Here is a 115853-nt window from a genome sequence, read left to right on the forward strand (position 1 = left end):
GAGTAAAAAAAAAAAAATTTACATATAGGAGATAAATAAAAATTTGTAATAAGAAATAGAAATTTTATTGAAAATTGCCCACTTCATAATAATAATAAATTTTAAGTAAATTAATGATAATATATTATCAAACTTAGAGTTTGAATTTTATATAAATCGTATTTTTAAAATAAAAGTTAATATATATTTAAATATTTTAAATATTATATCTTAATAAAATACTATAAATTATATAAATATTATTTTATAAAAAATAAAATTATAAATATAATTAAATAAAAAATATTTTTATAATTAATAGTATAAATTAATTTTATAAAAAAGTTTGAAAAATTTTAAATATAAATACAAATATTGGTTAAAGATAGAAATAAAAATAATCTTTGACTAAAGCATAAACAAAATTAAAAATTTAATTAAATTAATTTATATTTATAAATATATTTAATATTGATAAGTTTATAAAAATAAAAATTTCTAACTATTATGGACACACTAAAACAAAAATTGTGTCCATTTGCCACTGCTGTGAAGTCCACCTGCCACGTGTGACATATTTATTAGACTTGCCTTTCCAAAATGTTTGTTGTGCGAATTTATTTTATTTTGACTCGGCAAGAAAATCCTCGAGGAGGTCATGGTTTCAAACGGTCTTTCACCTATCACATATGATCCGTCTAGTGTGATTTACTATAAGTTTAGTTTGCATGATATTAGACTCGACCCGAAATTTAAGCAGTGCGCACTTTTAGCAATTTTCTTTCTAATGATTCTATAAGTTGTGAATGACATGGATGCTTGTTACCAAAATAGTAATAAAAGTAAACTATTTTTTTTGTCCCGACCCGTAGAACATGTCACAAACCAATCTCATAAGTGAAAAATTTTCGTTGTTTTAGTCCTTCATCGCTGGAGACGCCTGCGTAGCTCGCCGAAAGCCACGTGTCCGCTAAGTGTCCCGCTACGTCAACGACACCTGAATTTTATTTTTCATTTTTTTTTTATAATTTTGTAATTCTTTTTTTAATTGGACCAAATTAAGAAAACAAAAAAATTAAAAAAATAATAATAAATAAAATCCACGTATCCGGACACGTGGCCTCCGGCGAGCCACGCGAGTGTCTCCGGCGCCGGAAGATTAAAATAACGAAAAATTTTCACTTATGAGACTAGTTTGCAACCGACTTTACTTATGGGACTAAAATGACAAGGGGTCTAGTTACGGAAAAAAAAAAAAAAAAAACAGTTTACCTTAGTAATAATAATAATAATAATAATAATAATAATGTATGCTCAAATATCATACAAATATAATAAGATACACCAATTTTTACACGATCCACTTAAACTACCAAAATAAACTTTTTTAAAAAAACTAATATCCAACATATTATTTATTTTTCCCCCTAATCTTAAATGACAGAACATGTGGCTTCATTAATATCTAATGAGAATTATGAGATGGGATAAAGCAAACCTCAAACACAATCCCGTCGCCTCATCAAGAAAGTATAAATATCCATCAATGTTAGTGCAAAAATTCCATTCCAAATCTTAATATATTCTTGACAACTAAATGAGAAAAATGAATCAATAATATGCCTTCATCATAATATGTTAAGCATGCCAACTCCATCATCTTTCAAGTAGCTCTTGTAAATCCTTAAGAACAAAAAAAAAAAAAAAATGTTTTAAGAAAAAGCCGCAGCAAATCAATTCTTGAACTTGAAGATACCGATGAATTAACCAAACCAAGCACGAAGATTTGACTATGACACAGCTCCATAAACTAATAATAAATAGTTTATTTCTAAAACATGCTCGAAAAGACACTGAACTTCATATCTTTCTCTAGAAAGAGTAATGCAAGTGTGAAATAACTGTAGGTATGAATTTGTGTTCTAACCTTTTCGTGCGTGCAGCATAGAGTTTGTGCTCTTCAGATATTCGATAACAGCCTTACTGGGAGCTCGGGTTTTCAGCAACATTTCTTCATACTCATCGTTGGTATTTGAAAGAGCTGTGATGGCGCCTCCAGCTCCAATGGAAGCCTCACCTTCATGTACAACAATAGTCCTGATGACTATATTCAGATCAAATGTTTGGTTGTACGAGAAATACCCGATGCATCCAGAGTAAACGCCTCTTGAAGTACTTTCCAGTGAGTCCAGAATTTCCATTGATCTCAACTTTGGTGCACCAGTCATTGACCCGCCGGGAAATGCTGCCTGGACACAGTCGACAGCGCTGACATTTGATCTTTTTTTCCCTTGTATTGTACTTACCATAGTGTGGACAGTAGCATATGATTCGATTTCCATCAGATGTGGCACATGAATAGAGCCTGGCTCACAAACCCGCCCCAGGTCATTCCTCAGAAGATCGACAATCATTAAGTTTTCAGCTTGATCTTTCTCACTGTAGATGATTGTAAGAGTCAAGACCCATCTTAACAAGAACCTCAAACACATATTCGATCAAAATAAAGATTGGGTATTGAAACAGTCAGAACTCTGGATTCCCAAATGTGCAAAAAAAAAAAAAAAAAAAAATTTTCAAAGAAAAAGTTAAACAAAACAGCCCCTCATGTTTAAAAACCTGCAATTTACTTCCATAATATGGTTTCTTTTAGTTTTGTGGTGGGTTTATTTGGAGCTTTTACTAAATATAAGGGGACTCGACAATACATATTTTTTTATAGGAATTGTTTAAAATATTTCATACTTCATCACTGGTAATGTTCAATTTATCCATATACTTGAGCTGTTATAAGTCAATTTGAAAAAGTCACAGATTCATTACCTGTGCTGCAGCTGTAGCTTGTGTAGTTCATCTTCCTTCGGAGATGCTCCACGAGCTATAGTTCCTTTGATGGGCTTTGCTTCTAGGATGCCATTCCGGTCCAACCGAAGAAATCTCTCAGGTGAAGAACAGAAAATGCATAAATTTTGTTTGGAAAAATTAAGCCAAGCAGCATAGGGAGCTGGATTTTTTTCCCGGAGATTAAGATAAAGTCCCAGGGGTTGTATTTCGCCTAATCTCTTTCTCATCTGCGTTGTGAGACACAACTCATAGCTCTCTCCATCTTTTATGTATTTCTGACAAGTTTCAACATCCTTGATGTATTGCTCCCTCGATTTCTCAACTGAAAACCCTTCACCTTCTGAATGTTCCAAGGAAAATCCAGATTCCCGAGATAAGGATTTTCCAGGGGGACAACCTTTCATCTCAAGAAGTTTCAACTCAGTGTCATCTAACCAGGGAGTTTCAATGATATTCTCATCGTGTAATGACATAACATAAATATCATCACATTGATGATCTATTACAATAAGATTATCTGTAAAGAAAAGACAAGCATCAGGGGTGCTTGATTTGTGGCAATTTGAGGAAGCCCCGCATTCAATTTTTAGGTCATACCTGCATTCGAGAAATACAATCATATTGTTTAGTAAGCATGTCACTAATAAAATAAGGGAATAAGATGAAGAACTCAATTAAGTCAGAAAGGAGGGAGATATGTCATGATCAGGATACATGCAAACCTAATTTGAATCTGGAAAAACTAGAATGTCGTCTATCCAGCACATAGAGAGTATATAATGCATGTTTATACTTCATAGGTGTTAAGAAGGAATCCGGATATCCAACCTAAAACCAATTAGTGATAGGTGGAGTGGCCCTTCACCCTTATATACTAGGGGAGATCCCACACATTTAGCAATGTGAGACAATATTCAACACTCCCCCCCTGAAATGATAATCTCAAAAATCCATACTGGATCCAAACCCAATACGAACACTATGGCTCTGATACCATGTTAAAAAGAGATCCGGGCATCCAACCTAAAACTAACTGGTGATAGGTGGAGTGGCCTTTCACCCTTATATACTAGGGGAGATCCCACACATTTAGCAAATGTGGAACAATATTCACAATAGGCACTAGAAATTTTTAAGGGATCCATCATATGTTTTATACAGTGCATGTGAAATGTTATTCAAACTCAGGCTAACTTGCAGTAGAGGAATTATGTTAAACATATGCTTCTTTGTTCCATGGATAAAGAAAGTTTCCATAATTCAATTTGGTACAATTGCATCTGGGAGAGTAACAAACAAGAGAAACAATTGAGTTTTGCATGGTATGCAAAATAAATCTGGGGCCACCTATTTTCAGGATCCCTTCAAGAATTTTAAACTACAAAATAATCTTCATTTGTTAAAAAAAAATAAAGGAGAGATGGAATTTCTGTGATTCAGAGAGATTCCAAGAAATATATGATTGTCTCAGAATGTATAGGTATGTCTATTCAAATGCAATAAGAACATAAAATGAGCAGACATAATTTCAAAAGCCCTGAATTGGGTACTACAAATATGCTTGTTTCCTTCTACTAAAAAATTGCACAAAAATTGAATATTTTTAAAAATAATCGAATCTAATATGGAAGTATTGAACACGGTAAGTTTATGGTGTTCCTCACCCAACAATAACAAGATATCAAACACAGTATGTCAAATAAGAACAAAAGAAGACGTGAACATGTATGCAGATGATGAAAGAGCTAGCATACCCGATGTAACCAATAAAGCCACCATAGAAATCAAAAGGCAATCCTTCATACTCTTTTTCATCATAGCGAAACGACGCAAGCTCCTAAAAACATCGGTCAAAAGTAACTGCATGAACTTGATATATTCAAAATTATATGCATGCCAACTGAATAAAATTTTAATAGAGATAATCGAAGGACCAAACTAAGTAGCCCAATATGTAAATCACTTTACAACAAGAATGTTGAGTGACCTAGATCACTAAATTAGAACTAGATTTGTATACTTAAATAGGGGGGAATATTATTTTAAATCACTCCAAGAGAAAAAGAAAAGAGAATACACTTAATTGGTAGATCATCTGTCTAACAAATAAAATCTAGTATCTAATCATAATAATCCTACAAGAGAAAATTGCAAAAAATATCCTTCACGTATATACTCAATTATCACTTTTGTCATTTATTTATATCGTTAGCAAAATATATCCTACATGCTTGCAAAAGTTGCCATTTAGGTCCTCTGACCGCCCGTCGTAGCCGGAGGACAGAAATGACGACTTTTGCAAACGTAAAGGATATATTTTGCCAACGTGATAAATATTAAAATTGTAATAGTGTGTTTGATTCATGGAAGGGAAGGGATGAGATGTGAAATAAAATAGTATTTTTGTATTTTGTTAGGTAGGAAAGAGAAAGGAAAATAGAATAATTTTACTATTTTGCTCATGATATTATATAGATAAAGAAAAATAAAGTATTTAATAAAAAAAACATCTTTTTCTCCCCTCCAAATTCCCCCAATTTTGAGGAAAATCAAAATAAGTTCATTTTATATTCCCTGTCCTCCCTTCCCTTTTCTACTTTAAAAAAAATAGAACCAACGAAGTAATTGTAATATTTTTTCCTTCCCCTCCCCTCCCTTGTCCATTCTCCTCAAACCAAATAGACCCTAAGAGGCATCAAAGACTTGTTGGAAAGTTGAACTATTTGACAATAACTCGCCCTAATATTTCATTTGCAGTTATTCTCATAAGTCAATTTATGAATTCACTTATAATTAATCATTGGTCCTCGCTAGAGCAACTATTTTGTTACTAAAAATGAGCATTGGGGTGAGGTCTATCCTACTTCAGACATGGTCATCACTCTAAAATTGAATGCTTTCTCATGCAAACTATGTTTAGTGTAAAGATGATATGAGGTTTACTTTAGAATATTGTGTTTTTGTAGGAGGCAATTTTGTATTTTGGCGAAAGAAACAAAACAGTCTCGTGATCTATAGTTAAAGCTTAATGTTGTCATGGAAGAATTTGTCCATGCAATGATATGGATTCAATAATTTATAGAGAGAGATTAGCCACAAACTTGATCTTCCAGCAAAACTAAAGTGTGACAACCAAGCCACCTTACAAATTGCATCTATCTAGCATTCCATGAAGGCATAAAGCGTACTGAAGTCAACTGTCAAATTGTTCTTGGCAAAGCCCTAGAAGGATTTATCTCTATGAGATATGTCAAGTTCGAAGATCAGCTTGGAGATGATTCACTAAAGTATTCAATGAAGTAAGATCAACTACTTTGTAACAAGTTGGCGATAATAAATATATGTAGTCCTACTTGACAGGGGACTGTTGACTGTATAGATAAACATTGGTCTAGATAAAGTTAGATTAGGATAGGAACATTGTAGATAAGAGTTTGATAAGTAATCGGGTTATTATCTATGCATGTGTGTGTAAACCCATCCATAGTTGCTAATCTCGGACAGTGTTACATAACGATCAACCTTTAAAATGCTATGACGGGTAGCAGAACGACCGCAATTTAAAATTTTCAGAATAATATTATTATATATACAAATTTACAATAATTTCTTTTCTATAGATTAATCTCATGATTAGCATTTAAACCAATAAAATTGCATAAAATATATAATCATAAATAATTATATAAGGAAAAACAACTAGATCACAACTACTATGAGGTATAGACAATCAAAATTAATAAGGTTCAAAATCCGATAAATAATTTTCTTTCTAATTTTTACTATCCACACTGCTACTTTTGTATAAATATTTTCTATTCTTCATTGTCTGTTCGTTGCATTGCATAATATTCTACATTGCACAATATTTTTTCCTTTCTAGAACTAATAGTAGCTATAATATACTAATCCCTCCGTCCACCAAATGTATGCTCATTTGGGTTGAACATGAGTTTTAATAAATACAGTATTATATTAATTGATTGTGACATAAAGTAGAGGTATTTTGAGAAATATATGAGTGAGTTAATGAAGTGAAAGAAAGTTCTGATAGATTGAATATGTAAGTAGTTGTGGCATTTTTGTAAATAAATGTAATGTTGAACGGTATAAATTAAGAAGTACGTAGAGGTTATTTGTTATAAATAAAAAATGCATAACTTTTGTGGACAAACAAAAAAAGAAAACTCTTTTTTGTTTGTCCACAAAACTTTTGAGTTTTTCTTTTTCTATTTGTCCACAAAAAATATGCACTTTTCATTTTTAGCAAATAACTCTTACACACTCTTTTTTTTATACCCTTCAATATTCTACCTATTTACATATATGCCACCAACATCTACACACTCAATGTATCCAAAATTGTCTTTCACCTTATTAACTCACCCATATACTTACCAAAATACCTTTACTTTATATCACAATCAACCAATATAATATTATATTATTTAAATCTAGTGTTCAGCTCATATGAACATATATTTCATGGATGGAGGTAGTAGTATGAGTGTGTTTGTTTGGAGAATGTTGGAAAAAATAATTTTATGTGAAGTATAGAAATCGTATATTTTTGGAAAAAACGTAAGAGAGAAAAATTAGGAAGAACAAAGCCATAAATTCTACATTTATCAGATAACAAATATGCTCTTATAATAAAGATAAGTGTTCCACTCAGCTTTTCTCCGCACTGCTAAAAGTCGCTATGCCGCTATTGAGTAAAGGCGGCATCGCAGACCGGCGGTAGCGGTGGATTGTTGCTCCATTCCGCTACACCACTATTAGTGCTATTGACAACTATGAACTACCTTGCAAAAGTTGAATTGTATTGACATATTAACGCTAACTATTTTAGCCTGTCTTGTTGCTTGTTTATTAGTAACAGCAGTAGTTGATGCTTAGATTAATCCAAAATAATTAGTGGGCAAATAATCAGAAGTGAGAAAATATCCACATTCAAGACCTTCTAAATAATTTGTTCCAGTTATGCTTCAAGAAAGTTGTGCTAGAAGAGGGCGGCAGAATAATAAGTTGCGCAAAATACATGAAGTGAATCCCTTGAAAGTTCACAACTTAACCAGAATGTAGGTTCCAGTAGGCAAAACAAATAGAACCACTACTTTAGATTGACAAAAATGTAATTTCGAAAATTTCTCACATATTAAGGAATGATTTAAAATTTCTCACATATTAAGGAATGATTTACTATTACTACGATAACCTGATTAAACAAAATGATACTAATATGGATAGTGAGAGAAACGAAAGGAAATCCAGAAGTCCAAGTATATGATTATCACAAAATCACATTTTTGCACTTGAAACTCTGGTCACTTTTGTTTCTAAAATGATGTTTTGGCAGATGGTGAGAATAGTATATCTATCAGATATCATCAACAAGGAAATGTGTCATCTATAATCTATTCCCAAGTAAAAAGGAATTCTTGTGGCTTTAAAGAAAGTGTGCATGTGGTTATATACACATTCAGTAATTAAATAAGATCGGTCAATTACCTTGTTCAAAAAGTTAAAAAATCCATCCTCCAAATATAGACTTGTAATAGAACCCTCAGAATCTTCAATTGATAGATAGCCTCCATTATTATGTGCCATATTACTGCAAACATCAAAATCTAAAACTCAGATCAATAGTAAAGAATGAAAGTCAAAATAGATCTTGCAAATACATGTGACTAGAACCTGTTGTTTGACAATCTAAATGTCAGTTGTCTCCATAGAGGCCCACCTTTACCACCCATAAAAGAAAAGCGTGCTCTGATCTACAAACACAAGAAGGTTTGTTTTCAGAAACATAAACTGAAACTTGGCATCCTCGTAGAAAACTCAGCCCTCCCTGCCTCTCTCTATGTATATAGAGATATGTATATGCTAGCATATGCACATCATGTTCTATTAGTTGCTACCAGAAGGGTTTGTGCAAGGAAATTCAGAGAGGATGAAGGAGAAAAAGAACCGGTTCTGTTGAGGAACTATCGAGCCAATATGTGTTTCCAGGATCTTGTTTTCCAAACAGCTCACAGAATATGCTTGCAGCTCCACCAACTTGGCTCACAGAACATTCAACTTTTCTCCATTTTAACTTGAGAGACGCTGCAATTCTTGACTGTGAGGAGTTAATCGAGTTACCATTGCTCACATGCTTCTTGTCATTACGATTCACCAAATGCTTCCTCCTGGAAACATTTTGGAACAATTGAGCTCCATTAGGCACCTGCATGCATGCTAAGCAAAGTTCCCTGCTCAGAGTGACAGAAATGACACTAACATGGACATGGACTCCACTAGTTATTGCTTTCCAGTATTTATACCATGAATACCATCCAAAAGAATATATTTATAGACATGTTTTTTCCCTAGTTATTTTTACAACTCAAAGTAAGAAATCCATGGAAAAGAGCCACATGGTGTGTTTGAAGTAGATTACCAGCATAATGAACATTCCTCTCTCTATTCAACGTTGACCTTAATCCAAACCAGTAGGTCTTCGTGATATCAGCAAAATTTTTTAATATTTGCCTCCCATGACATGTAGCAATGCTCTCTGGATGGAACTGGATTGAAGATTAAGTCAATTGATTTGAGGAGGAAATACCTAAGAAAAATCACACCACGTAATCCAAATTCAGGATGATTATTAACCTGCAAACCATAATGAGGCCTATTGGAGTGCATAATACCCATGAGAAGTTTGTCACTTTGTGGAACAACTTGACTTTCATATCCATTGAGGTAGGAATCAGAGTTTTTGATTCCGAGAAAGGTGTTGTTTTCAGATGAAGTCCAGGCTATAGGTATAAGCTCTGTGGGAAGTGTGTATTGGTCTATTACAAGGGAGTGATACCGGACAACCTGCATCAAGTCAACTCACAAAATATTAAAACTGATTTGTCAATTCGAATCTCATGTGGGAGTTACGGTATATGATATTAATAATTTATAAGATTAGATGGAATCAAACAAATACCACATATTTCTTTTACAATGAATGGTAGGGTACAAGCCATGGAAACAAATAATATGTGTGTGTGTGTGTGTGTATGCATGAGGCAAGTCTTCAAACTAAACTATCAAGTAAATTAACGCTCAGGAGCAATGTGAAATCTATGAGATATCAGTATGTTGATAAAATAATTTGGTATGGCTGAAGATATGATGAGTCACTTTCACTGTATTGAATTGACCTTAAATCCGGAATTTTGTCCTGAAGGAATCCCATGGAATAGTCCACAGTTGTTATGCTCGATTTCACTGCAAGAATTAAAAAGAAAACAATCACATGAAAGTCAAAAACATAAATAACACCATTTCCTTACCCATTAATGGAAAAACAACTTCATAGCTTAGAGTTCAGAATCTAACTTTTCATTTTAAACACCCTCAATTGGAATATGTGGGATTTGACTCATAAGCACCTCCATCCATGAGAATTGTATAAATCACCCTACCAGAGCAATACCTTGTAGCTAACCATGCCTAAAGAAAAACATGAAATACAAACTTATCTTACCTCAAGCGTCCATGAACAGGTTCTGGAGCATGAACAACCTCGGCACCGTGAACATAACCTAAAGCCTGTAAATTATTGCACTAGCCTGTGTCAGTTGAACATTACAGTGTGGGTAGAAGGTTGTATGTGAGAGCAAACTGATGAAAACATCAAAACTGAATCAATCAAACCAGAAAGATGCAAGGGAATCAAGCATTAGAAGTGCTATAAACTAAATAGGAATCAATTAACACAGCGAGCCTGGACATGCCAGCATTTTGTGAAAGACCATATACCTGGTGACCAAGGCAAACTCCTAAAACAGGGATGTCACTACATTCAAGCAATAACCTGAGGCATATTCCTGAAACGTTCAAAATAGTCAAGGTTTAGAAAAAAACAAGTTCATCAAAGAACAGATATTATTTGAGCTATAAATATGGGGTTTAAAGAAACAAGTGTCATTCCAACCAAAAAGGAAGTGGTGCTCCATGCAACTGTTTTGAAGCAAAGTACAACTTTTTTACTTGGGGTTGTCTGGGAACAAAAAAGTAAATTTTCATGCATGGATCTTATTTGGCAAGAGTTCTCTTTCTTGGTTATTGAGTGAACTAACACATCCTTGGCTAGTTTTAATGCAGAAACACAAATGATCAAACATGTGGTTCGTTCCATAAACTATCCACAAAGATTTCAGATTGAATCATTAAGTCAATTTTCCCATCAAGAATCAAAGACACTGGTATAAATGCCACTTTACACCCGGTGCCACTTGCACCCAGTTTTACATTAAGGCTATGTTTACTCATTCCTGTATGGGATTGAAGACTTAAATGATTATTTGGATGTTTATTAAATGTTATATGTAAGACAGATTCTTTTATCTCTAGTTAATTTATGCTGGGCTTTTAATGGATAATGATGAGTTCTTATCTATTAACATAGGCATAAAGCTAACATTACTCATCCTTCAGACTAAGTGTACTTCTGGATCTTGAGATGATGAAAGTCAGGCCATCATTACTTAGATGGTTTGGGTTGTAAAAATTATTATCCCAATCAAATCATATGTTCATTTTAATGGATAAAAGTTTGTTATCAATGAATTAAAGTAGCATTCAATAATCCCATCCCGTGATAGAATGCATTCAAACTGTATTAGTCAAGGAGATTCTCTCTCTTCATATTTATCCATTATCATTAGGGAACTCCCAAATAGTCTTCTAAGCAGAGCTATCTCTTGGGAGTCTTCAAAGGTGTGAAACGTGGGAGATCTAGCCCAATCTTATCTCGCCTTCAATTTGCAGAGAACATAACCATTTTCAGTGATGCAAGCGTATAGTCTCTCTTGGCTATCAAACAGATCTTGAAATGCTTTTAGCTAGTTACTGGAGTCAAGACTAATTTCACAAAAGTGCATTATTTATAGACTTCTCCCATATTTCATCATCTACTTAGCTTAATCCATTAAATGCTCAGTTGGGACCATTCCCCTTAAACATCTCAGGGCTCCTATTGGTATGAAAAGTAGCCGGATATTGATGTGGAATTCAGTCCTCAAGAAGGTTGATTTAAGAATGAGTGGGTGGAAAGCCAAACTCCTTTCCTTCAATGGAAGAGCTACGCCAATCCAATCAGTCTTTCTGAACCATCCTCTCTTCACTTCCTATATGTGTTGTATATTCCAACGCAAATCCTCCATTCACTAGAATCCAAAAGTTGGAGTATCATTTGGGGTGACTGCCAAGAAAAATGTGCTATCTAATTGGAACGCTGCTCTCAGTAAAAGAAACAGTCAATGGGCATTGGCCTTATCTCCCTAGATATCTTGAACAAAGCTATGCTGACAAAAATAGGTGTGGGGATTCCAAAATACAAAAGCACTATGGAGAAAAGTCATCTGCGGTAAATATAATATATAACCCTTCTCCATTTAGCCTTTTCTACAACTTGGGGCAATATCTATAAAGCTTAGAAGGCAACTTTGGTTGTTGGATGGGAATGACCACAACCTCAAAGTCAGTCTTTGCTGGCATCTTTTACTTGGCTTGCTCTAATATAGGATCTATCCAAGATCTTGATAACAAGACATGGGTTTGGGATATAACTCTTTTTCGTGCCTTGTCTGATTGAGAAAGCGATCTTTGGGTGCCTTTTGTAAAAGTGATCACTCTGCCATTGTTTTGGCTAATAGCAAGATAAACTACCTTGGAAGCCTAATCCTATCGGTTTCTTCAGCTTCCGGTCTTATCGGTGGCTCTCAAACTCGTACCACTCCACACCTGGTATTATAGCAGTCATATGAGACCATTTGGGACATATCATCTCCATCCTTTCAAAAATTTTGGGATAGAAGATTCTAAACAACACGGAGTTATTAGCCATCCCCCGTGCCCTCCAACAAGCAGCCCTCGATTAGGTTAGACCATTACCCCAGATTTAGGTTGAGTGTGACTAAAATAATGTTTTAACATGGGTTCAGAGTGCTAGCAACCCTCCCTCCTTGGAAGGTTAATGAGAACATCAGAAAGCTCCACTTCTACATCTCTAAATGTTCCAGCCCCTTTTCACTAGATATCTCACTCAGCAACTGAGTTGACTAACAATCATGCAGTTCAGTTGCAACCTCAGTTCTTCTATCTTCTTTGCTCAGCTTTTCTAGGGGCATTCTCTACTTAGCTCTCACACTCTTAGTTCTCAATGCTTTATTTTCATCTCTACCTATGTCTCTATCTTCGTATTGTAGTCTAACTCATCTCTCAACATATATTATTAAATTCTTCAAAAGAAAAAAAAAAGCTCCCATGAAGTCTTATCTCATTCATGAAAATCTTAAAGATAAGCTTAATGTTTTATTCTGACAAAATCACATCCAGTTACCTAATATCTGCTTTCAGAAAAATAAAAGAACATTACGGGATATCTGAAATTCAATATAAATGCTAAAGTCAGTGTGGTCATTTAAAAACATAGTTAAGATATTATTGAATTGCAATCTCTTACCTATATCAGAGGCACACATTGGAGAACCAGGACCAGGAGATATCACAATATTGTCAAATGCCTTCTCTTCATACAGATAGTGACAAATATCTTCCCAAGACCATTCATTGTTGCGAATCACCACCGGAGGCACTGCTAGAGTTTCAACACAAAGAGAAGTAAACTGTATTAAAAGATTTATTCCAATAACCAAGATTTACAACTCCCACTATCAGAATCCAAACAATTTATTTACAGGAACAGAATAAAGCTTAGAATCCAATAAAGGGGGCAACGATTATAGTGCTGATTCTAATTTAATTTGGTAACAACACTAAATACATCTTCATTTTACCTATCATCGTGGAACAATAGTGAACTTACTAGGAGTTACCTAGAAGGTAGCCCTTTGTATGATACTTGAAGCAACATGTAAACGACAATCTTAATAGACCCAAAAAAGATGTTAGAAACTCAAGACCTATCAGAGAACAAGATTATTGTGTAGACATAGTATGGCACTATGGCTGACATTAGATACTCATGTCCTTGCTCACAACCGATGGGCATCAACAAAAAAAAAAAGTTCTTTAATAAATCCAAACGTGATAGGAAACAGAATAATATGGAAAAAAGGAAAAACAAACACTAAATACGCTTTTCACTATTGACAGTGAAGCTCCACTGGAAACTTTGCCATTGAGAAATATCATTTATATTACTGTCAAAGGTATTCCCAAATGCACTCAGAGTTATAGATAAGCGTTGTTTGAACATGGATGGAAAACGTTAAAAACCCACATGAAAATCTTTTTATTTAAGCCGCACTGCATCTTGACATTGTATTTCGGGCCTTAAAGACACATTTCCCATGCTAATAGTTCAAACAAAGCACATAAAAAGATAGGTAAGTCATTTGACCACAAGGTACTACCAGATAACTTTAGATAAGAGCCGTAATAGCAGAAAGAGAGAAATCTTACATCCATTAATGACTGATAGCTCTTGATAAATGTTATATGTATAACTATCATAATTGTCGATCAACAATGTCCGCACTAAGTCCAACTTCGAAGGTGGTTCGTGAGCACTCAGCTGTTTCTTCCCTAGAAGAGAACCTTCTGAGTGGCCAGGGACTAAGTGGTTTGAAATATATGCCTTCCTCACAACCCCATCACGCAACCCACCAAGCCTAATGGCAACTTTAGGAGCAAGTGGCTTCAAATTCTTGCTATGAGAATTGCTCTCGAAACAAGAGAATGATATCTCAAGTGAACTAAAAGTAAAACTCATTCTGTTAGTTCAATCTGTCTCGCTTTCAATCCAACAAAATTTCCAAATTCATAAAAGATAAACTAGCCCTGTCATTCCCTGCAAACAAACAAAAAGTAATAACAATATTACCCAATGAATAAAATAATAACAACAGATCTCAAAAGTTCGAAAACAATATCTCGCTTAGGCTTTGTTCATAGAGGCTCTTGCCATAGCAGATGTGAGAATCCATAGCCAAAGATAAGCGACGCCTGCGAAAGGAGGGATGGACGTAAAACCCCTACTTACCTCAGAGAGTAAATGGAGTCATTAGCAAAAACCTCCGTCCACATGATTTATGAGCCTTCTTGGCAACTCAATAGCGCCATTGGAGTGGAGTCGGCTGGTTCACGTTGCGTTGTGTATGAATGGTGCAAATTACGCAGTGAAAATCAGCTATTACCAGAAAAAATACAAAGGTGGAATTCGGGCCAACGTGGGAAAACTCACATCCATTCGTAATTGCCACGTGAATGAAGATCGTGAGATAAAGAATACGGCAGCCAGCCGTAGGATCGATCAACTAACTCTGAAGCGCGCAGGGTTGATGAGATTGGAGCTTCTTCTTCTTCTTCCAACTGAATCTGATTCTGATTCTGAAATGGCAATGGCAATGGCAATGGCAATATTTGGTGCTTCGGCCTTACTCCTCCTTCCTATCCTTTTCCTGCTATTAAGATGGAATCGATTGGATTTAGATTTGGAGTCCCCACCGACTGCCAGACATTCTTCTCCTTTCTTTACTCTCTCTCTCTGTCTATTTATAGATTAAATTTGTTAGGTTACATAATCATAAGATTGTGTTTGGTTATTGTTGGATCTTGAAGTTTTGTCCAATATGATTTACCTCTAACAAATATTTATGATGCAATCGTATTACTCCCTAAAATTACGTCATTATTCCGTATTATTCCCTAAAATTATGTCATTACTTTTGTAATTATCTATTTTATCAATCTATATTTTTGAGCAAAAACCAAAATACCGTAATTATCAATTTTGATCTCATTCAAATCAGATTTTATCAAATTTAGTTGACCGAGACTGAACACGGACGCTAGATAACTCAGGTGACCGAGACGCCCCAAAAAGGATGGCCATTAGGGTGGAAATAGGCTAAGCTAGACCTTAGCTAAGATTGGTTTGTTTTAAAAATATTTGACCTAAGCCTGTTAGCTTGATTTTTTATTTTTTAAAGGATTAGCCTAGTTTTTGTTAAAAGACTAGTCTGGCCTACAAACCTATTTAAAAAAGTTGATAATATTTTTATTTATTTATTTATTTGTAAATTTAGTTAGAAATAAACACACCAGTATCTATCTTTCTATATATATATATATATAAAAGAGATCGGGGATCCATTCCATCAAATTTTTTTTTTGATTTTTTAATAAAATAAATATGTATTAAATGCTATTAACTATATCATAATTAATAAAATTATACTAAATATATTTTAAAAGATAATAAAATAATTGATTTAATTTTATAATTAAAATAAATTATAATTTTGTTAATTTATACCCCTAATTAAGGCTATTGAAAATATAATAAATTTGGAATCTAATTTTATTTATTTTTATAATTAAAATAATTATATTAATAATCAATAAAATTAAAATTAATTATATTTTGTAATTTATATTATATATATATATAAAAGATCGACGTGGGTTCACTCCCCAAAATCTTTTTTGTCTAATTTTTTTATTATTTTTGATTTTTTCAATAACATAAATATGTAGAAAATATTATTAAATATATCATAATTAATAAAATTATAATAAATATATTTTTAAAGATAATAAAATAATTGATTTAATTTTATAATTAAAGTAAATTATAATTTCTTCTATTTATAGCCCTAATTAAGGCTATTGAAAATGTAATAATTTTGGAATGTAATTTTATTTATTTTTATAATTAAAATAATTATATTAATAATCAATAAAATTAAAACTATCAGTAATTATATTTTGTAATCTTAATATATATAAAAACGCAAATAAATTTTATAATTCTATAGTTTTTCTTTATTTTTTAATTCTTAAAAAAATTTAAAATTAATTTAATATTTTCTTAATTTTTATTTATACCCGTAATTAATGGATAATGAAATTTTTCAAAATTTCATTATAATTGATATTAAATAATTATATTAACTGATATAGTTATAATTGATATAATTTATGAAATTAAAAATTAATAAATATATTTATCAAAAGTTAAAAATGATTATTATATATATATATAAAATATTAGTATGGAGTTCATTTCATCAATATTTTTTTATCATTTTTTTAATTTTTGTAATAATTTGTTTTTTAAAATAAAATAAATATGTATTAAATGCTATTAAGTATATTATAATTAATCAAATTTTAATTACTATATTTTTAAAGATAATAAAATAATTGATTTAATTTTATGATTAAAGTAAAATATAATATAATTTTATTTTCATTGGGTTCAACACGGCCGTGTTCATACCCGTATTTTAAATATAACCATGTTGTCCATGTTCCTGCCAATATTCTAGAGGATGTTCACGACTTTCACTACATGTTTTAGGCCATGTACACGACCATGTTTTCAATATAGTCATATTTATTATTATTTTTACTTGGTTAAGATTATTTGATATATATATATTTATAATTCAACCAAAATATTTTTTACAATTATTTTATAATATAAAAAATAATCAATTTTTTTTTTATATTTATTTCTAAATATATATAAAAATTTTATTTTTATAAATAATCAATCATTAAATATATTTTATATTTTCTAAATATGAAAAAATTTATACTTTTTATTACCTGCACTTTTGATATATAAAAAATATTAAAAAAAATTATATATTAAAATTTTTTATTATATATTAGAAATTTTTATTATATAGCTGATAAAAATTTTATATTCAGAAATATAAAAAAATTTATTTTTATAAGTAATCAATCATTAAATATATTTTTATATTTTAAATATAAAAAAATTTATATTTTTTATTACCCTGCACTTCTGATATATAAAAAATATTAAAAATTGATAATTAGAATTATTAATATATATATCAAATAATTTTAATTAAGAAGTAAAAATAATAATAAATATAACCTACAATATAATTATATTGAAAACAGATGTGTTGAAAACATGGTCGTAAAAAATATGACTGCAGGAACATGAGACTATAGGAACATGAGTAATCAACACGGCACGTCCCGTCACCCTTCTGAGTCATCCAACACGGCCGTGTTGAGTCCTATTCAATCACCTTGAGACTAAAATTGAAAAATTTTCATTTAAGTGAACCAAAATTGATAAAAAAATTTCGAATGAAATCAAAATTGATAATTATGATATTGAATAAAACCAAAAATAATTTTTGATTTTTTTTTTAACTATTAATTATTTAATTTTATGATTCTTTATAAAAATATATTACTTTTATTCACATCCAAATAATAATAATAGTTTTTTTCTTTTTAAAAGAACAATTATCAACGAAAAACACTTCTTTCTATGTATTCTATACAAACTAAAGCCGCAAAGTGGAGGTGCAAGAAGACTTATTCTTTCTTTACCCAGGGTGTAGCTGTAATTCTGGATACTCAAATCACTATAGCTTCTTTAAATCAACCAAAAGCTCCATTCACATTGCAGCTATTCCCTTCCCTGTTAATAGTCAAATAAATTCTGTTAAAAGACAAGAAATTCAAGGTCTACATTGTTTCAGATCTTGTTTTTGCATTATATAGTTTATTACTGTATCAATTATTTTACCTCTAAATACATCTCATGTTAATTTATTTATTTATGTTTTAAATATCATATCCAACACTTATTTTTCGTTCATTACACTACATCGAACATCTATTTTATTTCCAGTCTTTTTCTTATTTCAATTCTACGGAAACCTTATTAGATGGGTATATTTCATTATGATCCCTATATATATAGTAAAAAACACACCAACTGAACTGGGGTGGGGGGTTGGAGAATTAGATATGGAGTTCTAAAGAAAGCAAATTGGCCTCATAACTTCTAAACAGAGGTGAGAATTGTAAAATTTTTACTAAACTACAAGAAACATAATCCTACAAGGTTTATGTATAGATGAGATGCACCGCAAAAAGATGTACCAAATCTTCTTGAAAAGATCCCATGATCTTATTAAAAGTGTAAGTGTCAAAAAGAGTTAAAATTATGCAGTAAAAGTGACAAACAAAAATCGATTCAACTTAAAAACAAAAACCTAATACAGTTTATAAACACCTAACTAAATATGAAAAAGACCAAATATATCCTAAAAAAGAGTCACTAAGGTTTGTGTTATTTTCAACAGTATGCAAACATAATAAGAAACACATTGTTGGTAATACGGACTTCGTTGGTAATTTGTCAATTAGGTTTAAGCATATCGATTACAATTACACTGAGGCAAAGTTGAACAGAGAGGCCCCTAACTCGTTTCTGACTTTACTGCTTAGACTTAGGAAAGCGAAAGGGTTCCCCTTAAAGCACTATTGACTCAAGTCCTGAATCGAGAAAGTTTCCATGCAGCTTGTCCAGATGAACTAAAAGAAATCAATATTATGGCATTGACTGTGTTATTCTCAACTTAAAAAATTTAAAAAGTATGATTTCTAATTAAAAGAGATGATATACATAAGGAAGTCAAATACAAATGGAAAAAACCACGACAAGTTAACTAATAGCCAAATACACAACAAAATCAAATACATGTCGTTTGCATATATAAATATATATGAATTTTACGAACTTCAGTAACTAATTATAATATAATATAAGAATGTCCAGTTCACTTGTATGTATATTTATTTCTTTCTTACAAACATAATTATTTAAACACAATTCTGTTTGGTAAATATGTTGTAATATATAAGTTTTGTTATAAAATACTATACATTCAATTGAGTATTTGTATAACAGATAAAAATGCTCCAAACATGTTCATGTTTTAAAGCACAGAGTTATAGGACAACTGGTTTATGTTTTGTTCACAAAGATTGGAAGTGCACCAAGATTTACTCTAAAAAGGCGTTTGGTAAATAGAATAAAATTGTAGAGAAATGAAAGTCGATAATGAAATTGGAGAGAAATGAGATTATGAGAATGAAATTGCAAAGAAAAAGAATTCAGTAGAAAATGAAAATTAATTATTTTGTTTTAATAATTATTTTGTTTGGTAGAACAGTTGAAAAATGTAAAAGAATTGCAATGGAACGATCAAGAGAGAATTTTAACGAATGAAAATTCATGACAAGATTTTTGGTGATTTTTTTTTTTGTTTAAATAATAAATTAGATACGATGTTTCGTAAGATCATATTTTAATATAATTTTTAAAATATCATAAATAATAAATTAAATGTAATGTTTTGTAAAATTGAATTAATATAATTTAAAAAATTGTAAAAATCAAATAGTAAAAAATTTTTTTAAAAAAATACTACATCAATAGTCATTTATTTCCATTTCTCTCTCCTATATAGAGAGAAATGAAAATAATTTATTTTTCAAGTTTTATTTCTTTAATTCAAACTAACAAAATAAATGGAAATAATCTCTCAATTTCCTATGTTTAACACACCCTAGGGGCCGTTTGATTGGATGAATTTGAGGATGGATTTTAAATTGGATTTTAATTACATGGCATTTGAAATACTATGTAATTAAATCTATTATAGGGTTGTAGAATTTTTTCAAAATAATTAATATATTAGATACTTTTTATTTTTATATTGTCTACACAATTCTCCATATCTCACGTAAAAAGATATCAAAACACAAAATAAACACACTCTTGAAATAACACATTATTAGAGACTCCAACCAAACAGGACCCCACAATGATACATGTATGCATGCTTAATGTTAATGACTTTCCATTATTTTACTATCCCTAATTTTACTTTCTATTTTTCAGCCTAAGTTATTTTTGTTCCAATTATATACACCTAACTAATTTTTGTATATTTTTATATTTTTGGTCAATATATATTTATTAAATGATATAATAGTTTGATAAAAAGGACAAATCTTACAAAAATAGGGAAAAAATTGTAAATTTGTTTGCTTGATTATTCAGATGCATTTTAATTATTTCCCTCATTCAAACAAAAAAAAAAAAAAAAAAAAACAAAACAAAAAAAAGAAAGAATTACTATTTCAATGCATTCCTACAAAAAAAGAAAGAAATCATATTGCACACGTTCTTTCTTTCAGAAGCTACAGAAAAAAGCATATCTGAATAGTATATATATATATAAATAAAAATCAAGATGAGATTCGAAATTACCAAGAAGCTCCTTATGACATTTACATATAATCAACCACTTCAAGCTCACGAAACCTCTCGCTTATATTTCTGATTGCCCGTGCTCCACCGTCTGTTATCTCTAGAACCTAATGAAAATACATCAAATACCGTTAGAACTGTATCGTTTTAGGTATTTCTTCCGAAGCTTATAGAAGTAACAGTATTAGGCATTAGTTAAAGAAAAGATAATTAACATTTAAAGTATCCCAATAAACTGAGATGTATAGGCCAGCTCACTGTTGTATGATTAAAAACAAATTAATGTCCACATTTTTATCATCAAAAGGAAAAATATATCCTCCATGCACTCTATAAAGAATGAAGTGAAGAGATGACTTCATTAGCATCCATTTATCGATTATATCTCCCGTCTAATTCTACTCTAAACTTTCTATTCTTACCATTGATACTTGTAGGATACAAGTTATCATCGAAGTACATAATGAATAAGCCACGAGGGATCATATGCTAAGAGTGTGTTTGTTTGGGGGTTTGAATTTTTTATTGAATTTGAATAGTAAAATTTTTGAATTGAAACAGTTGTATGATGAGATATAAATAGATGTTGATGTAATATTTGAATGTAAATTTGATTTTTAGTATAATATAAAAAATAAACATAGATATTTGATTTGATATTTTTGAGGTGAAATTTTTTTATGAACAGTAGAAATTTGAGGAAATATGATAAAAAGGACACACCCTAGATAATACATATTAAGAGCCACTACAACACTTAATGAAATTGTGTACCTCAGGCCTTGAGTTGTGAACTCCACTGGACATTCCCACATCGATACGCCAAATGCTACAGTTGAATTCACTGCATGGAAACCAGAACCTCATCAATTGCACAGATAATAATCTACATTGAAATAGTAAATGAATATAGCTTGTATCGTTTCGAAAGAATGTGACAGGGAAAACTTTAGAACTCGTAATGTTTTGACCTTAAATTGTCCAAATTCTGTACTTCTAACTAAATTTGTGGATGACACAGTTGAGCACCAGAAGCATAGATCTCCAATTTGAACTCAGAGAGCATCAAAACAGATTTTCTACATTTTCTTGAAGATCTTAAATACTAGTTCTTGACAAATAATAAACAGGATATGCAAGACACGCTAAGATCTTAAATACTGCACATGCTGATCAAATTATCTAAACAACTATTTTTACAATATATAAGAAGAGGGACTTCCAATATTCATTAATCTCATGTTTAGAAAACATAAGTACCTTAGATTCATTCAACAATTCTTTGATCAATATCATATGCAATAGCTCTATAAAATAGCATGATTCTAATTGATTTTAGTAGAGTATAAAAGATGACTAGAAGTATTATTATTAATTGTTCACCTAATTTGTACTACATCCCTCAGCATTCATGCATTCGTCAATTCACTATAGAAGTTTTTCTTTTTCTTTCTTTTTTTAATAAATAAATAAAAGAAATGACTTAAAAATTAGGACAACAATCCAGGGCATCGAAATAATCCTTCAAATTGGTATTTGGTGATTACAACTCTCTTAGTGGGAGCAACATCCTATTGATTAATTTATCACTTGTTTTGAAATAGTGTACGTGCCATTACCATGCAATCTAAAATCTTACAATAATAGAATGTTTCAAAGCATATTACCAGTTCACTCCTGTTGATTGCGGAGTATGTCCTACGACCATAGCCTTAGCACCCACTGCTTGAAGTGTCTCCTGAAGGACAGCTTGAATCTGATGAAAGTCACTTCAGGATTTATAGCTGCTTACAAGATTTCAATACAAGAAAAATAGAAAATACTAGATGCATTGGGAATGTCCAGTCAATATCTCATACTAGAACATATAATTTATGCAAAAGCTAAAGTCACAACGGAAGTTGGAGAAAAATTCGATGCAGATGATTCAGTGTTTTTCCTAATTGGAGCACAATGCCTCATTATTTTGGTAAAATATAATTACAATTATAGAGAAAACCAATTGCTGAGGGAAATCGTTTCTTGGCAACTCAATCTCAAGAAGAGAGATATGATTTAAGGAAATGTGGTCCCCATTGCCTGAGGGGACTTTGGGAAAGAAGCAAGTAAAAGATAGAGCAAGAATATCGGTGACATTGACAATAAAATAAATAACCTGATTGATCTGATGATCATTCAAATGTGACGTGTCTCTTGAGTACAGACGGCTCCACACGACACTGTCATAGCCTTTCATAGCTATGAAGGGGATATTCGAAGAATTGTCCCCGAGGCCTTTCATCCACAGAGATACTTCTCTATTCATCCTCTCTATGCCATATTGGACTGCAATAGAGAGAAAATGTTTTCATTCATTCTGTATTATATTTAGTGATCATAATTACAGAGATTTTGGCACCACATTCACCATGATGAGGAAGAAGACCACCATGACAGAATACCCAATCATTGATTTTGAGAACAACTGCGTTCTGTGCCAACTCAGATGCCAGAGGACCCCCAGGTCTCAGAAGAATTGATCTTGAAATGACTCCCTTCTGTCTCTGTCCTAATAACCGGATGATTAAATTAGAAACAAAAAAGTGATGTATAGTATCCCGACGAATCAGCACTAAGCCCAACCCCCCGGGGCGGTCTGGTAGAAGAATTCCATCAATTTTTTTATGTAGATTTCAAGATAATTTGTAAGAAGCTATCTCCAAATATGGTTTAACATTCATAATGATTTTAGTGATTAGGAAAAACAAACTTTAATGGCATTGAAACTAGACAAATATGAAATCAATTCAACAGCACAAGTTCTTCAAGAATGAAAAGGACGTCAGACCAACATGCTTACAATAATTAACAAGAACTAATGAAACAATTTATCAATAGGTAATCAATCATCTACATCTGTTATAAAAGATCTCTGCAATCTATTGATATTTACACTAAATCACACATACCTTCACCAAATTCCAAGGACCCCAATGTTTTTGTGGCACCTTACGGTCTTCTTTCCATCTTTTAGATACACTAGACCAACCAAGAAATGCTTCTTGCCAGTTGTGGCCACAGGTGTCCAGGTATTCCAGGAAGTCAGCACACTCATCAAATGCACCTGAATCAACATACCTGAAATCCCCTTCAACGTTCAAGGTTTCATGATTTCCATTAACCTATAAATATGACAAGCAAAGGATTTGTTAAAAATCCCTTTTTGCAGAACAGAAAGAGTCATAAGCAAGCAGCTTAAGCGCAAGGAGTCGGCAAAGAATCCGAACTAAAATGATGAGCCGAACAGAATCGAACTGTATTTTCGGTTCAAATACTGAAAGTTGATATTTGTTCATTTCGGTTTCACTTTCGCTTTTTAATATTTTTTCAATTAACTGAATCGAACCGAATATATTTATATTATTATATTTAAAAATTTATATGAATAATTATATTATATTCAGTTCGGTTTGGAATATTTGCGAATGTTTGTAGTTAATTGGAATTTAGTTACTTTTTAATGTATTGGATTTTACATTAGATTCGAATTATTTGCAAATGATGCAAATATTTTTGGTTAACCGAATTTTTAGTTTGAATACGATTTACAATTTCGAGTACTTGTTTGGTTCAACTCGAATATCAAATACCTATACATTTGCAAACAACCGAACAATGTTCATCCCTATTAAGCACTACGATCAAAAGATGACATTTATTCTGAAATATCTGAAGTATGTTAAAATAGCACAATATGTATATTCTCAAACAATCAGGGTAGAATATTGACAAGGAGATTCTTCACATTTCAAAAAACAACAGACACGATTGGCCGAATTTGAAATAAAGAACATAAATTTGTGTTCAACAGACCTGGAAAACTGCACCTCCGGAAGCTTTCGCCTGTATATCCAAAGATTTCAACAAGGATAAAATTGCAATTTCATCTTCACCTCTATCCAGTATATCTCCAAGCTGAACTAATACCTAATAATGATTGCCAAATTTAAAGAACTTTCACTATCAAATTCCTTAAACAACATTCATTTTGTTAAACAACAATCAAGCTCCACATTCGAAGAATAGTTTTCTTCAAATACGAGCTATACGGATACTTATATCAGTAAAACAGTTATACGGATACTTATATCAGTAAAACAGAGTGCATACCGTTTGTCCACCGACCCACGAATCTTGGCCATCAGAACTCAAAACATCTGCCATCCTCAGGGCATATCTAGCTTTCTCTAGATCTCCATGCAAATCTCCAACTAATAATCATAACAACACAAAAAGCATCACAGCAAACAATAATATTTCAAGATACAAACTTGTAATAGATATTATGCATTCACCAACAGATGCCGCACAATTGCCACATCAATATGAATTATTCAATAAATTGTTGGTTGTTTTAGTGTAATTAGATTTATTCAAAGCCAAGGGAGGCTGAAACTAAGCAAAAACCGAGATGATGCGTTCAGTGCACGGTTCATGTTATGAAAATTTTGCAAAAAGGTGTGTTCTTTGTGTCTCTTAAATTTTTGATTTCAAAAAATTGTATTCAAAGTGAAGAGATGCATCCCTTTCTAAAATAATGTTTCGGTTTGAAATTCAAATTCAAAGTTGAATCGAACAAACATGACTTTTTCTCAATTCCTTTTGAGATTTTTACATCCATACACTCTAAATTCAAGTGACTTCGATTCTACTCATTTTTCTTACCAAAAATCGATTTGTTCTAGTCTTATTCCGTATAAGAAACTCTTGATAGCCATGGCAATGCGTAGTGTGATCATTGTATTTGGAAAACATGATCGACGTGATTCGAAGAACTATAGTCATCCTCATCGTCACCCTACATATCACTACACTTTCCCTGACATAAATAAAGTTCCACTGTACACTTTTCAGATAGATAACATATGATACAATCAGCAAAAACACCCTCCCTAAGCTTCGCTTGATTCTTCAGCACCCCAAAATTCTTCACAAATTTTCAATTGATTTCTATCTCACTCCACAAAATCAACATGAAACTACTCAAAACACGTTAAACCGCACACATCAAAAGGCAATTCATAGGCTTTAGGCATGCACGTACTATGTTCGCTAAAATGCCGCAGAAGCCCTAAAAGCCGAAAGGAACACCGTACCTGCGACGATCCGGCGACCAGGGGCAGAGACGAAACTGGGAGGATCTCCATTGACTAGAATGGGATGATTGAAGCTTCCAGCCGAGGCAATTGCGGTGTGCGGAGCTGAAGCGGTTGAAGCACAGCAGCAAGATATGGCATCGGACAGCCTGTGGTGCGGCGACGGCGGGAATGAAGAAGGGGTTTGGAGACGCAAGGAGAAGCGGAGAGAGACGGAAGCCATTGGTGAGAGTGAGGAGTGAGGTGAGGCGAGCGGGGCTTATGTTGGGCTCCATTGTCGTGTCTGTCGAGGTTTCTTCGCCACGCATTTAGCATCTCTCTCTCCCCCCACTTTGACCTTATCTTCCTACTTTTTCCAACTAATTTCACTCATAGATTTTCGTTCGTGTCATCAAACAAAGCCATTAAATTATTCAAAGTCAATTCTATTCCTTATAATTTTTCATCCATATTTAACCACATATTTTTTTATATTAATTTTGAATTTATATATTTTATTTTATTTAATATATTATTATTATTATTATTATTATTATTATTATTATTATTATTATTATTATTTATAAACTATACAAATTGAATTGATTTTTTAATTCAATAATTTTAATAATTGCTATATGTTACTTTGAAATTGATTATCGATATGAATTACTCTATTCGTCCCAAGATACAATAGTCTTTATTTATCATTTTTGCCAATTTAAAACAATAGTTTTATTTTCATAAATAACCATGAAAATATTTTTTTTTTTTTAATTTTTATTACACAATTGTTATTACTTTTTACACTAATACATTTACAAGAAAAAAAAAAAAAGATTTTTATCCATATTTTTTTACCCACTACTAATATAATATTAATATTTTTTAAATTCAGTACTCAACCCAATTAATAATATATTTATGGGACAAAGGGAGTATTTTATATAATATTTCGATAGGATATTTTTGTAAAAAAGAAATAGTATATATTATTGAAAACTGTATTAAATTAATAATATTAATTTTAATTTAAAATATTAAAAGAATATGTCCAAAACATTTCTTCAATGATTCATATATATATATATATATTTTTGCAATGTTAGTAATATTTTAACAGATAGGTGCTGAAAATATAATTTCATCATTTATGTTGATACTTAAAATTTAAGTTTATATAATTATATTATTTAATGATATAAATTATGTTTTTTTTTTTTTTACTCTTTAGAGGTGGTTTTTTTTTTTGCTCTATATATTTTTTTAAATAATTAAATATTGATATTTTTTTAATAGGAACTAACAGTTGATGCATTTTGGCTAATGACATGATATTTAAAGTAATAAAGTTTAATTAAGTTAACTTAATAAATTATATTACTATTTTATTATTACTTTTTTATGTAAGTGATAATGATATTTTTTAAAATAAGAATTAATATATATGATTAAAAATAATTTAAAATTATATTTAAATATTTAAAGCACTATATTTTAATAAAATATATACGATATAAATATTATTTTGTAGTAAATATAATTTTATATAATATAAATAAATAAATAAATATTTATTTATGATTAATATAAACTAATGTTATAAAAAATATAAAGAGTTTTAAATACATATAAAAATATATATTTATTGGAGAGAAATTATGGATGTGTTTGTTTTGTGAGATAATTTGAGAGATATTCTTTTACAGGTGTAAGGAATATAAAAATAATGAATGTATGTGATATATTAATATTTTTGAAAAAACGTACGTATTTTTTGTTAAAAGAACACACACTACATGGATAAAGACTTTTTGAGTGATCCCACATATAAGATGTTACAAATTTAATTAAATTGATTTATATTTGTTAAATATATTTAATATCAATGAATTTACTTAAAAAAAAAAACATATCTAACTACTCCCTCTGTCCCAGTATAATAATCCTGTTTACTATTTTTGTCTGTCCCAAAATAATACTCTCGTTTCCATAAATAACAATATCACTGTAAAACTACATTTACTTTTTCATTATTATTACACAATTGTCACTACTTTTTACACTAATACATTCACAAAGACAAAAATTCTTTTACTCGTATTTTTTACCCACTACCAATATAATATTAATATTCTTTAAATCTCGTGTCAAACCCAACCCAGACTATAATTTTGGGACGAATGGAGTACTATGAAACAATCTAAAATAAAATTTTTGTCATCTGTTGTGAGACGAAGGAAGTATGATTATTATTTCACATTTTTTGGTACATCAAACACTTCCAAGACTATTATTTATCATAAGAATGTATGACTGTATCATTCATCTCTCCTGTCTTCTTTTTGCTCTAATTAATAATAGGTTGTTTTGTTATTTATTTCTTTTATATTATTACCTGTGGCTATTACTCTGATGATTTGAATTAATCATCACAATGCTAATATTACAAATAAAATATACCAACAACATATGAGATGAATGTAAATCGATAGCACAATATATATTATTTATATAATATAAATAAAGCACATAAATTTATAATATATAATAATGATTCACGCATTATATATATTACAAATCTCACGCATAAATATTATTAACATAGGACACATAAAATTAAAATGATATACTCCCTCTTTCCTGTTGGAAGGGTGACATTTGATTTTTGCACGTAAATTTTTTAATATTAGTATTATATTATTGTAGTAAAAAAAAGACAAAAATATCCCTATTAGTATGGTGTAATATAAAAATAATGACATTTGTGTAATATTTTGTAAGTTGAAAGAGTATTTATTATGTTAAGCAGGTAGTACAAATACTAAATTAGGAAATGGTAACGTTGTTTGGGACAGACAAAAATGGTAACCTTTCATTGGGACGGAGGAAGTATATAGATTATACAACATGCATGTACTATATAATTTATTTTTACGTAGTGTCTATTATATTTTTACATGCTGACTCAGACTAATCAACATTATGATCATTTTGATTATTGTCACTTATTTTGTAATTTTGGTCTAAACTTGAGAACATATGTAGCTGATAGCACTTTAGGAATTTCTAAGTTCAATATATGATTTGAGTTAAAAACACAAATAGAGTGAAAAGAAAGAAGAAAAAGAAAAAGAAATTCACAAGGAAAGAAGAATTCAACATGCTTTATTTATTTATTTTACTCTTTATCTTTTATTGTTTTTTTAATTATTCTTTTACTTTTTCTTTTATAAGTAAAAAAAATAAATAGATATTTTTTTGTTGAAAATATTTCAATACAATTATATATGTCTATGTTGAAATTGTTTGAAATTGTATTGAAATTTAAAATAAAAATTTAATACTATATATAATATAAAAAATAAAAAAATAATTGTGTAATTGGATGTTTGTAGAAGGAAAAATATTTATAAATAGTAGAATTTTAGGCAATATCTTTCAAAGAATATATTCTATAAATTTTTATATTTGAATTAAAATTGATATATTTTAATTATATTATGATTACTATTGATTGTTTTCATTTTAACTATATCAATTATTTTAAGTTCAAAATATATTTTTTTAAAAAATATAACAAAAAAAAAAAAATTTAGACCAAAACAAAAGGTACACGCCATATATTTTTATAGAATTAATATGACTATTTATACTGATTTATATGAATTTTAATGCAATTGGTAGAATTGGGGAATATTGTCTCCATAACATTTTATAAAATTCGATGATGTAATTATTAATATTGATGCAAATATATATTAAACACATTTATATATAAAAAAATTTTATTCAATTTTTTTAACAAAAGCAACAAATGTAACTAAATAATAAATAAAATATATATTTCATTTTTATAAAACATATAGGCACATTGCTTGTAAAAAAAGTCAACTAAAATAATTTCTAACACATAAATATTTTGAAGTATAAATTCACGAATATTCACATAATATAATAGTAAAATTTTATGTGAATCATTGTGAAATTTTTAATAACGCATAAAAATTATACATCTGAATCTTTTTAAATACTCTTCCGTCCAATTTCTATTGTTCTAAAAATATATTTGCACGGTTTTTTAAGTAATTTTTTTTTGTTATAAATTAATAAATTTACAAGATAGAGATAAAAAGTGATAAATAGATAAAGAGTAAAAAAAAAAAATTTATGTTTAAAAAGAAAAATAGGACAATAGTTGTTCAACGTTAGTTTATGAACGCATAGACTAATATTTATGAAAAAAATAATCATGCCTTAGAAAATTTTAAGTGACAAATAATTAATGGATCTTAAAAATACTTATAAATTACAAAATACTTTTCTAAACACATAGATGTTTAATATACAAAATGCTTATTAGATAAAAACAAATTCAGTATTCCCATTTCATAGCATCATAAATTTCTAACAAATTCGACTAATTAACAACCATAACAGTATTCAACGGAAATCTATAAAAAATCTATATCGAAACTTCAACTTCTATCAATGGTAATATATAAAAACAGTCCATTCCCTTGAGCACGAATCGTGCAATTTCCATATCAAAACTCAAATTTGCATCAAACTCAAATATCCATTTGTAATGGTTCGAAGAGTTCTTCCTCAAACACCTTTCCGTCCAATCTGCAATAAAATAATCAAATTTACGACAAAAAAAATCAGGCACATCGACCCCAAAAAATCCCTCGTCGTCACAATATCCTCCCCACTGCCACCTGCTCCTCCACCGCTACCACCGTCACCGCCGGAGATTCCGCCACCAAAACTAGTGTTGTTTTCCATTCTCGACAGCATGTCAAGCTCTGTAATTTCAAAAAAAAAATAAAAATAAAAATGTTAATTAGAACACTTACATAAATCCCTAACAAACATAAAACATACACACCTTCAATCAAGTTCAATCAAACCAAAATCCCTCCAAAAACTCAACAAAAATAATCTAACAACCTAACAACCTAACACAGAACACATATAATATAGAATCACCACAATATAGAATCGCCACGCACGTGTGCATTATGCGTATACATAAATCCCTACAAAATAAAACATAAACACCTTCAATCCTATTCAAACAAACCAAAAAGGCTCAAAAATAAACTCAAACAAAAAAGAATAATATAACAAACTAACAAAAAACTCAGATGACATAAAATTACCAGGTGCATAAATCGCTACACATGCAACATAAACACATTCAATCGAACCAAAAAAACCAAAAGAACACGAACAAAAACACAATATAGAAACACGCACTTTGTAAACTGGATTCCACAGCCGCAATTGTACTCCTTCGTCCCAAACGTCTTGCAGTGCGCCTTCCAATCTGACTCCACGGCGTACTTCTTCGAGCACTTGGTGCAGTTCCACCTCTTCTCGCAGATCTTCCGCCGGTAGTGTTTCCTGATCCCGGTCAAGTCCCCCAACACCCTTGCTGGATTGTGGTGCACGCAGCTAGTCTCCGGGCAAATGTACACCTTCTTCGGCGCCTGTGCCGCCGCACCACTTGTACACGCGCTCCTCTCCAATCTTGCCGGCAGATTGTGAGCTCTTTTGTATAGTTGTAGATTCTGATCTCTTTGAAAAGCTTTGTGGCAGATCTCGCAGACGTATTGATTAGTCGCGAGTAGAGTTCTTGGTGACAACCACGGATGGATCTACATATGGGCTAGGGGGCAACTGACCCTCTAACCCCCAAAATATATGTATTTTTTAGTGTAAAGAATAGTAAAATTATATAATTTTTAGTAATTTGTCATTCTTTTTTTTTTTTTTTATAATATAAAAAATCATAAAAATTTTGTTTGTTTGTTAATTTATATTTTTAGCATTTTAAAATTTATTTTTTATAATAAAAAAATATTGAATTTTATATAGTTTTATTGAAAATTTTTTCAACGCATTTAAATTTTTTCAATTTTTTGTTCTCGGATGTATGTGATATGATTTTTTTTTAAAAAAAAACAAAATTTAATTGATATCAACACTTTCGCCCCCTCCAAATTTTTAGTGCTGGTTCTGTCAGCACTTTTGCATTAGAATCTGATAAGGAAATAAAACAATGAAACCATTATTTTGCATTAGAATCTGATAAGGAAATAAAACAATGAAACCATTATTACATTACTCAGATTTTTATTGTTTAACTAATCGAGTTTCTTGTTAACAATTAGGGCAATTTTTTATATTTAAGATTAGGGTTTTTGTGCAGATTGTCGAGTTCGACCTGGGTGGGTTTTCTTTCGCCTCACCACGGGCGCGGATTGATTATTTTGGAGAGTTGCACCCAAATTCGACATAATGAATTTTGAGATCACTCGAAAACACAGAAAAAGGTTGCTTTATGTTCTTCGATTTCTCTTCACACAAGTGAGAGATTGGGGGAGGGTATGAATTAGGGTTTGAGTGTGGGGAATTGCTGCACCCAAATTCGACATGATTAATTTCGAAAACACAGAAATAGATTATTTTATGTTCTTTGATTTCTCTTCACACTCAGTGGTAGAGCAACGGTTGGAAACTGGGGAGGATATAAATTAGGGTTTAAATGTGGAAAAATGAAAAAATTGAAAGTCCAAACGATGGCTGATCTGGTCTAGTGCAGATTAGGGTGATAAAATGGATCAACTGCGAGAATATGCCGAAATAGACAAATTGGCGGTTGGAATTGACCAAGAAGTTGGGAGGTGTAGAATTGAAGTTAGTTAAGATCCTGAAATTACGATCTGTGTGTCTTTTGTGTATTAATTATCTCTTGTTGTCATCTCTGAGATCATGAAAGCTTCTGGTCAATTCTTTTCTATTTTGTTTTGTTTGATCTCTGGAATCATCGAACTTGTTTATTTTGGGAAGAAGACAACTCTGACTTCCAGCCAAAATCATTCGTGACATTCAACTGTTTTAATTTTTTTTTTTCTTGGTAGTATTGTATTTATATTTTTGACCGAATGTTTTTCAGTTGTGATTATATTTTGGCTGTATTTAAATATTCTATAAATATTTTATATTACTTTTATATTATTACATATATTTAATCTAATTTGTTCATTTGTCCATTATTTATTTATCAATTTCATTTTCATTTTCATTTTGATCTCAACAAGCAATCTACTTAATTTTTTTAGTAATTGTCCAAATTACTTAAATATAAAATTCTACTCAAATTTACACAATATTATAAAAAATATCATAAAAAAAAGCAAAACAAATAGATTTAGGGTTAAAGAAAGTTTCTTTATCCTTCTATTGCATTATTATCCTACAAAATATTAATATTTCAAAATCAACCAAAAAATAAATAAGTAGATAGATAGCAGACGAAATGAAGTATTATACACGAGGGAGGCTGGAAACGGAACAATGCAACCTGGGCGTTGCCATGGTCACGATTCCTCGAGAAATGTTGAAGGATTCCTGAATAAGATGACAATGCGGGCTGTTGAAGCTCTTGAGGTTTTGCTTAATCTGGGAATGGAGATGAGGACTTCTTGCTGTGATGTGGTGCTAAGGGTCATTAGCAATGGGCATCACAAAAGAACTCGCTTTTCGAAGTATTGCATAGAATACCTTGTGGGCTTTGTGACTATCCTTCCTGAAATATATATCAATCACAAGAAATTTTCATCACCAGGATTGCGATGAAAGAAAATCTATGGCAATGTGCACGTTCATGAGTTTTGCATGAATGCACGTGTGTCGCACACTTCATTGTATTAATACATTTGATGTTCGAACCACGGTGATTTAGGTTACTATATATGTGTATATATATCTATATGCATAATTTACAAGTATTTTTAACTATTGTGTATTTGTCTATAGGCGTTAATTCCACGTAATTGCCTATTGCACGTAGGTATGTTAAGCATGTTTATCCTTCTATTTGTGAAAACTATAAATCTACACGCATGTACACAATTATTAATGTACAAGCATCTCATTGAGTGCGTGTTTACCCGTGTGAATCTCACGGAATGGTCGAATTGCACGGCAAGTTTGCTTCAGATTTTCTTCTCACATAAGCAATAAAGCTATGAACTTGTACTTCATGTGCGTCTTGCCTTTATTTATTATGATGACGTGCAATCGCTACCGAAAGTGCGCACTGGGTAAACTTATGAAATAAGAAATAAACATTAATCTTATAACAAACCATACTGATTAGATAAGAAAATAAAATAAATCTTCACTTCGAGAAATCATGAAATCATTTTATCCTTGGCGTGTAAACACACATGCACAAAGAAGAAGCACCATGCTTCCTCCAACTCGAGCAATCATATTTCCAACAATTTTAGGTTTCCTTTCAACACTTGCTCGACAAGAAAAGGCATGCACCTCCTCCCTCAGGTAGACAGACAGACCGACACGTTGTCTTAAGCAACAACCATTCTTTGATGTTGTCCCGATGAAATTGATGCCCACATTCGAGTGTTCCAACATCTTCTGCAGCTTTATAATCCTCCTGGCATATGCTACAAGGCTCTTCCTCGGCTTGACCAGCTCTCCCATTCACATACTTGTGTTGCTTCATATGGGCCATTATTATTTCTTCGCTTAGTCCAGTGCACACATCGGTTGCGTTCCTCCATTGCCAACAATTCCACCCAGAGAAATTTTAGTTCTTTAGTTTCTCATATATATTAGATTTGGTTACTTATTATGATTTGGTTATATCCATTATAGATTAGGTTGTTTTACATTATTACCAGGTGATTTTATGTTGTTTTTGTTCGTGTTTGTTGTTAGCGTTTTTTGGTTTGATTGAACGTGATTGAAGGTGTTTATGGTTGCTTCTGTAGGGATCTATGCATGCGCATATTGCGCACGCGCCTAGAGATTTTATATGGTTTGAGCTCTTTGTTTTTGGATTGTTATTTTTTGTTTGAATTCATTGTTGGGATTTTTTTGTTTGTTTGTTTGATTGAACGTGGTTGAATGTGTTTATGTGTTGCGTATGTTGGATTTATGTGTGCAAGTAATGCGCACGTGTCTGGAATGTTTTGATTATTTGAGCTCTTTAAATTTTTTGTTTTGTGGTTATATTTGTCTTTGTTCGAGTTTATTGTTGGGTCATTTTATTTTGATTGAATGCGATTGAAAGTGTTTATGCGTTGCTTGCGTAGGAATTTATGCATGAGCGTAGTGTGTGCGCTTGACAATTTTATGTTATTTGAGTTTTTTGTTATATTGTTTTTGTTTGATAAAATGTGATCGAATGTGTTATTGTGTTTGGCGTAGGGATGTATGCATGCGCATAGGGCGCTAGTGCCTGACTATTTTATATGGTCTAAGCGTTTTGTTAGGTTATTGTTATTTTTGTTCTAGTTTATTCTTGGGGTTTTTTTTTTGGTATGATTGAATGTGATGAAAGCGTTTAGGTTTTATGTTTGTAGGAATTTATGAATAAGATTTCATATTGTTCGAGATTGGAAGATAACACTAGTTTTGGTGGCGGCGAGCAGGACCGGTCCTGACTTTCGAAGGACCCGGGGCGGACATATAGGATTTAAACTTAAAACCTCAATATTAAATCAAATAAATTATATATATATAAAAATTATACACATATAACATAAATATATAATAGGCCCTGTTTACTATGGGCCTTGGGCGGACGCCCCTCCCGCCCCGGGCCCAGGGCCAGCCCTGGCGGCAAGGGAGGAGCAAACGGTCATAGTGGGGATATTGTGACAAGAGACTTCTTGGGGTCGATCTGACTATTTTTATTTTTATTTTTGTGATATATTTGATTATGATGATGTTATTGCAAGTTCGATAGGAAGATGTTTGACGAGAAACGATCCGAGCTGTTGCATATGTTTGAGTTTGAAGCAAGTTTTAGTTTTGATTGGGAAATTGCACGATTCGTGATCAAGAGAAGGGACAATGTTTATATATATCACCGTGAATCCTTTTGTAGCCCTTAATTAGTTGAAGTTGTTAGAAAATGATGATGGCATGAAATGTAGACAATATATTTTGTTTTTGTCTAATATAACTTGAATATATTAAATCAATCATTTATATGTACGTATAAAAGTATTTTGTAACTCCATAAATTGATATCATTCCAACTGTCAATCATTCATTAAACCATCAAATTGTGATGGAATTATTCCATCGCAACTGCATATTTTTCCATCACCAAATTCATTTTGTGATGGATTTTACATCCAAATGAAAACCGTCGCAAATAATTGGTTGCAATCCCCGAACGACCAAGATGGGTTCCGTCGCAAAAATTGAAATGGAAGTTGCAATGGAAATTCCGTCGCAACATTGAAATGGAAGCGACAATGGAAATTCCGTCGCAACATTGCATTGAAACTAATCTATTGTAAATTTCAACGAAATATTGAAATGGAAGCAACAATGGAAATTCCCTCGCAACATTGAAATGAAATTAAATCTATTGCAAATTCAATTACTTATTTACTTATTTTCACTAAAAATATCATATTTAAATTTATTTTTAATTTAAATATTTTAGTATTCTAAAAAACATATATTTTCTATAAAAAAAATTATAGACAATTAAAGAAAATAGATCCTAAAACACGTTGAAAACGTGCACACACATATATCGAAAGTATTTCCAACTATTTATGTGTCATTTCATTTGATGGTTTAATGAATGATTGATGGTTGGAATGATATCAATTTATGGAGTTACAAAATACTTTTTATACATATAAATAATTGATTTAATATATTCAAGTTATATTTGACAAAAACAAAAAATATTATCTCCATTTCATGCCATCATCATTTTCTAACAACTTCAACTAATTAAGGGCTATAAAAGGATTCGTGATAATATATATAAACATTGTCCCTTCCTCGAGCACGAATCGTGCAATTTCCAAATCAAAACTCAAACTTGCATCAAACTCAAACATCTGTAACAACTCGGATAGTACCTCATCAAACATTTTCCCGTTGAACTTGCAATGACATCAACGAATTTACCACAAAAAATAAGTCATATCGACCCTGAGAAGTCCCTTGTCACAATATCCCCACCATGGCCGTCTGCTCCACCCTCGCCGCAACCGTCACCACCGGAGATCCCGCCACCAAAACTAATGTTGTTTTCCAATCTCGACAGCATGTTGAGCTAATTACCAAATATATATATATATATATATATGAGATAGAACACAAATTAAAAAAAGTTAGGGTTAGGGTTTGGGTTTAATTAATACCTATTGATGCAGGGCGAGTTTCACAGTGACGGAATGAAATATTCAGGCTCAAAACAGTCGAGACCATTCGATCATAATCGCCCATGGGCGCGTACGATGATCGCTCGCTGCACCTGATTGGTTGCCACCATGGTCATGATTCCTCGAGAAATGCTGAAGGGCTCCCGAATAAGATGATGATGATGAGGAGTGTTGAAGGTGTGGTGTGATAGGTGGAAACTGATTTGGGGATGGAGACGAGGACTTCTCGTTGTGATTTGGTTCCGAGGGTCATTGGCTACCAACGTTGAAGAAGAAGCTTCTCTAAATGCTTTTTTTGGTCAATATATAATTTCTATTTTTTACAAATATTCAAACATGCACAAAATACCTTGTGGGTTTTGTAATTATCTTTCCTGGAATATAAACAGATGAAATTTTCAATGGTTAGGATTGCGATCAAAGAAAATCAATTCGAGTGTTCATCAATGTTGTATGAATGCACACTTCATTATGTTAATACATTTGAAGCTCAAACCATGGAAACTTAAGTTACTAAAGGGTATATATGTGTGTACATCTTACAAGTGTTTTTAACTAGTGCATGTTTGTATATGGCTGTTAATTCTATGTAATTGCATATTGCGCGTACATATGTCAAGCATGCTTATTCTTCTATAGATGAAAAGTATAAATCTACACGCGTGTACACATCTATTAATATCCAAGCTTTTTAGTGAGCGTGTGTTTACAAACATGTACAAACATTTTTCTACTCACGTAAACAATAAAGCTATGCCCACGTGTTTTACACGCGCTTTGCCTTTATATGCTACTTGCATAGATTTTTTGTGTGTAAATGTGCATAAAAGCATCTACTTGATAAGTACCTATATATATATATCGTACGATTGATGTAAAGTTATTCATATATTACATGGATGTAAATTTATTCATATACATTGTGTATATATGCTAACACGCATAAATAGAACGCATATATACCTCGCACGTGACGTATATATACCTTGCACGTGTACATCACGTGCTTATGTAAACATACCAACATGATAGGTGTTTATACATTATACATTTATAAAAATATGTGATACACTAAAAACATGAATTGATATATTAAGCGCGTCTACACCACATGTGTACACTAGGCGTGTGTATCCGATGCGCTTGTATAAACACATCGATACACTAAGCACTAGTACACCATGCACTTATATTAAATAGATTGACATCCCACATGTGTGGGGGCATAAATCCCTATACGCAGCACAATAACACATTGAATCATGTTTGATCGAACAAAAAGAAAAACCAACAATGAAACAATAAAACAATCTAACAATCTAACAAAAAACTAAAACAACATAAATTGGTCAGGCGCATGCGCACTACGCCAAATGCATAAATTCCCACATTTACACAACAGACGAACACCTTCAATCAAACAAAAAAAAACCCCTAAAAAAAAGAGCACGAACAAAAAAAAATATAAAATTACCTTGTAAACCGGCTTCCGCAGCCGCAGTAATACTCCTTTGTCCCACACGCTTCGCGGTGTGCCTCCCAATCAGACATCACGGCATACTTCTTCCAGCACTTGCTGCACTTCCACCTCTTCTCGCAGTGCTTCCGCCGGTATTGCTTTCTGATCCCGGTCATGTCCACCAACGCCCTCTCTGGATTATGGTGCACGCAGCTCTCCGGACAGAAGTACAGTGGCGGAGCCAGAAATATTTTTTAGCGGGGGCCAAAATTTTTTTATATAAACAATATATAATTATTTTAAAATTATACAATAATATAATTAAAAAAATTACAAATTACAAACAAATTTTTAGTTATTTTATCTGATTTTTTTTTCAAATATTTCTAAATATTTGAACCAATTTTTTAAATATTTGAGTTAAATATAAATAATAATTAATATTTTTATTAAATTTATAGGGGTGGCCAATTATTTAAATTTTAATAATTATACAAATACTACATAATAAAAATACAAAACTTAATTAATTAGGGGGGCCGAACACCCTTCAGCCCTCTACTAGCTCTGCCCCTGTAGACGTGCACCTTCTTCGGCGGCTGTGCGCTCCTACTCGCCGCTGTCTCATTCCTCGCCAAACTCACCGGCAGATTGAGGGTCTTTTTGTGCAACTGCAGATTCTGATCCCTCTGAAAACCCTTGTTGCAGATCTCGCAGACGTGTTGATTACTCGCGAATAGAGTTCTTGGCGACAACGCCACCACTTCTGAATTAGGATCTGATCCAGAAACAGAAAAATAAAACCATTATTGCATTACTAAGGTTTTAATTGATTAGTTAATCGAGTTTCTTGCTGGTCATATCAATTTAGGTGAACAATTAGGGCAATTTTTTATATCTAAAAATTAAGGATTTTGTGCAGATTGTGGAGCTCGACCTGGGTGGGTTCTTTTTCTCCTCACCACAGGCTTGGATTGATCGTCTTGAACAGTTGCACCCAAAGTCGACATGATAATTTTCAAAATCACTTGAGAACAGAAAGAAATTTGTTTATGTTTTTCAATTTTTCTTCACAGTACTCACTGGTGGTGTTAGTTATTTTGTTGTTATTGGATTTATTCGAAAATAAGGAATGTAGTATCGAGCTATTCTCGGGAAGAGTCGCGTATGATGCGTGCTCGAGAATGCCTATACGACATTATAATTACATTAATTTGTATATGGATGGATGGTTTAGTCATGCCCATGACTAAAGAGGGTTATATACTCGGAGAAGTATCCCCTGAATGGCCCCTCCTTGAGTATGAAAAATCCCATATTTTCTAAATACTGTGATATATTTTGAAAATTATTATTTTCAAAAATAGGAATTAAATTAAATTAATTTCTGAATAAAACTCTCATGATTCAGATTAAATTAAATATTTGAATTAAAGATTTAATCTCTTAGATTTTGAAATTAAATCTCGAAGGTGCATCTTTTATTTGAATAAACACTTCAATATTTATTAAATAAAACTTATCTTCTAAAAAAAATAAAAAATAATGCAGATTCTTGTCTGCAGAATTAATCTGTGTGAGCAAATAATCTCTCAATATTTTACTTGCTCAATTTTTCGCCTAAAATTCGAATTGTTGCTTTGTTTTATCCTCGTACGAATTTCGTGTAACTCGGGGCGTTAATAGGGTCGAAATATTGTATAAGGAAAGTGAATCTACACGACTCAAAATATATCCAAAATTGTGTATACCCTGCGAAATTTGTTTATTTGTATCTTTATTCAATCTGGATTATTTCTCCAACAAGTGGAGCAGAAGTTGAGGGAGGGTATAAATTAGGGTTTGAACATGGGAGAATAAAGAAGAGTTGAAGCTCAAAACAATGGCGGTCTGGTGCAGATTCAGAGTTATAAGAGTGACAACAACTCGGACTCTGAGCCAACAACCATTTCTGATACTCTGACTGTTTTACTTTTATTTCTGGTAAAATGTTTTTAAAATATGTCAGTCTAACTAAAATATTATTATCTGTACAATATTGTTGTAATAAAATTTAATGTGACAATTATATCTTGATTGTATTAAAGTATATTCTTTTGATCATGCTTACATCACATCGTATATATATTAATATTAAAAAATAATAATATTTTAATATAAATTTAAAATAGAACCAAACACCTCTTTGTCCATCCATTCTTAGTTCGCCACTTTTACTATTTATGCACAATAAGCAAATTCATTCATTCGTATACTATAAATAAATTGTACATAACAACAAAAAAATCTAACATAATTATAGTCGAATGAGAAAGTATTTTATAAATATTTAGATTAAATTGTGCATAACAGCAAAAAATTCTAACATAATTATAGTCGAATGAGAAAGTATTTTATAAATACTTAGATTACACTCTTCATCTGGTTTATTTTATTATTTTTATATGTTTACTAAAAGTATATTTATATTAGTAAGAAAATACTGGTTTTTTTCTTTTGTAAAAAATTTTCAACATATATTTTTTTAAAAAAATTAATATATTATACACATTTCTTATTGTTATATTACTTATATAATTTTCTATACCTCACGTAAAATAAAATTAAAACAAATTCATTCAAACCAAAATACACAAACACTCTACAATTTTCTTAAATATATATATATATATATCTATTACTTTCTTATTTATTTACATAGATGACACTAATAAATTCTATATACTCCATTATTTATATTGATTCTATTTTAGTCTAAAATTAAAATTACTAGTCTTACAAAATTTAAAAATATAATAATATTAAAACATTATTTTTCTTAATATGCATATTCAAAATTTTGAGCACATATTTATAAGAAGAGGGAATTATTATTTCTGTCCCATCCAAAAAAAGTTTATAAATTTATTAAAAGTAATAGTCCGTCGGCCCCAAATTAATTGGCTCATTTATTTGGATACCGTATTTAAGGTAAATGAGTTTAATTAGATAATAATATTGAATTATGATATTATTTTATTATATTTTAATATGAGTAATATTATTGGTAGTTTTAATATATATGATTAAAATAAATTTAAAATATGTGTTAAAATATTTTAAATATTATATCTGTAATATCAATATGATTTTGTAGAGAATAAAATTTTAAATAATACATATAAACAAAAAAATATATATATTTATTTATAGTTAAGATAAAACTAATTTTTATAAAAGAGTGAAATTTTAAATATTGATAAAAATAGGGTAAACTGTTTTTTTTAAGTCATGTAACTGATCCCCTTGTCACTTTAGTCCTGGAGCATCTCGCAAACTAGTCCCATAAGTGAAAAATTTTCGCTGTTTTAGTCCTCTGGCGCCGGAGATGCCTGCGTGGCTCGCCGGAGGTGAAGTGTCCGCCAGGTGTCGCTGAGCCGGCGGACACATGGATTTTTTAATTTTTTTTTCATTTTTTTAAAATTTTTTTAAAACTTATTTTTAATTTTTTCTAATTTTTTTGTATTTTTTTTAATTTTTTCTAATTAAAAAAAATGAAAAAAATAAAAAAAATGAAAAAAATAAATAAATCTACATGTCCGCCAGGTGTCGCTGACCTGGCGGGACACCTGGCGGACACGTCACCTCCGGCGAGCCACGCACGCGTCTCCGATGCCGAAGGACTAAAACAACGAAAATTTTTCACTTATAGGACTAGTTTGCGACAGACTCCACTTACGGTACTAAAATGATAAAGGGGTCCAGTTACGGGACTAAAAAAATAGTTTACCCGTAAAAATATTTGTTTACAAAAGGGAGATATAGAAATAAAAGAGATTTTAAGTGAGTCTTGATGTATTATGTTATTAAGTTAATTAAATTGATTTATAATTGTTAAGTATTGATAAATTTAGTAAATTTTACTAAAAAAATAGAAATGTGACAATTGAAGTGAGACAAAAAAAAAAAAAATGAGACAATTGAAATGAGACGTAGTACTAATTAATGAATAGTTTATGTAAAATGAGAAAAAAATAATTTAAAATATCATTATACTTAATTGAGTCAAGATAGTATTTGAGTAAATAGAAATAATAACAATCGATGTATTGGTAACTAAATAGTAATCATATATACTATAAATGAAAATGAACTATTTGGGTAGTATAATTGTTAACTAGATTATTTCGGCACATACTTGTAACACAAATTTTCTAAAGAATATTTCTACTGTTCTAAACGAATGTGTTTTTCAAAAATACTTCATCTGTCACGGAAATTTGTTTTTACTTTCTTATTTGTCACCACCTAAAATTATTTTATTTTCTTATTTAAGTAAAATATTATACTATTTTTGTATTTTTTATTATAAAAGGCAAAAAAATATATACCATATTAAAATTTGTGCTCAAAAGTTTGAGTATATTTTTTGTGAGGGAAATGCAGTATTTTATTGGTTAATTTTAGTCTAAAATGATTTTGACATTTTTACCTTTAACAGGTTATATATATATATATATGTAATAGTGTGATTGTAATTTATATAAAAATTAAAAATATTTTTATATTGGTTTGTAATTACTTTTACTAAATACTTTGAGTTGGAGAAATAAAAATGATATTTTCAGTTGAAATTGAGAAAATATAATTTTCGTAGTTTTTCCTTTTATTTTTTGTTAGGTATGTTTTTATGATTTTTATTTTTTTATTGCGTAGAAGAAGAAAAATTGTGTGCAAAGAGTTTCTTTTAATGATTTTTGTGACATAATCTTTTATTAATATTATTAAAAATATATAATATATATATACACATTTTAACAATATACTCTATTTGCCCTAGATAAATAATCCGCGGTTATAGTAGATATGGATATGTAAACTATAATTAATAAGTAAATAAAAAATGTATTAGTAAAAATTCTTATTATATAATAAAAATATTAAATTAAAATTAAAATAATTATCGCACTAGCCGAAAACGTCGAAAGTTTGAACTCACCCCATGTCATATTACAATAACTTGAATGTAAAACATAAATAATCATAAAAGTAATGATTATTATTTTTTTTTGTTTATCTTGAATTTCATTATTATTATTATTATTATTATTATTATTATTATATGTATATATTATACTTTCTCTCAGTCACCACAATCGACACCATTTTTATTTTTGTCTGTTCAATAACAATTTACATTTTTCTATTTTGGGTAAAATTTACTAACTCAAAACATACGTAACAAATATAAATCAATTTAATTAACTACATAACATATAACATCATAAATCATGTAGAACCGACTCAAAATCCTATATTTTTCTTTTTCCTAAAAAAAAATTGTTATAAAATTTTGGTTTATGATCATTTTTGAAATCAATATTGTATCCATACACTAAGCACACACAAACCCAAAATATGTGGCCATAATACCTGGTCTGGCCTGATGATATGCTGGCCCATTTTCGACCCGACCCGCCTGGCTCTGTCCTTGATTGATTGAAGCATAGCCGTTGGATTTAGGGATTAAATCCCAATCACCCATTTGCCCTAATATATGTCTATTGGGAGGAGCACCGTGAGATACACTATTCATTCATATATTCACACCATTCACTCTTCTTTCTCTAGACTCTCTCTCTCGCTTCTCTCTACGATCAACCCTTGGCGATTCTCTGTTTCGTCATCGGCGAGCCTCTGACGAGCCGTTTTCTCCTGTTTCTGTGGGGATTCGAAGGCGCTCTTTCCCCCTTGTATCGAAACAAACTGTATAGGGTTTGTCTTCGATTGTATGTTCGGTTTATGTGGTTCTTCTCCTTTTTTGGGCCATTGTTTTGCCGCTGTTTTGCACATCTTGCATATGGGGGTTATTTTTCAGTTGTGTCGCGGGTAGTAGGGCCGGTATTGTGAGTAGTCGCGATTTTGGATTTGTTTGTGTCGATTTTGTATTTCTTGGGTGATATTGGGGGCTGAGCCTAAAAACCAAGCCCTAGTTCAAAGTTTATTACGATTTTGTTAATGAAATCTCGTTTTCGGTCTTTAAAATTCAAAACAAAAATAAATATTTTTATTTATATTTAAAATTTCACATCTTTTATAAAATTAATTTATGTTAATTATAAATAAATAAAAATTATTTTTTTATTTTATTTGTATTATAGAAAATTTTATTCTCTACACAATGATATTCATATTTTATCTATTTCTTTATTGAGATATAATTTTTAAAATATTTACATATATATTCTAATTTTTTTAATCATATTTATTAAATTTATTTTAAAATTATCCATTAATTAATAATAAAATAATATCATAGTAATTAACTATTATTAATTAATTAAATATTATTTTTCTTAAATACCGTGTCACTGAAAGTGATAAATTATATTGGGATGGAGAAAATATTATTTTGTAATAATTTTCTAAAAACAAAAAATTTGTGGACCCACCATTTTAATAATTATCATTAATAATTTTTTCTTTTTATATTTGTATTGTATTTTGGTATTTTGCTTTACTTTAGTATTAATAAATTATGGAATTAAATAATTACTTAATATAATATTAATAAATATTTATGTAACATTTTATATAAAGATATTTTTTTTTTTACCGCCTGTCATCAAAACTTTTTTTTTTATTTTTTATTTTTGTTGTTATTCAAATTTATTTTGATTTTCATTTTTATTAAAAATATACTATTTTATTTATTTATTTATTTTGATAAAAGGAAAATATTTATATTTTTATTTACTTTTTTTTAAAATATGTGCTAATCAAATGGACATATTTTTACATAGACCGATGAGGTATGATATATGCGGAAGCTGTGGTAACATAAAAGAAAAAATATTTTTTTTTGTAATATAAAATTGTAATACCTCGGAATTGTAATACCTCGGAATTGGGCCGGTACTAGGCCAACTTCCGGGATGAGTTGGTGTCAGGTCATTCGATATTGAATATAAGTTAAATGGGTTAAATGGATTAAATTGACTACTCATGTCAACAATATGCACATTTCTTTTCGGAAGCTCTACTGAAAGAATTATGGTGCCCGTTTACAATCCCGACATGCCCGGCTTGCAGGTCGGGGTGTCACAAAAAATAATACTCCATCCGTCCCGGATATTTTGTCCGTTTTACCGTAGACACGAGAATTTATGAGGGGTATAATTTAGTAAATAATTAAAAATGTATTAGTAAAAATAATTATCATATAATAAAAATAATTATATATTAAGATTAAGATAATTGATTAGTATAATTAAAATTAAAAAAAATTATAAATGAAATTTTTAAAATAAAATTAAAATGAGATTGACGGAAATGGAAAAGTGAACATGAGAAATAGAACGGAGGGAGTAATATTTTGTATTAAATTATTAATTTTTATGAGTAAATAAAATATATATTATTATATACATTGTGTTGAACATGTATATTTTATACTTTTTTGTTAATATTAATCAAAATTCATGTCGGCTGAATATTATTAGGTGAGCACGCTATTTTGATATTTCTTCTATATTTTAAAAATAGTAAGATTTTTATTAAAAATAATTATTTAATGTAATATAAATAAATATTTATGTTTTTAGATAAAATATGTATATATATGTTTTTAAAAATAAAATATTATAGGAGTATTAGTTTGTTTGAAAAATAATTATTCACTTTTAGTATAAAGTTTAAATAATATGTAATTTTCAGTATTTTTTGTATGTAAATATACTTCTTAATCTTTAGCGTAATTGGGGTTTATACGAGAATAAAAAAAAAAAATTAAATATTTTATTAAAATAATACTAATGTAAATAATTATAAATTTAAAAGTATTTGTAATATACTATAATAGAGTTAATAGTCACTAAAAACTTTAATAATTTATATTTGAACCATTTTAAATGACAAAGTTGTAACATTTCAAATAAACAAAAAATAACATCTTATTATAAATAAATAGTAGAAATGAACGATTAAAAAGACAATCAATCAAACAATACATTTAATTTTGATATTTTACAATTTTAATAATTTTTAATATATATATTTTATTAATGTATACTATACAAAATAAAAACAAATATATATATTATTCAATTGTCTAGCATGTATAGAAAAAAGATATTTTAATTAAATATTTTGTCAAATTAAAAATAAGTGAATAAAAATTGGCAAATAGATAAATAACATGGACTAAGAATTGTATTAACTTACATATCATTTATGGTTGTGTTTACCTTAAGGGATTAGAATATATAATACAATTTTATTTAATTTAAATTGTATCTTTGTCGGATGCTAACGACCGTCTCACCTAAAAACTTAAACTGTTAGAGAAATTCAATCATTATTCATATATCTGCAAACGAGAGTCCTAGTAGTGTTTACTTTAAAGAGATTAAAATTCAGGATTAATTAAAGTTCCGCATAGTAAAATACACTATTTAAGGATATGAGATTAATTTATTCTAATTAATATTTGTATCAATGTCTATATTATCGTATATTTAATCGAATAAAATAAATATGATACAATTTTACAAAATAAATATACTATATATATACATTTACACATAATATGCTAGGCTAATAACGACAATTTTGTTGATCATATGCCACCATTGCTACATGCTAAATGTTTACATGGACTGTCATGCTAAATGTTTACATGGACTGTCATCCAAAATGCTTTGTGTTAGGTATACGAGAATGTGTGTAGTATATGTAAGGACAAAAAAAAAAAAAAAAAAATTAGAAATATTGTAAATAATAAAGAATATTTACTAATATTTAAGAGAACTTTAAAATATTCATCTATGTTGTGTGTATATATATATATATATATATATGTTTTTAAAAACATTATAAATAGTAAAGAATATTATTGACATGTGTGTTTGTTTGAAGGTTTGGATTTTGAGTTCGGGATTTGAATAGTAAAAATTTTGAATTTGAATAGTTGTATGATGTGATATAAATAGGTGGTGATGTGATGTTTTGAATGTAAAATTAATTTTTAGTATAATATAAAAAATGAAAAATAGGTGTTTGATTTGATGTTTTTTAGGGAAAAAAATATGATGAATAAATATATAAAGAAAGAGTTTCCAACATATTTTATAACAAATGATTGAAGAAATATGAAATAGTATTGAAGTATTTCGAGAATGAAGTAAAAAAAAAAAAAAAAAAAGACACAATACATGTTACGGTGATCACAAGTAATGTAATGTTGATCGAAAACAAATTTAAAATAAAATTTTTTTCATCCATGTCAATATTTCTAAATAATCCCAATATTCCTCCAAGTTTGCATAAAGAAACATGTGATAATATAAAAGTTAGAGTCATAACTCCAATATTATTTTTCGGGAAAAACTTTTACTTACCGATGATGCAAACCCTCGATTTTATTGGCATTAACATGGGGGCCAAGCTCTATTCAAATACTGTCTTTCAACTTTTTTTCGCAATTTTCTATTGCTCAAATGTTTTTAAGTGTTTGCTACTTTTCCAATACAAACTATAAAAATACACTTCGAGAAACCTTGCTAAAACACAAAACTTATAACCAAATAATAATTCAATAATTAACCTAGCTCAAGATTCAAGTGCGATCAACAATTCAAACTTCACTTTTTTTTTTGTTGGACGTTCCAAAATATCGATATTTTTCTCATAATCTTCGTCCTTCATTTCTGGAGGGCCCATATTGAATTGTTAGAGTCTAAATTCGTCAAATGAAAAGAAAACCATGATAAAGTATTACACATATGATAAAAAGATTAAAATAAAACACTCAAATTAAGATGTGGACAGAAAACATGATCAAATATACCGGAATTAAAGATAAAAGAAAAAATAACATTAATTACAAGAATAATAATAATCATGAATATTGCAGCAGCATCCATATATCTACCGTAGTGAACAATTGGCAAAAACACAATAAAAAATCGATATTAACCAAACGTATTAGGATCCAAACCTTAATTTTTTATTTTTTATTTTCAAAAGAAAAACAAAGTGACGTACTATCTTATAAATATATTAGATAATACTTCACTTCACCATTTTTAACTTACTTAATACTTTTGTTCTATCAACCTATCACAATTTCAATTAAGATGTTGTGAAATGTTACTTAATACTTTTGTTCCATCAACCTATCACAATTTCAATTAACATGTTATGAATTGAAAATATGATTAATTTCAATACTTTTTCCATCTCTTTTTGATATAAAGAAATGGATCTCCATTTTACTGTACTATCTATTTTTTATTTTCATTTTTTTACTATTAGACTGAGATCATCACAGCTCTTATGTTTGATTGAGCTAATCTAGTTGGTTAATATATCCCTATTAAAATTTAAATTACTTTTTGCAAATGATTTTATATTGAGATATTAAATTGAAATAAAATTACAAAGAATGTTTGAATAGAAATGCCTCTAGTCAAAATAATTATATGAATATATATTAGTATACACAACTTTTCATATATATATATATATATATATAATAGTTTCATAAATTCTGCGTCTAACCACCCGACCATCCTTATTTAACAGTTTTTGACCAACACGCGCTCAAACTGCGAATGAATTTCAAAATCTTTATTTCTAAATCCTTGAGATTACAAAAATATTCATTGTTCTTATCATTTAACCTCAAGAAACAATAAATATATTAAGAAATAGTTATATTTCTCTAGATTTAAAAGTTTTTCTTTAATGTTTTTTAGGTTTAATATAAGATAAATATATATTTATAGTTTTTAGGAGTTTAGAAATTAATATTTTAAAATTCATTCACAGTTTGAGCGCATGTAGATCAAACACCGTTAAATATGGACGGTCGAGAGGATTAGATGCAGAGTTTATAAAACCACGAGGGAGTTTGACACAATTTGAAAAGTATTGAGAGTTTTGTACAATTTTGTGAAATCACAGGTAAATATTGTGTAATTTAAATTTTTTTTTCTTTATTGCATTTTTCTTTTATTTCTTCTAAATTAAATTTATCTTATCTCAAATCTTGTATTGATAGATTTTGCACTCAAACATACTGATGCGTATCCCTAATAGCTCGATCATCTAACAAAAAGCAAAACAATTCAAAACAATGAACACAAGAAGGAACACAAGAAGGAACACAAGCAGCAAAGAGTGAATACTACACAACATTAATCAACTCCAAACAAAAGTAGTGTTTGCAACTAATCAATACAAAAACAAGCTAAGGATGTGTACAATACAGAGAAATAATAAGAAGAGATTCTCGATTGAAACCGATCCGATCATCGACTCATGAGCGAATCCAAGTCGCTTCGGCACAATCGTAGCATAACCAAACGGAACACTTATTAGTGCATTCGAAGGCGATGCCATCTTCTTCCCGGCACTTAATGATGTATCCGCATCTACAACACGGGTATTGGTAGTTAGTGAGTATCCGAATACAAGTGACGGGACAACCATGGGAGCGAACACGAAGAGTCCCTCCGAATTTGATCTTCGAAAACCATCCAACACAAGGAATGCACATTATGTGGAATAATGTGTTACATTCTTCGCAATGATAGAACCAACTATCCGTGTAGGTATCGATGCCCATTTCACAAATCTCACAAAAATCTCTATCGACATCGACTTTGGAATCAGTTAGAAATCCGGATGTCGAAGCTAGCTCTAATCGATGCTTATCAAATTTGTGCGAAACACTCGATGGAAGAAGAGCACAACGAGCGTGCAACGTGAAATTAGGACAAGTGCAACAAGTATAGAATAAGCTCCCGATGAAATAGTTGCAACATTGGCATATATGAGTGGGAACATCGTATCGAGCGAATGGATACGACAAGAAAAGAATGTGCGACTTCCCATGTCTCTCATAAGTGATGGCTTCCGGCAACGAAGCGCACTTGACGTCCAAAATGAAATAACAAGCCTTACAAAAATAGGCGAATCCATTGCACGGTTGCGAGCAACCTAAGCATTGAAACAAAGAAAGGAAATTGCCCGATAATCCGGTTACAAGAACAAGGGGCTTTCCTTTGCAATCCGGGGAATACATTCCATGCGCCGGATGTTGATACTCGGAAGGTAGATTTGCGCAACAAGCGTGGAGGTAGAAATCGTTTCGATATTGAGGGCAACTATAAAATGGATTCGATAGTATGGGTTCGATGCAAGCATTACACGAGGAAGAAGACTTACAAAGGCTTTCGACATCACCATTTTCGTCGTCGTGAAGGATCAAATCGTAACCGTAGATTTTCTTTTCCATCGACGACGACACCGTGCTTCCTTCTTCTGCCGCGGCGGCGGCGGCGGCATTGTTACTTGTGGTTTTTAAGAGAGTGTACATTAAGGTTGTAGTCTCGTCCGGCATTGGCAAATGAATAAGACTTCGGGCTGCATCTTTGCTTTGTACTGTGTAACAGTTCTCTATCAATCTATATGACTTACATATATATATATATATATATATATGCGTGTAAATACATTAACTTTGCTTACCAGGGTAGGCTGACTTTTGAAAGGTTCGAGCAAAATAAAATAAAGGTCCTAAATATATATAAATAATTTTTTTTTATTTATAATAAAATATAAATAATTAAATATGATGTCTTTTTCCTAATATTTTTAGATAAAAAATTGTATTACAAATTACAAATTTTTGTAATACTATGCATATATATAACCTTACCTTTATAAAAAAAAAATACACATTTAAACCGCCAAGCTACATTCTTTAAAGTTAAAAAAATATCAAATAAATTATATATAAAAACTATATATATAACATAAATGTATAAGAAACTGTCTATTTAATCTTAATATATAATTATTTTTATTAATATATTTTTAATTATTTACTAATCATATTTCTCTTGTATTACCGTGTCGAGCCATAGCGGAGAGGAAGAGGGTATTTAATTCTTTTTTTCTTTTAATTCACAAACCATTTTTGAAATCTAGTATTTACAATATTTTAAAATGTAGTATTCATTTCTCTCTCTTTATTTTCTTTATTTCCTTTTCTTTTTAACACTTACATAACTAGATAAATGCATCTACTCCTAAAAAGCTCGATTCGACAGGATGAAATATTGCAAATTTTATAAACCAAAAGAATAAGAAAGAGATTCATAATAAAGAGTGAAAAGAAAAAAATAAAAAAGAAAGAATAGGCATAATATATATATATATATATATATTGTAGTTACCTCGACGATATTTAGCAGGATCCGAAGTTGCACATTTGATGTGAGCAGCATATTCACACCTTGTGCAAAAATATATTCCACATTCGATGGACGACAACAGATTTTCTTGATCATTGCAAATAAAACAAGTGCCAAGCTTTTGGAATTTCAACGACTCCCTGGGAAGAATGTAAGTAAGAACAAGAGCATGGTGTTTGTCGTCGCCGTCGCCGTCGCCATCGCCATCGCCATCTTGTACGCCGTGTTTCTCATGTAGAATCGTATTAGGCAGCAGCGCGCAATCCCAATGGAGGTAAAAATTACAAAACTTGCACCAATAGTACTCAACCTTGTCATGCTTCGATCCACAAGCACCGCAAGTGAACAAGAAATTAGTATCCCCCGCGATGAAAGGGACTAATTCATGTTGGTGGCTTCTATGCACAATTGTGATTGTCGAAGCACACAACACATCGATAAAAAAATCACAATAAGGCTCGGGCTCGGGGCATTTGTAGATAAATCCCTCGCATTTTCTGTCGCAACTCTTGCAATTAGGAGAGAAGAGTTGATCATAATGTTTTTTCAAGAGAAGTGGTTTGACGTGCAAAGGATGCCCTTTTAAAGAGTCGGGGAGATTAGCGCAGCTATTGTGATAATAATCACCCTCGCCCTCGCCCTTGTTGTCGTTCTTATATGCACATGGAGTAGAGAAGATGGGGAATGCACACGCCTTACATAAGATTTGATTTCCTTCATCGGGATTAAGGTCATTTCCTTTGACGGTGTTGTCGCTAACATGCCTAACGGTTCGCAAGTGGTCGGACAAGGACTCGCGTTGAAAAGAGGTTGTCGGGTTGAGCAATGGCCTCCTCACTCTCGTTGAGACATTATTAGCATCCATATTTTGTAAGAGGAAAGCACCGATGTATACGCTAGTTTTTGGCTTCCTCTCTTAACATAGCGGAAGACAATATGTATATAAGAGAGAGATCGAATATTATTCCATAAGGAACACTACATTAAATCACTATTAGGTTCATACTTCGATACCTTTGGGTCTTGCCTTACCAGGCTTTATTTGCAGAATATTAGATGTGATCGAGAGTTTTCTATGTCATCAAATATATATATATATATAATAATAACAAAAAAAAAATTTATAAAATACAAATCTAAATACCCAAAGTATTCTGTAATATCCCAGAGTTGAGCCGGTGCTAAGCCAATTTCCGTATATGGATGAGCAGTGCTAGGCAATTCGAGATTGAATTGAGATTAAGTGGATTGAATAGTCAACAATATGGAAGAACTCTACAATTAACCGTGTGTCCTTGCCTAAATTAATTTGAGGATGAGTGACCCCTGAGAGATCTCTCAGGGTACGCATGAGTGAGGAAAGAAGCGGATTGAAAGGACTCGTATTAACTTGTAGGGTTAGTCTAACAATCTTGACACGCCCGACTTTGTATGACTTGTGGGCCGAATGTCACAATTCAGTATAATTTAATATAATATGTATTTGATTTAGTCCATTTTCTGTCTTTTAGGTTTTAACATAAGTGTTGTTCATCGTATAATAGTTCAATATATATATATACTTTCTTTATAAAATTTACACTTTAGTATCAACTTAATACATCTATTCTATGCAACGAAATTTAAGAAATCAGGTTAAAAATGCACATACAAAAATTCGAGAATTTGCTAACCTAATTCAGCTAGTTCACGTCTGGAAGTGGTTAATCAAATATTTTCACTAATATTTTCATATTTGTATTTTTCAAAAAGTACAATATGTAGTAAACCCTAGTAATCCGCAGCCTAGAACTGTACAGACATTTCAAATTCGTTTGCCTCTAAACTTTTTTTTTTTACTATTTGGACTGTATTTTCCGAAAAAAATTATATATTTTTTTTTAAAAAAAATATTTCATCATACATTATTTTAATACTAAATCTAAACTAAAATTTTCTCAAACTCATCAAAAGAAACATGCCCAAAATTCTCCGGACTTCAATTGGGGCTTTACAGTGTGACATTTTATACCACTTGATATATTTTGATATGCATGTCAACATATTTTTTTATAACGTTAAGAATAAAATAAAATCAGCAAATGACTTAAACGATCTACGCAGCATATCTGATATATCTCTGATCTATATGTCAATTGTAATAGGTTAAGAATTAGGGTTTTAACTCAATATATATTGAGTTAAAACCCTAATTCTTAACCTATTACAATTGACATTATATTGATTTAAAACCCTAATTCTTAACCTATTACAATTGACATACCCTTATATTCACATCTAATTAGAGGTTCATATTTGTCTTTTCTTGCTGTGAAAAATCAAACCCCAAAATAACCTGAAATCCTCAAATCTGAACGCAATATTAATATATTTCTATCGGGTGCAACTCAATTGTTTCGTTTCAATTGATAGCCTAAATAAATTTGAATAACACAACAAGAAACATACTAGAAAAAATAAAATAAAACTTGAGACGATGAATGGCTATAGTCATTATGGGTGATGAACTACACTGGTAACTACAGGTGACAGGTGACGGCATAGTAGACATGCTTCACCGGCGGAAAGAAGAAAAAACAATGTATTAGAAATGTAAATAAGAAAAATAAAAAGGTAAACTATATAATATTCTCGTGTATTTTAGTAAAAATATAATAAATATTTTGTATTTTATTTATTGTGTAAAATCTCTTTTGTAAAAATACCGTTTGCACAAAAACATCATTTTCGTCCAAAATTGATATTTGGATATAAATATAAACCTAAGTATGTAAGTTTTATCCAAACAAAAGAGATAAATATATTAAATAGTTTTTTTTAATAAAATAAATAAATAGATAATTTATTAACTCTTTATTTTATAGTTTTTAAGAAACAAACTATCATCCAATTTCTACAAAAACTATAAAAATAAAGAATCGACCAATTATTTATTAATTTATTTTATTCAAAAAAAATTATTTAAAATATTTTATTTTTTTATTTGTATAAAATTTACATAATTTAGGCCCATATTTACAACCAAACACCAACTTTGGACGAAGACGGTATTTTTTTGCATACTTTAATTTAACACGAGAGAGTTTCACGTAATAAATAAAATACGAACTATTTTGTAGATTTTTAATAAAATAAAAAGGAATGTTACATAATTTACTTTTAAAATAATAAATTTGGAGGAGGGTTAGGGTTTAGTCCTTTTTTTTTTTATTCAACTTGAACTTGACATTCCTAATTTTAATTCATGTAAGAAATTAAAATACATATACATATATATATATATATCTTGTATTCAATCATAGTTTAACCTAATTATATGTTTATATAAGACATGGTTAAGTGAGATTAAGTAAAATGAGTACTTTTATCAATAAATGGGTTCATAGCAAATTATACACTGGCCTCTTTTTCACATAAGCAAGAATAAATTATAAAGGGAAAAGCTAAGAGGAGAAAGTAAAAAAGAGAATAAATGGATAGATAATATGTAGAAGAAGCAATTTTGATGCTTTTATTTTTATTTTGGATTTGAAGGGTGTGTTTGTTTTTGTATTTTGGTTCGATATAAAAATAACAAGTGGGTGTAATATATTACTCCCTCCATCTACTTATGGTGTCCACATTTTCATTTTCCTAATTTGGTTATGGAGTTTGAACTCATAACCTCATGATTACGAGTCTAACCTCTACATCACCAAGCCATCCCTTACAGACTTTAATTCCATGTTTTGAATAGAAAATAAAGGGTTTGTTTGCTAATTTTTTTCACCCAACATTATTTTTAATAAATATATATTATATTCTTACAGAAAATCAATACTCATAATAAAATATGATTTTTTTTTGTTATTTATACGATTTCTAATATTTTACATTAAAAAAAGAATACTTGAAATCAAAACAGTAAACAAATAAACGATAGTGATTTGTTTGGGGATTTTAATTTTGAGTTGGGATTTGAATAATAAAAATTTTGAATTTGAATAGTTGTATGATATGATATAAACAGATATTGATGCAATGTTTTGAATGTAATATTGATTTTTAGTATAATATAACAAATAAAAAATAGGTATTTGATTTGATGTTTTTGGGGAAAAAATGGGATGAACAGTGGATTTAAATCCAATTCCCAAACAAATGGTACAGAGAAATGAGGTCAGAGAAATGGAAATGGTACAAACAAGAGAAATGATACCATTTTTATTTCTATGTTTTCATTATTCTCCCATATGCAGAGAAATAATGTTGATTTTTTTTTTTAATTTTTAAAATTTGTTTATACTATTTCATTTTTATAATTTTTTTAAAATTATATTATTTTAATTTTACAAAAAAACAAACTTAATTTATTTTTAAAGTATTTAATTTTTACGATATTTTAATAAATTGTACTAAAATATAATCTTTAAAAACATCGTATATAATTATAATTTTTTTTAAAAAAAAATTTACCAAAAATATTTTTCATGAATTTTCATTCGGTAAAACTCTCTTTTTATCGAATTAATCATTTATTTTTATTTAATCATTCATATATCTGCATTTTTATTTTAGATTTCTCAAATGAAATTGTCTATTTTATCAAACAAGATAATTAATTCTTATTCTCTACTCAATTCCATTTCTCTCTAATTCTATTCTTTGCTCTCATTTCTCTGCAATTCCATTATATTGTCTATTTTCATTGTTTTAGATCTTTCTAAGATATATATTTTGCAAAGTAAAAGAAAAAGAATATATATTGCAAAGTAAAAGAAAAAGAAAAAATAAAAGGAGAAAGAAATACAAACGGATACAACGGAAGATTGTGGGTTAAACTTATTCACACTTTTCTAAGAAATTATTTTGTTTCTTCAATTGGAAGCTAACATTTTTGGTCGAATGAAATTTGGAGAAAGAAAAAGAAAAAGATGCTTAGTGACCAATAAAAAAACTGAGGTTGTGTTCTTGTTTTCGTTTGACAAACCTTTTAAGAATTTTTAATCCCATCGTCCCGTAACAAAGTATTTATTTTTCCATTTTAGTCCATCTCATAATAAAGTATCTATTTTTTTTTAGCAACTGTACTATCTACCTAACATTACAAATACCCTTACAACTTACAAAATATTACACAAATGTCATTACCTTTATATCACACGTACTAATAAAGTTATTTTAGTCATTTCTACTTTATTCCTACTATATCCCAAATAATACTAATATTTCTAAAACTACGTGCAAATAGCAAATGGATATTTAGTTTCGGGACGGAGGGAGTATTATTTATCAAAATTTTTCTTAAAAAAAATATCAAATTAAATATATATTTTTTATATTTTATATTATATTAAAATTGCAAAACATTACATTCATACCTAATTTATATGAAAAATAATTTTGTAGTTAAAAATAAAATTTTCTAGCAAACAAATTAATTTTGTAGTCACTACAAGAAAATATCAATTGTGTAACGATGTTTTTTCGTTTTTAAATCCACTTTTTCCGTTACTAATGATATTAGAGACAGAATTAGAGATGAAATTACGTTAGCTACGTGAACTTTAGAAACGGAATTCCGATATAAATATATATTTTTTTTTTGTAGTGAGTACATAATTTATTTTTAACAATAAAATTAATTTGTTGCTAAATAACACGTTTTAACTACAAAAATACTTTATAGTTAAAAATATTGTAGCTAATTAGAAAATTTTTTTGTAGTGAATAAATATAAAAAGAACAAAACATAAGTAATTATATTATGTATTTATATTTTTAGAATCATGTAGAAAAATATAAAAATAAAAAATAAAATTGTGCACGGACAATTAAAAAAATTATAAAACAATTGTAAAAAAAAATTATGTAAAACTCACTTCGCAAATGTAGTTTGAAATTTATTTGAAATACAATATTGATTTGAATTTTTGTTTAAATAATATTTTTATGTGATATTTTGTAAAAAAAAGTAATATTATTTATTAGAAACTGTGCATAGTGAATAATGTTATTTAAATTTGAACGGTTAAAAGAACAAATCATATATATATATCAACATTTTAGTGTTTTGCATAATTATATTTCACATGCAACTTTCAACGTAAATATGATGTAAATTTGAAGATAAAAGTGGACACTGGAAATATAACTTTTAAATTATTATATAAACAATTTCAATTCATCTTTTCGTTGCTATCCAACTTATTTGAAATTTCTACAAAATTATGTATAATATATATATTTCATGTTTCTATTTTACTATACTAATAGATCTATTAAACGTCTGGAGAAGGAAAATGGTTTGGAATGAAAATGAAATGGCTTGAAATTTACAATTAACTTATTCTAAAACAGAAAATTTGGTTAGAAACATAATTTTTATCATTTATATTTCATACCTTGCGTGTGTCGGGAAAAAAAAGCTAGAGATCTTATAAAGATAATTTCAATAAAGTTAAAGCCAACAACAAATGGTACCACATACTAAAACACAAGCATTGCTGAATTCGGTCAGAGGTCTACCCAATGCGCATTTTAATTCGGATAGCTTCTGCAGATTCCTAAATTATAAATATATATATATATACATAGTCCAAAAATCTAAACCAAATTATTTACAGAAACAATTGATGTTTGATCTCAAAGTAGAAATATTTACATAAACTCAAAGCAATAAATTGAAACTAGATACTCTTTCCGTCCCACAAAAGTACCATTTTGGGTTTGTATTAGATTAAGAAATAATACTATTTAATTTATTGATTAATAGAAATGTATAAGAAATTTTAACATTTCTGCCATTTGATCTTATGTATAAAGTAATTGCATGTGTAATAGTATATTTATAATTGAAATAAAAGTGAATGATATTTTGATATTAATGTATAATTACTTTTACTAAAATAATAAAAAAAAAATACTTTTATAGGTGGAACAAATGAAAATAATAAAAAATAATAATTTGAGTTAGTACATGGAGTATATGTCTTAGGGTTTTAATGTTGCAACAATAAATATCAATCATGTTTGTTGAGTGCCGTATGTAGATATTAATAATACGTATCTCTAATAGTTCAAACATTTAAGTGAAACGATATCTCGAGCAAATTCTATTACAGATGTAACCAAAAGATAAATACTTCCTCCGTCTGCCTTTAAGGATAACATTTACCTTTTGCGTCATTATATTTAACATTAAAAATATCTTTATTAGTATTATATGATATAAATGTAATGACATTTGGTGTAATATATTGTAAGTTATAAGAGTATTTTTAATGTTAGTAGAAAGTACAATTACAAAAAAAAAAAAATGGAATCTTTGTTATAGGACGAAGCAAAATAGAAAAATTGATAAATTGTTAAGGAACGGATGGAGTATTTGATTAAAATATTAGTATATGTTTGAAAGTTTAAAAACTATATTTTAATAAAATACTCACTCGTCCATTAAAATTAGTCCATTTGGGCTCGGCACAGAATTAATAAAAATGAATATTTTATTGAAAAAGTGATAGGTAATTGGGGATAATTTTGGAAATTCAGTTAAAAAGAGAAGTAAATGAAGTGAAAAAAATGTAATAAAGTTAGTGGTATTTGTTGTAAATAAGTGTTGAATGGAGAGTAATAATTAAATGTTGAATTGTTGACTTTGCCAAAATTAGTAATTGGATAAATTTAGTGACCTACTTAAAAAAGAAAGTGAGAATAAATTTGGAGGACGAAGGGATTATAGTATTAACTATAGATGTTAGCTAAAAAAGGAACAAGTGAACAAACTCTTATTTGGTTTTGGTTGGAGTATAATTTTTATTTTTATTTTTGGAATATATAGTATTTTAACGTGATATGTTTTGTAAAGAAATATCATATTTCTATTGGAAAATCTTTTATTTGTGTTACGAAATAAATAATATTTTAATGTGATGCTTAGTTCACCTTTATAATAACTAATAGGAAGTTCCAATATATTTTTATGTGAGACAACATTCAACACTCCCCCTAAGATTACTACGACTTTAATACGATCATTTACATCATCTAAAATGATAACAGAGTTATAGGTTTTGTGTTTGAGTTCCACCATCTCTCATTTATCATCGTCCAAGGGCAAGTATTAGTTATTTCTAATAGCTTAAATAAGTAAGACGGTCATTTATATCACCAAATTTTACTTATATTTTTTAGTAATAAACATAAAGTTGCATACTAAAAGAACTTAAAAACAATGTCAAAGAAAAAATACACGTTCATTATACACTCATTAAGAAATACAAAAACACATAAACTCGATCCCATCTCGAAAAAAGAATTAACTCACTTGTAGTTTTGATCCCATCTAGCGCAATCATAGCACGACCGGAAGCAACACTTGATGCATTCGAATCCAATCCCTCCCTCTCGGCCGTCAATAACTTTCTTGCAAAGGCTACACGTGAAGCTATAACTTGTGAGCAATGGAGTAGAAGTGAGCAGGGAAGAGCAATCATGGCCCCGTAATCGAATAGATCCCCCAAATTTTATCATTGAATACTCCCCAACACTAGGAATGCACCTAATGTGAAACAAAGTGTCGCATTCTTTGCAATGATAGTACCAACATTCGGTATCCATGCTCTCTTCACAAATCTCGCAAAAATCTCTATCACTTTGGAGAGTCGAGATCTTTAAAAATGATAGCTTCAATGGATGCTTGTCGCGCTTGTGAGACACATTCAACGGTAAAAGAGCACAAAGAACGTGTAGCTCGAAATTAGAACAACTACAACATTTGTAAAAAAGTTGTTGTTGGATACTAGTGTTGCAACCCTGGCAAGCCCGGCCACTCGTGGATGTAGGCGTGTACGATAAGAAAAGAATGTGGGATTTGCCGTGACCTTCATAAGTGATCGCTTCTGGTAAAAGAGCGCATCGAACATCCATCCCTGTCCCACAATTGACGCAATTGTAGATGAATCCATTACAATATCGAAAACAACCTCTGCACCAATACCTTGAGAAGAAGTATTCGGGCAACAAAGTTGGCAAAAGAGTGTACGGTCTATTTTTGCAACCGGATGAAAGCAATCCATGGATCGCATTATTGTACTTGGAAGGAAGTTTGGCGCAACAAGTGTGGAGGCAGAAATCGTCGCATTGAGAGCAACAATAGAATGGTGGCGAAACTATGGGCTCAATGCAACCATTGCACACATAAGATCGAGAAGGATCGTCGCCGTCGCCGTCGCCATATTTCTCATGAAGGATCAAATCATGTTCATGTATATCTTTTCTTGGCAAGAGTGTTATATGTTCTTCAATGGCTCCTATGCTACTGCCATTTTGGCCATTTTTGTTCTTCAATAAACACTCCATTAAACTTGTATTCTCATCGAGCATTGGCAAATGAACAAGCCCACTTGCTACTTCTTGATTCGATACTGTGTAAAAACAAGAGAGTTGTATATTTATAATAATAATAAATAAATAAATAAATAATCAAAAGAGGGACATGATAATAAACACAACGTTTTTAATGTGTTACTTTTGTCACGATCTTTTAGGGAATATAATTTTATAATTTTTAATTTATTTTTTTTTCTACTTCACACACTCACACCTTACACGCATCCTTCCGGGATCAAAGTGTACTGCAGGAGCTGAAGCGGCAACAGCGTCGCAAAAAAAAAAAAAAAAAAATTGCAGAAGTTTTGAAACAACTCACTTCAAAATTATAACAAAATATTTTAGGCCATTGGAATTTTATATTTTTAATCTTCAAATGTGAAGAATAAAATGCAACATTGTTAAGACTATATATATTCACCAATATTTTGATATATAAGAAGCAACAATTGTACTAATTGCTACAGTAAATAGACATAAAAATCCAAATGACTAATGAAAACAAAATAATTATCAAATATAATATTTTATAGGTAAAATTGAAATAATTGAAATAATGAATAGTAAAAACAACGGAAAAAAAAAAAACACTAAGCGAACAAACTCTATAAAATAAATCGATTTACCTGGACGATAACTAGATGGATCCTTTATTACACATTTGATGTGTACGTTGTAATCACACGTCGTACAAAAATAGATTCCGGACTTGATGGACGAGAGCTTATCAAGGCAAAGAGAACAATGTTCGCACTTTTGGAATTTAGCCGATTCCATGGGAAGATCGTAAGTAATGCAAAGAGGATGCTCCTTATGCTTGTCATGAACAATGGTGTTGGGAAGCAACGCGCATTTGTGATGAAGATAAAAATTACAAAGATCGCACCAATAGAAGTCTCCATCGTGCTCTAATCCGCAAGCCCCACAAGTGAACCGATTCCCTCTTCTACGAATGAGCATCAACTCATGTCTATGACTTCGATGCATAATTTTAATCATCGTGGCGCACAAAATATCGAGAGTAAAATTGCAATTATTGTCGGGGCATTGGTAGAAGAAGCCTCCTTCGCTAAAATCTCTTTTGCAATTGTTGCAAGATGATGGAAGATTTGGGGTGTGTTGCTTTTGCAAGAGAAGCTTCTTGGGGTGCAAAGGATGTTGGAATATTTCTTGGTCGAGTTTGTCGCAACATTTGTGAAGAAAATGAACATGGTCGTCGCCTCTATAAGAAATATAAGGAGTCGAGAAAATTGGCAACTTACATGCGTCGCAAAATGTTTTATTTTCTAGATCAAGATCGAGATTGTTTTCTTCGACAGTTTCGATCATATGAGGATTTACTTGGGGAATTTCATACCAAACGGGTATGAAACCTCTGCTATACATATTTTGGGTAAGTTAGGGACGACGATATGGAGAACATATAAGATATATATATATATATATGCCTTGTTTGTGTGTATTCGCGGCACTTTTACTCTTTAATATATTTTCCAGTTCAAAAAGAAAAAGGTATATTGTATGATAACTTTTATATTTTTAAGTAAAAATGTAAAAACCACGAGGACTTTTATTTACTTCAAATATTTTTATATATATATATATACAATATAATTTTAAAATAAATATAAACTAACTTAGTTGTTAGATAATATGAATGACCGTCTCACCTAAAAATTAAAAATCGTTAAGAATACGTTTCATTTATTTATTTATCTACAAACGGAAGTCAATCAATATCACTTTTTAGTGATTTTCCACCGATCTAGGGTTTGTTTCGTTTGGTTTGGTTTGAAACCAAGAATAGTAGTCACTGTTATCAAATAAAAATATCTTATTGTATGTCACAATATTATGTCCGCCTCTAATGGTCACATTTACCTTTTACTTTATTGTACTTAACATTAAAATTATCATTATATTTGTATAATTTTTTTTTTATAAATGTCCTTCTATTCTAGTATTAGAAGACACTAATGAAAGTATTTTTGTAATTTTCTTTTTAATTTGTTCTACGTTTTTATATAATAATTAATATTCAAATACTAATATGCAAAAAGTAAATGAGACCCTTAGAGCCGGACGGAGGTAGTATCATAATACTATTTAAATTAAAATTCAAAAAAAAAAAAAAAAAAAAGCTCAAACTCAAATCAAAATCAAACTAAAACCTTAATTTTATTCATATTTTACACTAGATATACACATTTATTTTATTGTAAGTGTAGACATATATTAATTTAGTTTTAACATGCATATAAATATATATACATAATTTATTTAATTTTTTTTTATCGATTTAATCAAAAAATTTCTCAATAAAAAATTGGGAATTATGTAAAAATTTACTCAGATTTTATTTAAATAATTACTCAGTATTCAACCAAAAATGTTTATTTTATTTTTAAATTATAAAAGAAAAGTTAAAAGAACAGAAAAAAGAGAAAGAGTAAAATAAATAAATAAAGCATGTTGAATTCTTTTTTTTTTTTCTCTTTTTTTTTTTTCTTTTTCTTTTTTCTTTTTTTTTTCACTCAATTTGTGTTTAACTTAAATCATATATTAAACTTTGAAAATTTTCTTTCGGATCTTTCTTAGTTCTCTCTCACCAACAAACTTTCTTCCGAATCCTGCAGGGTGTGTTTGTTTTGTATTTTGCTTTGAAGAATTTTTTTTTATGTGAGGTATAAAAAAATATGTTGATAATATAAAACTAATGAATACGTATAATATATTAATTTTTTGGGAAAAATTTATTGATTTATTTGAGTAAAAAAATACACCCGCAATGTTCCTGGAGTATGTTCTCAAGTTTGGACCATTTTGCTTACACATCTCTACATAAATGAGGTGGAGCAACTCCAAACAACTAAAAAATGAGTAATAATAATCGAAATGGTTTGAATGTTGATTGAGATTAATTAGCATTATGTTGATTATTCCCAATCTAACATATGAAAATATAGTAGACTAAAAATAGATTATATAGTACATAGATGTGTATAATCTATATACATCATTGTATTTTATGTGTACTATGTTAATATATTTAGGCGTGGGGAAGGATTACAGTTACCGTGCTGATTTTTTTAAAATAATATGCATAAAATATAAAAATAGAATGTCTTTGTTACTCCTAACATGTGTTGTTTGTAATAAAGACATGTATGTAATGTATGTTTATAATTACAGCGTGTGATGTATAAGAGTATGCCACGTGCTAAAATCAATTGTTACGTATGCTATATTAGTCTATACATATGTTGTAAGTTCATATGTTGTGTTTGTATATAAATATAAATGATGTGTTTGTCAATAATAATGTCGAGTGTTTTTTGTGAGTTTATTGAGTGTTGTTTAGCACAAAATTAATTTTTAAATTCAGCACTATAGCCGCCACCTTACGCGTGAGATTAAATATGATATGTGTGGTGCTTGGGTTAATATTATATACTGGCGGTTCATGTAATTTATATATATATATCGTATAAACATACATATTGTGCTATTGATTTACATCTCGTATGTTGCCGGTATATATTGTTTGTTTTATTAGCATTGTATTGATTAATTATAATCATCACAGTAATAGCCACAAGTAGTAATAATCCTTCAATCAACTTAACTATATACATATATATATTTTTATTTAGATTTGTTCAATTATAAAATAACTATTTCTAAAATATATACTATTATTTTGCTATCATATTAATACCTTTTACACACAATAAAAATAAATAAAATAAACACTAAGAGCAAAATTATTTTTATATTAGTTTTAACTACTCGTTATAATTAAAAATATTATTATTTTTTAAACTTAAAGGTAAATATATAATTTCAAATTGGACGGAAATAGTGTAAAATAAATAAAGAACAAAACAAGCTAACATTAATTAGAGCCAAAAGAAGAAAGGAGGGAGGAATGATACAGCAACAAGATGAATAACAAACAAACAGGATGTGAAACCGAGACAAACATTAGTATTCAAATTAGAAGTGTTTGATGTACGAAAAATGTGAAAGAAGAATCATATTTTCTTCATCCCATAACAGTCGGCATATTTTTCATTTTAGGTTCTCCCATGATAGTTGACACATTTTTTAAAATCAGTAAATTTATTCATTTTAAACATATTTACAAAATATAAATAAATTAAATTAAATTTATAATCTTTTACACATAGCTCTCACTCAAAATTTTTTATATTTCTATTTTTCTCCTCAATAATTTTTTTATCTATATTTAAAATCCCTATATTTTTTTTTTATTGTACCCGAATGTCTTGTGATTTTGAAATCATGCTATCTGTCATCATCTATTCAGTGTTTGCATGCGATATGAAATATATTTGCTATATATCATATGTCCGTTGTCTGTCTGTTGCCTGCGTGCGATCTGAAATCTTTCGGCGATTTGCCATCTGTCCGTTGGTTGTCTATTGTCTGGGTGCGATCTGAAATTTATCTGTGATCTGCCATATGTTCGTTGTTTGTCTGTTGCCTGTGTGAGATTTTTTGGTGTTTGCGATCTATCTGTTTTTTGCTCCGGTAGAATCATGTCGTTTTCGGTTTCGGTGGAGTCATCTCGTTTTCGGCTCCGATGGAAAGTCATCTCGTTTTCGACTCCGGTGGAAAGTCATCTAGTTTTCTGCTCCGGTGGAATCATGTCATTTTCGACTCCGGTGAGAGACCACAAACTATTATCTCAGATAATCCTCTTTGCATAGCTATGCACAAAAAATAAGCGATCAACCCGCAGTTAAAATACTTACAGATAACCTCTCTAGCTGAGAGTAAAACCAAATTCCCCTTCTTCAGATAATTTTCAATTGTCTTCAACACTAAGTAGGAGTATAGAAATATACCAAGACAGAAAGAAAAACAATCGATTTCTCTAAATACAAAGTAGCACAATTATTTTTTATTGAACACAAATCCAGGCACAAGCTGGCTTTGTGTCTTGTTTGACTAACGATGATGCTGTGAATTGGTTGATTTTATATAATTGTTTGAGAAACTTATCACCTCCGCAGGACGTAAGGGTGAAAAAGTATCCATTTTTTGGAGAAAGAATTTTCAAAATTGCATTTTGTCCTTTTTTCAGGATTGTTTTATATATATACATATATTTAGCAATTTTCATTTATTTAGTTATCTTTTATGACATGGGAACTCTCAACTGCTATCCGAAAGTACGCATCGAATAAATTCCTAATCGAACATAATATCCTACAAACCAGGCTCCACAAAATATAGTTGTAGGCATGGATTCGGATTGAATAAGAAGGTTCTAGGGGTTCTGTGTAATTGTTACGTGTATTTGAGCTTGTTTTATAAAAAATAAAAATAAAAATAAAAATATAATTTTTTATATAATATATAATAAATTAATATTATATTACACAAAATAAAATTACAACATAAAATTATAATAAAATACAACTACAAAAATTTATAAATATTACTCCACATATCATATCCACGTTGCGGTTTCTGTTCGTCTCACATTCATGTCACTTTTCTTTTTTTGGAAAATAATTACACACTTTAATCTTATTTTAAATTTTTTAATTTATTTTTTTTAATTTTAATTAAACTAATTAGTTATCTTAATTTTAATTTATAATTATTTATATTATAGGATAATTATTTTTTACTAATATATTTTTAATTATCTACTAATTACATACCTCTTAAAATACCGTATCTACAGTGTAGCAGACACAGTATATGCGGTGTGTGCGGCGGAGGGAGTAAAAAGTAACAATAACTAAATTACTGAAATAAAAATAACTATACATATTAACATGGGAATGGTTAATTGGATCGGCCTCTGCCTAACTATTAAAATTATAGTCAAATAGATCAGAAGAAGCAGATGTTGATTGTTGTAATAAATAATAATTTAGTTTGATTATATTTGTATTTTATGGCGTTATTTTTTTAATAGAATTGTGATTTCATTATAATTTTTTATTTTATTTATTTTAAAAATCATTAGCGTGGACAAAAAATTATATTATTTTTAATAAATATAAAATTTTACAAATTATATTTAATTTGGATTTAAAGCGGATCTTATTGTCTAAATGAGTCATTTGATTCTCTCTCTAGGTCGATTTATTTTTCAACTTGATTTTGAATGACTTTTTTGATTCGAAGGGATTTGGTCTTCGGTTTGGCTTTGCCGGACTTTGGAGGGCTTTGGTCTTCGTGCGGGTGATTTGATCATCGGCTTGTCCCATTTAGATGATCCGAGGCTTTGATCTTTTGTTTGACTTCGCCGCTTTTTGGAGAGATTTGGTCTCCGTGTCGGCGATTTGATCATCGATTTTGAATTTGATGTCCTCTTTGGACAATCCATAGCTTCGATCTTTGATTTGACTTTTCCGCCTTTTGGAGGATTTTGGTCTCCGTGTGGGCGATTTGATTGTCGGCTTTGAATTTGATGTCTTCTTTGTACGATCCGAGGCTTTGACATTTGATATGGCTTTGCCGCCTTTTGGAGAGGTTTGGTCTCCGTGCATGTCATTTGATCGTCGGCTTTGGATTTGATATCTTCTTTGGACGATCCGTAGCTTTGATCTTTTGTTTGGCTTTGCCACCTTCTGGAGAGTTTTGGTCTCAGTGTGGGCGATTCGATCGTCTGCTTTCGATTTGATGTCTTCTTTGGACGATCCGAGACTTTGATATTTGGTATGGCTTTGCCGCTTTTAGAGGACTTTGGTCTCCGTGTGGACGATTAGATCATCGTGTTTGGATTTGACGTCTTCTTTGGACAATCCACGGCTTTGATCTTTGGTTTGACTTTGCCGCCTTTTAAAGAGTTTTGGTCTCCATGTGGGCAACTTGATCATCGGTTTTTGATTTGATGTCTTCTTTGGACGATCCGAAGCTTTGATCTTTGAAGAGGTGAATTTGGAGGTCCATAACACTTATGGCGCGACAAGTGAGGGTCTGATTGATGCTTTTGACGAAGAACGCGACGAACACCTTGAAGTTTTGGGATAAACTTGGGAAGTTCTTCCTTGGCTTTGGCGGATCCTTCAACGGCTTTTGGAGTTTTGATCCTTCATTCGGCTTGGGCATACGACGAATAACATTAACTCCATCAATTCGTCAACCAATATTGGATCATTTGTCCAAATCAGTAACTTTCAACGAAGAACGCTTCGAATGACACGAAGAACATGAAGAACAATACAGAGAGTCTAGAGATTTACCCCTTTGCTTGAATCCTCGATGTAACTTCGGTGTGTCAAATGAATTGGTCATGACTCTTATTTATAGGGGAGGGGTGGTCTTGGCTTCCTTTCTGGATGGTACCACGTGGCGCGCCATGATTGGTCAACAAAAAAATTTTATAATTTTTCTTTTTGCCATTCTGAAGGATTTGATTGCGCCCCTTCCTTTCTCATCAAGATCTTTGTATCATTATCTTTTCCGAAAGATATTAATTTATATACTTCACTACAAGAAAAAATTATTTTTGTAACAAAAATTTTTTTCTCTAAATCTACTTTTTCCGTTACTAATGACATTAGAGACAGAAATAGGAATGGAATTACGTTAGCTACGTGAACTTTAGGGACGGAATTCCATTACAAATATATTATTTTTTTGTAGTGCTTCTTCATTGACAAGATTAATTTATTTTGCTGCCAAATTTATTATTGCTCTATTTATGCACGTAATATTTGTACGATATCTTTCATTTTAAACAGATTTTTGCATTAATGGTTGATATTTATTGTATAAAAATTAACATATGTACATAATTAAATATTATATATTTATTTTATTAAAATTTTATTTTCTTTCAAAATACATGATATTTAATTTAATTTAGGCATTTAATTTTTAATGCGTACAATTAGTTTTAGAGGAAAAATAATCAAATTAAATAATAATAATTATTATTATTATTATTTTAAGATTTCGAAATATGGTATAATTTGAATTTATTGAAAAAATATTTTTGAGTTTGATATGTAAATAAATAAAAGTTGAATAATTGTTATGTAATTGTTTGAAACAAGTAATATGTGGAATATTTTTTTTAGGAAAAAAATAGAATGAGTTGAAGGAGAGATAAAACTTAGAGAAAATTTTGGAGAAAACCTAGTATTGGATTAAAGATGGTCTAAAGGCCAGTAATTACACACTAATATCAAAATACTCTTAGTTTTTATAAAAATTACAACCATATCGTTACACGTATACGTTAAATACTGAAGAGTTTGTAGGCGAAGTAAGTTTCAGCAATGAAAAAAATGTCAAAATCATCTTACACATTTCCACTAACCAACAAAACACTATTAACACATAAACTCAATTCGATTAACTACTTGTAGTTTGGAATCCATCTAGCATCGGCGCAATCATAGCACGACCGGAAGCAACACTTGATGCATTCAAATGCAATCCCATCCACTCGGCTGTCAATAACTTCCTCGCAAAGGCTACACGTGAAGCTATAACTTGTGAGCAATCGAGTAGAAGTGAGCGGGGAAGAGCAAACATGGCCCCGTAATCGAATAGATCCCCCAAATTTTATCATCGAATACTCCCCAACACAAGGAATGCACCTAATGTGAAACAACGTGTCGCATTCTTTGCAATGATAGTACCAGCATTCGGTATCCATGCTCTCTTCACAAATCTCGCAAAAATCTCTATCACTTTGGATAGTCGAGATCTTTGAAAATGATAGCTTCAATGGATGCCTGTCGCGCTTGTGAGACACATTCAATGGCAAAAGAGCGCAAAGAACGTGTAGCTCGAAATTAGAACAACTACAACATTTGTAAAAAAGTTGTTGTTGAATACTAGTATTGCAACCCTGGCAAGCCCGGCCACTCGTGGATGTAGGCGTGTACGATAAGAAAAGAATGTGGGATTTGCCGTGACCTTCATAAGTGATCGCTTCTGGTAAAAGAGCGCATCGAACATCCATCGTTGTCTCACAATTGTCGCAATTGTAGGTGAATCCATTACAATATCGAAAACAACCTGTGCACCAATACCTGGAGAAGAAATTTCTGGGCATCAAAGTTGGCAAAAGAGTGTACGGTCTATTTTTGCAACCGGATGAAAGCAATCCATGGATCGCATTATTGAACTCGGAAGGAAGTTTGGCGCAACAAGTGTGGAGGCAGAAATCATCGCATTGAGAGCAGCTATAGAATGGAGGCAAAACTATGGGCTCGATGCAAGCGTTGCACACATAAGATCGACAAGGATCGTTGCTGCCGCCGTCGTCGTATTTCTCATGAAGAATCAAATCATGTTCATGTATATTTTTTTTTTTCAATATTTTCTGATCTTCTTCGAAGGCTCCTATGCTATTCTGGCCATTTTTGTTCTTCAATAAACACTGCATTAAACTTGTATTCTCATCGGGCATTGGCAAATGAACAAGACCACTTGCTACATCTTGATTCAATACTGTTTTAAAAGGATATATAAATATATATTAATGAATTAAAAAAAAAAGGCACAATTTAATAAAGACAACCTCTTTAATGTGTTACTTTGGTTACCTTGGGCACGATTTTTTTAGAAACCCTACTTTTTGTTGGATATATTTTTATAAATTATTCATTGGGGATAAAAGAGAAAAATCATATAAATAAAGAAGTTGTGAAAAAGTTTTGAAACATCTCAGTTTAAAATAATAGCAAAAATATTAAGGCAGAAGAGTACTATATTTTTAATCTTCAAATGTGTAGAATATAATGCACAATTGTTAAGCATAAATATTGCTCCAGTTACTGAATCAGATAATTTTGATTAAAAAAATAGCAAATATTGATATAATATGTAAGCACATATTGGAATAACACATTATATAATTATATAATCATATTTAGTAAAATATATATTTTGATTTCAGTAAATTATATTAGGGTTTTAGCATAATAGTAATTTGATCTAATAAACAAATATCTATAAAGAAAGTAACAAATATTAATATAATATATTACACATTATATAACACAACAGTCATCATTTTTCTTAAGAAGATTTACTAATTGTTTCAAGTTAATTTGCTAACTTAATAATAGTTATCTATAGTGTAATGATTTGCTAATTATTTATATATTCCCCAATACTTTGATATATAAGTAGCAATAATGGTAATTGATAAGAATAAATTGGACATAAATTCAAATGACTAACCAAAAATAAAATAAACAGGGGTTTAATGTTTTTTTATTTCAAGATGTAATAATTGTTAAACCCGACGTTCTTAGATAATAATTGAAATAATGAATAGTAAAAAAAATGAAAAAAAAAAAACCTAACCAAACAAACTCTATAAAATAAATCGAATTACCTGAATGATAAGTAGATGAATCCCGAGTTGCACAAGAGATGTGTACGTTGTAATCGCACGTCGTACAAAAATATATTCCCGACTTGATAGACGAGAGTTTTTTTTCACAAATAGAACAATCCTCGGACTTTTGGAATTTAGCCGATTCCACGGGGAGATCGTAAGTAATGCAAAGAGGATGCTCTTTATGCTTATCATGACGAATGGTGTTGGGAAGCAAAGCGCATTCGTGATGAAGATAGAAATTACAAAGATCGCACCAATAGAAGTCGCCATCATGCTCTAATCCGCAAGCCCCACAAGTGAACCGATTCTCTCTTCTACGAATGAGCATCAACTCATGCCGGTGACTTCTATGCATAATTTTAACCTTTGTGGCGCACAAAATATCGAGAGTAAAATTGCAATTATCTTCGGGACATTGATAGAAGAAGCCTCCTTTGCTACAATCCCTTTTGCAATTGTTGCAAGAAGATGGAACATTTGGGTCGTATTGCTTGTGCAAGAGAAGCTTCTTTGGGTGCAAAGGGTGCCGGACTATTTCTTGATGGAGTTCATTGCAACATTCATGAAGAAAATGAATATGGTCGTCACCTCTATGAGAAATATAAGGAGTCGAGAAAATTGGCAACTTACATGCGTCGCAAAACGTTTTATTTTCTAGATCAAGATCGAGATTATTTTCTTCGACACTTTCGACCAAATGAGGATTTATTTCGGGAAATTCGTACCAAACGGGTACAAAATCTCCGCGAAACATATTTTGGGGAAGTTGAGTACAATGATATTGAGAATATATATATACACATATATATAGATATAGATATAGTTTGTTTGTGTGTATTCACATCACTCTTTAGTTTTGTTCTTTTAACTTTTACATCATTTTCAATAAAAATAAATAAATAAATATAATAAAAAAAAATTAAAGAATCAATTCATATTTTTTAATAAAAGTTACACTATTTCATGTAATAAAGTATTTAAAAGATAATAAAGGTTATTTACCAACTATTGATATACGTATAAATTGTTTAAATAAAGTAAAATTTTTATAAGTTTTAGAATCCTCAAAATCTTTTAAATAATATAACTATCATAAATATAATATTTATTATATTTATTTTTTTAGATATATTTTAACACCAACTAATATCACAATTTCACAAAATACTTTCCTAATAACATATATCTCATGATTATTCCCAAAATAAAAAATTAAAAAACAAAAATAACACAACATTCATCTCTCTATATAAATTATCAATACTTGTGGTTGATTGGTGCGCATATATTTTTAAGTTTGATTAGAGTTTTTTTTTTTTTTGGATTTTTTTATCTTATTTAAAAAAAAATTATTTTAATATGATATTTTATACCAAAATAATTATATATTTTGGGATGACAAATTAAAATTTTGAGATCAAATTCTAGAAGAATATAAAAGCTTTATTAAAAAGAAAAAAATAAATAAATAAATCAGAAAGAACATATGACACTATTCAAATTAATTCCACATAGAATTGCTTTACCATATCATTGTTAATTGGCAAAACAACATAAAATCTTATAAAAATTGTAAGAAATTATTTATTGTTTAAAAATTATGTCAAACTTCCTTATTGTAATACCCCAAAATTGGACCGGTGCTAAGCCAACTCCCAAGCCGGTGTCAAGCTATCCGAGGTCGATTAGAGGTGAAATGGATTGAATAGAATACTAATGTCAACAATGTGCATATTCTTTTTCGAAAGCTTTATTGAAAAAACTCTAAAATTAAGCGTGTTTGCCCTAGAGTAATTTGAGAATTGGTGACCTCTTAGGAAGTCTCCCAAGGTGCGCGTGAGTGAGAACAGAAACGCATTGGAATGACTCGTATTGACTTGTGGGACTAATTTATAATCCTGATATGCTCGACTTCGCGTGGCTTGTGGGCCGGGGTGCCACAGTTGGTATCAGAGCCGATCTGCGGTAGCCCGAAGTCGTTGACCGGACTGGTAACGGGTCTAGCAGTTGATGATCCTTGGAGTGCAATGTGGACGTTGCATTCTTAAGTGGGAATGATGTAATATCCCCGGAGTTGGGCCGGTGCTAGGCCAACTCCCGTGGATGAGCTAGTGTCAGGCCATCCGAAGTCGATTAGAGTTTAAATAGGTTAAATAGACTAGTCATGTTAACAATGTTCATATTCCTTTGCGATGGTCCTACTGAAAGAACTCTAAAGTTAAGCCTACTTGCCCTATAATAATTTGAGGATGGGTGACCCCTAAAAAATCTCTCTGCGTGCGCGTGAGTGAGTACAGAAGCTATAATTTTAGGATAGGTGACCCCTGAGAAATCTCTCTGGGTGCGCGTGAGTGAGCACAGAAACGTCCTGAAAGGACTCGAGTTGACTTGTGAAGTCAGTCTACGATCCTGACATGTTTGACTTTGCGTGGCTTACAGATCAAGATGTCACACTTATATTTTAAAACAATCCTACATTTAGCCAATTTCGTCATTGGTTAACGGTGATTGTTCTAGACGTACTTTAACTGCAAAGGTAATTCAAATACTCCATAACTACGAAATCACCGTTAACTAATGACAGAAAGTAAGTTAAATGCAAACAAAATTTAAACAATAAGAGAGTCTCACACCATTTTTAAACAATGCGAAGCTTCGTGCAATTTTCATAAACCAAAGGATGTGTGGGTTTTATTTCATTTCACCTTGTTAATTTAATAAAATCTTCAACTTACACTAAATAATCATAGACTCCTCAAGTTATAACTCACTTTTTAAGTGATTCACCGTCCAATCATTTAGGGTTTGTTTGGCTTGGTTTAAATTTTTATTTCTTACAAAAATATTATATCATAACTATTTAAATTAACACTCAAATAAAATAATAAAAAAATTAAAATCAAACCAAAACCAAATAAATATTGATTTCAACTAGAAAAACACAAAAATTCAACTATTCTTATTATTAATAAAAATATATTATTTATTATCACAAAATATTATATTAAAATATTATTTAAGTCAAAATTCAAATCAAACACTCAATTTCTGATTAATTTCAACCGCAAACCCTTAATATATCTATATTTTACATTAGGTATAGATATTCTATTTTAATTTTTTTTTCACGGTTTTGACATGCATATAAATATATATACATTTTTTATTTTATTTTAATCGATTTAGTAAAACCTTTTCTTTTGAAATTATTTTTGGAACTATGTAGATATTCACTTGGTTTGTTCGTTTGAAGGATTTTACCAAAATCCTAATATTTATTCAAAATTTTCCCCCCAAAAACATCAAATCAAACACCTATTTTTTATTTTATACTAAAATTAATTTTACATTCAAAACATCACATCAACACGTGTTTATATCACATTATATAACTATTCAAATTCAAAATTTTACTATTCAAATCTCAAATCAAAATCCAAACTGCCAAATAAACACACCCATTAGTATGTTAATAAGGGATATATACTCCATCTCAAAATCAATATATTTTCTAGGTGGGACAATTCAACAACAGTATTCAACAAAATATTTTTTTTTATTTTAAATTATAAAAGAAAAAGTAAAAGAGAAAGAAGTAAAAAAAAAAAAGAGAAAGAGTAAAATAAATAAGTAAAGAATGTTAAAGCTTCATTCTTCTTTTCTTGTGTTTTTTTTTTTTTTTCTTTTTCCACTCAATTTCTGTTTAACTCAAATATTATATTGAACTGAGTTTTGATAAGCCCCCTATGTTTATTTAAAATTTGTTTTTTATTTTTTATTATGCATGTTAAAAAAATTTGGTTTATACTTATTTTCTAGATCAATATTATATCCATACACTAAATAGTACATAATCAAATTATAGCCCAAACTTGCATATCAAAGACAAAAATATTGATTACTCGTTTTACTATTTTTGTGTAATTCTAACAGCCGATAACTTTAAGTCAATCATATGCCAAAACCGGTATAGAATCATTTTTATTAACACTTGGCATGAGTTTCGGTGTCGAAAAAAAAAAAAAAAAAAGTTCCAAAATATTGATTCCCTTTCCAAATTCTTTACGATGATCGGGTGAAAACCATAGAATCGACAAATTCCATCAGCGCATCAATTTCTTGCATCACTAGCGCCACAACTCAAGATCTTCCCCATTAGGCACCATATAGTGGGCGTAGTGTGCAAATTAACGCCATGTCGTGAGCTAGTCAGCGCAATGATCGCCGGATGGTTCTTGAGCTTTTAGGACCTCCTGCACCATTTTCGCCATCGACATGGCTACCGTGTAGACATTTCAAATTTTCGGATAGAGCAAGCCACCGTACACCTACGATAGCTTGGCCGAGCCACGGTGGGTGGTGAAGTTCCCATGATGATAAATTTGATGGAACTATGGAGTGGTAAAATTAGAGTGGGTTCTAAACCAGAGCGATATGGAGCTTGCCCCGGGCCAATTTGGCTCCTAAGATATATATATATATATATATAATATTTGCTACATTTTACAAAATTAAAAGAATAATAGTATTAAATTGAAAAACGTATAAAATAAAATGAAAATAACAAAATCGTTTTTACTCTTTTAACGATTTTAAAAAGTAAATTATAGAGTAATAACTATGAGTAGCTTTAAAAACATATAAATAATTTTGTTGTATAGTGGTTATCACTCTTACGGAAACGTGAGAATTGTTTTGGAACTGACCAATGAAAAAAAATAAGATAATTTTTTAGGAATAGGGGGAGTATTATTTTCTATTATAATTATTTAAAAAATTTATTTTGAAAAATTAAATGAAAAATATAAATTTTGTTTTAATTTTATATTTATTTTTTGCATAAATTACTTTGATATTGACTAAAAATATATTTTAAAATTAACTTTACTAATTGTGTTTATTTGTATCTTTTATATGTTTTACTATCCAATTTTTTCAAATCATATTTAAAAGTCAATAGAAACACAAATGAACATGTTCATAATAATTTAAAACAAATATTTAAAATTTACAATTCTTTAATTATTTATATAAATATTTTTTTAATAAACAAAAAGGTTTGTTATTTTCATTATTTCTTTGCCAAAGGCTTTAATTATTTGTTAATTTTCAATTCAAGACTTTACTTTCCTATTAAAAACATATTTTACATCTCATTGTATCAAACAACTATACCAATTATGGCTAAAACCACGAACAAACACACTAATCCTTTTAGAGTAACCGATCCCTTCCACGGAGATTCCGCCGAGCATCTCCGTGGTGTTCCGACATTTCTTCTCATCCTACACGCCGTGCGAGTGTGCGTTGGCGCTATTCGGAAATAGTTCACTCCTATGCATATCACCTTCGTCTCGACATTTCAAATTAGTAGAAAATTGTCGAAAGAATGCATCAAATCTCGGTTTCTCGAGACTTAGTTTCTATAGCATTTTTTCGATCATGTGAAGAACCGGGATCATTAAATCACACGTATAGCAAATATGCTGAGAAATTCATGAGAAGAGTAATATCTAAACAACTTCCGATACCTTTGGACCCAAATGTGGGTATTCATTTGCTTGAATTCTCGGACAACTGCAAAGAATCGGCATCCATGCGTTCGATGATTCTGCGCGCTTCTTCCTCGGTTGCTGGAACTACCTTCCTGATCCTATGCCCATTGTTCTTTGCCTTAGCCTCGGGTCGAACCGTGAAAGTGAAGTAAAACCTGTTTGATACCTGTAATGAACCAAAAAAACACTAAGGGTGTGTTCTTCCACCAAAAAACTTACTATTATTTAAATATATACTGTAGTCAGTAATCAACAATTCAATACAAAATATTACCTTTTATGTTTTCGACACATTTCTCCATACTTGACATAAAAAAAAAAATAAAATAAAATAAAAATACTTTAAGCTAAAAACCCAAAACAAACACACCCTAACTATTCGTCTTCCTCGCTTCACAATGCATTGTTTGCCGAACATAAATCGTATGGCATACCTCACTAGACCTAAGCTCCGGCCTTGTGACATGTGCAACGACTTCTACGTTGATCAAGGGCTGCTCGGAAGTTTCAAATTCTGTGTACAAAACGCACGACTTGAAACGCAGGAAATCTCCGACATCCACCTGCATTATAACCAATCATTGGACATTCAGCATTGTATCAAAAACAGTTCAGGTTGCGCATAACAATACTCACAGGTCGGAGAAAATCGACATGATCGACTTCCAAGAAGGAGGGCATCAAGCCAGCAAAAGTATACGCCGTAGAGAAAGCCAATTCAAAAGCGCGGTGCATCAGAAATCCTCCAAAAATCCGACCATGAATGTTCCTCTGCTGGGGCTGGCAAATCAAAGAATTCTCGAGTCGAGTGTCTCTTAGGAGAATGCTATCACGGTCTGCCAAGGCCGGCATGTCGCAGAAGATCCGTCCTTCAGCCAGAAGCACCTCGAATCGGTTGGTCTCGCCATTCTCAACCTCTTTCTTTTCATTTGTAATCTTTGTTCTTCTCAGTTTATTCCGCGCTTCCGCTGCTTCGTAGAGCTTCTTCTCCCGCTCGGTTTCTGGCGACAGCCGATTCACCGGGGCAGCTTTGCGCGTGGTGTAGTCGCGCGCCACGAAAATGAATGTGGCGGTTAGAGCAACGGAATCCGGGGCTTCGGATTTACCTGCTGAATGTAAATTATATATGTTTATGTAAGAGAATTCTTAATGTAATATATGCATAGATGTATCAGTGTAGAGAGACAACGGGATGCAGGCTGAACGACATCGAGCTGAATCTCCATGGAAGACCTGCCGACCCATGTAACTGCGCCGGTAATATGCAGATCAACATTGACGCTGATGGGCTTCTTCAGCACCATTTTGTCGACAGAGGCTGTCACCAGATAGAGCGGCCTAGTCGTGCTATCATCATCCGAACAATGCTGATATATAAATGCATATATATATATAAGCGAGCGTATAACAACATATAACGACATCTGGATCATAACAAGAAAATGCTCTTGCAGTGTTGAGAGTACCAATTCATGTTGGGGAATTTTGGGGAAACAGGGATAGAGAATGAAATCGAAACTAGATGATCGAATGGATCGTGTGATGAACACTTTTAAAAACCTATAATTCTTCCCTGTTTCAAACTCTAACATAATTCAACTTTGAGTAATCCAATGATGCATATTCGATCACAAATAAATTTTGATCATACTAAAGTTATCCTTTCAGTCTCTGTGTATTCCAATCACACTAAAATTAACAATAACTCCATGATCGACGAAAGAATCTCAACTTTTGTGTTGCTAGCCACTACGTAACTGAATATGAAGTGAAATCAAGACACTGAATGTTTTCGTAGCACACATAAGCAACGATGCCGTGATCATATTATCGAATTTTTTTGGAACAGAGCAAGTTTGATCTATGGCTATGAACTTCGATCACGAACCAAAACGTTACTGATTGATCAAAAGTTATCGAGAAACTAATGGAAAGCTTATAGATTGCACACCTTGACTGAAATGGTGCCTGCGAGAGCGTCGAGATCTTCGAGCAGCTTCCCGATTCTGACCTCATTCCAAGGATCTCTGTACTGCTCTCTGAGAGTGTAATCACTGGAGAAGTTGTACAGAATGGTGGTCCTGCTCTGCGCCGGCGTTTTCGTGAGTAATTCACTCTGCGGCGGTGCGTCGAGCGGGGGGTCGAGAAGCCTCTCGAAGATTCTAGACCTGGCCTCCCAGAGGGCGTACGTCACCGGCGAGTGGTACATCCCCGGCCATAAGCTGAGGGGTTTTCTCGTCGAGGAAGCGGAGCCGCTCGCCGCCTTGGGAGACTCGGCAAATGGCGAAGCGAAATTTGAGAAGATGGGGATCGGACTCGGAGGTGAGGAGGAATTCGGTTCCATGATGAAATTAGGGTTCTCGAATTGGGGATTTTGGGAAACCCTAATTTCAAAGGAATTTCAGCTTTTTGGTCGATCGGAGGTTGAATTGTGTGTTTGTTCTTGCTGGCTGATTGATCGGAAGTTGAAGAAAGTGGATTTGGGATTGAGATCGGAGACGCCTCGTGGTTCTGCAGCTGCCGATGCTGATGCTCCAGGAATGGTGGGGAAAAGTTGCAGAAGAGGTGGCGTCGCGGGATTGAATAAGAATTTGGAAGAAACGGGTCAATGCGGGAAGTGATGGATCAAGTGGTTGAGAATATGACCACGTTGGTAACATCTTGATCGGCCATGGACGCCATTACAGACTGTATGTCCTTTTCTCCCAAGTCAAAACCTATAACTACTTGCAAAAACAACGTTTAGTAGATACTTCTGTGATGTTTACGTTGAAACCGCTGTTTGCATACTTCGTCTCAGAAAAAGTGTTTAAATTAAAATATAATTAAAAAATATATTACATTCATTCGGCCATAGGGAATCTCGTTTATTTTTGTCGTTGGATTTTCAATATTACCTATTATATGAAAATATAGTATAAATTTAAAAATATTTATATATTATAATACTAATACAATAATATTTATACAAATATAAAAATATTTTTAATATTAAGTATAATCACGTAAAAATTAAATGAGACTCACTGATAATTAGTAAAAATAATTAAATAGTTTGATTCTAGAGAATATTTCGAACCGATTGAATTCCACCGGCAAAATCACTTTCAGTTGATTTGAGAGTAACCCACCGTTAATAAATTTTATCTGAGAAATTCTAACTTTATAAATATACCCAATTCCACTGTAATCTCCATATGATCTTCCAACATTAAGTATCTCATCAAACTTTTGTTCCCCATGCATTTACCTACTAATTTGGTTTTCCAATTCTTTCTTTTTCATTTTCGATTTGCAAATCTTTTCCATATATTCTTTTGAGGTTTGAAGTGATTTTTCATGTTCCACAACAAACTTATCATTCATTTCCTTTATTTTTCCATTCACTTTCATTAAGACATCGATCTTTTTATTCAACCTCAGAACACAAGTCTTCAATTTGTTATTTTGCACAATAAAGACTATATGCTCAGCAACTAACACATCATACGCCTCAATTAGTTCTTCACAGCGTATTTCAATAAATTCAACATCCTCATTTGCCTCTTTCTTCTCATCATCTTATACAATAAAAGCAACCAATTCGCCCTCCATATTTTCTTGTTTCTCTTGATCAGTTCCTTGTTCTTTGATTTCATCATCACTCCATGTAACTCTCATTGCTTTCGTATCTTTTTTATTGGCAGTTGGACACTCAGCCCTTACATGCCCATACCCATTGCATCCATAGCACCTGATGTCCTCTGTATGCCTGATTTCTTTGACACTTTAACCATTTTGGATTCATCACCATTCTGAATACTGGCCTCAGTGGGAGTACCAAATTTTTTAACATTCTGCACAGGACATCTGTCAGTTGTTCCGACTGTGTTCGGACTGCCTGTCTGATATCCCTGTTGGTTCAGCTGTCTGACCTTCTTATCCTGGATTATGTGAGCCATTCGTTTTTTTATGAGAGCAAGTTCTTCATCACTGTCTTCAGCAGCAACAACAATTTCGGATGTAAGGAAAATTTGACGTTGAGCTTTAGATGCCAAAAGATTTATCTCATAGGTCTTCAAGATTCCAATAAGCTCATTCAGTGACATTTGTGTCCACTTTATTCAATTCTTCCAGAGATGTGACTTTCACTGCAAATTTCACAAATAATATTCACATTAGTTTGTCCACCAACCTCTTCTCATCATATTTCAGACCCAACTGATGTGCTTGACTAACCAAATACTTGAAACGTTTTGTATATTTAAGAATCTCTCATGAACAAATGATCGAACTCTCTTTCAACCGTCTAAAGCTTAGATTTCTTAACCTTCACATCCCCTTCAAAGGTTTCAATTAACGCATCTCATGCTTCCTTAGCAGTAGTGCAAGTAGACACAATCTTGAATAGTGAAATATCCACTCCACTAATGATGGCACTGATCGCTTTTGAGTTAGCATAGCACCGAGCTTTTCTTCAGGAGTGTATTCAATCCTGGGCTTCTCCACAATCATAGTTTCCATCTTATCATCTCCTTTCCTTATCGGATTAACCATAATGGTCTTTTGGGGAGGAGTCCAACCATGAACAACTGAATCTCAGGCTTCTTCGCTGAGTGACATAATGTAATACATCATCTTCATTTTCCAATATTGAAAGTTGTCTTCATCTAGCAGTGGAGGTTTTATCACGAATGTTGTTCCTTCCATTCCTGCCATGATCACGGATCACTCTTCGGTAATATTCGTGAAGAGGAGGCTCTGATACCAATTGTAGGTCCCCAAATGCTCAACTCGCACAAACAGCAGCACCAAACATTTAGAAGAGTAATGAACTAGTAAATACCCAAGACATAGATTAGTTGTTTACTTCTGGAGCAGACTACGGATGCTTACAGTAATAAAGACAATGGAAATAACATAATCAAGATGTTAACCCAATTCGGCTGCACCAGCCTACTTCTGGAGGGTTCCAACTCGTAATCTCCTATGAAAAAACATCGAAACTTCAAAATACATGGATATCATTTAGTCTACTTGTGTCAAGAAATTTTTCATATTTCTTAACTCCCCTCAACTTGAAATCTACCCAGGCTATCTTTCTATTCTCTCTGTTTTCTGATTGTGTTTCTTATATCACATTTCCACACGCTTTCATCATCTAACAAACTCTCCTCACAAATTCCCACTTACCCATTTGTTGAAACCAAATAGATTCTTTCTGTTTCACTTGCAGGACACATCATCACCCGGACCACACTCACCATTACAGGCTAAATGGGTCTCCTTAACAATTGGGTTAAAATAACGAAGGTCCAGTCCTCAATCAAAATCCAAACAAATGACCAGTAACAACATATATATATATATATATATTTCTAGATCGCCTCTTATTAACTTGCTGCAATTTGTTCTTTCCTCAATATCAGATTGACAACAGTTCTTGAATTTTGATACAGTTTATATTATATGTCAAGATTGAAAATATATAGTTTCTCAACATTTCCAACATATTCAATATTTATTATTATTACTTCCTCCATCCATTAATAAAATTATTCATTTTTCTATTTTTGTCGGTCTCGTAATATAGTATTCATTTTTCTTTTTAATAACTATACTATCTACTTAACATTAAAATTACCCTTACAACTTACAATATATTACACAAATATCATTAACTTTATATCATACAATAATAAGGTTATTTTTATCCTTTTAACTTTATTCATACTACATACTATTATAATACTAATAAATATAAAACTCCATGCAAAAAGTATTTGAATACAAAGGAAATATTATTTATATATATATATATATAGTAAAATTTTATAATGCAAAACATCCTAAATCCCCTAATTACACTCTAATCCAAAGCACAAAGCTCATTCATACAAAATTTGATCACTTATCTGTGTGTTCATCTGTATATCATATGGAGCCACCAACACAAGTACATATACATACATTAATACATATATATATATACATATATCTCAATCATTATATGGAGGTTCATGAGCAGCCATGGTGGTGTTCATTCTAGGGTTCAAGGACCTCAAAGTGCATACCAATTTTCGTCTAGCTAAGATTGCCAGGAACCCGAAGCCCGTCGAAAGTTTTTCACGAAATATAAACATAATAAATATTAGCATAGCCGCAAGTTCAGAAATACCGTTGATGAGAAACAGGCCGGCGAATTGATCCAACTTGAGAGGGATTAACTTAGATGGATCGCTGTCGCGTGGCGATTTTCCTTTGAGCCATTTGTTCTCTATTTCGAGAAGTTTTCCTTCTTCTCTAAGCTGAGATATCGCCCTCGACATCTCATGAACCAGCGGTGATCCTTTAGGGAACGCCTGTCGAATTTTCATAGTTTATAAGTTAAAGTTGTATTGCACTACTAGAAAAATGCTATATTGTCGCGGAATATTTGTCGCAAATGACAAGAGAATATATATAATTTTATTGTCGCGAAATTTTGCAACAAATATATAGGCGAAAGCTTCACTAGAAGATTGATTACTTACAAAGCCGAATCCACTTGTTTGGAGCGAGGATTTAACCATGGCGAACTCGCGAGGATACCTTGCTACGAGTGTTTTTATATAAGGTACTTCTTCAATTATCGCGTCCACGCCGCCATTTTTACTTCCTCTTCTTACAGCCTCGAAAACCTGCTCGGGATGTTTATAATGGCTGAATCTGTTTTCGCTGAAAATTTTACTGTTCCCGGTGATCAACCCGTGTATAAAAGAAGAGCTCGAGTAGCCAATTTGCTGACTTCTCGACAACTTAAATTGCGCAACTGTCAATAGCGAACTCAAATTCGCAATGTAGCTCGAGGTAAGTATTAAGACAACGAAAAGCCACACGCCCACGACAAATCTAGAGATATTACTACGCAATCTTTCTCCTACAAAAGAAAAAAAAAAAAAGATTCAAGGGTTATGTTAGTACGATGAATCAATATATTAAGCATGGTGCTGGCAACAACTCAAATATAGTCGTGTAGCACATGACAAATAAACAGACCACATAATTTATGTTAAAATAATATAAATACAGCATATAAACTGACAATATATGTCAATAATCCGCACAACACATACTACTATTGATTTCAGTACATATTAGCACAGAACATCACAACACAAATAACACACAAACCGCACATATGTTAAGTATATCATTACAATATGCTGACCGAGACAAATCAACATAGTAATTCGAGAGATGTGGAGGCCTAAAATGATAGTTGCTAACTTACTGTGAGCATAAACAAGAGTTGAGACAGCAAACCACAATGCAGCCCCGATTTGCTGCGCTATAGAACCTTGAAACTCTTCATTAATACGGTGCTCGATAAGCCAGACGATGAACCCCGTCAGAACGAAAGAACAGGCACTTACTATCCAAAGCTCCATACTGAGTGGCTTCAAGAAAAACCAAGGGTCATTGTTGCTGAGTTTTACCATGACTGCCAACCCTAGATCTGTGTACGGCACCGTGAAGTCGACGTACATTGACCTATTCGAAACTATACTTATGTCTCCCCCGGCAGCGTCGAAAGTCTAAACCACCATTGAAGCAGGTATCAGTTTTAAGTTACTCCAAAGAAGAAAAGCACATAAACAAGAATAGAAGATAAGTGCACAAGATTTGGAGATCATAACTATTTATGGCTATTTTGTTAATTAAAAGATAATTGGGTAAAATAACACAGCACATTCTTAAGTTTCATTAGAAGTGTACAAAACAATATATCTATAGAAATGTAACTACGACAAAGAAGCATAGGACTAATATTTGGATGATTTATATAATATAGAACTCAATGTTTTGAAATTTCTACATAGCATTCTATTAATAAAAATAAATAATGTCAAGGTCTTCTTTTCCTAATTTTATCTAAAAGGCCACGTTATCAAAATATATATATATATATAATAGAACATAGTGTTGTAGTAAAATTTAACGGTGTGTTTCTCCGGCTCAGGTTTGAGCTGGATTAATGTGCAAACAACTTGAGCTGGACGGCTTGGGGGACAGGAGCTCCTGTCTTTTTCTTCTTTTTTTTAGATTTAAATTATAAATATAAATTAAAATTTTTATAATATGTATAATTTAATAAAATATATACAATATATATAGATAATAAAATTTTTATAATATAGATAAATAAAAATTTAGAAATATATATAAATATAATATAAATTTATAATTAAATTATACAAATTAATACACATTTATATTATTATATTTATTACTCATCAAATCAATCATATCAAAACTCTGCCAAACCAAAACACAAAATAAATATCAAAATTCAAACTCATATAAAAATTCAAATAAAAATCAAACTCAAACTCAAATTTCCCCAAACCCAGTAAAGAAACAAGCCCTAAGTTATCTACTCTACCTACCAAGAAAATTTACAAGGCTCTCGTTTAGATATACATTTTTGGAAGTTATATACTAAGGATGGGTAACTTTTTTTCAAAATTATTATATTAAATACATATTTCATTAGCAGCTGCTACTCTTCAATTGAACCATGTGTGGGTACTCAAATACTTTTTCTTTAATTATTTTAAAAAAATTCAAAATTCTAAAAACCTCAGACTTAATTTTATCATTGAAACTAAGTGTAGAAAATATTTCCAAGCTAAACATACTCAAAGGTTCGGCTAGAAACTTACCCCGAGATAGACTTGACGGACAAGGTCAGGGTAGCTGTTGTTTTCATTGTCGAACGGAACATATTCAGGGGATATCTTATCCGGAAATCTGTCGAGAGCAGCTTCGAAAACATCCATACAAAATCCACTAAAAGTTACTTCATTATTTTTCGGACCATATTTAGTGTGTATCAATTCAGGGAACCTTCCTTTTGATGGAATCCCAACTCTAAAGCTTTTTCGACTAATCAAGATCGATGAAATTTGTGGCGCCGTGAATGCAAACCCCGGCCAGACAATACTTTCAAGACTGTTCGCGGAAAAATTGTGGCATGAAGATACACTCTTACTAAGACCATAATTCGACGTCCAAAAACCTACGCGTCTCTCCACTTTACAAACCACATTTAGTATTTCATACTTATCTTGTACTAATTTCTGATCTTTTATCCGAAACTCGCCTCCTAATCCGGTAAATTTGATGTTCTTGATTGCATTCATGATCGATGGACCTCTATTTGAAACTCTTATTCGAGAAAAATCCAATGGTTTTTTTGTCGAAACATTAGCCTGATTTTTAGAGGTTTGTAGTCCTTCATTTTCGACTGCTTTTGCTATAGCCCAAGCGGCGTTATATGCCCAAATAGCAACTATATTCGGCTCCCTGATTGTCGAGTTGGATTCAAAAATGTGTTGAAAATCCCTTCTCCATCTAGAAGTTAAATTTCGAAGCTTATTCGACTCTGAAATGTAGATTCTGAAACCCATTACTCCTATCATCGACCCGCAAAATGAAGACTCCTGAGGTTCCCAGAAATTCATGGCCTTAGTAGTCAAGATCCACGCCGAGCCCTTGCTCATCATCCCTAATTTTTTTGCGTTCACAAATACGCGCAACGCCAAAAAGCGTGACAAGTGAACAACAAAAATAGAGGCATTGATCAGCTTTAGCTTATGAAGTTCATTCCTGATTTGATCATCTGTGGCTTGAAGAGAAATGGCTGCTCGATATGTGATATTGATCGAGTGATCCTCCTCGAATATTATGTCATCAATGTATGTTTGCATTAGTCTTGCGTCGACGGTATCCTCGTAGAAATACACGAAGCTTTTCCATTTGAATTTTTTTATGAAGGAAGCAATTCCATGGAACTGATTGATCTCATCTTCTGCAACTTGAATGAAATAAGGATGATGTTGATGATGTGATGATGGAAATGAAGAAAACGATAAGAGTGGGACTTTAACTTTGTCCCCAAGCCTGGATAGAAACAACTCTTCACTTGAAATTCTTGGGATGATTATTGCATCGACTTCGAAATTCTCCAAAAGATCGAGAGCTGCAGAGAAATAAAAGGAAATTCACAATAATTTAGGAATACTGAGTTTCGCTTATTGTCTTTAGCTAGAATGATTCTACATAAATATTATTAAAAAAACTATAACATACATGTTAATACAATATAGATAATATATATTTTATCTATTTAAAAAAAAAAAAAAAAAAAGTTAACAATTCAATAGATAGGACGCGGCTGCAATGTTGAATGTAAAATTCAGCACTGTACTGAATAACACACCGTGTGCTATCGGATAGTACACTGTATTACTATAGACAACATACAGTATACGTTAATATAATACAAATATAACACATAATATAGTCTTACATAGTACGTTGTAATTATGAACAAATAGCACATGTCTTTATTACATAAGCATATGTTGTTTGTAATAAAAGCATGTACTATTTCAACACCGTAACCTTCCCCCAATATATAATATTAATATTTTTTATATTACCAATCTAATTTTTTAAAACAAACTAATATAAAAATACATTCATCCAAAATAAATTCACTCGAGGTTTATATTTATCCTTTTTTTTTTTAAATATGTTTTACGGAAACACTATGTCTGGCTGAAGTTGAACATACCCCTAAACTCACATTTATTTACATTAAATTAAAACAAAGAAGAAAAGAAAAAAATCTTTATACACAACAAAATGATAGGCTTTGTTCATCCAATTTTTTTTCTCACATTTTTTCAAATATATTACTGATACACTACACACATTCATTATTTTTATGTTCCTATGCGATTCTCCATGCTTCGCGTAAAAAAAATTCTTTTTTAATATTCTCACAAAAAAAAACACAATATTAACATTTCATTTAGCCCGTAACTCAAAATTTTAGTATTATGAAAATATCAAAACACACGAATAAACCTCCAAATTTCATCGAAGAATAATCATAAAAATAATATGACATACTCATCTGTCATTCAAATTTATGTCTACGTTCTTTCTTTGTCACAAAAAAATTATTCTCCGTTTCTTATCTATTTTTTTTAAAATTAGTGTTTAATCAAATGAGTATAAGTTTCGATGACGATAGTAGTATATAATTAAAGAGCTCACCAGCAGTTACAGATTGCAGAGAATCTCCCTTAGAATCTCTGACATGAAGAACAATCCTGGTTCTGTACCCTCCATTGAGGTTGTAAAAGTCCCCCAAAGCCATGGAAATGGAGCTCCGTACGACCTTCCCCTCCCAGCTCGATGATTCCATGTCTGCAATCAGACCAATGTTGATGATAATCCTATTATTATTACTGCCATCAACGGTAAAATCATAAGGCATCGAACCCACGCAGTCATACTCATACGAACTGAAGCAATCAGGAAATCCAAACAACACCACATACAAAAAGATAAAGCCCCCAATCCTCATCACAATTTAAATCTCCAACCAATAGCTAGCTAGAGTGATGGATGATTTGTTTCTTCTTTCAATCATTTATTTATAAATATATATATATATATTATATAATTGGCATTCAATTCAACATCTCCAAGTTGCATGCTAGTCAACGCAAGCAATTATAAAGCGAAGGCGGCGCCATGAAGAAGAAGCTTGACAAAGTCACTCTCTCTCTCTCTCAGGCATTTTGTCAAACACTTTACTTGCCACATTCTTTTGTACTCAAAAAAATTAAAAATTGTTTTCGTAAGTCGTAACCACCAAAGCATGATCTGCAAGGGTTTGGTTACCTAAGATTTGGTTTTGAATTTTAATTTAAATAATGATTTAATGAAATATTTTGTAAATTATGTGTGTTTGGTTGTAATTTTGATTTGAAATTGTTGAGATATGAATTATGATTATATTCTAAAATTCAGGGATATGATTCAAATATAATTTAGATATTATATTTTAAATTTTAGAGATATGATTTGTATATTATTGGTATAAGCTTAGCTTATAAATATCTATGTATTCTTACTTTAATGCGTGTCTGCATACTTGATAGTAAAGTTCATTGGTTTGGCAGCGCCTTGTTTATTTCTTCTTGATTATCTCAATTTTCATGACAAGTCTGGTTTGTTGGTAGGGTAGACTGGGAGGCATCGGATATTGATTGTGACTTTAGGAATCCCTTGTGATTTGCGAAGATGGCTTGTGTCAAAAGTCTCCTGACGGTGTTGGGTCGGCCCGACAGTTCTGGTAGGTCAGGTAGCGGGTCCCGATAGACGGTGCAAGGTGGATAGGGAAGGATAAGGGTTTCGGCAAACACAACGGAGAAGATATCCGATGTGCTCTCATATGGGTAAGTCTTGGTGTTTCTTTGTGGGAGTCAAGATGGGTGATCGTCGCTGTCAAGGTATTCGATGAAATGAACTTCAGTTTTTGGAAGATGCAGATAGAAGATTACTGTAGGGTAAAGATCGAGAGGCGGCGTTGAAGGAGAAACCCGAAGACATGGATGAAGCCAAATACAAGAAGTTCGACAGAAAGAAGATGAGTGTAGTTCGACTAACCCTTTCGGAGAATGTCTCGACTGAATTTGGATCTTGATCTGCCCTTATTGCCGAGAATATGGGTAAATATGAGGCAAAGGGAAAAGGTGAAGATCAATAATGGTTAAAGTTGAAGCCGAAGAACAAGGACAAGGAAGATGCAAGTCGGGTGGTATGTTCGAACTGCAAGAGGCACTTGAAACGACAGTATGCGGCATCGGAGAAGGATCAAGGTTTGGAAAACGCAACGGATGAGATATCCGATGTGCTGATTCTGAGCGTCAGCAGTCCAATGGAGTCATGGTTCACCCGGTCAAGCTCTTGGCTAAAAACGATTCACGCTCCTCAGCCCCAGGACAATCTCTCAAAATACATTGAGATTTTTTGTCTCAGGAGCGTCATTCCACTCATTCAGTGATTCAGGAATCATATACCGGAGGTAATTTTTGTATTGTCTATCTTGCAGATGATAAGAGACTGAAAATTGTAGGTAAAGGGATTGTTCAAATCAGAACAGCGAATAGTGGGGAGTGGAGACTGAATGACATAAGGCATGTCTCGAGTCTGAAACGGAATCTGATTTTCGTGGGACAATTGGGTGAGGTAGTTACTCAACAATTTTTTAAACTAAGTCATGAAAGGTAACCCAAGAATCCATTGTAGTGGCCCGAGGGAAAAGAGATGAAACTCTCTACATGACGAAAGGCATGCAAGATGGAAGCAATTCCGTGACCATAAATGATGACGCAAATTTATAGCAGTCTCGTCTCGGATACATGAGCGAGAAGAGGATAAGGGAGTTCATTTTAAAAGGAAGATTGTCAGGTCTCAAGTTCGTCGATATTGGAGAATGCGATGACTAATTCTTTAGGAAGCAACAAAAGGTGGCGTTCTCAAAAGATGGGAGAGACTTGAAAAAAAAAAAGTTTGAATTGGTCCAAACGAACTTGTGGGGACCAACTCCTGTATCGACCCTTGGAGACTTACAGTACTACACCGCGTTCATTGACAGCGCTACAAATGAGGTATCGGTGTATTTTCTTAAGCATAAATATAATGCTTTTAATACCTTTGGGGGGTGGAAAGCACGTGCAGTGGGAATATAGTGAGCCGATTTATGAGCAATTCAGGAAGACAACCTAAGACCGATAAAGTATAATGTTGAAATGGAAGATGCAATCAGGGAATTGTTAGATGTGAAGTTTGACTATATCAATCTAGATATATGATTTAGATATTATATTCTAAAATTTAAAAATATGGTTTAGATATTATTGGCTCCATGTATTTTCACTATAACATGTGTGCGTACTTTATAGTAAAATTTCTGACTTGGCAGCGCCCTCAACATAAATCATCGTGATCGAATTGGGTTACCAAATTATTGTATTCTTATTTATCTTATTCTCTCAATTTTCATAACAGAAATCAATACTATTCACTAGTCATAATTAATAAAAATATATTATTTTAAAAAAAAATAGTATATATCCAAATATTATTTAAATAAAAAATTATATCAATATCTCAATTTAAATTAATATTATTTCAAAATACAGTCAAATAAATGTAAACTTTATTTAATTTAACAAAGCTCAAAAATATGCAATTAGTTGGATATTTGTTTTTTTTTTTTTTTTTTCAAATTCAAAACAATATTATTCATTTTTTACATATTAATATTACATTAAAATATTGTATAAACAAAAAGTCAAATCAAACTTTTTATTTCAAGTTAATTTTAAATTATAATAAAAAAACCTTTACCATTTAGGAGAAACCATTGCATTTTTTATTTTTGAAATTAAGAAACTCTAAAATGTAGGCCATCCACTGTACTAATTTACTATGAATAGATTATGAATATTTACTTTGAAGTCAAAAAATACTAGTCCGGAAAATATTAGCCCTTTTTTTTTGCATTTTTTTTTATAAAAAAAAAGTGAGATTAAAATTTTCAAACTGAAAGAGTATGCAAGTCTTATAAAAACTTTTGAGAATAATAAAATATTTGATTAAAATAAGTATTTGATTTGATATATATAGATGTATAATTAATATTTTGCTTTAGATAATAATAAATATAGAATGTAAATATTTATTTATTTTTTTAATAAATAGTACCAAATTTAAGTTGAAAACATATGTAAATACTTATGTTTAGGCATAAGTTTTGTTGCAAAATCAAGAAAAACAAATATGAATATCAAGAATCTGTTGACCCAATTAAATCATGATTTAACCTCTGAGAGTGGCAAAGTAAAGTATTTGCTAAATTTAAAATGACAATTACAAAAAAAACTACATCAACTATATATAAATGAACAAATTACATCTTAAAATTGGATCCTAAAAATAGATCCAACAATCAAAATAAACTGTAGACCTTAAAGCATCTACTATTCATTTTTCCTCTTTAAAACAATAAGGGTGTGTTTGGTAAAAAAAAATGAGTTTAGAGAAATGGAAATGGTATCATTTCTCTTGTTTGTTAACTTGAGAAATAAATTATTTTCATTTCTCTATTTTTGAGAGAGAAATTGAGAGAAATGATATAGGAGTATATATTTTTTTAAAATTTTTAAAAAAATTTTTGTAGTATCTAATTTTTATATATATTTTTTAATATATTATTTTAATTTTACAAAAATTGAATTTAATTTATTGTTAAAGTATTTAAGTTTTACGATTTTTTAAGAAATTATACTAAAATATAAAACATCGTATATAATTTATAATTTTTAAAAAAAAAATCACCAAAAATACTTTTCATGAATTTTTATTCGTTAAAACTCTTTTTTTTAATCCAATTAATCATTTATTTTTATTTGATCTATTCATGTAACTGTATTACATTTCTCAATTGAATTTTCTATTTTACCGAACAACATAATTAATTATCAATTCTCTACTCAATTTTATTTCTCTCCAATTCCATTCTCTACTCTCATTTTTCTGTCATTCCATTCTCTACTCTCATTCTCTGTACCAAACGCCACCTAAGGATGTGTTCTTTTGATTTTTTGAATTTCAATATTTTTAAATAATATAATAATTAAATTTTATGTTTTTATGTAAAAAAATGTTGAACTAATGTGCATTGATTTCTATATAGTTTGCCTTTCTTTCGACTCAATCCGGATTTGGAGTGTTGAATTGATTCATTTAGGCCTACCGGTCCTGTCATCACCGCCGCCGCCGGCTGCCACCATTGAATTTGTTGGATGATCAAGATTCTAGCCGGAACACCATTGATACTCGGTTCCGACTAGTAGGGAGTGTTTCTTTTACGTTTATATTTAATTTTTTATTATTTGAACTTCACATTTTTAAGAAATAAATATACAATTTTTTATTTTTATATTTCATAAACCATTGCATCAACTATAATTTAAAAAATTAAACCTCTAAATTCAATCAAATCAAAAAGAAGCACACTTGTCCTGTAAGAGACAGCCTGATGGTGTGGGTGTTGGACGTGTGACCGTGAAGTCATGGGTTCAAACTCCCGACGCCTCAGGTCACCAAATACGATGCAGTGGTAAATGTAACCCACTGAATTTGCACATCAAAGTTTCTTCTAACTTAAAATGTCTAAAAAATCCCAACTTTTTCCACTGTATTTCTCTAAATTCATATCAAATTCGATCAGACATCAAAACATATCGACAAAAACTAAACTCGAACGTACCTTTCACCTTTCCTACCCGTCCCGAGCGACTATCAGCTCGACAACCCGATCGGCGTTCCCGCCGTCCTCCGGCAGCACCAACAGATCATCCTCCGTCGAGAAGTCGTACCGCTGCCCGACTGCCCTAAGCAGCTGGTAAACCTCGAACATACTCGGCCTCTCCTTCGGCGCCGACAAAACACACCTACAAGCAATTTTAAGAAACTGGTAAACCTCGCCGTCGAAACCTTTCCCCGCCAACGACTCGTCGATCGCATCGTTAAGCTTTCCGTCGCTCGACAGCTTCGATATCCACTCCGCAAGATTTCCCTTAAAGCCCTCCAGGGCTTTCGACACAAACGTCGGTTTCTCCCCCGTGACTAATTCTAATAGCACGACGCCGAAGCTGTAGACGTCCCCTTTCGGGGTTGCGACGAGAGTACGAGAATATTCGGGCGCGACGTAGCCCAAGTCACCGAATTCGCCGTTCACGAAAGTACTCAGGTGCGTGTCGATAGGGTTCATGAGGCGAGCGAGTCCGAAGTCGGATATCCTCGGTTCATAATCGTCGTCGAGTAGAATGCAGCTCGAGCTAATGTTTCGATGGAGGATCCGCGGATTGCAACTGTGGTGCAGCCACGCGAACCCTTTTGCAGCCATGATCGCGACTTTGAGTCGAAGAGGCCATGCCATGGTTTTGGCGTCGTCGTCGATCACGTGTAGCTTTTCGTATAAGGTTCCGTTCGGGATGTACTTGTAGACCAAGAGTCGTTCTTTCTTCGCCACGCAGAAACCTAAAAGAGGAACCAAATTACGATGCTTTATATTACCTAAGATAGCCATCTCCGACACGAATTCTTGCTCCGAATGTTTAGTGTCCTTTAGTCTCTTCACCATTAGAGACGTCCCGTCTCCGAGAATCGCCCGGTACATCGTCCCGGTTCTTCCGGACCCGATTATATTTACGTTGCTGAAATCGTCTGTAGCCTTCATGAGATCACTCAGGCTCATCTTTGAAATCGAATTCTCAAACATCGAAAGCTGAAAATCAAAGATCTTAAAATAAGATTTTGACCGTAATTATTCAAAAAAAAAAAAAAAATTGTATCTTGCCTTGATTCGCTTGGCGTCCTTGATGCTCGTCGCCCATTTGTTCCCGAGAGGATCTTCTTCCTTCTTTTTCCGGTAAACCTTTCGGGAATAATAATACAAACCGATAACAATAGCCAATGCAGCAACAACAAATCCACCGACAGCAGCTCCGACGATAGTCGACATACGAGCTTTCTTACCTCGACAAGGAGGCAAAGGAGGACCACATAATCCGGCATTGTCGGAATAGCTAGACGCCGGAATAGTAGCATTAGGGTTCACGAAGTGCGGAACTGGTCCTGTCAACCGGTTTCTTGTCACGGTGAACGTCGTTATTCGAGGAAGCAATCCGATCTCAGGAGGGATACGACCCGTCAGCTGGTTGTCGTCGAGGTGTAGGACATTAAGGAATGAAATATTCGCAATGTTCGAAGGGATCTCTCCCGTCAACTGATTGCCGGAGAGATCAAGAAGAGTGAGAAAATGTACCAATTTCGAAATGTCGTTCGGAATCGTCCCGGTGATATTGTTTCGAGAGAGATCCAAACCAGTCATCGAGTGACAATTGGAAATCCCCTGTGGGAATTCACCGCGTAGTCCCATGTCGGAGAGCTTAATATTTATAATCCTGTTCTCACCATCGTTCCAGCACTCGACCCCATTGAACTTGCAGATATATCCTTCCGTAGTGTTGCTGAAATTCCACGAAGATAAGGAATCCAACGGGTCTTGAAATGACCTTTTAATCGACTGAAGACAATCGATATCAAATTGGTCGGCGTTGCTGCAAGGCGCGGCTACGACCAACCAAATGAGGATGATAACATGAGACGGCGAAAATCTAAAGTTCGACGGAAGCGCACCCGCCATAGCTCGAATATGGATGCAAGAATTCGACAGAAATCAAGATGTTGAGCACAGAACAAGCCACATGTTTTGATGAGATTTCCTGAAACAAAATCAATAATACCAAAAACTGAATACATAAATACATACATACAAGAATTCAAATCTATTTTTGATTCAAAATATCGAATCAAACTCCAGTTTTTAATTGAAATTTCAAATCCAAATCGTCTTGAAACTCCCAAAAAACATCCCTAAATGATGCATACATATAAGAATTCCGAATTTATTTTCTATTCAAAATATTGAATCCAACTCCAGTTTTCCATTAAAATTCAAATCCAAAACGTCTTGAAACACTCCCAAGAAACGTCCCTACATGCACATATATATACATACACACAAGAATTCAAAATCTATTTTTTATTCAAAATATCGAATTGAACTCCAGTTTTCCAATAAAATTTCAAATCCAAAACATCCTGAAACACACCCCAAAACATCCCTAAATGCATATTTACATTCAATTCAATAATTACCCAAGTGTATCAGATCAGCTGTTTTCAATCAGTTTAGAACTCCACGAAATCACTTGCAAAGTCTATTTAAGCAGTTCCATAGACAGTTCATCAGATTTACAAACCTACAAAACCCTTCAACAAATCAATCAAATAAATCAAACAATCAGCACCAAAATAAGCAACCAATCACATAAAAAATCTCAATAACCACAACTAAAGAGCTGAAACAACGACAGCGAAAAAAGGAACCCTAATTTTTACCCAGAATTTTCGAGAGCTCGAATCTCCGGCGCTGAATCGAGAGAGGGGCACACGCTACTGCAAAATCGCAACGATAATGGAGGAGAGGAGGATGCAGTCAACGAAGGAGGCATGAATCAATAGTTGACTGAGAGGGAGGGCAGTGGACTTTTGGGTTCAATTGTGGAAAATCTGAAGAGAGGAGCAGCGGCATTCCTGAATCCTCTTCCCACAGGCAAATGGACGATGAAGATTGCGTGGTTTTGCTCTTGCTTGCTGATCAGCTCCTGCTTTTGGGGATTGACTTGACCGACCCGCCATACGATATGAGTCGCCATCGCCATTAATTGGATCGCTATGCGGACAAGACAAAGCCCTTACTGTATGTGTGTGTAGGCTAACAGAAAAAGATTTTTGAAATTCGAGTACATATACAAAATTCTGTTTATATTTGATTTTGACTATCAGATGAAGATGACACTGACACGTGTCTCTTCTTTGTTTACTCGTATTTCTAATTTTTATTTATATACTCCTCCCTTAATTTCACATTTTTGGTGTATTTATTCGACCTATTGGATTTTAGATTTTTAGCAAGAATTTGTATAATAAAAATTTTGAATTATAATAAATTGGATTATATCGTATAAATATGTATAAACAATATTTTTATTTTTAAATTATTTTTTTAATATAATATAAAAAGTAAAAAATAAATATTTGATTTAATATTTTAAAAAAAAAAAAATTGGATAAATAATACAATTTTGGATAAATTCTTTAAACGAACCCCCTTTGTATCTTATATACCAGTGTAAATATAGAACTTTACAAAATACTCTCTCCATCCCTTTTAAATGGGTTTTTCGGTTTTATAAGAGGTTAAAAAATAATATTTTTTTCTTGATCGGGCACGGGGTTTTAAAAAAAATAGAAAAAAGTATAAATTTTTTAGTTTTTCTAGTAAAGAAAAAAATAGAAAAAAGATAGTACTCTTGACTCCTTTCCTTAAGTACACTGTATTTTAGGTACTGTAGATTAGTAAGTTATTAATAATAAGTTATGATATTATTTTATTATTTTTACATGAGTAGTGTTGTTGGCATTTTAAATATTTTTAGCATTATATATCAATAAAATATATACAATATGCATATCATTTTTAGAGAATAAAATTTTATATAATATAAATAAATAAAAATAATAATTTGTTTATTTATAATTGACTTAAAACTAATTTTATTAAAAATAAGAAGTTTTAAATATAAATATAAATATTTATTTATTGAGGAGAGATATAGAAATAAAGGGGTTTTAAGTGGGTCTTATAAGAGGTTAGAAATTTAATTAAATTGATTTATATTTCTTAAATATGTTTAAGATGAATAAATTTACTAAAAATAGAAATGGGTCATATTTAATGGAACGGATAAAAAAAGAAAAGGGATCCTCTGTGGTGGGACGAATAGAGTATTTTGTTACTAAAAAATGAAATATGAATAAATTTAGATAACAAAAAAAATAATAATAGATTTGGACGACAGATAGAGTAATATTTTATTGGTTAGTGGAAATGTCCGAGAGATTTTGACATTTTTGTGCAATGGTATATTTATAATTTTATAGTAAAAGTTAGTGATATTTTGGTATTAGTGTATTATTATTTTTTCTAAAATTGAAAATAAATACTTTAAAATGATATAGATGAAATTGGTAAAAACAAAAAGAGTGTATTTATTCCAAGATAATTAATATTTCTCGTTAGGAAACAATATTTAAATTAATATTTTTTAATTAGTTAGCAATAATAATAATGAGTTGTAATATTATTTTATTATTTTTAATGTAATTAATAGTATTTATAATTTTAAAATAAATTTAATATATATAATTAAAAAAATTAAAATATGTATTTAAATATTTTAAAAATTATATAAAATTTAGAAAAATATATGCAATTTGAATATCAGATAAAAATTTTCATATATAAATAAAAAAAATATTTGTATTTATAATTAACGCAAATTAATTTTATAAAATGGATACAGTTTTAAATGTAAATAAAAATATATATATTTTTTAAGAGTGATATGAAAATAAAGTGATTTTGAGTGAACATATGATATTAAATATTATATTAAGTTGATTTATATTTATTAAATATATTTTAATTCAATATATTCTATTTAAAATAAAAATGTATCAATTATTATGTAAATGAGAAATATTATCTCGGTCTCACCACAAATGACCTCATTTCCTTTTTGGTACGTCCGATAAAGGATGACCCCTTTTCATTTTTTTTTTTTTTTTTTTTTTTGTAAATTTATCAATTTTAAACATACTTAACAAATATAAATCAATTTAATTAAACTTCTAACATCTTACATGTAAGACCCACTCAAAACCTCTTTTATTTCTATCACTCACCTCAATTAACAAATATTTTTATTTACTTTTAAAACTCCTCATTTTTTTTATAAAACTAATTTACGGTAATGATAAATAAATAAATATTTTTTTTATTCATTTGTATTATATAAAATATTATTATTTATAAAATGATATTCATATTACATATATTTTATTGAGATATAATTCTAAAAATATTTAAAATACCAACAACACTATACATATAAAAAAAATACTCCCTCCGTCCCAGATACTGTGTCTGCTACACTGTAGACACGGTATTTTAGGAGGGATGTAATTAGTAGATAATTAAGAATGTATTAGTGAAAATAATTATCCTATAATATAAATAATTATAAATTAAGATTAAGATAACTAATTAGTTTAATTAAAATTTAAAAATTTAAAATGAGATTAAAGCGTGTAATCATTTTCCAAAAAAGAAAAGTGATATGGTATGTGAGACTGACAGAAACAGGCAACGTGGACATAGTATCTGGGACGGGGGGAGTAATAAAATATTATCATAACTTATTATTAATAATTTAATAACCTACAATACCTAAAATACGGTATACCTAATAAAAGGGCTCTTCTTCGATGGGACGGAGGAAGTATTAAATTATAAGAGCTATATTAAATAAATATTTTAATAACTTTATATTAAACAATAAAAGCATTTTATTAAGCAAAAGGGAGTGTATATTGCTAGCGAAAGTACCTATTTTTGTAAGCTTATTCAATTTTCATAGGCCGGCAATTGTTCAAACTTAGATATAATTAATTTAAATCAGCCTGCAATTGAACAAATTTTCAATCGGCTTTCATTCAATGAAGTTACGATTCAATTATATATAAAATTTGACCACTATTTATCTAACTAATATTAAAAAAAAAAAATAAATAATTTCGCCGGGTCTGGTTTGCAAGGTATTGGCTCGGCCGATGTTTATCCAGTGCGCACTTTCGGGTAGCGGCTGCAGATTCCCACGTCATAAAAAAATATATATATATATTAAAAAAATAAACGGTCTCCAAACATATTCACACAGATAGTAGCAAGGGCATTTTGGCGTAGTCCATACGGAAACATTTTGACTATCAAAATTATTAACGGATCGAATCGAACAGAATTTTAAATGTTTATATTCATTTGTTAATATCTAGAAACAAAAATTTATATTGGTTCGTTAAGTATTCGAGTTCAATTGTATTGTTTGAATTTAATTCGTTGAACAATTTTGTTGTTCGAACTCATGTTTATATTCGATTGATTATGCTCATTAGAGCTAATTTGGATAAATACAATATTTTTTAAAAAATAAAATAAAATAAATACATACTCCCTCCGTCTCATCGGAATATAACCATTTGATTAGGTACACGATATTTAAGGTGAAAATATTTAATTAGTTAATAATAATTAGTTATGATATTATTATATTATTTTTTGTATAATTAATAATATTTATAGTTTTAAAGAAAATTTAATATATATGATTAAAAAAACTTAAAATATATGTTTAAAAATTTAAAAATTATATAGCAATTAAAAAATATATGAATATGTATATCATCTTGTAGAGAATAAAATCTTCTATAATACAAGTAAATAAAAAAATATTTTAGTTTATTTATAATTAACATAAATCAATTTTATAAAAGATGTATAGTTTTAAATATATAAAAAATATTTATTTTTTTTAGGAGAGAGGTAAAAATAAAAAGGTTTTGAATGGTCCTACTTCATACTTCAATATTGTATGTTACGTAGTTAATTGAGTTGATTTATATTTATTAAATATATTTTGGTTTAATAATTTTTACCAAAAAAATAGAAATGTGTCAATTGTTACGGACAAACAAAATGGAGGGACAGAAGTAGTATAATGTTTTATTTATTTTAATATATTTCATTTATTTACTATTACAAATAAGTCATTGTTAACATATACCCACGAACATAACTTGAGATCCTTCATCAACAAAAACGAGTCTACTCATGTTATTCAATTAGACTTATTTACATTTGCAAACGACCTTAAACCAAATCGAACAAAACCACAAACCAAGCCCAAGTTCACGAATGATTTTGTTCATTTCACAGTTCAAAAATTGCAGACACACAAAAACTTAAAAACAATAAAAAATAAGTATTTAATGTAGTATTTTATGAAAAAAAAATAATTATTGGATGTCATATATATTTCATTTATTTTTTACATATTGATATTTAAATATTAATTATTATATAAAAATACGTACAAATTAAAAAAAATTACAAAAATAGTTATATTAGAGTATTATAACGATATTTGTGCAAAAAATTATATAAATATAAGGATATTTTCAATATTAAGTAAGATGATGCAAAAAGTAAACGAGACCATAGAGCCGGACGGACGGAGTATATATTTTTCCACAAAAACATTACTATAGATAAATAGTATCAAAAACTCTGGTGAGGATGAAAGTATATATACTCATGTTTCCGGTTGAATGCATTTCTTAACCCGGTACAAATTCGTAATCTCTTTCCCGGCCGAGGGATCGACGCCTTTGGTTCCGGTACAGACGAAACATGCCAAGAACTCTTTGTTTCCATCGGCACCCTTCAAAGGAGAGTCGATCCAACCTTGACACTGAAACCCAAAACCTTGCACACCGTGAATTATCCTTTCAAGAACCTGCATTGTCAAGCGCCGAATGTAATAAACAAGGATGATCAAGAACTAGGAAGGAAATCGGGAATAAGTTGATCTATAGTACACACATAAAAAGGGGGGGGGGGACCTGATTTATCGGATCAGCAGTAGTAGAAATTAGGATTGGCGCGAACTTCATGTATGACAAAATTATAATTCTACGGCAAAATTTTTTTATCGAACTCATACTTGATCGAAGCATTTGGGACAAAGCACGGCGAATGAATCAATTTAATTTAAGAGCGGGCAAACTATTGATTACCTCCTGATGTACTAAAGTATCTCTCACAATCCCACCGCCTCCTACCTGAGATATAAACCAAATCGAAATGTTGTAGATATAGCCATTAAACGGTGTAATTCTCAGTTCATGAAAACAGTTAAAACCGTAGTTAAAGGGTTTATACAAGTCGTCCGCTTGAATATATTTTTCATGCTTATGCTGAAACTTTCATTTAAACAAATTTTTGACGTAATGTTTTAAATCAATCTAGGGAAGGCCTAGAATGTTCATCGCCATTGTTATATCCAAATCACAACGACGACAGCATGTAATAGGAACTCAGCATATCGAAATAATTAAAACAAGAAAGATGGGGACTCTACGTACTTGTGATTTACGTGCCTCGAACTGTGGTTTTATTAGAGTAACAAGCATCGCTTCATTCTTCATCAAATTGACAACGGCGGGCATAACCTGTGTATTCAAAGGGCGACAAAGATAAGAATTGATACTTAAAATGCAGGATGAGAGAAAAAAACTATAAATGACGAAATTAAAAGTGTTTATTACCGTAAGAATGGAAATAAAGGAAAGGTCCAACGTAACAAGATCAACCTTCTGCGGTAGTTCAGAAAGATATCTTAAGTTCGTTCGTTCAATAACACTCACACGATCATCTCGGCGTATTTTCTCAGCCACCTAAGAGAAAACAAGAATCTTAGACTAACAAGAGAAGAAAAAGGAAAAAAACAATTTATAATCCATTTGTGGCTTGAAAAGTCAGGACTCTTCACTCGTCTCCTTCACGATTTAAAAACTGCACGATTTTCTGTGTTTTCGAAGATATTGCACATAATTATTTTTTTAGTGAGTTTTGTACAATATTTTCAAAAATACAAAAGAACCTTACGCAACATTTAAAAATTTCTGTGTATTGTTTTTTAAAACATAAGAGAGTCTTGCGCAATTTCTAAATCATAAATGAGTTTAGTGCAAACTTTTCAAACCATCGATGGACTATAAGCAATTTTCCTACAGAAAAAAAAAATAAAAATAAAAATTTGAGATCTTGTAACTAAAATGCTGGAAAATTTTGGCGAATAATCTCTACACCAAAAACATTTGAAATGAAGTTTTACCTGTCCGTAACCAACATCAACACCGTACACAAAGGAAGCACCATATTGAAGCAAACAATCCGTAAATCCTCCTGTCGAGAGTCCAGAATCAAGAGCCACTTTTCCTGCGACGTCAATCTCTAGTTGTTCCAAAGCGGCCTCTAACTTGTGTCCTGCTCTGCAATAAATTTCCGCAGGCGCAAAATATCACATTCTCCACATAACAATGAGAGCGATGATTGACAGAGACTAACATAGGAGGAAAAAAATTGAGATACGATCAGTAAGCTGTTTAGACAGAGTAATCACCTACATACATATTTAGGTACTTCAGCTTTGATTTCGACAACAGACTGGTCAGAAACCGGAGTCCCACATTTGTTAACCACTTTTCCATCGACAAATACTTTTCCTGAAGCAAAAAATGTAAAATGCCGAAATGGATTTTGTAAGGAAGCATATGTGTAAGAAATCCACACAAAAGGCACAACATAAAACTGCAAACCAGCGAGTTCCAACCTCAAAACATGTAAGACCACTACTACCTATTTTTGTCGAACAATCTTTAAAATCGACAAGCATGAATGAAACCATTACGTATTTTAAACGTCGTGGCAGATATCAGATTCAAAGCCATCCCATGTCGCATAACACGTTGTTTAGCTTCATTAAAATTATAAATTCAGTTTCCAACGAGTAAATATGGATCGGAAGTATAAACTACATTTATCGATATCTCCATAGATACAGGCAGCAATGAACATTTAGCTACAGCTCAAGTATGAAAATTGATCGACAAAATTTCAACGGAACTATAAAGAGATGTTTATATAGCATGCAATGAAATATCCGAATACGGATACAACAAAACCGATCAACACAACAGTTAAAGCTGGAGCTCCTACCCTGCATGATCCACGACTGCACGAATGTTCGACTATATTCACGATATCTTTCGAGACAAACTTCATCTAGCCTCCTTTTCCTGAAAACTCGAAAAAATCAATCCAATTAAATGGAATATGTCGAGAAATCTTCAATTCCATACAATGTCATAAAAAGATCAAATGCGGGGTGAAAGTAAGCTGCAATTACTTTCTCTGTAATTTGACCTTCCCAGAACCGGAAGCCCCAAAACACCTCGCCGGCCGACGGCCGGAATTACAGTTCCAAATCGCTGACACAATTAACAGATACAGTTAAATTCACAGAAATAGAGACCAAAAAAATGAAACATGAGCGCTAACACTGAATCCCTAATTCGAATTTCTATCAGCTACAAAACCCTAATTGTAACTAATGAAAAACCCAATTGAGATTTTCCAAGCACAAAATACATTTAGATCACTTCATTCTGAAGCTCCGACGCCACAATCAGTAAAGAAACAGGTACCAGGAAGCATAAGCGAGTTCGGGAACTTGGAACTGAAGGCTGCGAAGCCATTGCAGCAGCCATTAGACGAGGAGCTCAGCAAACCATATGGCGGAGCTTTCAGTATCTGCCGTAGCACCATCTTCGCATTTCCTTGGGCTTCGAATCCGAACTCTGAGCAGAAACCCCTCAAACCACCATAGATTCGTCCCCAACGAAGCGCAGCTCATCCGCTATTGAAGGGCGATCTGATTTGGACCGAAGCTCAGGCCCGAATGATAAATGGGTCAGGCCCAAATCACTAAACAGCTTCATCGTCTACCTCGAGAACTCGATTAGAGAGGTCAAGGAAAATACCAAATTCCAAAGCCGTTCTTGCAATTTATGTGACAAATTGGGAACCAGAAAAATCTTATCCCTGTTATAGAAAACCCAATTCAATTGTCGGCCCCATTTCCTCACTTGAAAGGCTTCAGCGAAGAGAGATACAGCTTCCCTGTCATTTCCATGGCAGTTTGCTATTCAACTGCTTCGTTGCCATTCCCGAAACATGAGCCATTCCTCTCAAATCGTCGAACTCCCTGCAGAAACGGAAATTTCCTCCCCATTTGCGGAGCAAGCAACGATTCCAACGAGGTGCGATTGCATTACAGTATTTGAATTTTTCATCGCTCGAATAAGTTGATCGATAGGGCTTTGCAGGATTACTTGTTGGATGCTCCGGTTTCGATTGGAGATGGATTTTCATTCAGTGGAGGTAAGAGATTTCTTTCGTTGATCATTTACCTCTTTTTCCATTGCAAGGAAGGATGTTTATAGGTTGTGCTCTGTACAGGGAAATACTCAGATGAACCAAGTCCAGCTGATGAATGGTTCAAGCAAGGCAAATTTGTATGTTCTTAAATCATTGCTTACTTCGAACACTAGATAATATATATATATATATAATTAACGATGCAAATCTGTGTGTTCTAAAAGCATTGCTTACTTCGACTGACTGTATAATATATAATTAACGACGCATTTAGAGCTGGAGGTCCCTAGGTCATCAATGGTATCCTATCGGGCATCAATTTTCATCGAACCTCGGGTGTAAACCCTCAAATGGTTGCAGAAATTTGAAATTTGAATGAAGTTTTAGACTCATCATTCATTGTGTAATCCAATTGTTTATCCAAGGTTTTTTAACGATCCTCTGAAAATTCCCCAACATGTTCAATGGCTGCTGCTGTTTCAGGTGGAAGCACACCCTGTTGGTGGCTCCGGAGAGAGGGCAAAGGATCCGATTTTCGGGCTTGCAATGGCCGGCTCGTCGCAGGTCTCTACCGATCTGTTCAGGTACATTGTTCTTGTTTGAGTTTTTTTTTTTTTTTGCAAGTTCATTAGGTTTTATGTTTATTACAAGCATTGGACGGGTCTTATAATCGATAATATCGTGCAGATATTGAGTTCGGATTATTTGCAGGGATTACGAATTGAAACGTGCTCATTTTGTTCAATAGATGGTTTTGTGTTGAGAGTGGACGAGCAGGCGATTCGCCAGTTGTTCTTATTCATGGTTTTCCATCACAGGTTAGTCGATCAGCGCCGTTGTGAATTGAGAATCCGGGGAATGTCGAGCTTCTGTTACATTAACTTGCAATTTGATCCTGTACTTGTTGAATGAATCTTAAAGTTCCAAATTTTTGATCTTGATTTAAAAACAAAAAAAATGTTTCTTGGTTTACAGGCATATTCGTATCGCAATGTTCTGCCTATTCTCTCTAAAGATAATCGAGCTATTGCTTTCGATTGGCTCGGTGAGTGTATTGCTTTCATTGTGTTTTCTCATCCTTTTTTATCCTTGATTGTCGTTTTCGAAACTCACATTGTTCCAGAAACTTCTGCTACTTCAGGATTCGGATTTTCAGATAAACCTCAGCCGAAATATGGCTTCGACTACACATTGAAAGGTACGAGCCTCTTAAGAATGTTAACTGTATAAACCCTCAATGCTTTTTCGATCCTATATTAAATGGCGAATGAGTGATTTCAGACTACGTCGAGTCCCTAAAAGCTTTGATCGATAAATTATCAAAAGATAAGAAAGTTTCAATCGTTGTCCAGGTATAAATTTCACCTGTCGAATTATTCGTAAACTTGAACATAGTTCGAATTCGAATTGTGAATGTTATAACTCAATTCATATTGTGTCTTTTAGGGATACTTTTCGCCGGTTGTGGTCAAATACGCCAAAGATAATCAAGAAAAACTCGATAATCTCGTTCTTCTAAATCCTCCTGTGAGATCAGCTGAAAAATTATGTCTTGTTTTCTGGGTAATACTTACGATTCTCTAAAACACCTACTGCTGTTCTTCGAATCTTTCGTTTTCTAAAGCTGACAGACAAACATGCCGCTTTGCCGTCATCCCTCGCTGCATTCAGCAACTTTTTACTTGGCGAAATATTTTCTCAGGTTCGATCATGGAAAAATGTAACTTATGATTGATTCTTTTTTCCGACCCTTTTCTTAGTGGTGAAATTTTCAAATCCAGGATCCGTTGCGGGCTAGCGACAAAGTCCTGACGAGCTGTGGCCCTTACAAGATAAAGGAAGAAGTCGCAATGGTGTACAGAAGGCCATACCTAACGTCGGGGGCTGCTGGCTTTGCGCTGAATGCTATCAGTCGATCCATGAAAAAGGAGTTAAAGGTGCAGTTTTGTATCGTGAATTAAAAACATTTTACACGCCGTAAAATTTGGAAACATATGAAGCTCTGTTTTTTTTTTTTTTTTTTTTTTTTGTGCGAGTGTCAGGCTAACGTTGAAGAAATGCGCCGAACACTTAGAAACGAGAGTTGGAAAGTTCAGACAGTGATCGGATGGGGGCTGAGGGACCGGTGGATGAGCTTTGATGGCGTCGAGGAGTTCTGTAGAGAATCAAAGCTTCGACTTATCACACTTCCTACGGTAAATCCACATATATATATATACGGCGACAACTATTACATCGAATTAAAAAATTCTAACGCAGTGCTGACAGTAAATTACTCCCTCATACTTTTTAAGAGGATTAATTTTTTGTAAAAGAGTAAATAAAAGAAACACAAAAGAGTAAATTTTGTATATTAAAAAAAAGAAACGAAAGAGGACAATAGTTTTGACTTTCCATATAGGAAAATAAAATATTAGTTTGTGGAGGGATGGAGTATATAATAACGAATAATACATCATTTAGCATAATACAAATGTCTTTTTTTACCCCCCTTTTACATTTTTTATTTTATTTCTTAGTGGAAAAAATAATATTTTTTTGTGATTTTGTTTATTTGCATTTCTATTATTTATTTATTTACTTTTTTTAGTAAAAAATATTAGATTTTATGGAATTTTGTTGAATTTTTTTTTTAAATATTTAATCTTAGTCCATTTTTTTCAATTTCCTTTATCCTACTACTCGGTGAAAAATCAAACTCTTCTTCGAGTTCGCTCTGGGTAAACTCCCGCCAGGTCATTCCTTAAAGGATAGCTTGCGTCGTGTTAATTGAAACTATGTACTGTATTTATTTATAAAGTGTTGATTTGGTATGTTGGAGAAGTATACGAGAGAAGTTATTGTATTGATTGGAAAAAAATCGCATGGTGCTGATTACCGTATATCATACATCTATATATATATATATATGTATTCATATAAGCTCAATGCACTAAATATTCTCGTGGTTAGTCACCGGGATTTGATATTTTGCGCGCAGGCTGGGCACCATGTGCAAGAGGATTGCGGCGAAGAATTGGGAAATCTTGTTGCCGGGATAGTGAAGAGAGGAAGAAGTATTTGATGCAAAAGGTTGGTACTTTGTTCATACAATATCGCCACGACTCGCGTAAATGATCTTCGATCTTTTTCGCCGTCGAATTTCTTGGTCTTTGTTATTCATCGCCATAATTTTACTGTGCGCTTTTTGTTTGATTGACATGAGTCCGAATGAGGTGAAGAATATGTATTTGTAGAGTTCAACTCGTTTATTTACAAAAACTAGCAGCGGCGGATTCCCACGTCATAAAAAAAATTAAAAAAAAAAAAAAAACTCCAGTTTGAGTGATGTATTTTTATTGTTATTAGTTCCTCCTTTACATATAAAACTTTTCATTTTTTTTATAAAATAAAGTTAAGTTAATTAGAAATAAATAAATATTTATTTATGTATTTTTTTTGTATTATATCAAATTTATTATATACTAAAATAATATTCATATTATATGTATTTTATTGAAAGATAATGTTAAAAATATATATATATACATATTTTTAGTTTTTTTAATAGCATATTAATTCATACAATATTAATTCTACTATAATAAAAAATAATAAAATAATATTATAATTTATTATTAATAGTTGACTAATTTATACTCTCTCCGTCTCAAACACCCTGCAACATTTGTATTTGGCACTAGAATTTAGGTGGGGAGTATTAAGTACAGTAATTTGAGATAATTTGGATATTAAGTGATGTGATTGGAAAGAGAAATGATTATTTTTTTTATTTGAGTAATGTGATGAGATAAAGTGAAGTGTATATTATGTATAAAAATATTATTAATTATTTCTAAATTTGAAAATATTGCAGTGAATTTGGGAAAAAAAATTGCAAGTACCATTTAATAACCTCATAAATGGAGGAAGTATTATTTATTAGGTTGAAACTAATCTACATTATCAACCATATTTTTAAAATTAAATAAAAATAAAATATATTATCATATCATAGACTCAGTTTTCGTAAGCATTTTTTTAAATAATACTCTCTCGGTAATCAAGATTATGTTATTGTTTTTTCTTTAGTCGTTTATTAATCTATTCATAATTTTATTACTTTTATTTTAATAAATAATAATTAATTTGTCGCTATCTTTTACTTTATTACTTTACTTTTATCACTTCATTTTAATAGTAAAATATCATTATTTTTAAATATTTGTGTCCAATCAAACCTATATAACGGACGGATGAAGTACTAATTTTACTCTATTCTTGTCTCCGGGCTCACATACAAGTTATATCATAGTTGATCTTACATTCGACTTGTAGTATATTCTTCTCTGAGAGGTTGTTTAGTTAACATATTTTCTTATGAGATTAGAAATTATTGCATTTAGAATTCAGAATTATATCATATGTTTTATTCGTAAAATTATTCAAAATTTATATTTTTCAAATTCAATTTGTTTTGCAGATTGAGCGAAGAATTCGGATTTATTATATTATTTTCTGCATGTTAATATTTGAAGTTTAATTATTAGTATATAAAAAAGTAGTATATATTTTTTTTTTTAAAAAATATTAGATCAAATATTGGATACAAAACCTCAAATTAAATATCAAATTCATATAAAACCAAAACAAACATTCCAATAAATATATAAATATATTTATGTAAAACAAACAATACGTACACATGAAAAAGACGGGACAGTTTTAGTAATATAAAAATTAAATAAATAAAATACGCCACAGAAAAACGCCAAATCGAAGGACGATAAAACGCAGACTTTTTCAATTTTTCTAGACGTCGATACGTAGGAGATTCTTCTTCCATTTATTTGCTTCAAGAAATTGCAGCCCTCCGAGGGCCCTCCGAGATCCTGTCTGCTTTGGCGACTAAGAACGCAATAGGTGATTTTGAGTATACAAGAGCCATGGGCAATGTGGCGTGCAATATGTTTGACGAAATGCCTAAGAGACAGGATGCTGCTGTATTGACTTTGTCAAGCTTCTGCTTGTCGTGGTCACGACTTCGCTGCAAATTTATGGAGTTGACCTGCAAATTAGGGCTGTTGATTCCGCGTTATTTATTGATTGAAGCGATGAAGCTGGAATGTTGGAGAACTAATGAGGATTTGGGCCTTAGTGTTGTATGCTCTGTTGATTGGATTTCTTGAATTCGAAGTTTCGACTTCGGATGATGATAGTAAGAGAATTATCAACATTGGTCTGGTTTCTGACATGGAATCATCCAGCTGGGAGGGGAAGGTCGTACGTAGCTCCATTTCCATGTCTTTGGGGGACTTTTACAACCTCAATGGAGGGTACAGAACCAGGATTGTTCTTCATGTCAGAGATTCTAAGGGAGATTCTCTGCAATCTGTTGCTGCTGGTGAGCTTTTTAATTATATATGGCACAATATTGTTTTTCTAAATTTTCTTTGATAGCTAAAGAGGATAATTATAACTTGGATCAATGGAGTTGAATGTTTCTCAATTTTGTTCTTTGTTTTCAGTACATTTGTTGTTAGTGGTGAATTTATACTTTTTCATTATTTTGTTTTAAATCATGAGTTGAGGAAGTAAGGCATACCAGTTAGTTCTTGAATTTGGAAGGTTTTGATATTTTGGTGTATATATTTTGGGCATGTTTGCTGTAGGATTGTAATGCTTATGATTCTTTGAAATTATTAGGCTAAATTGCATAAGACTCACCTCGCTTGTATTTTATTATAAATGTACAAAATACTATGTGTTTCATTTATTGCAATTAAACTATGCACAAAATACTCCTATGATCAAAAGCTGACTAAGATTGTAAGCGCCCTCCTAATTATGCTAAATGTTACACAATATTTGAATAAAATAAATAAATAAAGAATTGATCGACATTTCATTCTTGGAGATGAATTTGAAGACAAACTGTGACCTAATTTTTACAAACTGTGAAATGAAAGGTTGATCAATTTTTATTTGATTCAAAGAAGGCTATTAGACATTGCACCCTTTATTTTTCGAACACTCGGGCAATTAAGCGTGTGTTTACAACCAACATCAATTTTGGACGCAATAAATGAAACATATGTATTTTGTGCATTTAAATATTAAACAGATGAATATTATGCAATTTACCAAATGATTAAGTAATCTTATGATGAAAAAGATGTTTACTTTTAGTAAACACAACCTACAAACCTTTTAAGATATTTCTCATTCTGAATTTATTTATAATTTCAGATGCAGCTCTTGATCTTTTGGAGAATGTCAAAGTCCAAGCTATCATAATACCTCAAATTTCAAGTGAAGAGTTGTTTCTATCCACACTGGGCGACAAAGTCAAAGTCCCACTGTTATCATTTTCTTCACTGCCATCGTCTCATATTCAGCAGCATCCGTATTTTATTCAAGTTGCTGAAGATGAGATCAATCAGTTCCATGGCATTGCTTCCTTTATAAAACAATTCAAATGGAAAAACTTTGTGTATTTGTACGAGGATACCGCTGATGCAAGACTATCCCAAACATATATAGATAACATATTCCAGGAGGATAACTTGGATATTGTGTATCGAGCAGCCATTTCTCTTCAGGCCACAGATGATCAAATCAGGAATGAGCTTCATAAGCTAACATCTATCAATTCTTCTATTTTTGTGGTGCATTTGTCGCCCCCGTTGGCATCAAAGGTATTTGTAAATGCAAAGATATTAGGGATGATGAACGAGGGATATGCGTGGATCTTGACTAGTAAGGCCATGAATTTATGGGAACCTCAGAGTTCTTCATTTTGTGAGTCAATGGAAGGAGTAGTTGGTTTCAGGACTTATATTCCTGATTCGAGTAAGCTCCAAAATTTTACTTCAAGATGGAGAAAAGATTTTCAACAGATTATTGCATCTAATTTCACAATTAGGGAGCCGAATATAATTGCTTTATGGGCGTATGATGCTGCTTGGGCCCTGGCAGAGGCAGTCGAAAATGCAGTAGTCCAACCCTCTAAAGATCAAGTTGATGTTTTAGATACACAACAGTTTGGTCGAATAAAAGTTTCAAATATCGGTCCATCCATTGTGACTGCACTCATGAACAGCAAATTTGTCGGATTAGCAGGTGAGTTTCGGCTTAAATATCAGAAATTAGTCCAAGATAAGTATGAAATACTAAATGTTCTATGCGAAGTCGAGAGACAAGTAGGTTTCTGGACGTCTACTTATGGTCTCACTAAGAATATATCTTCACATGACAATGTATCCTCTAACATTCTTGAAACTATTGTCTGGCCGGGGCTCTCATCCACAGCTCCACAAAATTCATCGATCCAGACGAGTAGAAAAAGCTTTAAAGTCGGGATCCCATCAAGAGGGAGGTTCCATGAATTGATACACACAGAGTATGATGAGCAAGGTAATGCAGTAAAGTTCACCGGATTTTGTATGGATGTGTTCGAAACTGCTCTTGCCAGATTGCCGGATAAGCTATACCCCGAATATCTTCCATTTGACAATAGAAATAATAGCTACACTGACCTTGTACGGCAGGTCTATGACGGGGTACGTTTCTCTTCAAACTGGTTATAATATGTTTAGCTTCGAATATGTTTGAAGATTAGTTTTTCTTTCCACAATATAGTTATAAGGAGCTATGATCTATGAAATGAATGCTGTTACACACCTTTATTTTTGTTTCTTTTTCGGTTTCTAGTAACAACTTAACTTGATACTTGATTCATTGTTGGCATAGACTTATGACGCTGCCGGGGGGGACATAACTATACTTTCGAATAGATCTACGTATGTCGACTTCACGGTGCCTTATACAGACTTAGGCTTAGGAGTCATGGTGAAACTCGACAATGATCCTTGGTTTTTCTTGAAGCCACTCAGTATGGAGCTTTGGATAGTGAGTGCCTGTTCTTTTGTTCTGACGGGATTCATCGTCTGGCTTAATGAACACCGCATTAATGAAGCGTTTCAAGGTTCTATAGTGCAGCAAATCGGCACTGCATTGTGGTTTGCTGTCTCAACTCTTGTTTATGCTCACAGTAAGCTTCTTTTTTTTTTGTCGGCCTCCACGTAGTGGAATTATGTTTTGAAACCCAACATTTATATGTGTGATGACATAAATGACGGTCTCACCTAACATGGTATCAGAACCTTAAGTTTTGAGTTCGAATCGTGTTGGTTGACTCCTGCTTGTAGATAAATAAATAAATGTTGTGTATCCTTAATAGCTTAAGTTTTTAGGTGAGACAGTCATTTACGTCATCTAACAATATGAATTGTTTAAACTCTCTCTATTTTTGCAGGAGAAAGATTGCAAGGTAATGTCTCCAGATTTGTCGTGGGCGTGTGGCTTTTCGTTGTCTTAATACTTACCTCCAGCTACATCGCGAATTTGAGTTCGTTGTTGACAGTGGCTCAATTTAAGTTGTCGAAAACTGAGTACATTGGCTACTCAGGCACTCCTTTCTTGCAAGGGTTGATCATTAAAGACAATACCATTTTCAGCGACAACAGGCTCAACCTGTATAAATATCCCGACCAGTTTTACGAGGCTCTAAGAAAAGGAAGTAAGAAAGGCGGCGTGGATGCGATAATAGAGGAAGTTCCTTATATAAGATCGCTTGTTGCAAGGTATCCACGTGAGTTCGCCATGGTCAAATCCTCGCAGCGAACTAGCGGATTCGGCTTTGTGAGTATCCTTCCATCGAGCATTCCTTAGCTTTTTCAATGTCTATTAAACCAACTTTTAACTTCGAAAAAAAAAAAATGAAAATTCCACAGGCATTCCCTAAAGGATCACGGCTGGTTAGTGAGATGTCGAAGGCGATATCTCAGCTCAGAGAAGAAGGAATGCTTCTTGAAATGGAGAGGAAATGGTTCAAAGGCCAATTGCCGTTGTTTTCTGACGACAATGATCCGCCTAAACTAAAGCCTCTCAACATACATCAATTCGCCGGGCTGTTTCTCATAAACGGTACGTCTGAGCTCATTGCTGTGCTATTGTTTTTCATGTTTTTGCTCCGCGAAAGACTGTCGACGGCCTTTCGCAATCTGACAACCTTGTCTAGAGGAATATTGGAATTCATTCTGAGGTTTTTGTATCCCAGGATGAACAACAACATTGCTGCTAATGTTCCTCCATAGATACAACATTTTTCTGTATGTATATATTTGTTCCTGTTGCTGTTTCAATTTATATATGTGACTCTGAATTTGTTTATATTTTGGTGTATTCATAGAGATAGAAGATTTTAGGACAGGAGAATCTTATGCTGTAATTTATTTACATTTTGAATGCAATTCAAGTTGTAATGAACATTCTTGATTTGGTGCTTCAACTATATTTATGATTCTTTATTTGATTAATAATTGAACTTTTTAGAGTTGTTTTTTTCACTTACTTACGGTACTGAATTTGAAAAATTAGCATTTTGCTAATAACATCGATGAAAGGTTCAGATAGACTACAGAATAGATAGCAGCACGGTGCTATTTTAGCGTCGAAAATTTATATTTGATTATAAGTCCTAAATTATGCAAATTTAATACAAATGAAAAATATAAAATATTTTAAATAATTTTTTTTATAAAATAAATAAATAATTAATTTTTGAAAACAAATTGTTATTTGATTTTTATAAAAATTACAAAAATAAATGACATTTTTGTCGTTTGACTTTATATATAAATATACTCCCTCCGTCCACAAGAAAAGTATACAATTACTTTTGGTGCGGTGTGTTTAAGAAATAATAGTATTTTAATTATAGTAGGCAGTTAAAAGTAGTGTAATGATATTTTTACCCTTGCTTTTTGATGCAAAAGGAATGATGTGATGTAAAGTAGGGGTATTTGTGGAAAAAAACAAGGTATTTAATGAAATGTTTACAAACATGTATACTTTCTAGCCGGACGGAGGGAGTATAATTTAAATAAAATTTAAATATTTTAATTTTAGTATATGATTATTTTTTTAAAAAAAAAATACTTTGAAGTGAAAAGACAAAAAATAAAAAAAAAAATGTTTTAAATTGGAACGGAAAAAATATTATATCTATTAAATTGAGAAGTAATAATAACCAAAACAAACAAACCATCTTCTTTTTTGTTCTTTCTTTCTTTTTTTTTTTTTTTTTTATTTATTATTAAGAATTAGTCTTTCCATCCGTCATAAGTGGTGAATAAATAATAATAATAGTCAATTTTTATTTTTATTTTTAATATAATAATAATAATAAAAATTAACAGATAAAAATTATTACTTTTATTAATATTAATATGTATTTTATTTTTAAAAATATCATACCCTCCCTAGTAACTCATACACTAATGGAAATAATAAATGTTTCTATACTGCCGTCGGGCCTGTTTTACAGGGTATTAGGTTCAGCCGAGATTTATCCAGCACGCACTTTCGGATAACGGCTCCGGATTCTCATGTTATCCAAAATAAATAAATAAATAAATGTTCCTATATTTTATATATTCTCTAAGTATTTCATTATTTCTTTTTATTAATTTTTCAAATCTATTTTAACCAAAAAAAATAATCTGAACCGGCCAGTTTACGATCAGAAGGATTCAAGGAACAAAACCGGTTTCGATTTACTAAAATGAATTTTGTATTTTAATAAAAATATACAAAACATTCTATTTTATTTATTGCGTGAAACTCCTTTGTCAATATAAAATTTGTACAAAACAATCATTTTTGTCCAAAACTAATGTACCTAAATTACACAAGTTTTATATATATATAAGAAAAAACATAAAATATGTTAAATAATTTTTTGAATAAAATAAATAATTAATAAAATAATTTATTTTTATAGTATTTGTAAAAATCAGATAAAAATTTGTTCAAAAAAACTAAAAAAAAATATTAATTAATTAATTAATTATTTATTTATTTTATTCAAAAAATTATTTAACATATTTTATGTTTTTTATTTGTATAAAATTTATGTAATTTAAGTATTTATTTAGAATCACACAATAAATAAAATATAAACTGTTTTGTAAATTTTTACTAAAATAATCGTAGAACATTGTGGAATTAGAAATTTGTATATAAAATAATGTAGAATATTCTGTAAAAGTCCTAAAATATTCCTGAGGGTAATTGTAGATGTAGGATTAAATCGATTTAGACCGTCTATTTTAGGA

At 31.3% G+C, this 115853-nt stretch overlaps 12 protein-coding genes across 26 annotated transcripts; 2 read left to right on the forward strand and 10 right to left on the reverse strand.

Moving 5' to 3' along the window:
* Positions 1 to 1377: 1377 nt before the first annotated feature.
* Positions 1378 to 15358, reverse strand: LOC127253746 (aminodeoxychorismate synthase, chloroplastic). Of its 3 annotated transcripts, XM_051278494.1 has the most exons (16): positions 15074 to 15358; positions 14873 to 14966; positions 14293 to 14680; positions 13331 to 13465; positions 10624 to 10691; positions 10349 to 10413; positions 10023 to 10089; positions 9481 to 9690; positions 9266 to 9392; positions 8795 to 9063; positions 8521 to 8600; positions 8335 to 8437; positions 4578 to 4660; positions 2803 to 3420; positions 1907 to 2418; positions 1378 to 1662 (listed from the first exon to the last, which is right to left on the reverse strand). In XM_051278494.1, the coding sequence occupies exons 3-16, from the start codon at positions 14600 to 14602 to the stop codon at positions 1643 to 1645; spliced, it is 2667 nt and encodes an 888-aa protein (XP_051134451.1). In that variant the 5' UTR covers positions 14603 to 14680; positions 14873 to 14966; positions 15074 to 15358; the 3' UTR covers positions 1378 to 1642. The 3 variants fall into 3 exon arrangements, with proteins under 3 accessions (XP_051134451.1, XP_051134452.1, XP_051134453.1); XM_051278495.1 differs by having other exon boundaries at positions 14795 to 15358; XM_051278496.1 differs by having other exon boundaries at positions 1379 to 1662; positions 13331 to 13462; positions 14873 to 15358.
* Positions 15359 to 18009: 2651 nt separating this feature from the next.
* LOC127253850 (shewanella-like protein phosphatase 1) lies at positions 18010 to 26413 on the reverse strand. Of its 3 annotated transcripts, XR_007839350.1 has the most exons (11): positions 26086 to 26412; positions 25100 to 25200; positions 24803 to 24916; positions 23899 to 24111; positions 23358 to 23493; positions 23106 to 23275; positions 22618 to 22706; positions 21725 to 21794; positions 20951 to 21057; positions 18199 to 18304; positions 18010 to 18167 (listed from the first exon to the last, which is right to left on the reverse strand). XR_007839350.1 is itself a non-coding variant. In XM_051278639.1 (10 exons), the coding sequence occupies exons 1-9, from the start codon at positions 26306 to 26308 to the stop codon at positions 20971 to 20973; spliced, it is 1203 nt and encodes a 400-aa protein (XP_051134596.1). In that variant the 5' UTR covers positions 26309 to 26412; the 3' UTR covers positions 18010 to 18304; positions 20951 to 20970. The 3 variants fall into 3 exon arrangements, 2 of the variants coding, with proteins under 2 accessions (XP_051134596.1, XP_051134597.1); XM_051278639.1 differs by having other exon boundaries at positions 18010 to 18304; XM_051278640.1 differs by lacking the exons at positions 18010 to 18167; positions 18199 to 18304 and adding an exon at positions 18377 to 19206 and having other exon boundaries at positions 26086 to 26413.
* Positions 26414 to 28914: 2501 nt separating this feature from the next.
* On the reverse strand, positions 28915 to 34581 carry LOC127253552 (zinc finger protein GAI-ASSOCIATED FACTOR 1-like; the record flags this gene model as incomplete). Its single annotated transcript, XM_051278199.1, has 4 exons — positions 34324 to 34581; positions 33437 to 33573; positions 31327 to 31704; positions 28915 to 28936 (listed from the first exon to the last, which is right to left on the reverse strand). Coding segments are annotated over exons 1-4 (795 nt in total), but the record flags the coding sequence as incomplete, so codon positions are not given.
* Positions 34582 to 49966: 15385 nt separating this feature from the next.
* On the reverse strand, positions 49967 to 52882 carry LOC127253808 (uncharacterized). Its single transcript, XM_051278583.1, has 2 exons — positions 51981 to 52882; positions 49967 to 51183 (listed from the first exon to the last, which is right to left on the reverse strand). The coding sequence occupies exons 1-2, from the start codon at positions 52861 to 52863 to the stop codon at positions 50057 to 50059; spliced, it is 2010 nt and encodes a 669-aa protein (XP_051134540.1). The 5' UTR covers positions 52864 to 52882; the 3' UTR covers positions 49967 to 50056.
* Positions 52883 to 60213: 7331 nt separating this feature from the next.
* Positions 60214 to 62759, reverse strand: LOC127253570 (uncharacterized). The gene is made up of 2 exons (XM_051278220.1): positions 61994 to 62759; positions 60214 to 61402 (listed from the first exon to the last, which is right to left on the reverse strand). The coding sequence occupies exons 1-2, from the start codon at positions 62751 to 62753 to the stop codon at positions 60300 to 60302; spliced, it is 1863 nt and encodes a 620-aa protein (XP_051134177.1). The 5' UTR covers positions 62754 to 62759; the 3' UTR covers positions 60214 to 60299.
* Positions 62760 to 69532: 6773 nt separating this feature from the next.
* LOC127253553 (uncharacterized) lies at positions 69533 to 72472 on the reverse strand. The gene is made up of 2 exons (XM_051278200.1): positions 71713 to 72472; positions 69533 to 70820 (listed from the first exon to the last, which is right to left on the reverse strand). The coding sequence occupies exons 1-2, from the start codon at positions 72470 to 72472 to the stop codon at positions 69718 to 69720; spliced, it is 1863 nt and encodes a 620-aa protein (XP_051134157.1). The 3' UTR covers positions 69533 to 69717.
* Positions 72473 to 76808: 4336 nt separating this feature from the next.
* Positions 76809 to 79978, reverse strand: LOC127253804 (acyl-coenzyme A thioesterase 2, chloroplastic-like). Of its 2 annotated transcripts, none has more exons than XM_051278577.1 (5): positions 79225 to 79978; positions 78463 to 78640; positions 77910 to 78379; positions 77708 to 77836; positions 76809 to 77439 (listed from the first exon to the last, which is right to left on the reverse strand). In XM_051278577.1, the coding sequence occupies exons 1-5, from the start codon at positions 79615 to 79617 to the stop codon at positions 77272 to 77274; spliced, it is 1338 nt and encodes a 445-aa protein (XP_051134534.1). In that variant the 5' UTR covers positions 79618 to 79978; the 3' UTR covers positions 76809 to 77271. The 2 variants fall into 2 exon arrangements, with proteins under 2 accessions (XP_051134534.1, XP_051134533.1); XM_051278576.1 differs by having other exon boundaries at positions 77910 to 78382.
* A 3206-nt stretch (positions 79979 to 83184) lies between these two features.
* Positions 83185 to 88676, reverse strand: LOC127253781 (glutamate receptor 2.7-like). 2 transcript variants are annotated; one of them, XM_051278549.1, is made up of 6 exons: positions 88604 to 88662; positions 88362 to 88514; positions 85958 to 87276; positions 84526 to 84829; positions 83786 to 84171; positions 83185 to 83614 (listed from the first exon to the last, which is right to left on the reverse strand). In XM_051278549.1, exons 1-6 carry the CDS (start codon positions 88644 to 88646, stop codon positions 83252 to 83254), a joined length of 2568 nt encoding a protein of 855 aa, XP_051134506.1. In that variant the 5' UTR covers positions 88647 to 88662; the 3' UTR covers positions 83185 to 83251. The 2 variants fall into 2 exon arrangements, with proteins under 2 accessions (XP_051134506.1, XP_051134505.1); XM_051278548.1 differs by having other exon boundaries at positions 88362 to 88676.
* Positions 88677 to 93262: 4586 nt separating this feature from the next.
* LOC127253749 (probably inactive leucine-rich repeat receptor-like protein kinase At5g48380) lies at positions 93263 to 96494 on the reverse strand. 4 transcript variants are annotated; one of them, XM_051278504.1, is made up of 4 exons: positions 96132 to 96494; positions 94993 to 95452; positions 94525 to 94881; positions 93263 to 94452 (listed from the first exon to the last, which is right to left on the reverse strand). In XM_051278504.1, exons 2-4 carry the CDS (start codon positions 95371 to 95373, stop codon positions 93445 to 93447), a joined length of 1746 nt encoding a protein of 581 aa, XP_051134461.1. In that variant the 5' UTR covers positions 95374 to 95452; positions 96132 to 96494; the 3' UTR covers positions 93263 to 93444. The 4 variants fall into 4 exon arrangements, with proteins under 4 accessions (XP_051134461.1, XP_051134458.1, XP_051134459.1 ...); XM_051278501.1 differs by adding an exon at positions 95889 to 95992 and having other exon boundaries at positions 94525 to 95452; positions 96132 to 96493; XM_051278502.1 differs by adding an exon at positions 95889 to 96002 and having other exon boundaries at positions 94525 to 95452; positions 96132 to 96493.
* Positions 96495 to 100899: 4405 nt separating this feature from the next.
* LOC127253724 (uncharacterized) lies at positions 100900 to 104219 on the reverse strand. Its single transcript, XM_051278453.1, has 9 exons — positions 103962 to 104219; positions 103664 to 103745; positions 103474 to 103553; positions 102878 to 102980; positions 102590 to 102746; positions 102021 to 102149; positions 101838 to 101924; positions 101490 to 101534; positions 100900 to 101209 (listed from the first exon to the last, which is right to left on the reverse strand). Exons 1-9 carry the CDS (start codon positions 104080 to 104082, stop codon positions 101006 to 101008), a joined length of 1008 nt encoding a protein of 335 aa, XP_051134410.1. The 5' UTR covers positions 104083 to 104219; the 3' UTR covers positions 100900 to 101005.
* Positions 104220 to 104302: 83 nt separating this feature from the next.
* LOC127253723 (uncharacterized) lies at positions 104303 to 107937 on the forward strand. Of its 3 annotated transcripts, none has more exons than XM_051278450.1 (13): positions 104303 to 104576; positions 104643 to 104697; positions 104776 to 104831; positions 105178 to 105278; positions 105443 to 105512; positions 105670 to 105739; positions 105818 to 105892; positions 105976 to 106046; positions 106141 to 106221; positions 106319 to 106396; positions 106476 to 106631; positions 106737 to 106889; positions 107675 to 107937. In XM_051278450.1, exons 1-13 carry the CDS (start codon positions 104448 to 104450, stop codon positions 107756 to 107758), a joined length of 1179 nt encoding a protein of 392 aa, XP_051134407.1. In that variant the 5' UTR covers positions 104303 to 104447; the 3' UTR covers positions 107759 to 107937. The 3 variants fall into 3 exon arrangements, with proteins under 3 accessions (XP_051134407.1, XP_051134408.1, XP_051134409.1); XM_051278451.1 differs by having other exon boundaries at positions 105836 to 105892; XM_051278452.1 differs by having other exon boundaries at positions 104344 to 104576; positions 104633 to 104697.
* Positions 107938 to 109417: 1480 nt separating this feature from the next.
* LOC127253920 (glutamate receptor 1.2-like) lies at positions 109418 to 114025 on the forward strand. 4 transcript variants are annotated; one of them, XM_051278734.1, is made up of 6 exons: positions 109418 to 110077; positions 110923 to 112235; positions 112426 to 112726; positions 112991 to 113376; positions 113469 to 113661; positions 113795 to 114025. In XM_051278734.1, the coding sequence occupies exons 1-6, from the start codon at positions 109813 to 109815 to the stop codon at positions 113797 to 113799; spliced, it is 2463 nt and encodes an 820-aa protein (XP_051134691.1). In that variant the 5' UTR covers positions 109418 to 109812; the 3' UTR covers positions 113800 to 114025. The 4 variants fall into 4 exon arrangements, with proteins under 4 accessions (XP_051134691.1, XP_051134688.1, XP_051134690.1 ...); XM_051278735.1 differs by having other exon boundaries at positions 109420 to 110077; positions 110923 to 111795; positions 111985 to 112235; positions 113469 to 114025; XM_051278731.1 differs by having other exon boundaries at positions 109419 to 110077; positions 113469 to 114025.
* The last annotated feature ends 1828 nt before the right edge of the window (positions 114026 to 115853 follow it).

Source organism: Andrographis paniculata, unplaced genomic scaffold (assembly GCF_009805555.1).
Source record: "Andrographis paniculata isolate CXL003 unplaced genomic scaffold, ASM980555v1 Contig51END, whole genome shotgun sequence".
NCBI classification, from domain to species: domain Eukaryota; kingdom Viridiplantae; phylum Streptophyta; class Magnoliopsida; order Lamiales; family Acanthaceae; genus Andrographis; species Andrographis paniculata.

Excerpts from the sequence above, each read along its gene's own strand:
- LOC127253746 (XM_051278494.1), bottom strand. The coding sequence starts at position 14,602 with ATGAGTTTTACTTTTAGTTCACTTGAGATATCATTCTCTTGTTTCGAG. Across the intron at positions 10,692-13,330 it reads AATGTGTGCCTCTGATATAG|GAATATGCCTCAGGTTATTG; the intron begins GTAAGAGATTGC and ends TGAACGTTTCAG. Across the intron at positions 2,419-2,802 it reads AAGCTACAGCTGCAGCACAG|TGAGAAAGATCAAGCTGAAA; the intron begins GTAATGAATCTG and ends AATCATCTACAG.
- LOC127253808 (XM_051278583.1), bottom strand. The coding sequence starts at position 52,863 with ATGGATGCTAATAATGTCTCAACGAGAGTGAGGAGGCCATTGCTCAAC. Across the intron at positions 51,184-51,980 it reads TCCTGCTAAATATCGTCGAG|TACAAAGCAAAGATGCAGCC; the intron begins GTAACTACAATA and ends ACTGTTACACAG.
- LOC127253553 (XM_051278200.1), bottom strand. The coding sequence starts at position 72,472 with ATGTTTCGCGGAGATTTTGTACCCGTTTGGTACGAATTTCCCGAAATA. Across the intron at positions 70,821-71,712 it reads TTCATCTACTTATCATTCAG|TATTGAATCAAGATGTAGCA; the intron begins GTAATTCGATTT and ends CTTTTAAAACAG.
- LOC127253781 (XM_051278548.1), bottom strand. The coding sequence starts at position 88,674 with ATGAGGATTGGGGGCTTTATCTTTTTGTATGTGGTGTTGTTTGGATTT. Across the intron at positions 84,830-85,957 it reads TCCGTCAAGTCTATCTCGGG|ACTTTCGACGCTGCCGGGGG; the intron begins GTAAGTTTCTAG and ends ATGGTGGTTTAG. Across the intron at positions 83,615-83,785 it reads AAACAAGTGGATTCGGCTTT|GCGTTCCCTAAAGGATCACC; the intron begins GTAAGTAATCAA and ends AAAATTCGACAG.
- LOC127253850 (XM_051278639.1), bottom strand. The coding sequence starts at position 26,308 with ATGGCTTCCGTCTCTCTCCGCTTCTCCTTGCGTCTCCAAACCCCTTCT. Across the intron at positions 23,276-23,357 it reads TGGTCTTCTTCCTCATCATG|TCCAATATGGCATAGAGAGG; the intron begins GTGAATGTGGTG and ends TCTCTATTGCAG. Across the intron at positions 22,707-23,105 it reads ATGATCATCAGATCAATCAG|ATTCAAGCTGTCCTTCAGGA; the intron begins GTTATTTATTTT and ends GACTTTCATCAG.
- LOC127253724 (XM_051278453.1), bottom strand. The coding sequence starts at position 104,082 with ATGGTGCTACGGCAGATACTGAAAGCTCCGCCATATGGTTTGCTGAGC. Across the intron at positions 103,554-103,663 it reads AAGGTCAAATTACAGAGAAA|GAAAAGGAGGCTAGATGAAG; the intron begins GTAATTGCAGCT and ends TCGAGTTTTCAG. Across the intron at positions 102,981-103,473 it reads GCAGTCGTGGATCATGCAGG|GAAAAGTATTTGTCGATGGA; the intron begins GTAGGAGCTCCA and ends TTTTTGCTTCAG.
- LOC127253804 (XM_051278576.1), bottom strand. The coding sequence starts at position 79,617 with ATGGAACCGAATTCCTCCTCACCTCCGAGTCCGATCCCCATCTTCTCA. Across the intron at positions 78,383-78,462 it reads TGTCGTTCAGCCTGCATCCC|CAGGTAAATCCGAAGCCCCG; the intron begins GTTGTCTCTCTA and ends ATTTACATTCAG. Across the intron at positions 77,837-77,909 it reads ATGTCGATTTTCTCCGACCT|GTGGATGTCGGAGATTTCCT; the intron begins GTGAGTATTGTT and ends GTTATAATGCAG.
- LOC127253723 (XM_051278450.1), top strand. The coding sequence starts at position 104,448 with ATGGCAGTTTGCTATTCAACTGCTTCGTTGCCATTCCCGAAACATGAG. Across the intron at positions 104,698-104,775 it reads TGGATTTTCATTCAGTGGAG|GGAAATACTCAGATGAACCA; the intron begins GTAAGAGATTTC and ends TGCTCTGTACAG. Across the intron at positions 106,047-106,140 it reads AAGTTTCAATCGTTGTCCAG|GGATACTTTTCGCCGGTTGT; the intron begins GTATAAATTTCA and ends TGTGTCTTTTAG.
- LOC127253749 (XM_051278500.1), bottom strand. The coding sequence starts at position 95,373 with ATGGCGGGTGCGCTTCCGTCGAACTTTAGATTTTCGCCGTCTCATGTT. Across the intron at positions 94,453-94,524 it reads AGGACGCCAAGCGAATCAAG|CTTTCGATGTTTGAGAATTC; the intron begins GCAAGATACAAT and ends TTTGATTTTCAG.
- LOC127253570 (XM_051278220.1), bottom strand. The coding sequence starts at position 62,753 with ATGTATAGCAGAGGTTTCATACCCGTTTGGTATGAAATTCCCCAAGTA. Across the intron at positions 61,403-61,993 it reads TCCATCTAGTTATCGTCCAG|TATCGAATCAAGAAGTAGCA; the intron begins GTAAATCGATTT and ends GTTTTTACACAG.
- LOC127253920 (XM_051278731.1), top strand. The coding sequence starts at position 109,813 with ATGAGGATTTGGGCCTTAGTGTTGTATGCTCTGTTGATTGGATTTCTT. Across the intron at positions 110,078-110,922 it reads TCTGCAATCTGTTGCTGCTG|ATGCAGCTCTTGATCTTTTG; the intron begins GTGAGCTTTTTA and ends TTATAATTTCAG. Across the intron at positions 112,236-112,425 it reads TACGGCAGGTCTATGACGGG|ACTTATGACGCTGCCGGGGG; the intron begins GTACGTTTCTCT and ends TTGTTGGCATAG.